Raw genomic sequence first — 144,179 nt, 5'->3', positions numbered from 1 at the left:
ATATGTATAGTATGTAAACATGTCACAAATAGGGTACAGCTGTCAACATTGTGTTATAATCGCAATCACTATGAAGACAAACAAATATGTAACAAAGAAACACAAAAGATAGTGCACATTAGCAAAATTGAAAGACAAGAATACAAAATTGATCATAAAACAATAACACAATGACGGGATATATAAGTACAGAGCCATGTCATATGTATCAAAGAAACACAAAAATCATATAGACAGAGCACATCAGCAAAACTTTCAAGACAAGAAAACAAAAAAAAATATCATAGAACAATAACACAATGACGGGATGCATAAGCACAGAGCCATGTCATATGTATCAAAGAAACACAAAAATCATATAGACAGAGCACATCAGCAAAACTTTCAAGACAAGAAAACAAAAAAAATATCATAGAACAAATAACACAATGACGGGATGTATAAGCACAGCCACGTCAAATGGTATCACCTAAAACAGTTTTAACATAAAAAGTAATATTCATAAACACAAATAAAAGAATACAGAACCCGTTATTAAGATGATAAACAACATCAGTACTCAGAATCTATACTTGTATCGTGTATAATTGTGAAGTTGATACGGAATATTTAATAGGCCACAATCTGCAAAAAGTAAAACCCCAAAAACACTTAACTCCGAGGAAAATTCAAAACGGCAAGTGAACTAATGAATAACTTAAAAACAGTTGAGTCTGCTTCTTATTGACTTGCATTTAGAAATTAAAAATTAGATTCGGTTGAACACTAAACTTAATGACCAAAAATTATTTCAATTTACTCATTGTGATCTTTCAATTTTTGCGTACCATAATCCCAAGAAAGACATAATATAAAAAAAACCCGATACGATATTTATTTACTATCATGTTTCATTGATGGAAGTTACTGCAACAAGGGTTTCAAATGGTAAAGTTGAAGTCGCCCTATCGAAAGTGTTCTGCCCACCATCATAATTTAGTCGACCAGTATGTTAGATATGTGTCGCACATGACACTAATTAATTTTCATTTATCGTTATCACAATCCTGTCTGCCTTTACTGATCTGGAGCTAAATATTTATCACGTGGGTTAACGTACAATTAGTAACACGACGGGTGTAACTAGTGGTCCAGTAACATCTGATAGATTCTTCTAGAGCCTTCAGTTCAACCCCGTGTTTGAATGGATTAGATTTACTTGGTCTTTAGTTTTATGTGAAGTATTATTTAAATGTTTTTGTCGATTCCTTTGTGCAATGGTGTTGTTGGTTGTTTTGTTTTTGACTTTTTAAATTGAATTGTCAAATAGGCATCTCCTCGCCCTTTCAATAGATTTCATATATATTTATACTTGGGTGTCAAAATTATATTCGGACACTTTTAGTGTTTGTGACATCCATTCATTAGTAAATAATTTATAATTTTATAAAATTAATATTATATATGATTATTGTGGTGCATAATTTAATTAATTTGAAAAAAAAAATTACAATACAAGATAGGATTCAGAAATGTTAAAAGTCATGCGGAATGAGAAAAATGTCTTTAAAAGAATTCGAAATTTAGATGTGTGTACAATTATAACATTAATTAATATATCATGGATAAAAATAAGAAGATGAAGTCTTCAACATGAAGCCTTGGCTCATACAGAAAAGCGAGGTATAAAGGACCCAAAAATGACTACACTTTTGCTGAAGATTTAGTAGCGTAGGAAAATACAGAACTTAAATGAAAAATCCACCATTGAAATTTAGTCAAAACATAAAGTATCATTTCTTTTACAAAGGTATTGTGATACTTTCATAGTTTGCAATTACTATTCTAATGTTTATGAAAGGTAGTAAGGGAGATGACTTATTGTCTGTCAAAATCGGAAAAACAAAAGAAAGTGTTGATATCTGTTTTGTTTGTCTATATTTAACCCCAGAATCAGTAACTGTGGCTTTGTCATGTAGGACACTTTATACCGGGAGGAATACGGGATTCACTTACAGAAATAAATGACTTTTGACAGGAAAATGCAAACCTTATTGAGCATGGTCAGAGTCGAACACATTTCTCCACCAACGAATGACATTTGTTTGGGTAATGGCGAACACATGTGAAGGTCAACTATGAATGACCTAATGTTATAATAAAATTGAGAATGGCAATAGGGAATATGTCTTCAAAACACGACTCTTTTATGCATAGATAGATTTAACCTGTATCTGTCTCTACTGAAGTTTTTATATTTATTTCCAAAGACATTTAGTGATACATTATTATTTGCCCTTTTTAGTTGCAGTACGTGTATATAATGTCGTTTTCAAAAACTGCTACATGATGTAAATTTCATATTGACATGTAAAAATATCAGACTTATGAAGACATAAAAACGCAATAATTGAAAAAAAGAAGAAAATAATCACTGTGTTACTTAACACACCCAATTATTCCAAGATAAATAGGCAATTTTGGTTTATATTCAGAAAACCTAATTGGATTTGACAAATGCTTAATTCATCATAGTCTATAACCATCTTGATATTAAATCTGTACACTTCTACCCTAAAATCATAGCTATGATATTACACCTTAAGACATATCATTATATAGGAAACAAGTTTTATTACTTAGCGAACAGTGAACAGTGTATTGTGATATATCTAGATATGAAATTTTTATTTTCCTGAACGATCAAGTATTTTCCCATTTAAATTCCTTTTTGGTCGTTTTCTGTGACACAGTAACTTCAATTCGTTTCGCAGTTTTTCACTCATTATGAAATAGATCATTGAATTTGTCATACATCCTATTAGTGAAAACATCTTAAGGCCTTCATTTACAAAAAGAACGATTTCCCATCTTTTTAGCGTATGTCTTTCCAGTTGTTGAAGAAATTTTAGTTTATTTGATACAATAGTTGTCATTGCAAACTTGTGATTTTCCACATTCCACAAGGAATAGAATTTATCATCTGGTGTTATCTCCGTACAAAATAAAATATAAAGATATATTTCAGGTATTGCAGTGATTAAAAATATAACCATTATCATGATGACCAATACAGCTGACTTCCGTTCTTGAACCCTTCGAGATTTATGTTGGTCGCGCAATTTGTACGTACATATTCTATATACAATATGAATAGTACAGAAGAGCATTGCGAGCGTAAACCCCGATAGTAACATGGTTTTAATGAATATGAAATGAAAAGAAGAGTAGGTCAATAGACGGTCGTTTCTGTATGTTGTAATACAATAATTAGGGTCTGCTCGATATGCTTCCTCAACTATCGTAAAATTTCTTGGAATATGAATAGCGCAAGACACAAACAAACAAACGACACAGCATACAGTTGAATGTCTCTTTGTCAAATATATTCTTGTCCATAGCGGAAACTTTAGAGCAAGACATTTTTGTATCCCTAAAGAAAGTGTAAGCATTGTTGAAACCATGACAAATAGATCCTCACATAACGAAACGTGGACATAAAGAGCACAAGTAGGATACGCCATGGTCAGTTTTGTATTAGACTCGTCGAATGAATTATCCAAATATTTTAGCTGGTATAAAATTTCGAATCCATAAGCACAGAAAGCTGTTGATGCATCGGCTATAGCTAATCCTTGCATAAGCACAGTTGCTGGAGATGCTAGGTTTTTCCTACATAAAACTATGAAGATAGTTATATTGAAGATAACTGCTATATAAGACAAAACACAGCCACTAATCCAAACACGGGAAATCAGACCTTCTCTATCGGTATATACAGTGAATGCAAATTGAGCTGACATGTTATCAAATCCTGTGACTTTTCTTTAGGTCAATACCCCCTTTCCTTCCAAGAACATGAAGAAAAATGTCATTTTCAATCACAAACAAGTAACAGTAGTCTTGCCGTCATGCGTCAATTCATTATAATCTTGCTTTATAAATGGTATTAAAAACTAATTCAATCATTATTTTGAAATAAATACGGTGATATTCAAAATGTCATCACTTCATTTAATATTTGATAATTTTATAATTTGGTTCATTTAACTACAATTACAACTGTTAAGTTCATGCAAAGATAAAAAGATAAGCCAGAGATGATTACCATGCAACAAACATAAAGACAAAAGTACTTTTATATAATATCTAACGTCCAAAGAACTTTTCTTGATGCACATTTCTATATACCATGAAGTTAATTATTCGAATTATTTGAGGAGAAGCATGCACTTAGAAGTTGTTACGAAAGAAGTGTTGAACGGGTCTTTGATGAAGACGTCACATTTGGACCGTTTCAAAAAAAAATCAGAAAAACATTTATATCAATATATTGCACGTGATAATCATCTATAATTGTAATGCCTTGCATCAATACATTTTGTATGCAAATAACACTGAATATATCGTACTATTAATAAATATCACAGCCATGAACACATTCGCAAATCCTAGTATCAGATCATACTGTACAAAAAAAAGTGGTAAAATTTCCAATAAGACAACTCTCCACAAGAGACCAAAATGACACAGAAATTAACAACTATAGGTCACCGTACCGCTTTCAACAATTAGCAAAGCTCATACCACATTGTCAGCTATAAAAGCCCCCAAAATGACAATGTAAAACAATTCAAACGAAAAAACAAACGGCCTTATTTATGTACAAAAAATTAACAAAAAAAAAAAATAAGTAACACATAAACAAACGACAACCACTGAATTACAGGCTCCTGACTTGGGACATGCACATACATACAGAATGTGGCAGGGTTAAAAATGTGAGCGGGATCCCAAACCTCCCTAACCTGGAACAGTGGTGTAAAAGTACAACCTAAGAACGAACTATAGAAATCAGTATAAAAAGGCTTTTTTTTTTAACTGTAAACTGATGAACAAATCGGATTGGAAAAGTTGACACATCCTGGTACTTTAGGAAAAGTCAATTCACATGTTTCAGACAAAGAATTCATATCATATAGTACATATCAACAACGGCGGCATTCAATCTTTTGTCTGTTTATAGCAAGTTAAGCAATTTAATAGGTCTATTTATTTCCCATGTTGCTATTTAATTTCATTGACATTTTGACGAGAATTCAGTAGTAATGAGAGTTATTATAATAATGATAATTGTCGATGACATACCAACAGAAAACCTGTTTGATTTCATATAAATTTATGTCATATGGGAAAAAGTAAGGCAACAACTATTTGCTATCGAAAAAAAACAAGATAATAGAATGAAATTCAAAACAGTGTGGCTGTGTCCATTGATTGACACATTAAATTCATCCATTGACTGGGACAATTTACGTGAACGTTTGTCTGTAACGACCACTGTTCACGACGTACCTACGATAGACATTTAAACTGTGGGGTCACCAAAGGTTTCTTAACGACTTTAATTATAAAACACATGTAATTCGAAAAATTAATCAGGAATAACCTTTATGTTTTGATTTATATAATTGATATAAATCAAAACATCGTGTTATTTCTAATTAATTTTTCGAATTACTTTATTAAGGTGTTGAGAACCTTTGGTGACCCCATAGTTTAAGTGTCTTTAAAAAGTACATAGTGAGCAGTGGTCGTTACATACAAACGTTCACCTAAATTGTCCCAGTCAATGGATGAATTTAATGTGTCAATCAATGGCCACAGCCACACTGTTTTGAATTTCATTCTAGTTGTCGACATAGATCAATGTCAGCCGTTGTCACGGTTATTTGACAATTTAATGCAAATATTGAAATTAAAAACAGCAATTTCTAATATCATGTAAACTTTGCCAAACAAAATAAAGATAATTTGAAAATAATGGCTAGCAAATTATTCCATGTGGATTACAAAAAACAAAAATTGTATATTTTCTCTCCTTTCTTTGTTGTCCTAAAAAAGATAGGGGTTATATCACCATTGTTTTCCCCTATAAGTCACTATTTATTTTTTAAAACATTGTGCAGAACTTATCTTTGTTTTAAATACAGAAATACATGACACGAGTATAGTTGTATCCTATCCAGTTCTATTATATATAGTGAAATTTCAGCTACATTTCATCGCCATCACCGGAAGTATACCAATCAAATTTTAACCCCTTTTCTCCTGTTTACAAGCTTAAGTATCAATGTCAATCCATGTTTCCAAAATATTATATAGAAAGAAGAAAGGCGGGCACGGAAGCGTATTAGCGCCACACATTTTTTTTTATTTTTCTTCCTATGTTTGCTTTACAAAACGCAAAGATAGGAAGTGGCGCCAATACGCTTCCGTAGGAGGGTGCTTTGAAACACACAAGATATATGTTTATGACAATATATTTCAGGATTAAATTCTTTTGTCTAACTGTCAAATTTAATGGAATATTTTTCGACTCTTCATTTTTGGATAAACCCGGATGAGACGTACTTTATTTTTGGTGGTATTACACCTCAGTGCATGTGCATCCAATGTCATTCGTCACAACTCGGCCGATTCCGTACCTCATAAGGAGTGAACGTAAAGCAGCTTTCTGATTCTGACAGAACAACATGTGTCACTATGGCATGTATGGATTCATTTTCGTTTAAATAAAATGTTTTACATTTTTTTTTGCTAAGGAAGTTTGTCAAATAATTATATTACAGTTACGGCTTTTACAAGTGTTTCATATCAGTTAATGCGTACTGAACTTAAATTAAAACAACTTCTATTTCTGATTTTGAGCATGCAAAAACTTAAAAATAGAATATGACATAAAAAATAACACACTCGTGGTCAACCCCTAATCTGTATGACTTAACGTCAAATAAAAAAAAACCCAACAAATTGCAATATATAATAAAGTGCATATGCTATGGCTATTTAATTTCAATATCACAAACCGCATAACCCTCTACCAATACACCTATCGCTATTTGCCCGGAATAACCGAATAACTGGACAACACAAAGGTTTCCCTAAAATTTTGGCGTAAAATAGAAAATATCTGACGCCACAATGGAAACGCGATTGTTGTACGCGTGTTCAAGCGGTGTAGATTATCGGGTCAACCACCGCAGATTATTTGGTCAACCGGCAGCAGATTTTAAAATAGCGATAACGTGTATATAATTACTCGAGCAGAGCTCTTGTGATTATATTGGTGTCTCATGTTGATATGGATGTGATATTGAAAAAAGCCATACATTCAATATTTTTTTTAATGTAAAAACAAAACGGCGATGCGAGTTAAGATACAGTAAATGGCAGTGCCATTTAGCAGGATAAAGATTTAAAGATATCTTTCCGCCATTCTCATTTCAAAGAATTTACCCTCAGGAAATCTACTTAACTGTTCTTATGCATATCTCAAAGTAGTGTCCCGATCTTATCAAAATGACTTCATTCAGCTACAATATAACTAAAGACAACAAATTTTGTGATAAATTGCGGACAAATACAACAACTCTTTTGAGGGGTCCGTAGGTGACCTGTTGCAAGGCAAAATTTCTGTCCCTATCCAATATACCCTCATTTTCCAGTGGCAATCCAAATTTCCCCGACCATTATCCCAGATGGCCTCTATTGTATCAACCTACCTATTGTATTAATTTTGAACTTGTTCTCGTCCTGAATATGCATGAAATATTTGCCACTGGACATTAAGCAACCAACAATCAATCAATCAATGCAATTATCTAAATAACCTATGGGGCGCAATTTCAACTTCGAGGGGACATTTAAGCGCAGACATTAGAGCCCATTCAAGCGCAGAACTAATCCGTTCACCGGTATTTTCGATAGCCCATTTTAGCGAAAACTTACCTGGTTAACTAATACTTACCTTATACATTACCTGGTCAACTAATACTTACCTTATACCTTACCTGGTTAACTAATACTTACCTAATACCTTACCTGGTTAACTAATACTTGCCTTGACTGTCCCTTTGGTATCTTTCGTCCCTCTTTTATATGTTATAGCTGTCACACAGCTATTTACGTTTTACTTTATACTCTCGTTAAATTGCAAGCAACAAACTATATAAAAAAAAACGAAGTATAATAGACGAATATGCACCACAATTAAGACAAGATAAGCCAAGAGCCCATTGTATGTCTGGGATATAAATTACAGACTAGAAAGGACTTTTTATTTCTATCTTTATCAACATATTATTTAACCTTCTATGCTTTTAATAGTGTATGTAGATGGACATTCTATATTCTTATATTGTGTATTATTGATCCTATTTAAAACATATTTATTATTGAATATTTATTATACAAAAGGTGAAAAATATTGCGCTAAAATGGGCATTAATAATAATTTTCGCTAAAATGGATTAAAAATATTGCGCTAAAATGGGTTATATTTTGGTGCTTAAAAGTCCACTTTTCCCCTCTAAAATGTACTGTCAATGCGTTACAATATCCTCCGCCGATGCCCTGAACCTATGGGTAGGTTCAAAGCCAGTTTATCTAAAATAAATATACCTACGATTCTAAATATATGCTGTTAATTAATGAATAATACATGTATAACCGTTAATCATCTGAAAGTCATCTTTAACAGTGCCAACATATCATGTTAACTCTACCAGTGTCTCGTTTCAATGATTTATAACAGAACCCATTACAAAACCTTCTAGTGTATTGACTTAATGTATCTAATTTTACTCTAACTCGGTGATCAGTACTGTACTTAAATAACGACTGACGCAAACAAGGGTGAAGAAGTTCACAATTATTTAGTTTTAAAGAATATTTTTTTCAGAGTTCATTATATCTACATGTATAATTAATGTTCTATTCGTATAAAACATTAGAACATTCCTGAGTTGAACAACCATTTTCTAAATCCATGTCTGAGCAGAAAATCACTGTAGAAGATATGTCTGAATAGTACTGAATTTACCACTCTAGATATGTCTGCATTCGACTCAATGCATCTTCTTTCAACCTCGGAGTGGATTTGTGGCACATTTTTTCCCAACCTTTGCTTTGCTTTTCTTTGACATTTTTTATTTATTGAATGTGTACAATCATCTTCAAATGATAAATCGTGCATTTATGTTTCATTTATTCAACAATTCAATCTTCTCGTTTAAATACACCTTGCTTGTTATTACATAAAATAATTCATGGAAATTATACAGCAGACGTATGTCGTGTTAAATGTCACCCTGTTTTAAGAAAAGAGTCATTACTTTATACCTAGAAATCCGCCTTTCGTCGTACAAATGCTAACATTCGTCTGAAATTTCCCACAATGCAACTCGTTGATATAAGACAATATCGCTCGTCGATATAAGAAACGTTTATATCGATTCGCTTTTTCCATAGACTGAGTATATTATAATGTAAAATGCAGAAAACAGATGATACAATAAATGCATTTTGAAAGTGTTTAGCCTAATTGGGCTGATATTAAACCTCTGGCTGATAATACATCATTTAATCATTTAAAAAAATGCCAACCAGAATATAAGTTTCCGCATCTTACGTTGGACATGGTCTTTATTATCAATTTACCATTTCCAGAAAGATCTATTTAACAATATTTCCGTTTTGTCAGGTAAGTAACACGTATTTTGTGCAAAGATATCAGAATCATGTATCTTGAAATAATGAACTTGGAATAATACTGTAGCATATAATTACATAGCAATATAGGAGACTTCCGAGATAGTTATTGTTTCAACGTGGAGGTTTAAAAAGTCATAGAGTGAGTGACCCATATTCGCCGCATAATTCGTTCATTTCCACTGAAAATCTAGTGAATAAACGAATACTTTCTTTCTCATAAAACTACAATTACATAGTTATAGAGAACATACATAAATATAACTATAAGTTACAATTTTTACAAGCATGTGTGAACAATACAATGAAATTAACTTGGAGGACTGACTTTCACATTTATAACTTTGATAAATTTCCATAGTTTTTCTAATATTACAATATTACATGAATTAAACAGTTGATTGAATCTATAGATATTAGGGTTTGACCAGCAGTATGTAGGTAAAAAAATTTTTCTTTCAAACATAAAATAATGGAATGGTACTCGTCACCAATGTCGTTTGAGTCACAGAGACGGCAGATTCTGTCTTCTCTCGGTAAACCCTGCCACCTTCCAGACTCAATCGGCAAGTGGTGACTACCACATCTATATTTGCATAATGTATAAATGAGTTTGTAAGGTAAAACAGAAAAATACTTTTCCAATTGAAAATTATTTTTAAAAATACGATAGCATAAAGTTTTAGGTGATTCTGCAACAGATGCAATTTCTTTCCCATTAAGAAGTCTACTCCAGAAATTAATCATTCGCAGTTTTACAGACACAGTAATAGGGTATCTGCCAAGTTCTGCATACACTATGAAATTTGAAGTAGACTGTTTTAAATGTAAAATCATTTTACCAAATTGTAAATGTACATGTCCAAGAATATCTATATTGTCAAAACCCCATATTTCTGATCCATATACAATATTGGTAAAACCATTTTGTCAAATAAATCAAGTTGACATTCTATTGACAAATTGTTTTGTCTACCTTTTTTTAAAACACTATTCATAGCTTTTGTGGCTTGTTCTTTTAAATATGTTTTATTTGATAAAAAGGATCCACTTCTAGAAAATAAAATACCTAAATATTTGTGTTCTTTTACAATTTCAATATCGTTACAATTGTCTGTGAACTTGAGATTTGCTGGCATTCTGCCACTCGAAAAGATAAAAACTTTAGTTTTCTTCGTATCTATTTTCATTTTCCATTCTTCACAATATTCGTAAAATGTATTTAACATGTATTGTAGATCAGTGCTATTTTCTGCTAATAAAACAGTATCATCTGCATATAAAAGTAAAAATAATTTCAAGAATACTGTCAGCTCATTTTCAATTTCTTGTGATATAGATTTTAAGCCTGTTATATTTTTCTTTTCAAAAAAAGTTTGAAGATCATTTAAAAATATAGAGGGAAGAAATTAAATTTTTTTACCCTGATGAATAATACGAAATTTGGCATAATCATACATACTCTGAATAACACGAAAAAAAATTCCATTTACTTCATTCTGCAATAATTTGAACAGAAGTAAATTTCGGTGTAGAGAGTCAAACACTTTTTCAAAATCGATAAAAGCACAATGTAACTTTTTCTTTCCCAATTTTAATAATTCAAATAAAATATGTATAGTAAAACTATGTTCAGTCGTAGAATAATCCCTTCTGAAACCTGCTTGGTTTTAATTTAGTATACTTAATTCATCAGATAATTACTTAATCTTGTGTTCAATATTGAGGTGGTGTCTTCCTCGAATGCCAACATTTTATATGTTACCTATTCCTTGAATGCCAACAAAAATATTTCAATGGATGTTTATATAATAACAATAGGTGTTTTTATAAGTATTTACCTGTTAAAAATAATTAGTGAACTTGACAAAATTGCAACATTTTATCACTTTTTGATTAGAAAAAAAAATCGCAATTTAAGGGTTAAAATTATTATGAATTTATAGAAATAAAATGAAAACATTTTATGACTTTTTATTGAAAAAAAAAATCAAAATTTTTAAATGGAAATGTTTATTAACTTAAGAAACATAAGAAATATTAAAGAAATTTAAGTTAAATACAATTATTTCAAACTAAAAAAAGGTATTAGAGATTTATCTAACTTCATATCATTTCGTATAGTTTCATGTACATGTAATGTCTTTTTGTTGTTCGTGTAAAAAGTACACGGCCACGTCCACTCTGTGTAATATTTCTATTTGTATCCATCCGATGAGTTAAAATTGAGAATGGAAATGGGGAATGTGTCAAAGAGACAACAACCCGACCAAAGAGCAAACAACAACTGACATGTATTTTTCGTTCTTTATATGCTGTACTGTTACAACACTGTCCCAGGTTAGGGGGAGTGTTGGGATCCCGCTAACATATTTATCCCCGCCACATTCTGTATGTATGTGCCTGTTCCGAAGTCGGAAGCCTGTAATTTACCCCTTACCAATATCTATTTATGAATCATGATCTACAAAAAAGGGTGAAGTATTATAACAAAGAAAAATATCCTGAACAAACTGAACATACTAAAACATAGTAATCAAACACATCAAACAAAGTTACAAAAACTTCTATCAATATGGGAGGATATTACACAGCACACACAACTATAGAAATATTGAAAAAAACTTCAAAGTCCAAAGAAGCAGTTGTAGAATTTGTGTTAACTGGAATTCCTGACAATATGATGAGTTTGTGATGCAAGACTTTTCAAAGTTTCATTTTAAGAAAATCCATATTTGTTGAAGCATTTACAGCAAAAAATTATTTTCAGCAACTTGTAAAACATAAATAAGATATTACCTATCTGTTTAATTAGTATGATTGTTTTCATAAGCATGCACTTTTGTTGTGATAACTTCTTGCACCTATTCCTCGAACGCCAACATTATTTTACAGGTAAATAGTCGGTATATCAAAGGATGTTGGCATTCAAGGAATAAACCATTGAGGTACAGTTTCCCCAGAGTAGACAATAACGTTATAGTTTTGTGGATCATTTTCCGAGCCTTTGTTTTAAAACAATGGAATTACATTTCCTATTAACCATGCCTCAGGCAACAATCCTGTGTCAAAAATAAGATTAAATAAACACACATAAACATCAATAAAAAATTCAATAGACGAGCATATATACTCATTTACAATAAGATCATCTTATTATTTTACAGGCTTTTTATGGCCTTCAATATTTCATCTTTAGTAATACAAGCATTAAGAAATACATTTAATGAATTTTCGTTAACATCATTTTCTAAAATGTACCGATCTTCTGTTTCGTTATTTTTATTCAGATCATTAAAAAAAGAAAACAAATCTTCAATATTAATATCATTTTTTTTCTTTCGTCTACCTCGATTTATAATTTTCCAAAATTCTTTCGTTTTTTTTTTGATCGCATCTTTTTCATTTTTGAACGTAAATCAACGTTAAATGATCTAATAGTATGAAATTCAAAACAGTGTGGCTGTGGCCATTGATTGACACATTAAATTCACCCATTGACTGGGACAATTTACGTGAACGTTTATCCGTAACGACCACTGTTCACGACGTACCTACGACAGATAATTAAACTGTGGGGTCACCAAAGGTTTCTTAACGCCTTTAATTATAAAGTAATTCGAAAAAATAATCAGGAATAACCTTTATGTTTTGATTTATATAATTGGTATAAATCAAAACATCGTGTTATTTCTAATTAATTTTTCGAATTACTTTATTAAGGTGTTGAGAACCTTTGGTGACCCCATAGTTTAAGTGTCTTTAAAAAGTACATAGTGATCAGTGGTCGTTACATACAAACGTTCACCTAAATTGTCCCAGTCAATGGATGAATTTAATGTGTCAATCAATGGCCACAGCCACACTGTTTTGAATTTCATTCTATTTTTATCCATAGTCTTTTTATATAGTCTCTCTCTACGTCTCAAACGTTCCTTGAATATACGTGAATCATATCGTTTATATACTAACCTTTTTGATTTTCTGGACGCCCTCCTTTCCCGGCGGCATTCTGTGTTAAACCAATCACGAAGATTTTGTTTCCCTCCCGTGTAATCAAATCCATAAGTTTTCTGTACGAACTCCCCAAATGTATTTCTAGCCAAATTGAGTAAAACATCTCTTATTTCATTTACAATTTCATCAATAGCATTGTTATCAACATTTTGAACATTTTCAGTTTTTGTCATAATAAAAGATAACAATTGAAATATACTTTCTTTGTCAAGATTTTCTTTATATTCATTAACTTGATCATGATTCCATTTTCCAATATATGTATTATTTTCACCAGATTCTACATTTATATTTACATTTGATTGCTTACTATTACTACAAATATTGAGTACTAATTCGAGTGGACAATGGATATCAGAATATAAACTGCTAAATGGTAGAACATCAACATTTTCTACTAAATACAATACATCTGCAGTACTTATTGCATAATCTACGACACTGGTATTCTTGCTCGTAGGTTTACCTACTTCATCATTTCATATCTGACCATTCATTATATACATGTTGTTATTCGTACAAAATTGTATAAGTTTTCTGCCATATGTGTTTACATTTAAATCAGTACTGTGTCGTTTTCTTTGAATACCCAATTTATCTAGGATATCAACATTAATTTACTAAATTCATTAATATCAATTAAATTCTGTGCTAAAATCATCTGTGTCTACTAAATCATTAAAGTCTTGTAAACTCGCTGTTCTACTATTTAAATCGGCTAGAAGACAAATATACTTGTTTGTTCTTTGTAACTCAAAGAATTCTAATTCTATATCTGAAAGTGCATTTTCTGATGTATAGATAGAGTTGTCAGGTGGTATGTAAATTACTCCGAAAATAACACTACTTTTTAAGTCATTTTTTCGTCAATACTAAACCATTGTACAAAAGGACAATCAGTTTGAATTGGTGTAATACAATTTTCTAAATATCTCTTGTAGCCAAAGGCAATACCACCAGATTTTCGATTTGAATACTTTTTACGGTTTTTAAAATGAAATATAAAATTATCTAATTCTACTGTATCAAGATCATCAAGTTTAGTTTCATCAAAACATACAACATCATAATTGTTAAGTAAAGTAATAAATTCAGGGTACATTTATTTGGATTTAATACCGCATACATTTAATATTGATATTTTAATAGATTTATTGATTTCTATATCATATGGATTTTCATTGTTGTACGACTTTGCCCCCCGCAGAGCTATAGAAAAACAGTACATTAACGGGTGTTACACGGACTCTTTTAAGATGATACACGGACTCTTTTTAGTTGTTACACGGACACTTTTTATGAATAGAATCACTCGTGCATGATCAGTGAGTTCATGGGCACTTTAACTTTCAATTAGATTTGAATTTTTTGGTTCACCGACTTATTTCCTGTCTTTTTATTGAACAAAATATTTACGTTAGCATCAATATCTTTTTTCAAACATTTCCAGTAAAATACTATTCATATCAGTACACTAAGGGATTTATTAGACATTTAACTTCAAAAAAGGGGGGGGGGGTATGGTTTCTCCTAAAAAAGATATTTTGATCCCAAATTTTACAAGAAAAAAATTATTATGGTCAAGCAGATGACAAATTAATGTTTTGAATGATTCCTGATTTTCCGAAAACCGTAAATAGTGCTAATTTAAACAAAAACATTTGGGTGCTGGAGATGAAAAGTATATTGTTAATATACTCAAAAAAGAACATACCGCCCCCTTTATGAAGCAAAATATTCGGTCAATAACTGTTTTCTTCAATATATGGACATGCATAGTATTTTGGACAACACTGAGAGTAAAGAAATGATGATACTGACGTGTATGTTTCAATAAAAATAAGACAGGAAATAAATAAATAAAAATAAAATCTTATCAAAAGATAAAATCCCTATCAACTCACGAATGCACGATTGATCCTATAAACAAAAGGTGTTCATGTAATACACGTCCAAATAAGCAGCAAATCTAGAAGAAAATCATTCAACTTATGTCATCAATTTTGGGCGGTAAGCTGCGATTGGATCATAATGTAACACGTGTTTAATCCCGATCAAAACTTGCAGATCTAGAGACGAGCATAAATTAAAAAAAAATTAAAGTATATGCCTGAATTTATATAATATTAAGACAAAATCCATTTTTTCATAAACATTTCATTCACTAATGAAGTAGGAAATTCATTCTTTTGATACATTTATATTGTTATCGAATTTATATCAGTTGCGGATCCAACCCCCGGGAACCCCCACCACTGAATGTTAAATTCAAGTATTTGGCAACAAACGCGCGATTTTTACGAATTTTTTTTAAGGGGGGATGGGGGGATGTAATGGCACATTCTGCATTTTTTCATCAAAAATAAAGATCACAGCCTGTTTATTTTAAAATCAATTAGCCCCCCCCTCCCTTTCCCCGCTTTCCGTTTCATCCATAAAAATTAAACGTTATCCTACTTACCACTAAAATATTTCTTTAATATATTACTTTTTTACGAAGTTGCATTCTAAAAAGTCTTAAATGTGTACAACATTCATCTTTTACTTGAAATGGTTCTTTTTTTTTTTATCAAATTATAAAGATTCCTTATTTTTTTTCTTGAAAAAAAATCCTCAGTTGAACGGAAATGAAAAAAAAAGGAGTTTATACTGTAACTTACATTTACTGCTTTATGGCTATCTAAGTTTCTCAAATTTTTAGTCTTGCAAAATATATTATTACTTTCTTGAAACGTCGTACAAGTCAGATAAAAAACAAGAGTAACAAAAGAAACAGGCCGGTAACAACCAGCCGAATAGTTTTCTGCACTTGTAGTCAGTTCAAGGTCCTCGGCTATCGCCTCGGACCTTGACCTGACTACTCGTGCAGAAAAACTATCCGGCAACGGTTGTTACCGGCCTGTTTCTTTGTTACCTTTGTATTTTATCTAATACTTAATTAAGTGAAAGTCCGTTCCGCTGGAGTAGTCAGGCTGAATGAAACTATCTGTTAACCCTCCTTGATCTAGCGTCTTCGCCCTCTGCGGGGTTCAATGTGGGATCGTCGTGTTTGTCGTTGAGGCTCTCTGTGGGGGGTTGTTTTTGGACGCGTACCTTTGGTTTCATAATTCTTCTTGTCGTCATTTGTTTCCATTTCATCGTTATCGGTTAGGATGAATTCATTCCCATCTATAAACAGCTTATCCCTTTTCAAATAAGCTTTCTTTTTATCTTCTCTAGACTGTTTGAAATATGGCCATAACATTTAAGTTTGTCATTTATCTCTTTCGGGAATTGCTCCTGTATACCATAATGAGTCCCTTTTAGCTCCTTTGCCGACGTTCGGACAATATCTCTATCTTTGAAGTTTTTAAAGCGGCATACAATAACAAAACGGCGATTATGTGTCCATGGCGGATATGCGCCACCCACACTATCATGTTAAAATTTCTTCACGTCTGCCTAGTTTCTCACACAGGCGATTTAAAAATATAGATTTTTTTCATTTTAGATTTTGAATTATAATATCCGATCAAACTTGCCTATTTGAACCACCCCACCCTACTTAAAACCTACGACAAGGTTACAGTACCAAAAAGTTGATGATACAGACGACAAATCTGGGTTGATTCCATCACTGCTAAAGACTTTCGACGTTATCAGACACGGAAAAAGCAACAGTGTTTAAGTTAAACAAAACAAAAATTAAAGTAGATTGAATTATATTCATTAAGACACTTCTCGAATAATTGAATAAAACAAGAGGAAATGTTTTTTTTTTTGTCAAGCAATCAGTTTATTGAATCGTTTAAAGACAAAATCATTTATATTTTTTCAAATAGGATTGTCAATTTCCTATCGAAGGTCGATTGTACTCTATTGATACTCCTGGTTCTCCGGCTACCTTATACAATAAAAATAGCAGCCACGAAACACGCATGAAATTCCAAACTAACAAAATTATTATATAAAATGTCTGGTTACAGTGAAGTTTTGGAGGGATCGCCATATTATAATTGCCAATTAGACAACTATCCACTTCACGAATGAAATGGAAAATTAACAATTAAAGTCAACAGAAAAGCCTTCAACAATGAGAAAACAATATCGCTTAGTCGACATATACATCTGCAGACCTGGAACTCTTTTAGTCAGTACTGCTAGTTGATGTCATAAAGGCATTTTTACAGCGGGACGTTTGGCAAACAACAATTTATCATATATATCTGTATGTTTAGAAATCATAAACTACAAAATTAAACTGACTGAATACTGAATAGTATCTTAGTATTAAATGTAAAGTTTTGATAATAATATACATTCATGAAATTTCACCCAAATAAGCAGTAGAGGACGTTATGCAATGCCTTATAGCAAAACACAAATAATACAAATTTTGATAGTACTGATGAAGATGTTAAAGCGTATAAAACATGCATTCATCATCTTGAAATATTTAGCATTGATACAAGCTCATGAAAGAAACTAAGCCTATAATTTTGTACGCAAGACGCGTGTCGTCTACAGTGTACTCAATAGAGACGCTCGAATGAACAGTTTTTAATGAGACTGTCGTAAAAGTGAGAGGTTTAGCGCTATATCCACCATTTTCTACAATTGAAAATGCCTGTACCAAGTCAGGAATATGACAGTTGTTGTCCTTTGAGATGTTGTCATTTGGTTTTTGTCATGTGATTAGGGACTTTCTGATTGAATTTCCCTCAGAGTTGAGTATTTTTGTGATTTTACTTTTTACTATTGTTCATCTTACTGCTAATTCAAACATAAAAGACAGCTACATTTTTGTACATTATATATACTTCTTTTCTCAAAAGTTCGTCCGGTTGCCCGGATGTCATCAATCACAACATACTAGAATTTACGATCTAGTTTGAATCGTGTAGCGTTTCACCATACCAGTTAGGACGATCACATCAAGAAACAATGAACTTAAATCTCGATTGTAATAAACACCAGTAATGAAGTAAGAAAATCAATAAACTAGATCAGATAGAATCTGATTTTCCCATTTGATAGAATAATAACAGATTTCTTGACATCGTGATTGACTTATGTAAGCATTTCTTTTAATATTGGACAATTAAAGCGTAACTGTTAGATTATAGAAAGAATGAATTTCAACACAAGGAAGTAAGTAAACCAAAGACGGACACAAGGTTCATATCATTTCCATAATAAAAATAATGTGTTCAGCTCTTTTGGCGGATTGTTGTCTTTGGGTACTGGATTTTCCCGTAGTGTCGAAGACCTATTGGTGGCCATCGGCTGTTTTCTGTTCCGTTTGGTCGGGTTGTTGTCTCTTGGACACATTAACCATTTTCATTCTCATTTTTATTTGAAACTTGTAAAACTAATTGTATTGGTTTTCCCTTCTTTGTGTTATTTTTTCCAATAATAATCTATTTTTAATTGTAATATAAAGTGTAAAACCCCATAAAATAGAAAAAAATAATATTTTTTTAGAATAACAATTAATTTCCTTGCAAAGAATCTTGTTCAGTAATTTTAAGTAGTGTTATTGCAAATGAAAAAAAGTATTAGTCATTAATTCAAAACTGTGATGCAAAATTTTGCGGGAACTTGTGTGATTCTAAGTTAAACAGACACATTTGCATATAAGTGTTAATGCATCTATCTACTCATTTGTTTTCATTCAAAATGGCTTGTCGACCGTAGTTGATAAACATGATTGTATTATTACAGAATAAGACTGCATAGTATTAGTATATACACTTACATTTATTAATTTGCGGTTAAACAGCAGCTACCTGAAATAAAGGTTTCTGGGTTTGATTACATTTAATCAGACAAATAAATATCAAAACACCAAATGACGTCAACCTTGTTTTTCATTCTAGACACACTTTTCTGAATATTAAACAAAGGTCAACGATTTTTAAAATTTCATGCCAAACAACACGGCTACATTATGAAGTTACAATAATATGTCAAATATTTTAAGACAAGCATAACATAAAAACTAGAATAATCCACAGACTAGACTCAAGCTGGCTGCCACTTTAGCAGCCTACAAATCAAAAATAATGATAGGTCTAAAATTAACAAAAAACGTATAAGACTCAAACGTTCCAGACTCAAACGTTAAAAAGATCTCAAAATCTTTGCTTACTATAAAATGGTTCTTTTGACAGCAAAACAACAAGTACTATATACATGTACCATGCCCAAACGAATTCAAAATTTGATATAAAAAAGAAGATGTGGTGTGATTTCCAATGAGACGATTCTCCATAAGATACCAAATGACACAGACATTAACAACTTAAGGTCACTGTACGGCCTTCAACAATGAGCAAATCCCATACCGCATAGTCAGCTACAAAAGGCCCCGAAATGACAATGTAAAACAATTCAAACGAGAAAACTAATGGCCTAATTCATGTACAAAAAAATAACGAAAAACAAGTATGTAATTGAGCTTGTTTTTAATTATGTAAATGAGTAAACACGTGGTATATCATGATATTTGATATAAATAATGAGTATATGATTGACAGCTTCACTTACTATTTAGACATTGACCACGTTACTGTTTTATCAAATGAGATGGAAGTTAACATACGACAGTTTTGCAATTGACTGGCACACATGCGGATCTGAAGGGATGAAAAAGGATATTTATGAGTAAGTTTAGTTTTATTGTATAATTTACGTACTTTTTCATGTCAATCATACAGTCTTTCGGTATTCTTTGGAAATTCCCTGCGGCAAACTTCTGAACCAGACATAGATAGGTATTGACCGAAACTACTATTGCCCACTTAAATATCGTCATAAAATCCGGTCCGTCTGGACAGCATGAGGGTTCAAATTTCCAACTGAACGCTTTTCTAATCACTTGGCGTCCGTCGTCTGTCGTCCGTCGTCTGTCGTCCGTCGTCGTCATCGTTAACTTTTTACATTTTGAACTTCTTCTAGAGAACCACTGAATGGAATGAAACCAAACATAGTATGACTGTTCCTTATGAGATGTTGACCAAGTGTTGTTACTTTGTAGCCGATCCATCATCCAAGATGGCCGCCAGCGAGGGACTTAGTTTAACATAGGACCCTATGGGAAATGCATACAAACGACTTCTTCTAGAGAACCACTGAATGGAATGAAACCAAACATGGCATGCATGTTCCTTATGAGGTGCTGACCAAGTGTTGTTACTTTGTAGCCGATCCATCATCCAAGATGGCCACCAGCGGGGGACTTAGTTTAACATAGGACCCTATGGGAAATGCATACAAATGACTTCTTCTAGAGAACCACAAAATGGAATGAAACCGAACATGGCATGAATGTTCCTTATAAGGTGCTGACCAAGTGTTGTTACTTTGTAGCCGATCCATCATCCAAGATGGGTGCCAGCGGGGGACTTAGTTTAACATAGCACCCTATGGGAAATGCATACAAATGACTTCTTCTAGAGAAACACTGAATGGAATGAAACCAAACATGGCATGAATGTTCCTTATGAGTTGCTGACCAAGTGTTGTTACTTTGTAGCCGATCCATCATCCAAGATGGCCGCCAGCGGGGGACTTAGTTTAACATAGGACCCTATGGGAAATTCATACAAATGACTTCTTCTAGAGAACCACTGAATGGAATGAAATCAAACATGGCATGAATGTTCCTAATGAGGTGCTGACCAAGTGTTGTTACTTTGTAGCCGATCCATCATCCAAGATGGCCGCCAGCGGGGGACTTAGTTTAACATAGGACCCTATGGGAAATGCATACAAATGACTTCTTCTGGAGAACCACTGAATGGAATGAAATCAAACATGGCATGAATGTTCCTTATGAGGTGCTGACCAAGTGTTGTTACTTTGTAGCCGATCCATCATCCAAGATGGCCGCCAGTGGGGGACTTAGTCTAACATAGGACCCTATGGGAAATGCATACAAATGACTTCTTCTAGAGAACCACTGAATGGAATTAAACCAAACATGGCATGAATGTTCCTTATGGGTTGCTGACCAAGTGTTGTTACTTTGTAGCCGATCCATCATCCAAGATGGCCGCCAGCGGGGGACTTAGTTTAACATAGGACCCTATGGGAAATGCATACAAATGACTTCTTCTAGAGAACCACTGAATGGAATGAAACCAAACATGGCATGAATGTTCCTTGTGAGTTTCTGACCAAGTGTTGTTACTTTGTAGCAGATCCATCATCCAAGATGGCCGCCAGGGGGGGGACTTAGTTTAACATAGGACCCTATGGGAAATGCATACAAATGACTTCTTCTAGAGAACCACTGAATGGAATGAAACCAAACATGGCATGAATGTTCCTTATGAGGTGCTGACCAAGTGTTGTTACTTTGTAGCCGATCCATCATCCAAGATGGCCGCCAGCGGGGGACTTTAAGTTAGTTTAACATAGGACCCTATGGGGATATGCATACAAATGACTTCTTCTAGAGAACCACTGAATGGAATGAAACTAAACATGGCATGCATGTTCCTTATGAGGTGATCACCAAGTGTTGTTACTTTGTAGCCGATCCATCATCCAAGATGGCCGCCAGCGGGGGACTTAGTTTAACATAGGACCCTATGGGAAATTCATACAAATGACTTCTTCTAGAGAACCACTGAATGGAATGAAACCAAACATGGCATGAATGTTCCTTATGAGATGCTGACCAAGTGTTGTTACTTTGTAGCCGATCCATCATCCAAGATGGCCACCAGTGGGGGACTTAGTTTAACATAGGACCCTATGGGAAATTCATACAAAAGTCTTCTTCTAGAGAACCACGGAATTGAATGAAATCAAACATAGCATGAATAGTCCTTTCCTTAAGAGGTGCTGGCCAAGTGTTGTTACTTTATAGCCAAATTTTATCTGTTTTTATATGATTTCAAAAACCAAAGTAGAGTCAGGTGAGCGATACAGGCTCTTAAGAGCCTCTAGTTTTTTATACCAACAATCTTCGATACTCCTTGGAAATGACCTACGGCACAGTTCTCGACCAGACCTAAGAAAATAAGAAGATGAGGTATGATTGCCAATGAGATATGTACTAGTCTACAACAGAAATGATGCACAAGCTTTAAGTCCAATTTATCTTTAAATATAATAAATAGGAAAAATTGCTAAATTATCAAATGAAAACATTCATTTGCATATAGCAAATACATATGTTTAAAAATATCTGACCAAATGGGAAAGTTAAAAAATACAGGGTTATTGAAAACAAGGGCAAAATTGCAGATAATGATGACAAAAGTCATTTGTACCTGTTGAGCTTTTCTGGTACAAAATATCAAAAATAAAGATAGGGTAGGTAGACATTTCATCAAGGAAGGACGAAGGATACCAGAGGGACAGTCGAACTCTTAGACTGAAAATAAACGGACAACGCCATGGCTAAAAATAAAAAGACAAACAGACAAATAATAGTACAGAAGACACAACATAGAAAACTAAAGACTATGCACCACGAACCCCACCTAAACTGGGGGTGATCTCAGGTACTCCGGAAGGGTAAGAAGATCCTGACCCCCCCATGTGGCCATGTGGCACCCTTCGTGTTGCTTATGTTTTTACAAATTCGGTAAGTAGTCACATTCGTAAAAAAGGAAGAGTATTGTAGTTACGACATAAGAAACATAACCGATTTCAACTTCACCCTTTGGAATTCTTGGTTTACTTGCTTCCTCGTGAGCAGCAACCGTATTTTAAGGAAATCATTGTCAATCTGTACAGTTATATTTTCTTAAATAGGAGAAAGTTATGCCATAGATAACTGAATGAGAGCTTGTCTCGAAAATTACTCGAACCAATGTTATTTAAAATGACATCAGAATACATTTTTCCTTGAGGTATGTGCGTCCAGCTCAGTGATTTTTTGACAAATGACAATAAGTTTTTCCATACGTAATGTATATATCAGTATATAAGTGTTCGTCTTTGTTACTATAACATATAATAACAACTATAATTGTAGCTAGAAAAGACCCGCGAAATATACTTTGGTTCATAATTAGAAGATAAAATTATATAAAAATATTCACAATTTTTCCTCCCTCCGATAGGCAAATTATCTCGTTTACATTTTTTATACTGAAATCTGAAATAAATTGCTGCAAATTTAATAATCTTGATCACATGTTTTTTTGTTGATGAAATATCTCGTTTGCACATTCTATCAGAACCTGGTTTAATTTTGTCATTTTACCCTAAGGATTTCGCATCACGCTCCTCTCGGTGTAACAATATGTTTTCCCCCACCCAAATCCATCTTTTATTAATATGAATGGCAGGGTTTGGGGGGGGGGGGGATAACTTTTCAGCCGCACTTCTGTACCCATTTTTAAACGAAAACCGAAGTAATCCCTCCATCTTTTTCATGTTAAATTGATGCGTTCCCCCGGAAGAAGCTCTTGACGAGTAAAAATATGTTGTGAAATTGCTGAGAGCGTCAAAGGAAAGTGTATCATAAAGTGTTTCAGTGTTAGGTCAGTATTTTACCGTATCTGCTACGAAATAAAATTAAATTTTGCGGGCAGACGTGCAATGACGGAAATGATGACGGCACGTAAATTTCAGAGCCGAACGTCGTGAAGGACGGTAGATCCGAACTATTTTTTTTCCTTTCGGAATTTTACCCCCAAATACCCTATTAAAGATCTTGAAATAATTAAAACACATATTTAACTACGTTGGTCATTACCCCTTTTTGGTATAAAACAATATTCATGGATTTAATGTGAAAGAAGAAAACGCGATACCCAATTTTAACTCTATTCATTTAGTAATATAAGATCTGGTATTTATTGCAGTTAAAAGAAAGCCATCTGCCAGTAAGCGTATTGTGTCTGTGCACATTTAGGGAAGCTGATATAAATTTGAGGTAGGATATTTATAAATCGCCTACTGTTTACCATGATATATGTCCCTGCGTTTAGCTATAATATAAAAAAAAAAAAAAAAAACAACAGTGAAAAAATAATGGGGGAGATGAAAGCATCGTATGCAGGTGCTTCAGAAGTGTCATCCATAGTCTTTATAATATAATTGTTAAGACATTATCTGTTTTTGTAGGTTGCATTGCATTTGAAAAAATAGGAGTGGAATGAATATTCATATCACGAAAAATTAAACAACGATATTATATTGATATGATAGGTCTGTTCTTTCTTGTTTCTGGCTAAAGTACAAAATGATAAAAAAAAGAGTAAAAATTGATATGTGACCGACAATTGGAATTGTTTTATCTATACTTTACGTCCGGCATTTGGAATAATTATTGGCAATTATTCGGTTCAATTTGTCAATAATTAAACACAATATTGAAAACTGTCCTCATTAAACGCTTTGATGTTCATTAGATTCTAGTAATCCGTTGCATTCTGATAGATGCGGTTGAATTTTCTATAATCGATTGTCAATCTAGATATTTAGTTACACCACGTAATTCTTGATTGCTTAGGCGACAATTTTTTTTAATACTAAGATAATGCCTTTTATTTACAGTCATATAACCAGGAAAAAGGATTAATGGGAAATAAATGAGATTTTGTAAAACATAGAAAACTGCATTTTCAAGATTCAATTTCAGTTTGTACAACGACTTTTATTTTGCAAGAAAACAGAGCGGAATTCACATTGCACAGAGAAGACATTTACTAAGAGGACTATGCTACCATTTGAACTATATCTGTTTATTACGATTCTATCCATTAAATCCACACTAGTGTCCAGTGTCCAAACATTCAAGTTAGGGGTGCCTCTAATATCGTCTGCTGGAACACCATATGACATGGAGCGTATTGGTCCAGCAATAGACATTGCCATTGAGAGAGTGAATAGAGATATTCTGAATGGAAGTTACCAGTTAGTCACCATTGAGAAGCCATACGGCAAATTCTGTAGTGGATCTACTGCACCAGGTATCAATTATATTTAATTAAATTTTACATACTTATTTATTTATCTTACAGAAAATCAAATTTAAAGATGTAGAAATAATCGTGTAATCTGTTGATATGTTGACAATTCTCGTACACTGATGGGAAATCAAACTCATTTATATAAGTAAATTTAGAAATAATCGTATGATATATAAAATATTTATAAACCCCGTGTACTGGTTGAGATTCTTAGTATATATGTCATTTATGGGAATTTAAGTGCTATTAGAAAATGAGACATCTAAGCTTTTCAGACCAAATGAACATTAACTTCAACACTAACAAAAAAAAAACCGACATACGCGCGGAAGCACTGAATCGGAGTTTCAAAATCGCCACTAGCGAAGACTAGCTTTGAATGAACTCATGAGGATCCATTATTTTCTTGAACATTAACTTAGTGACAATTTTATTTTAAGAGTAATATGACACCTTCTTATTTACTAGTAGAACTAAATTCTGATTTTTCGCGTTTCTTGAAAGAACTGTGATCGTCATTTGATTTCATATTGTATAAATAAATAAACAAAAAACACAGAGCATTCAATATTTACGAATCATGATTTATACAGTGGTATATATATATATATATATATATATATATATATAAAATTACAGTTTTTATCTAACGCAATGATAGGTGTTTGAACGTAGTGTTCAATTTAGACTTGTTTATATTTTTTCGTTTGGGCTTGTATCATATTTTCCCTCCGGTTTATATGATCCGTTCATCCTATATTGACTCTTTAAAATTCAAGAGTCTATCTCAAATTGAGGGTAAATTATATGGCCTTCCAAATACCGTTTCGATCCCTAACAGCACTGAAGAGACATACATTGTCGAAATCTAGATCTGGTGTACAAAAAAAATATTGACACCTTGTGTTTGTGGCATAACATCTTAGCCACAAGTTTATTGTTTTCTGTTTAGTATTAAATTTATATTAAGATCCATTCTGTTACATCTCGAGATCAATTTTATTTGGCAATTGCCAATGGCAGTCAGCAGGGTTTAAGAACATCAGTTGTTCGACCTGTTAGTCAAATGCGTTTTGTTAAAAAATATACTTTTTCACTTTTTTTGGTCTTTGGAAAATGTTGTTTGTGCTATATTTAGATTCTTCTACAACGAAATTTATTTTACATGCACACGTATAAAATTGTGGTTTTTATCCAACGCAATGATAGGTTTGAACGTAGTTTTCAATTTAGACTAAAAACATCTCCATGCCTTATATATCATGTACTGTAGTACGACGCTAGATTAAAACTGACGAGGAAAGGTAACACACGTACACCGAAAGCTTTATTTTTGTGAAGCCAAAGTGGTCGTGTGGTCTAGCGGGACGGCTTTAGTGCAGGCGATTTGGTGTCACGATATCTCAGTAGCATGGGTTCGAATCCCGGTGAGGGAAGAACAAAAAAATTGTGAAAGCAAATTTACAGATCTAACATTGTTGGGTTGATGTTTAGACGAGTTGTATAAATATATTATTCGAAATTTGAATCTGAAAGTAAAACTTAAAGACAAGCTTAAGAATTCGACAGAAAGTGTCTACTGAGACGAAAATAGTATTATTCCACGTTAAATCAATTCATTTGAAATTTGCATCAAGAAGTCGATTTTAAAGTAGAAAATACAAACCTCGTAAAATATTTATCAAATTTTGTTAAATATCATGGAATGATGATTTAATAGTACAGTCATGTTTTTATCAGCTATTGATATTTACAATAAAATTGATATCATAAAAAAAAATTCCGAGTTCAAAATCCAACATAACCGTTCGCAATGAACAATGGGTAAAAACAGTATAGTGATTAGGCGATAGGAACAATCAATTCTATTGTCTTGGGGTTTTCATACATATTGAAAACACCTGAATGAGTCTAATAATTTGTTCTTTAAAATAAGATCAGTATGTGTATGTATTCAACACCTTCTGTTGCTATACAGAAATACTATAATAGTATATGTAACATTATTCATAACAGCGCTGTAATGTCAATAAATGATATATGGAAACGTGAAAGAAAAAATAATCTTGAACAATGAGTTATTAATCCCTCTCCATATTAAAAATTAAATAGATAAATCAAATATAATGTTGATAAAGCGCTAATATCAAAAACAAATTGAGGCGCAACATTGAAATGTCCACACAAAGAAGTGAAAATAGAGAATATGGCAAAATTTTAATATAACAAACATAAAAAAAGATGTGGTGTGATTGCTAATGAGATAACAAAGTGAGTCCATTAATGCAGCATACAGGAAGGATCCTGATGTTCGGCAGTTGTCGTTTGTTGTTCGGCTAGGATGACATTCGAAAAAAAGCAGGACAGAAAGCAGCAACTTGGAAAAAAAGGCAGGATGACAATTTATGTAAAAAAGTCTGGATAAACTAATTAAAAAGGGAGGGCTGAATATAGCGAAAAATATAAAGGCAGGACAGATAAGCACTTTAAAAAATGCAGGACAAAAATTTTCAACCTAGTCCACTATAAAAATCAAATGGTTGCTCACCTATCTTGAAGTCTGTAAAAAGTTCTTATCGTGAAAATTATATTGCATCACAAATTATTTTTTGAAGAAGAAATAACAAATCCTAATAATTTGTTATATAATAAATACGTCTTTTATATCTCCGAGTTTAACCGTTTGGTCCCAAATAAATTAATGAACAACATCCTAAAATAATTAAAAGGTATATATACAGCGAAGTCTGTAACTCTGTTAATGACGCCAATTTACCAGCAGGAATTGATTAAACAATTTCAGGAAAGCACACATTCATATAACCTTTTCTCTAATCATTAAAAAAGGTCAAATAATGGAACCTTAAACTGCAGTTTAAAAAAAAGACAGACAATAGATATAAAAACCTTTTAGTAACGTTTAGAATTAGACCTGTAATTATCCGAACAACAAATCGGAGGACTTAACTTGTTTGTAATTTCTATTTGATACCTAAGCTTCAAAACAATGACAAACACACAACGGTACATTGCCGGCTCATCTGCATGTTCGACTAAATAATTGTCCATTAACTATAGATTGACAAAACTTCTGTCCGCAGTGAAAGAGGGTCTTCAAAAAATATTATGAAATTGTATGTATGGTATTAACCATATGTGGATTCTGAAAAACTCCTAGCTAATTCTAAATTTCGATGTTTTTCTGAGATGAGTTCTATCAAAAGTTTAGATTTTACAACCCTGTATACCACTTTTCTCCATATAAAATTGAAAAATCGTGTAAAAAAAATAATCCACAATGCTATTTAACATAAAAATGGCTGCATACGCTATAAATCTATTACTTCGGCATACCATACGGCATATATTTTGCTGGGGTTTCTTATTGACCACATGTTTGTTGAATTTGGAGGTAGACTTTTAAACAAATTGTTGGCATTCCTATGGGAACCAACTGTGCTACTATCCTGGCCGACCTTTTCTTATTTTCAAATGAATCGGAGTTCCTTCAAACACTTGTCAAAAACAAGAAGTTCAAAGAAGCCAGGTTATTTAAATTTTACATTCAGAACCCATTCAGAAAAGTTTAGATTGTTAATCTGTTAATGGAAAAAACGTCATCAATATAATTAATTAATATAATACATTAATATAAAAATTATCACCCAGAACTAGAAATTAAAGAAACAACAAAAAAAAGGTTGTTTTTCGTCTAATAACGTTAATCCTCGGTCACACCTTACCGGATAGCTCAAACAGACGCCTAAAGCCTCGGTCACACCTTACCGGATAGCCCGAACGGACGCCTAACGGATAACTTTTTTTCAATCCGTTCGTGTCCGTTAGACGTCCGTTCTTATCCGTTAGACGTCCGTCCATATCCGTTGCATGTACATTAAGCGTACGTTTTATCCGTTGGCGTCCGTTCTGTCCGGTGTAAAATTTTGAGCATGTTCAAAACTTTGAACGGACGTCCAACGGATAAAGTGTCCGTTAGGCGTCCGTTTTGTACGGTACTCTTCCGTTTCGTTTCCGTTTTGTATCCGTTACGTGTCCGTTATACATCCGTTGGAGGTCTGGAAGATAAATTCACCAACGGACTTCTACCGGATGTTTAACGGATAAAACGGATGTTGAACGGATGTTGAACGGATGAGAAACGGACTTCTACCGGACGTTTAACGGATAAAACGGATGATGAACGGATCTGAAACGGATAAATGCCAATTGCAAATTTCGCGTCAGAAATGCCAATTATTGGTTTGTCAGATTTCTTAAGGTTCATGAATTCTTATTATTCATAATCGATCTTAGAGTAAAGGCACGTCTTCACAATCAAGCAGTTCTTATTCAGGCCAGTCACTGCCCTTTGCTGGAATTTTGAAGAACAAACCAAAACCAGTTACACAGAAACATATTGAATATTAATGCGATTTACATGTATTATTATTGTCGCCTTTGACTTTTTCGTATATCTTGTTCATCCGTTTTATTCGGTACGCTTCCGTTAGGTGTCCGTTTTATGCGGTACTCGTCCGTTGGATGTACGTTCGGCATCCGTTCTGTCCGGTACGTGTCCGTTTCTCGTACGTTGCATATCCGGTGTGTGTCGTTACACGTCCGTTTTATTCGGTCAGTACATCAACGGACTCCCAACAGAAAACAATTTAGTCAAATCACAACTTTTATTTTCATCCGTTAGGCGTCCGTTCGTGCTATCTGGTAAGGTGTGACCGAGTCTTTATATATTAACCTTTCTTTAATTCTTCGTCAATTTATCATTGTATCAAAAAAAAAAAAAAAAATCTACGTGTTTGGTTCGTTTGATCTCAGTTCTTCATTGGTTAAAATCCGATTATGACGTCGAATTTTCTTGCTTTCCTCTGAATTTTCTATTGTGATGGCATGAAAGAAGGCGACCATGCCTGATGACATCACGTAGAAAGAACACATCTTTTTGCAGATCACTCAAGTAGAAGGGAAAAATTGCCTGCTTATTATTTGCAAATCATTAGAGAAGCAGATTCCACCACCAAATCTTGTGTAATATGATATTTCTCCACTCTCGAAAGTTAAATTTGAAATATTTAAAACGCTCGGTGAGCCTCGCGTTTTAAATTTGAAAATTTAACTGTCTCGAGTGGATAAATATCGTATTATCTCGATGCAGTGGTAGAATCTATATTTCTCTATTTCTTCGTGAATTTACCTCTTTCTGCACCCATTGAATAAAAAAAATTAATCAACGTGTTGTTCGTTTGATCTCGGTTCATCATTATTATGACGTCGATTTTTCTTGTTTTCCTCTGAATTTGCTGTTGTGACGGCATGAAAAAAGACGATCATGCCTGAAGACGTCGCATAGATAGAACACATCTTTTTGCAGATCATTCGTAAAGAAGGGATAAGTTTGCCTGCCTATTGTTTGAAAATCATTAGAGAAACAGATTCCATCGCCAAATCTCGTGTAATACGAAATTTATCCACTCTCGACAGTTAAATTTTAAATATCTAAAACTCTCGGCGAGCCTCGCGTTTTAAATATGAAAATTTAACTGTCTCGAATGGATAAATATCGTATCACACTCGATGCAGTGGTAGAATCTATATTTATTAGTCTATATGAGTATTACTTGTACTGTTTAGTCTGTTTTGTTGATATCCATTAAACGTGACTCTGTACTTATTTATCCCGTCATTGAGTTATTGTTCAATGATAATTTTTGTAGCATTGCCTTTCATTTTTGCTAATGTGCTTTGTCTTTATGCCTTGTTGTGTTTCTTGGATACATATGACGTGTCTCTGTACTTATACATCCAGTCATTGTTCTAATAATGTTGGTATTCTTGTCTTTCATTTATGATAATGTGCTTTGTCTGACATATTTGTTTGTTTTTAAAGTGATTAAGATTATAACAAAATGTTGACTGCTGTTGCCATATTTTTGACATTTTTACCTGTTCTGTCTGTTTGTTTTGTTCACACATTGTTGTCAATATAATGGAATTTGATGGCATACAAGTGAGAGGTTTACCTAGCTATAAATCAAGGTTTAATCCTCCATTTTGTACATTAATAAAATGCCTGTACCAAGTCAGAATTATAACAGTTATTATCCATTCGTTTTATGTGTTTGAACTTTTGATTTTGCCATTTAAATATGGAATTTCCGTTTTGAATTTTCCTCAAAGTTCAGTATTTTTTCTGATTTGAGACTAAAATAACAAGAAACGACGTTTAAAATCCCCTATAACTATACTGGAGAAAAGTTCAATCTAAAGTTCAAATGTATCAATGGAATATCAAGATATATAAGACTTAACTTCAACGATAAAGTATGAAATAAAACAGACTATCTTAAGATTAAGAGAATAATCTAAGCTTGGTTGCATGCAAGTAAAGCCTTACAATTAATGAAATAAATGTTGACAAGACTTAGACAAGCTTTGATATCACGAGTATTTTCTTTCATATAAAAATAATTATTGCATTCAATTTTGGATTGATTTAATTTCTCAGAGATTATCGAACTCTTCAAATTTTGTTTTTCTTTCGAGCAACACAATCAAAAGTATGGCATATCAAAATTAATAGCTTTTGGGTTCATTAAGGACTTTTTCCCATATAGACATATTGATGTGAAATTGAAGTCGTAATTGTTATTAAAGTGAATAATAAATACGTCACTTTAGTAGGAAAGATTTGTGGTCAAATTAACCAAAAGGAAGTTGTGTCTGATAGAAAAAATATATCATACTGGTATATTACATTCCTGTTATATGGAGTGAAATCAGATTCAAAATTTTTAAACGAGTATGAATTTGTTTCATGACTAAGCGAGATATATTTTACAAAGAAACTGTACCATGCTCATCTGTAGAAATTAACATCATCAGCATATAAAAGTTGTGTAATTTATTGAAGAAAACCTATACATTGGTAATTGGAGATTTGATGCTTTTAAGTAACATTGTTGTTGAATAAGACTGCTTTATCACCGATTTTCCATGTTTTAGCGATTTATTGAAATGATGTTCAACAAAAATGTAATCATGAAGTGGTTCCAGTGCTTTAGAAATTTTGTAAATGCAGAAAATTACCGTTGAACTTTTATGCTTTGATCAAAGACAGTTTTTACGTGACGTGAAGCCGACAAATGATGTATTAAGAATAAACCACATTTTATAGATACAAAATAACCAAATATTCGTAAATGTAGAAGATACGAGACTATAGTTTGAAATCGACTAACTTAACGTTCAGTTAAATTTTCAACCGAAATTTATTTTAAAATGTATTAAGAAGGCAAAGTACTTACTATATGTCATTAAGGTAATGTCAGAAGGCTAGTTATTATGAAGACATTATGAACATAACCGTCATTTTGACCAAATAAGCATGAATTATCTTATTAATAAACTCATCATAGATTAATGTTTAACTTAATGTTGTAACTCATTTTTTATGACAAGTTGAACTCTCTTTATTTTGCAGGCATGGTTGCAGATCTTGTAAAAGACCATGCCATCATAGGTTTGATTGGGCCTGCATGTGCTTATGCATTGGACCCTACTGCAAAGTTGGCAAACTACTGGAACATTCCAATTGTAACAGGTAACAAACACAGATAACTACACGTACCCCCCCCCCCCCCTGAATATCGTCTACAGAAAACTCATCCGTGACGCTCGAATAAAAATAGTTAAAATGGCCAAATAAAGTACGAAGTTATAGATCAAAACAGATGTTTTGATGTTTTATTGCGCCATTAGACTGTTGTATGGTCACTAAAAATATGGTCATTATGAAATCACTACGGTCATCAAAACAAGTTATTATTCCACATTTTAGGGGTCTATATGGGGGTCAAAGTAAACAGAAAGGAAAAGGCAAAAGCAGAAGATTAGAGAAAAATGGGGGAAATAAATAAATAAGACTAGTGCATAAAGTACAAAGACAATAATGGGCAAAAATATTTCATTGAAGAATAGTAGCCTTAAATTGAAGAAGACAGAAATAATGACAATTTTGGTCCTCATTTTAAAACTGCTGATACCAAATCATCAATTTGAAATCGATTCAACTGTTATAATTGCTTTTCTTATGACAGTATTTAATTGAAATCTAGATCTATTAAAAAGTTTATCTTTATTGAAGTTATTCTTGAACTGATTTCATTTGCATTACTTGAAAATAAGCTATACTTTAATAGAGTTTATCAGAGGATACAGATTATATATATAAACAATTATCCTTTAATTCCCCTGTCATAAGAAAACAAAAATAACACTATAAAAATGGAATAATCATTTAAATTGAATTTGAAATTATTATATTCAATATTACGGAATGATCAGGATAAACTAAAGAAATCTTTGGAAGTTATTCTGAATTTCGTGTGTTAAACAATATTTAAAGAATTGTCCATTCTGTCGTCGGTCCGTGGATATACTTTATGTATTCCCAGTGGATATGTGAAACAATAAACCACTGACAACCCTGGTTCCTGACGTTGGATACATACATACATCTGTTTCTCGTTTCTCGTTTTTTATATTGATTAGACCGTTGGTTTTCCCGTTTGAATGGTTTTACACTAGCAGTTTTTGGGCCCTTTATAGCTTGCTGTTCGGTGTGAGCCAAGGCTCCGTGTTGAAGACCGTACCTTGACCTATAATGGTTTACTTTTATAAATTGTGACTTGGATGGAGAGTTGTCTCATTGGCACTTATACCACATCTTCCTATATCTAAGCACCTGTGACATATTAAAGCATTATTTTTAATTACGTTCACCCTAGAATTATTGTAATTTTACAATAGTTTTAGTATGTCAATTGATAAAGACAAACCGACTTGTAGTCTTTTCTCCGTACATCAATTTTCATTTACGTGTTCATTATACATAATTTTAATCTGCTAAGTAAAATACGTACGTACGGAATACTAAAAAAAAAAAAAAAAAAAAAAAACAAAACAAAATAAAACATATCTCAACATATTATTCAGAAAGTTTAATTGTCTTGGGACTATTTATTTATAAATTGTCCATATCTATTGATGATAATACTAGTGGTGATTGAAATCTCTGACTCAAATTTATGATTTTTTTCCAATTAAGAACAAACATGCTTTTTGGTAGTCTTTTATACAATGTTATCAACCAGTCAATTTGCTATACATGGTTATTACAGATTTGTTTTTATTAAGGTATACTCTTGACCAGTTTATAAACTTTGAAGATATATTTGAATTTTTGATACTTATTTAGGTTTTGGAGACGGTGGATTATTCAAGAACAAAACAGAATACCCCACACTTACAAGACTAGCCTATTGCCAATGTCGTTTACGAAAGGTATTCGGTAGTATATTTATAGAGTTCAAATGGACAAACGTTGCAATTATATATGACATCAATGACCTTCATTCAAGAGTACTGGGCACAACTTTGCAGACAGGTCTCCAGAAACAGCAGATTTTCCCGAAAATGTTTAGATACTATGGGGATCAAAACACGAGCTACAAAGACATTTTATTACAAGTTAAAAAAGTTTCTAGGGGTAAGTTATTTATTTTTAACAATTCATAAAAAATAGTTATTAAAGTTCGCATTTTTACCTCTAAATAAAGTTTTTGTGTCTGTAATTATAGATTATCGTTGGTCATCTCATCGAGATTGGTTTTCTCAAAAGCAATCGAGTTGAGATGACCAATTATAATCCGTTTATCGCTATTTTACTTATGACGACGTTGCCAATTTGATGTCAATTTCAGTAGCAACGCCACGTGCCTCCTTCGTTTCTAGCGATAATTTACCATCTCAAGCGAGTAGCATGATATGAAAAATTATAACAAAAAAGATTAAAGGAAAAATGCACAAAATAGCGATAATGACATATATCACCGTTTTGCTAGGATTAAAAGTGCTTCCTAAGACTTTGAAGATATTTCATTAAAAATATTTGTGTTTACTACATTTTTATGGAAGAACAAAATTAAAATAAATTATCCCGTTTAATGAAATAAATTACTTTTAGCTGATATTTAAAAAATCTTTTATTCTTTGATGAACCATGTTTTATTTGCATCATAAATTCCTTTCCGCCCCGTTTCATACCACATAACAATACACTGAACATGTACTCGAGGTATCTAATGGAGCGCACGTAAGGCACGGATATAAACTCTCCGACGTAGATAAATATCACTAAGATGACACTAATGTGTAGTATATAATTGCTATAATATGAAACACAATATTCTTAGTTTTTAGAATCGCGCGAAAACTAAGGATCATCTTCAGATATTAACACCAGAACGGGACATTAAAGTAGATATGTCGGAACGCTATTGCATATAACCATTTTGGAATAACTTGAAAGACATGACAGTTCAAGTATTTTCATAAAAAAAACTACGCATTTGAATTGGGATAACTTAAAGGTTTACCGCATACTTCGCTGAAAAAAAAAATGCCATTAAATAGATTTAATAATTTCTGTATATTAAATAGAAGTTTGTTACTATGGCAAACTTGACAAAACATCATCTCGGACTCGGGATGTGAATCGACATTATACGAGATATGAATAAAAATGATTACCAAATATATAAAAAGATATGATATGAGTGCCTATGAGACCACTCTCAATCCAAGTCACAATTTATAAAACTAAACCATTATAGGTCAAATTACTGTCTTTAACACGGAGCCTTGGCTCACACCGAACAGCAAGCTATAAAGGGCCCTGAAACATACTAGTGTAAAACCATTCAAACGGGAAAATCAACGGTCTAATTTATTTAAAAAACAAGAAACGAGAAACACTTATGAACCACACCAACAAACGACAAACATTGAACATCACATTCCTGACTTAGGACAAATGCAAACAATTGCAGCGGGTTTTAACGTTTAAATGGTACAAAAAATATACCCCTATCTGAAACAATTGTCTAACATCACAACATAGACGTAGCGAATAACATGTAAAATAGTGTTTCCAATTAGTTATAAAGTTCGTAAGAAAAGGGTGAATGCAGATGTAAACACATCTAATTATGTTCCCTTGTGAAAGATACACACAATGTTTCTTCACTTGTAATATTTTAGAATTAAAACAAACACTATATCGCGTTAATCATGAAAAAAGTTTCAATTGAATAAGGGTATAATGCGCATTCAAATTCAAAAAAAGCGCTACGAGATTATTATTCTTTAATAAATTAAAATAACATATTTAACATTTACAGTTATCTTACTCATTGTACCTGGTGACTCGCTCCGAGAATTCATGCTGGATGCATTTGATCTTGGTTTTATACAATCTGGTGAATATGTTTTTATGGATGTTTTGCTATTTCCGTTTCCGGGACAATATTGGGGGAATCATGATTGGCTAAGAAACGACTTACGTGATCAAGACGCAAAACTTGCGTATGAATCGTTATTTCGAATAAGCTTACAGGTGCCAACATCAGTAGAATGGACAAACTTTACCAATTATGTTAAATTACTGGCACTGTCAAAATACGGGTTCAACTTTACTAATGAAGAGGTGAGTAGGATAGTTGAAATTAAAATATAAAAAGTTAGAGATATCCTACTCAAATGATTCTGATTCTGTACCCCTGCTGTCCAATGTTAATTAGATGAGTAGATTATGTTAAAGCCTTTACAAATGTTGTTTTTTTTTTTTTTGGAAAACAAGAATTGGGATATTAGCAGTAATATTTACATGTAGTTATATTCAACATCTTTATCTTTATCCAATAAGATGTAAAAGAGTTGTGAGGCATTTACTGAAATCTAATGTTCTCATAAACCAATTGCAAGTCAAATTGGAATGCTTGGACAAAGAACATGTTTATGCCGTTCCATATTTAACCCGAAAGAAGAGACTTTTGATGCGTGCAAATGTCAGGATTTTGATTATAGAACAAAACAACGATTATTTGAACTACAGCTACTGCTTGTTAAATATTATATAAACGTCGCACTGTTTAACCGTTGCACTCCCTTCGAGCTGCTTGAAGGATTTTGATTTGTTGAGTAAACTTTCATCTTGTTCATAAAAGGGGGTTGATAAAGACATTCAGGTTAAATGCAACGAGACATGTATGAACACATTAAAAACCAAACCCTAAGACTAAACGCAATTGCCATCCCAACCGAAAGTTATATCAGGTGCTCCGGGCGGTAAATCATATCCTGTCATGTTTCGTATGCGACACCGCGGTACACATTCAATGCAAACAAAAACCACAGTAGTATACCGCTGTTCAAAAGTCATAAATCATGTAACGAAAGTTTTAACTTAATTGGTCTACACTTTACCCGTTGTTCATTCATATCTAAATGTTTCAGGTTAACTTTTTCATTGGTGCCTTTCACGATGCTGTTATATTATTTGGAATGGCATTGAATGAATCTCTAGAAGCGGGAAGTTTTACAGGAAATATTGACGGCTATAATTTTACACGAAATATGTGGGACAGAATATTCAATGGTAATTTTACATTTTAAAAATCTAAAATCAGCCACAAACATATAGTCAGTAACAATTGCAGGATACTGAAAAAAGTTGTATATAAAGCCAACAGTAGTATACCGCTGTTCGAAATTCATAAATCGATTGAGAAAAAAAATAATCCGGGTTACAAACTAAAACTGAGGGAAACACATCAAATATAAGGGGAGAACTACGACCCAACAGAAACACAACACTAACAGGTAGCAACACAGAAATGAACTAGCTGACTATGCGGTATGGGCTTTGCTCATTGTTGAAGGCCGTACGGTGACCTATAGTTGTTAATGTCTGTGTCATTTTGGTCTCTTGTGAACAGTTGTCTCATTGGCAATTATATTACATCTTTCTTTTTTATATATGATATAACAATAACCATTTACCCGACTAGGTACAGGACATTTTAAGAAAACAATGGTGTGTTGAACCTGGTTTTGTGGCTAGCCAACCTCCAGCTTTGATGACAATGTTTAATATAACATTAAAATGACAACATTACATGACAGGACTGCAATACAAATAAATGGGAGAACATATAGGACAGAGAAACATAAAGTACCATTATGTTTTCCTAAGCAATGGTATGCCACCAAAGTACATATGCGTTTCCATCAGTTTTAGTTTGTAACCCGGATTGGTTTTTTTTCTATCGATTTATGAATTTTGAACAGCGGTATACTACTGTTGCCTTTATTTATATGCCAATATTGGTTGTCAACCAAGTGTTGTGTGTGACGCTGTAGTATAGAGGACACACTTTAAATAGAGTATCATTCTATATTACAATAGTATTCATTACATTTGGCCATATCAATATATGCTTTAATGTATTTATTATGTTCCCCGTGTATTTAAAATGGGATTGCCTTCTCTTTATATTCTTATTGCCCCCTACTTATTTTTGTTTAGCTTTAGCCAATCAGAAAAATTCAAAGTCTTTCAGTAGCCAATCAGAAAATTTCTTTAAATACCTAAAACCAAAAGACAAAAACGGGTTCATAACTTCCCTTTTCAGTTTCGTGATCGATATTTTATTGCAATTTGAAACATTTTAGGCATTACAGGACAAGTTATTATTGATGACAATGGTGATAGAGACACCAGTTACTCCATCCTTGATATGGACCCGGTTACTGGCAAGTTTCAGGTGGGTTTTTACCACATTAATAAATGTCATTAAGTGTATATGATCTGTCAAAATCGTTAAACAACCACACAGTTCTATGATCTGTACAAATGAGCTCTTTCGTTACAGGTAATGATGAACGTAAATTTATATTTTATTTAGGAAATACTGCAATTTGGTTTTTTTTTTTACTCAATTGTGAAATTCCAATATCAATATTTAATGTAATTAAGTCATAACTGCGAGAGACGCAATCACGAGACAAATAATGAGATAGAATAATTTCCCTTCGGAGATAGATTGACAAGGTGTGGAATATTTGATATTCAATATTATAATGGAGCTACCATTGGATTATTAGGGGGAGGGCTAGGTTGAAGTTTTTTGTCCTGCATTGTTTAAGTTGTATTTTCTGTCCTGCTTTTATATTTGTCACTCTATTCGGTCCTGCCTTTTTTATAAGTGTATACTGACTTGTTTTATATAAGTTGTCATCCTGCTTTTTTTTACTCAAAACTTCTGTCTTGCCTATATTTTTAAATTTCATCCCAACCCCTCCCCCTTATAAAAATCAAATTATAGCTCTCTAATTGATAATCTATCTTGTATAAGATGCGGCCATTAACGATTGGACATGTGATGCACAAAGATACACTTTCGAAAGTGTTTAATAATTGTGTAGTTCATTTCAATAATTAACACTTGGATTTTGTGTAAACATCAGCTCTAGATCTGCACGAAAAGTACACAATTTCTTTTTTCTTCACGGTTTTATTTAGGAGGAGGGTATTAGATGTTTTGATAATAAGATATTTCCACAGAAATGCCACTGTACAAATGTCCCATTTCTAAGCCAAGATGGCATAATCATTAAAATTAATTTATCAAACTAAGTGTCTGTTGGCAAGTATTTAACAAACGTTTATGAAAAAGCAACTATAGCAACGAATCAGTTATATAAATACTGCAATTTGGTTCAACATTAGATTAAGGATTCGAAGTTTATACAACTAATAGAAAAAGAGAAGGCATTAGTGAAATTTCATTGATCTTAGGAAAGCTACTAATAGCAAGAGTCTTAGAGCATATAAGAGGGACGAAAGATACCAAAGGGACAGTCAAACTCATAAATCTAAAACAAACTGACAACGACATGGCTAAAAATGAAAAAGACAAACAAACAACAGCACACACGACACAACATAGAAAACTAAAGAATAAACAACACGAACCCCACCAAAAAACTAGGGGTGATCTCAGGTGCTCCGGAAGGGTAAGCAGATCCTGCTCCACATAACGAACACGTATCCTAGGATGTTATGCATGATTCCGACAAGACGTGCTTGCGTATTTATATACACTGCTCAGCCAAACGAACGAAACTGACAAATCACAGATGGGAAAAACAGTAGTTTTCCTATGTTATAAACTAGTAAATTCATTTTGAATATACAAAACAAAGACATATATGAGAGAATTGAAGTAAATCAAAATAGATCATGTCTATAGTATTATTCAATGAAATGTGGTATAATTGTCGGTGAGACAGCTTTCCATCAGATTCGAAACCAATGGAAAAGAATATGACTGAATAACTGATGTCAGGCTCACATAGAATGTAGTGTGTTAATAGATATTTTAAAAGTATTGCATACACACATATTTGGTTTGCAAATGACTACATGTTGTTCACTGTGTTATTGGGTTGATGTTTGACTGCGTTTTGTCCATATTGACTTTTTATTCTTAATTGTTATAGATAATATATTGTTTAACATATTCAAAGGTGGTCGCCAATTTCTTTGGTGATCGGCAATATTACAATCCTGTTCCTGGTAAATCTGTTCATTGGGCTGGAGGAAGAACAGCACCACCCCTTAACGAACCAGTCTGTTGGTATGAAGGGGACAATCCAGAATGTCATATCACCGGTAATACAATTTAGTAATATAAATTATTCTGAATCTTTACTTTGAGACTAGAAGCGACAATAAGATATGCGTGCAATTATTACCAATTTTTATATAAAAATAAGGAGTGTGGTATGAGTTCAAATGAAGTAGGAGTAGTATGTCGTCGTTGTCAACATATTTTTTTTTTGCTCATGAAACCACTGAACCAATTTTAAATCATCAGAAATGTCGAAAGCATGGTAAATGGAACAATAATTAGATCAAACTGGAGAAATGCTAAGACTTGTCAATTTTCTCTCTACTTACACGTAGCTCTTTAAGTCAGATATCATGTATTTCGGTCTCTATTAGAAAACGTTCAAAATGTTGAAATCCAGCTGTTTTGGTTTCTGATATTTATACATATCAAAATTATTTCATTGTTTCAGATAAAATGAATAAAGCAGAAAACAATATTTTAACGGAATTGATAAATTTTATTCCACTTCCAAGTTTATAGCTACATCCAATGACAAGTCGAAACAAAATCGATAGACTACAAAACAATTCAATTATAAATGTAACCCATGGACAAAGGGAAACTTTATAGGAAACATTCCTTATGAGGTCCTCTTTTTAGTAATATGTATCATGTAGCTTACATGTGTAAAGTTGTGACTTGTAAAGATTAATCGATTCAATTCCCAAGAGTTTGAAGTACATAAAATAATACAGAGAAGACATATCTCTTTCAAATTATGTTATTGCCTTGGTATTTGATTGTTCAAGAGAACGTTATTATTTTTCAGAATACCAGTAGGTATTGTTTACGGTAATTTCATTTGAAAATCTGTTTTTATGTTTAAAATCAAACTAGTAAACTGCAAAATAAAGGCAACAGTAGTATACCGCTGTTCGAAACTCATAAATCGATAGAAAAAAAAAAAAAAAAAACAAATCCGGGTTACAAACTATAAATGAGGGAAACGCATTAAAAATAGTAAACCTATCAATTTATCACAGGAACAAGATACGAAATCGTTAACATTTGAGTCGATGTACATGTGCTCCCAATTTAACAGTCCCATTTGTAAACGTATATTAATATGACATTGCAGCATATCCCTACATATGTTCAGGATATGTAATCATCCTTGTATTCAAAAGTTAAGGTATGAGTGTTCCTGACGTAGTGAAATCTAGAAAAAAATCCGCAGACGCACAAAATTTATATAGTTTGATTTTGTTTATGACAAAAATTATCAAACTCAAAATGTGAAATCACAAAAATGCTGAACTGCGAGGAAAATTTAAATCGGAAAGCACAATAACAAAATCAAAAGCTCAAACACATCAAACGAATGGATAACAACTGTCATTTTCCTGAATTTGTACAGGCATTTTCTTTTGTCAAGTCATGATTAAGTTGCTGTAATGCAAATTGTCTTTCATGTAAGATAGTTTTAATTAATTATACATTATAGACATGATAAACAAAAACAAACAATCGTCAATAATTAGTCAGTATATGAACTTCAAAAGACAATTAATGAAGGATCAATAGTTACTTCAACTAAAGTGTAGTTAAAACAACACGATGTTCTTTAATGTATACAATACAAAATTACGTTGAGTTGTTGGTTAAACTTCATAAAGATATCATGTTTAATGTATCTATATTAAACCAAACACGAGATAAATGCGTTAAAATTATATAATGATTCAAGAAAAATCTCGACATTTGTTCCATCAACGCTAACTTTTTCAATTACAGAAGTTCTTGTAAATTGAATGTAAAAACATATAAAACTTTGTATTTAATTTAACTTTAAAAAGATCAAGGTAAATCAAGTGATACAATTAACATTTTTCAGAATGTGTAAGTTAGACCTTTGCCACCAATTCAATTCAATTCAATATTTCATTTACGTTGCATTAAAGATTAAACATAGAGAGACGCAATACTTTTGAAACCAAATATGAATTACCATGCAATTTAAAGACGATATGAATAATATACCGAGTAATATAGCAATGCATTTACTATTTAAAGCGTTAAAATATAATACTGTTTTACAGAGAAGGTTGACATGTATGCCTTAATATTCAGTTCTATGGGTGTTTTGTTGGTTGTGGCTTTTAGTGTGCTGTTCTACAGGTAACATACTGTATTTCTGTACTAATATACTTGAAATGAAAAGAACATGAAAACGCATGCAAAATGTGCATTTTCATGCAATCTTCGTTCAATATCAGAAGATTTATTAGAAAAAAGAGATTTCTATTTCAAAAGATTATGCAATGTTGATTTATGATGATGATAAAAATGAAATTGCATTGCACAAAAAGTAAAATTACAAAAATAGTGAACTCGGAAAAAAAATTCAAAAAGGAAAGTCCCTAATTAAATGGCAAACTCAAAAGCTCAAACACATTAAACGAACGGATAACAACTGTCATAAATCAGACTTGGTACAGGCATTGTTTTTATGTAGAAAATGGTGGATTTAAACTGGTTTTTATAGCCTCTCACTTGAATAACATTCGCATCAAACTCCATTACATTGACAACAGTACGTGACACAATATGTCCAACATGGGTACAGCAGTCATCATTGTTTTATTATCTGAATCACCGTTAGCACACAAATATAACAAAGAAGCTCACAAAGTGATAATCAAATTTGCCATCCTCATTTAGCTTATACGATTAATTAATCCCTTATCGTTTATAAAAAACAATGGCTGGTATACATCTTGTCCTTTCTAGCAGCAACAAAACCTGTAATTAACTGACCACTGCTATTCGAATCCGAACACATGTTAAAAAATTTGATTAGTACAAAACGTGCTTTTCTTTAGTAGCAATCTGTCAGTAATCAACTTTACTTCATAGATGTAAGCCAAAGTTAAGACCAATGAAAGAGTCCACAACATTTTAAACCATTTTAAATAAGACAGAGCAAGTTCAATGAGAATCTCTTGGCTAAGATAAAATAATTTTTATGTTTGACAGTAGCATACTGTTTATGTATAAGCAAAACTATTAATCGTTTCTCTTTGTTATTTTACTACAATCCTGATGATTTCATATTTCCAATTGTTAACCTCCCATTTATCAGCAGACGCATAGCCTATGCCACATATCAATTAATACGTTAAAATCGTTTATTTTCATACTATACTTTATGTAATGAGTTGTGCTCATTGTACAAAGACTGCTGCAATTTTAGTTACCTGGCGACGCGTAGCGGAGACAGGTAAACGGGTATTTGCGACAGTAAAACGATAGACATCCGCAAAGCTTCAAATACAATACAGTTATCTCTATTCTAATGCAAAACAAGTTCATAATTAAATTTCAATCATTATTTCAGTGTAAAATCTTCATTCTAATGCAATTTGTATGTAACATTTTTTTTCATTGGCTAAAATTTGCCGTCAAATCCACAGTTGACCAGGCGTAACTAATATAAGGAGGGACACCCATTTTGAAATGATTGAATCAACAAATGTTCGATTTTTATTATATAATCCAAAATAAAACAACACCTACCTCGAATTCGCCGTTTTAAAGTTATTTTATCCGAATATGAAGGGTATAGGTAACGTAATAACCTCCAGTTTGTAAGTTTTCATTTGTCTGACGTCACGTTTACCCACGTCTTTGCGCCAAAATCATTCGTGAAGTTTCGCGGACTTATTTTTATTTGTCAAATTTAGACATTTGTCCAAGTTTCATCGTATTATTTCTTTTTGAAATGCATTAGAATCGGAATAACAGTACTGTAGTTTAAGAGTTGCCACCGTCAATTTTGATTTGACGGTCGCAAATCTCTGTTCGCTACGCGTCGCCAGTAAAACTGCATTTGCAACTGTCAAAACTACAATTGACGGTGGCAACACTTCAACTACAGTACTGTTATCTTCTTTGGTCCCTACACTAGGTGACGTCATAGGTATGCTTCCGGCGTCAAACATAAACACCGGGCGTTTTCTGGCTTCTGTGCCGCTTCAGAATGTAATGAAATTTGATAAAAAGAAGATTTGTAGGTGCGACATGTTAGTTTTTTGGCTTATTATTGTAGAAATTACATGTCAATATATTTAGCAATTCACAATGTTGTCTACCTTAGTTTTAGACAAGGAGATAGAAAATTTTACGCTAACTGTCATCCAATCAGAACCATTGATACAAAATAATTGCATTAGAATGTAATTTCTTTGTATTAAATCTCGTCTGGCTGGAATTAAGACCTAAATGACATCCATCACTCAATGTAAATATTACTTTTCTAAACACTCATACCTTTCATTAATATGTTAGATCGGTCATGAATGAAATGTGTGTTACATTTTTTATGCTTTGTTGTTATTGTTTTTACATTATAGACATAAGAAACATGAGCAGGATATATTGAACGATTCCTGGCGTGTTAAGTATGATGATCTAGAGTTTAATTACAACAATGTCAAAGCCAGTTGTTATTCAATGGTAAGTTTATATAGGATTACTAGTTTTACTCCAAAGGAGGGTCGAGTCCGAAAAATTGCAATGATCACACAATTAGAGTAAAGAAAAACATATATTCTTGAACCATGTTGCTTCTCCAATACTTCATCTATACACGGTACTGGGCACACCATTGCAGACAGGGCATTTCGGGACATTTTATAGCCGACTATGCGGTATGGGTATTGCTCATTGATGAAGGACGGACAGTGACCTACAGTTGGTAACTTCTATGTCATTTGGTCTCTTGTGGAGAGTTGTTTAATTGGCCATTATAACACATCTCCGATTTTTTTTAATATAAACAACAATAAAACAACAATAAAATCAGTTAAAAAGGTATTCATTCATTAGTATTACATTTTCTCGAAGTGATATGGAATGAAAACTGTTCCCTTAATCTTCACATCCTATCAGTTTATTCCTTTTTTTGCATTTTTGAGTACTTTTCTACAAAAGAAAACATAAGAAGATAGTGGATTTTGCACATGACAACCAACAAGACAACAGACAACAGACAACAAGCTCATTTTATAAAGTGTTGGATACCAATTTGAATTGAAATCTTTCCTATTTTATTTTATAATTAACAGGTTTCTGAAAAGTCGTCAAAACATCACCAAACAGGCACTGCTTCCAAAAATGTTGCTAACTACATGGTAAGAACATGTTTTAATGTTGAAGCACTGCAATGCTCATATTTTATTATTTTATCAGGCGACGTGGTTACCGAATCAATTATAAACGCGTAAATTAACATTACAGAACTGGCTACAATGAAGCCAAGCGAACAAACGCAAATAATTCATGTTCTCGTTTTTGTCTGAACTGGCCCAAAGATGCCATATTATCTATGTTCATCTCTTGTCTTTTTCATTTTTAGCCATGGCGTTGTCAGTTTGTTTTAGATTTATGAGTTTGACTGTCCCTTCGGTATCCTTCGTCCCTCTTTTGCATCTGTCGTCCGCTTACTTTTACATGAAATCTCATCATCTGAATGGAATCCGGGCCCAAACTTACTGTAATCATCCGCAGTTTATCTAGTTATAAAAAAATAGGGGTGTAACGAAGTTTGATCTATTATTTTGAAATTTTATATATAAAACATGTGACTTATATTTTATGATCATGTTTTTTTTTATCCGACTATCAAACTACAATAGACAGAGAAAAACGAAGCAAGCGACAACATCTTCAAATAAGTCAAATGACAAAAATCGTCAGTATACTCCTTATATGAGTTTTTACTCCAAAACGATAATTGTGATAATTTCATTTTACCATTTCTAATACTATAACAAATAGAGACAAAATATAAATGCTAAAATTAACAGGCAGACATGCTCTATATATAGTTCAACATAGCTGAAATTGTGAATCGACTCCTTATGCAGATATATTCCTTTCTGCGAAACTACAAATAAGATCAACAAAAAAGATATTTAATGCTCGAACTATATTCAAGTCTACAATGTTGGAAGGTGAATGGCGATGAAAATGCACAACAGAGCATGTCTCTGCTCCTTATAAATACCAGATTGAAATATCGCTGTCACGGATAAATGAAGGTCAAATGCATAAGAGCAGGTAATGCATTTTGAAAACTTTGTGGCCAGTTAAGCGCGCGATATTAAGTATTTAATGGTTTCCTACTGTCCAGAAGTATCTCGAGCGCTTACGTTTAGGAGTTATTACCTTTTAATGATAAATTTTACATATATTTTATTATTTTTGTGTGTTGTCTTGAAAATTATAAATGAGGGATAGAAACTTTATGGAAAATAAGATCAACACGACAATTATTAATGGTAATGGTTGATAGAACAGATTGGATTATCCCCCGTTGACTTGCACATTTCAATTAAAAAAACATCTCAAAAGTGAAATTTGTTTCATCGCCCATTACAGATGTATATTTGTAATTTGTCGAATATATGCGAGTAGAGAATAACTTTGGTCGATGTACAAACGTCTCTTCTGGAAAACTATAGATACCTATCGTGTCATTACATGTATACATGATCTCAACATTGGAAAACGGATTCCGGATTTTATCAACAATTTCTTTGTAGGAAGAAAGATAACTTATATTATTTTGCGTATACCATATATATCCTATCATTACTTACGTCTACATGATAAGGTATACTATTATGTCACATGTGTTTTATTCACTATTTTGCTTTGAAATTCAAACCATTTACCATAATTGAGAACTACCATGTAAAACTTTGAGTTCCTGAACTACTTTGATTTAGAATCGGGCCCTTTACATTTATTTTTGACTTTGTTCTATTTCAACAATGTTTCGATTGAAAAAATAAAACTTTTTTCATTTTACCTAAAATGTGAAAAATGCATTTACCACTTGTAATTGATTATTTTAAAGAATTTGAAATGGATTCCCTACACAAACAGAGCTACCAAATTTATCAAATATTAAAATTTACTTTGTATCAGGGTAAAGTTTTGTATGTGAGAGAGGTAAAGAAGCAGAAAATTAGTATTACAAGAAAAGTTCTCATTGAAATACAACAGGCAAGTTTTTTTTTAATATACTTTTTATGGTACTTAATATACACAATGCAAGGTGTTTATTTCTATCAAATTTTGTAATTTTTATTTCTATTGATACATAAGAAATGACAATTGAATTCTCCCTATTAGAGAGAACATTTCGATTATAGTATTTTTCTTTCGATCGTTTTCGTTAAAGCTAACTAGAATGATTCAGCGCCCTGTATCGGTCAGTGTCCTCTCTAGCTTTCGATAGGGAGTCGGGCTATAATGATTGGATCGGGTTATGTTGAATCACAAAAAAAAATAGTAGAATTTCTGAATTCTTATCTTGTTAATTAAATGACACGCAATGTCAAATTCACGAAGTCGTGAAAACTGTTTTTCATTTTAAATTACCGGAAATACAAATTTAAAATATTAAAAAGTTACTTACTTTACCTGCAGATTTGAAAGTTCCTTACTTAACCTGCAGATTTGAAAGTTCCTTACTTTACCTGCAGATTTGAATGTATCATTCATTATCAATCAAGTAATGTTAAGTAAATTATATTGTTATTGTTATCTATGTTTCAATCATTTTAGCCTTTATATACTTTATATACTTTGCTGCGCAGGTTAGAAGTTTTCATCATGAAAATCTGTCAAGATTTGTTGGTGCATGTGTTGAGCCGTCTCATATTTTAATCCTGTACGAATATTATCGGAAGGGTACATTAGAGGTAATAGCTCTGTCATATATATCATTGTTATTAATCATCATTAGGATGTATAAAAAAGTATAACGAACTCAAAAAAAAAATCCAAAAAGGAGAAGTTTATAAAATTCGACTAAACGAAACGTTCTCAACCAACGGAAAAAGTGGAAAACAACTGTTATATTCCTGACATTTTTGTAATAATGTTGTCCATTTATTTTATTTTGCGATTTAAGAAACTGAATGTTCCTTTGGTATCGTTCTCCTCTCTTAGGGTGCAGGCATTTTTCGAAAGTTTAGACGGAAATTAAAACTAAATTTAGAAAGGATGTTGTTTTAAACAATAAGCAGGAAGGTGATACAAAAAGGCAACAGTAGTATACCGCTGTTCGAAATTAATAAATCGATTGAGAAAAAAAAACAAATCCCAGTTACAAACTAAAACTGAGGGAAAGACCAATCGGAAAACCAAAAACTATAGGTCACATTAAAATGGACAACATGAGATAAAAAAAAGAAGACAAAACGACTATCAACGGTCCACTTAAGACTACACAGAAAACAAAAATGCCCTAAAAGTATGATATATGATAAACCATTAATGTATATCTAATAAACGGACCACTGGTATTGTAAACTTACAATTTCGAAAATTTGTATTACACGTACTTACAATGCAACAAGTATATTTACATTAATCTTGTTGGGAAAGTTCATAAACATCAGATAAAATGATTTGCTAGTTACACAGAGACAAACAAACAGATAGCAACTGAATTGCATAGAACATATGATAAAATGAACGTTAAAATAAAGACGACTGGACGGAGAACACTATTAGTTTTCTCGTTTCAATTGTTTTACATTGTCTTATCGGGGCCTTTTATAGCTGACTATGCGGTATGGGCTTTGCTCATTGTTGAAGGCCGTACGTTGACCTATAAATAAAGGCAACAGTAGTATACCGCTGTTCAAAACTCGTAAATCTATGGACAAAAAACAAAATCGGGGTAACAAACCAAAACTGAGGGAAACGCATTAAATATAAGAGGAAAACAACGACACAACATAAAAATGTAACACACACAGAAACGGACTAAGCATTAGAAAAATCCGATGAGATTAACAAATATAACATCAAAACCAAATACATGAATTTGGGATAGAAAAGTACGTGACACGTCTTATAGTAACGTGAATTCACACTAAAATATAAGAGAAAACAAACGTCACAACGAAAACACAACGTAAAATTGTTACACATACAGAAACGATTTATGATATAAAAATGGCCATTTTCCTGACTTGGTACAGGACATTTTTAAAGAAAAAAATGGGTGGTTGAACCTGGTTTTGTGGCATGCCAAACCTCGCCAAAAATGTGCCTCGTCCACACAAGACTTACCAGTGACGTCCAGATATAAAAGTTCGAAAGTCAAAAAAAGTACAAAATTGTACAGCACTTAGGATCAAAAGTTGAAAAAGGTTGTGCCAAATACGGCTAGGTTTTTCTGCTTGTGATAAGAACATCCTTATTATTTAGAACAATTTATGCTATTACAAACAGTAAATTTTATCAAATAATAATAATTATAATTGTTTTACATTGTCTTATCGGGGCCTTTTATAGCTGACTATGCGGTATGGGCTTTGCTCATTGTTGAAGGCCGTACGGTGACTTATAAGTGTTAATGTCTGTGTCATTTTGGTCTCTTGTGGACAGTTGTCTCATTGGCAATCATATCACATCTTCTTTTTTATACTATCTGTTTACGCAAATCTCAGCAAAAACAATGGTCCATCCGCTTGATATTTGACAAACAATAAATGTATAAATATAGAAAAGTGACAGGATCGTGAAATTCAAAACCACCCAAAATGTTTGAGCCTATATCTGCTGCAATATATTTTTACTATCGAACTTATAATAGAAAGTTATAGTGTGTCGCTTACGTCAACACGTAAAAACAAACTTTACGCAATAATAAGAATCTTTTGCGTTATTTTTTTTTTAGGATTTACTTTATAACGATACTATTACATTAGATTGGACATTTAGGTTATCGTTGCTGAAAGATATTGCAAAGGTAAGAAATTGTAAAATTATCAGTTTTTAGATTTGAATTATTCCTCTTTTTCCATTTATATAAAAAAAATTATAAAAACAAACTCGCCACAAAAAAATCAATATGAAAAATCAAATGTAAGGATTTTTGTATGGAAACTTTTATTAAAAATATAATGCTATAGATTTTCTAAAGTAAAAAGCATTAAAGAATATAATTTATTATTTCACTTCGATTTTTATAAAAGTATATGAGCAGTTTAGTTTGAGTATATTAAAGGTAACTTTCTTTAAGGGAATGAAGTATTTGCACAGTTCAGCTTTGAAATGTCATGGATCTTTACGCTCTTCCAATTGTGTCGTTGATGGAAGATTTGTAGTAAAGATATCGGACTTTGGACTCCCATCGTTTAGTGATGATATTGTTATGGAAAGCGAAAAGTCTCGAAAGATGTATCACAGTACGTACAGTTCGTTAAAATGGTTCTCAGTTAAGAATATAACGATGATACAATGATAAAAAAGAAGACATAACAATCAAGTTTTTTGTATACATGTATTTTAAAAAAACCTTCACGTTGATTGTAATATGTTTAAGGTGGTACTGGTGTCTTCTTCCAGCTTGGGTTTTCAAAAAGCAGATATCAATGGGTCTAGATCATAAATACTATGTGCAAATTTCGAGAGTAGTATGTAATTCATGTGTAAGACTTCTCATGTTGTTATAGAAAATTATGTGTTTTATCATATATTATGGCTGTATTTTACAACAAAAAAAAAAAAACAGAATATGATTGTTTGATAAACTTTTTTCAACTTTGCCACATAAGGGGGGATAACTTTTGTTATAGCACGTGTTGTTAATTTTTCTATTTTGTTATTTAGCGAGAAAACGATTCCGGTGACACATTTCTTTCTTTATTTTAACTGAAAGCATATTATTACAGTTATTTTTGCATATCTTATCTTACAATTCTACGATGCAGTTTTCTTTTTATAACAGTAAACTGTTTCAGAATGGAAATATATTTAAAGACAATATTTTAAAGGAGGAAATATTAAAATTTCTATTGGCATGGTATTTTTGGTTGGAAGTTTATTTATAGTAGGTTTTATGATTAATTGATATTGATTATCTTATAGTAAGATGAACGAAGTAACGTTTTGAGATACAGTTAAGGCACACTCTGCTTACAGTTACATGACAGGTGGAACATTTTTATTTTAGAACTTTGGATAGCACCAGAACACTTACGAAATCCGTCTTTAATTGGTGGTAGTAGAAAAGGGGATGTTTACAGTTTCGGAATAATAATGCAAGAGGTGATAACACGGTCACCACCGTTCGATTGTTGTACTGAAGTCATAGAGACAGATGGTATGCTTAAATATTACATTTACCTTTCTAAGGATAACACGCATCTATATTTGGACACACAAAGAAATTATGAACATGTTTTAATGGATTGGTTTTAGCTAAAACCACTGAATATTTCTAAAATTCTTCAGAATTGTATAGTTAATAACACTAAATGTATATAGTGAGTCTATTAAGAATCATTCGTTCATAAATATTAGACAAACTTTGCTTAATTCTTATACCGAAAATATTATTGTTTTTAGAGATAATTGCAAGAGTTGCATCAAAAGAGAAACCACCTTATAGGCCTAACTTTGCGGCTGATGATTGTCCTGCCAGTGTACATACACTGACGGCGATGTGTTGGACAGATGATCCTGATGATCGGCCGGAATTTCCTGCTATTTTAAAACTGATACGAAAACAGACGGGGTATGCAAAGTATATTGAAAATATGTTTCTTAAAACACTTGGCATCAATGATGCTCAATGAAAGCTGTATTGAAATCTGACTCAAGACATTCACAAAAGTTCACATTATGGTTTTAACATACTTTTATCGCCCTCAACAATAGGCAATTGTAAACGCTTCTGTCCAAATATTGTTGTCTTCCTTGATGAATTCATTTCAATTTTTCAATAGAGTAATGGGAGGATATGATCCGTATTGATTGAAGGGGAAACGATATGGCACTATGTTGAATTGTTAACTAATTACTTGCAATCTAAAGGAAACAAAAAGGAGATTTTTCACATTATTTTTCCAAAATAATTTTTCACATTGCCTATTGCTGAAGTGGTTGATAAATAGTGAGTCTGTCAGTACTTCCGTCTGTAAGTCCTTACGTCATGTTTGTAATCACTTCTGCTCCTATACTGATGGACAGAATTTTGTGCAACTTTCACCGAATTTGACTCAAATGATGAACACAATCGTATAATGCACATCCTATTTCACATCTTCATCTCAATGATTTGTACTACAGACTTCTGCATGACATGGACTATACGCCTAAGGGAGCATATTAGTATCCACTTTTCATAATTAAATACCTCGCCTGGTTTAATTGGATGCAATCCTAGTTTTTTTTGTTCATTGAAATAATGTTTGTCCTTTCTCTTTGCTCCTTGTTTTGTATATTCTACCTAACATCTTATTTATATTTATTGAAATTTTCTTCAATACTCTATTATAAAAAGCCAATGATGCCAAAATAGCAGCTGTTTGTTCGGTCTGGCTTAAAAGACCTCCCGGAGCATACTTGGGATTAAGATCTTTTGAATTTTCCTTGAACCTTTTTTAGTTACTAATTTGAAAACCATATCATGTTTTACTTCTAACGCCTCATCATTAATTAATCATTGTTGCGTACTGTCATTTGATAGATTATGACAAGACAATCTATATTGCAAACATCAAATCTCAAATTGAACTTGCATCATTCGTAGAGTTGTTTGGAATCATGATCTTGCATGTTTTATGCTTTTTTAGCTGACCTGACCCATAGGGCCAAGTGAGTTTTTCTCATCGCTTGGCGTCCGTCGTCCGTCGTTAACTTTTACAACAATCTTCATCTCTGAAACTACTGGGCGAAAGTTAACAAAACTTAGCCACAACCATCCTTAGGGTATCTAGTTTAAAAATGTGTCCGACCAACCAAGATGACCGCCACGGCTAAAAAAGAACATAGAAGTAAAGTACAGTTTTTGGATTAAATCTCTATACCTAAGCATTTAGAGCAAATCTGTCAAGGTTAAAATGTTAATCAGGTTGAGGTTTATCTGCCCTAAATTCAGATGAATCAGACAACCCGTTGATAGGTTGCTGTCTCGGAATTAGTAATGTTTATGTAATCTTGCCGTTTTTGGCTATTATCTTGAAAATTATTATATATAGAGACAAACTTTAAACATCAATAATGTTTAAAAAAGTAAGATCTACAAATAATCAAAAGACCAAAATTGTCAGTTGATCCTTTCAGGAGTAATTGCCCTTTATAGTCAATTTTTAACAATTTTTCATAAATTTTTGTGATCTTTTACAAAAATCTTCTCCTCTGAAACAAATTGAACCGAACTTGGCCACAATCATCATTAGGGTATCTAGTTAAAAATATGATTCGAACCAAGATGACCGACATGGCTAAAAATAGAACATAAGGGTAAAATTTTGTAAAATACAGTGATGGCTCATATCCCTGAAACCAAAGCCTTTAGAGAGAATCTGACAAAAGTAAAATAGTTCATTAGGTCAAGATCTATCTGCCCTGACATTTCAGACGAATCGGGCAACCCGTTGTTGAGTTACTATCCCTGAATTGGTAATTTTAAGAAAAGTTTGGTTATTATCTTCAATAATATTATAAATAGAGATCAACTGTAAACAACAATAATGTTCAGCAAAGTACGATCTAAAAATAGGTCAACATGACCAAAATGAAGGAGTTATTGCAAATTTTTAACAATTTTGATAAATTTTGTAAAATTCGCATAATATTTTCCTCTGAAACTACTAGGCCAACTTCATTATAGATAGACATAATAGTAAGCAGCAAGAATTTTCAGTAAAGTTAGATCTACAAACACGTCACCACCACCAAAACAAAAATTTGTCATGAATCCATCTGTATCCTTTGTTTGATATGCACATAGACCTAGACGAGCAACACACGCTTTTTAGAGCCTCTTGTTTTATAGCGTATACTTATTTAATATGTGTGGTTAAAATTGTCTTTGTTTTTAAATTTAAAGTTTGCTTCCGTTTGTGATATTCTATATCGATTTTAGTTGAAATATATACTTAAAGTCATAAGAAAGAATTTCTTATAATTTTGATGTTATCGAAATTATTGAACCAATGCATACAATTGAGAATTTAAACATAGAGAGTGTCAAAGAGACAACAACCCAACCAAAGAGCACGTAACAACCCAAGGCCATCAATGGATTGTCAACGTAGCCAGAAAATCCCGCACACAGAGGCGGGCTACAACTGTCCCTTAAACAAAAATGTATACTACTTCTGCTCAAATTAATGAACATCACACTAAACACTGAATTCAAAGGGAAGAGACCGATTTCATTGAGCCACAACATCTCTAAACCATACAAAGTCTGAAATATATGTAGTGTTTTGTACTTCCTAAATTCGTCTTTGAAACAATCTTTTTCTCTACGGAAAACGCCAATTTTTAGAAAAATGTCAAAATTTTAGGCCGTTATCGATCCGTGTCATATACGCTTGAGTTCATGCTCAGTCCAGACGTACTAAATTCAATCATTGTCACATTGTTTTATCTATTATATTTAAGGTAGCACAATACAAAGATTGTTTCACTCCCAATCAGACACGTTTAAACTGATGTGATTCATTTCATCCTTCTTTATATTTTATGTATGAGGTACCAAAAGAAAGAAGAAAGATTAATCTTTCAAATTGTGATAATTTCATCATGACATAATTATTACATAATTAAAAATTATGTAATTAGTTGCTATATTGTGATGTCCACACTTGAATGAATTTAGCATCTTCGTTCTTCATAGCATCCCAAAATATTTTATAGATTCTTGTGCAACATAGTTCGACCTCCAAAACTGTGTCTCAGATTTCCAAAAACATCAATAGAACAAATTTTATACCCAATTGGATTTAGTGGTCTCTTATGAATTGATGTTGCAAACTTCATTGCAGATGTATGAGAGAATGAAATAAAATAGGAAAAATCTGAGACACAGATTTGGAGGTCAAACTGTGTTGTGCAAGAATCTATAAAATCTTTTGGGATGCTATCATATGAATAACAAAGAAGCTAAATTCATTCAAGTATGGACATCACAATATGGCAACTAATTACATATCAATTAATTATGTTATAATTATGTCCTTAAGAAATTATCACAATTTGAAAGATTTATCCTTCTTCTTTCTTTTGGTACCTCATTTATAAAATTTAAAGAAAGATGAGTGGAATTACATGAGTTTAAAGATGTCTGATTGGGAATGAAAAATCTTTGTATTGTGCTACCTTAACTTCCAGTGCACGTTTTTGTACATTCTTTCATCAAGGTTTTCCCCTTGTACCTGCGCTGTGCTGTGACCGAAGTTCTCACAAGAGTTTTGGTAGTTAAGGGCACTGTATACGGGAAAATATCGTCGAACGATCTTAGTATACGGGGATACTGTTATTCAATAGCAGTACCGTTATGAAGATCTTGATGATATAAAGGATTTTCTTTTCAAGAAACTTGTTTTATAGTTAAACTTAGTCATTAAAGTATCTAAAACGTAATTAACTTTTTTTTTTACTTTGAAGTTTCATATGACTGTTATTAACATACAAATTGTTCCTTTTTGTAAAACAATAAACGTAATCGAAATAATATTTTAAAAATTTCAGTGGTAAAGAAGATGATCTGGTCGATTCTTTATTACGGAGAATGGAAAGATATACGTTGAACTTAGAGGAAATAGTAGAGGAAAGAACAGGTCAGCTCGCTGCAGAGAAAAAACGTTCAGATGAGTTATTATACCAAATATTACCACAGTGAGTTCACTCATAAAATATATCTGTGTGCTTGTTTGTTTTCCCTATCCTATGCTAATTGTTCGTTTTTGAACATTGATGTTCCATTAGCACTGTACGCTTCGTACTGACGTTTTTGATTTCAAAGAGCTTAATCTATGTATTTCAAGTAAATTATTTAGTCAGGGATTTCCTTACCGCAAATTACATTAAACCTTTACTTAAGTCTTATATGGATACATATATTTGGTTTGCTAGTTTGAAAGTACCTGTCGAAAACTCATTTAAACGAAATAGCACATAGTATATCTAACGGTTATGTTCTTGTCGGAGCCGTAAAATTAGTATACGATCCAGGTAAACTTATGATTTCGTTAAAACTTATTCTCAAATGTTACCAATTCAACACTGTAATTAAAAATCTTTTAATATTGTTTTTATTGGTATAAATATTGATTTTGTTATTCCTGTCGTTTTTTGCTACATTATTCGAAGACAATTAATTTTCACAGATCTTAGAATACACTTCGACTGAATCTTCATATTTCAGATCGGTTGCTAATGAGCTAAGGCTAGGAAAATTTGTTACACCAGAATGGTTTGACAGTGTAACGATATATTTTAGTGATATAGTGGGTTTTACAGAATTATCAGGCAGTAGTTCGCCGATGGAGGTAATTAACAAATAGATAAACAACGTGTTTGAAAAGTAAAAAGAAGATACGAAAAAAATAAGGTATTAAATAATGGAAAGAAGAAAACAATGGGGCCAACAAAAACCTTTAAGTCGAAGAAAACAGACAGAACCATATGTTTAAAATCCAGTTGACACGAAGAAGACAAATAATGAGCAACATCAAGATGTATTGACAACAATTATCAAAACAAGATGCCCCAATAAGTCAGCTTAGCTTGTTCCACGTCGCGCGTTCAGAAATACTCGTCGTGTTACCCAGAAGTGCAAACATCGCTTGAATTGTCATTGATATGGTTATATTTATAAATTTACTGTTTACAAATTTTTGAATTTTTTGAAATACTAAGGCTTTTCTACCTCAGGCATAGATTACCTTAGCTGTATTTGGCAAAACTTTTAGGAATTTTGGTCCTCAATGCTCTTCAACTTCGTAATTTATTTGGCCTTTTAAACTTTTTTGGATTCGATCGTCAGTGATGAGTCTTTTGTAGACGAAACGCGCGTCTTGCGTACATACTAAATTTAGTCTTGGTATCTATGATAAGTTTATTTATTATAAGTGAAATTCGGGAATTCAACTACATTCAAGGCCGTACGCTCAACCAAGAGTCATATAGTGAATAATCATATCCCACAGCTCAGCTTAAGGCATCCTTGAAATATTTGAAGGTCCTACTATGTATTGGTTAATACCTATACTACACAAAAATTCCATAAAATATCGTTTCGTCTCGGCCTCAAGTAAGTGTTCTGCTACTAATATTTCGGTGCTTTTAACGAGTTCAATAATTACTACAAAGAAACTTATCGTTAATTTTTTGTAATAAAATTTATGAAAACAGTGGAAATAACTATTTTTGTATGTTTTAGATAAATTACGTGCTTTTGATTGTCCTTTTGATCCGTTTCTTCTGAACTTAGGTGCATAGTTGTCGCATTGGCAATCATACCACATATCCTTATTTGTATTATAATATGTAAATTATGTATAACGCGTCATTAGTCTAATCAATGATTATTGGACCGACCTTTTCTTTTGACTTAAAAGAATGTTTTATCAAATAAAACATTAATTATTATAGTAGGTTTACTGTTCCAATCGAACATTCAAACTAATCACAACCTTGGTTCTCAATTTACAGTTTATGTCTAGGATGAAATACGAAAAAATAATACATACATGATTTTGTCTAGGATATTTATCATTTTACAAACAAACAATTAATTTGTTTCCCACTTTTGAAATGAAACACTCCAATAGTTGTTTACGAGAAAATGTACACCTGTATATTTATGAAAGTGAATTATCATAGAAAAACAATTATAAATAGATTTTTTCACATCCAATTGAGCAATATTCCAATTGTCAACAAATCTGTAACGATATGATTTTGATATATAAACGAAACGACAGTGGATGTAACGCAATCAAAATGGAACGACGAATTAAAACTATCTTTAAAATTAAGATTTACGGTTGATTTGAGTTGCATAACAGCTTTAACAACGGATAAGTAGGAATTGTCGTTGCAACATTATTGGTCATTGTTGTATTTCTTTGTTTCATCATTTTTTGAATATTGATTGTCCCTTATAATATTCTGCCTCGTTTTTTATTCTACAACCGATCTTTTTATTTATCTTGCTCGTGATTGACATTAACTGTCGATAAAAATGCTTTCTTTTATTTTTAAAACCATTTAGCGTAGCAATCAAATAAGGGAGTCGAAAAAGAATAAATTTTCATAAGATATAAAAAAAACTAGTTTGATATCCGAAGACCATATGTTGAACATAATCTGTTATTTATATATTTTCAGGTATTATATCATTTAAAACACACAATAACTACTACTATATGCTTCCATATACTTGTTATATGCTATCAAATGTCGTAAGCTCTGAAAGATTGTATATAGCAATTTCTTTCTTGCATTATACTTCTTTAATTCTCTTGTAGGTTATATCTCTACTCAATGACTTATACTCAAATTTTGACAGCATTATAGAAACAATGGACGTATATAAGGTAAGAAACATATACAAAATCAGAATAAACACAAGTGTTTTAAAAGATTTATAAAAAAAGTACTTTGCATTTGTTAAATATCCTATTAACTTTTACATTCGATTGTTGTAAATCCAGTTGACACTTGCAGTAAAATACAAAAAGTGCACTTGTCCAGCAAAAATGGACGCCACACTAGACTCTGAAACATACAAAGAACCGAAATTAAAAAAAAAAAACCTTACAAATCTTACAAAGGTCAAAGGCTCCTGCCTTAGGACAAGGGCAAACATGCGGCGAGTCTAAACATGTTTTGAAGATCTCAACCCTCCGTCTATACCTCGTATATAAACAAACACACATAAATACGCAGATCTCAGAATAGGTAACAGAAGAAACTTAACAAAATGACCATGATGCACAAATTAACAAAATAACTACTAGCATTACTAAAATGCAAGCACCAGACCGCAATTAAACTGATTGAAATATTATGTCTTCATTATAAAAAAAATGCACAATTCCTCCTGTTTAGGGTTTAGTATCATACCGTAATAAAATATATGAGAAGAACATAACCTGTATAATGCCAACTACTGGTTTTTCATACATTCAATAAATCAGAATTTATCACTTGACTCTAACAAAATGATATTCATGCTATTTATATTTAAGGTTGAAACAATAGGGGATGCATATATGGTAGTTTCAGGACTCCCTATAAGAAATGGAAGTGATCATGCAGCGGCAATATGCAGATTGTCCTTAGAATTACGCCAGCAAATCCAAAATTTCGAAATACGACATCGTCCTGGCCAAAAACTCAGGTTGAGAATTGGAATTCACACAGGTAAAATATTATTAAGAGAATTTGAATTCAAACAGTTACAAACTAAATAGGAGAATTGAAATCCACACAGGTAAAATTTGAATAGAATTAGATTTGCACTAATTGATAAAAAAACAACAGTTGTTTACCTATGTTAAAAACTCACAAATCAGTTGAAAAGATACAAATTGATATGGCGAAAACACCAAAAATTAAGGAACTCCAAAAGGAACAGTATGGGACGATGCATCGACAGGGTAAGTGTATTCTTCTCTCCAACAACCGCCAATCAAGTCCCAATAAGTCAAAATAGCACAATCGGTAGCAATCGGTAACAGGGCACACTATGCTAATACCATAGCCTATATATATATATATATATATATATATATATATATATATATATATATATATATATATATATATATATATATATATATATATATATAGAAATTGTTAATTTAATAGCAACAACTTTCTAATTTTTTTAATTCTCATCTCCATCTGTATACGGAAATACCACTGATTTCTTTCCGTATTAAAAATTAAAACTTATGTTATAAAGTATAAAGTTATATACTATAGGTCCATGTGTTGCTGGAGTTGTTGGATTGAAGATGCCTCGATACTGTTTGTTTGGCGACACTGTAAATGTTGCTTCCAGAATGGAATCAAATGGTGAAGGTACGTGTTTTGACTTGTACATCTCGTCAATGTGTTTGTATTGTCTTTCAATTTTTGGTGTCGTGCTTTGTATATGCGACTTTTTATATTTCTTTGGTTCTTATAACGTGACTCTGTACTTTAAAAGATCCCATCAGTATGATATTGTTCTAGTTTATATCATTATAATATATTTCTATTATGAATTACAAAATATGTTGAACCATAAACGTCAAAATCATTCAATCGCGTAGTGGAATTTACTATTTGTGGATTCTTATAAATTCTGTATATAACTTTTGGACTATTTTCAATCTCGGTCTATTTATTCTTACATACTTTTGATTTTTTAACCCTAACATTGCCTATGTAAATTTTAAAATTGATTGTATGCACAATGAAGGACAAATTTATGTGACGTATAAAATTTTCTGACGTCAGACACTCAATTCAATGAATGTGTTTGTAGATAGATGTTTTTGTTTTCTGTTAAATTGTTCCTTTTAAAATTGTTATACGATGATGACTGATAGTGGAATAAATTATTTGTGGATTCTTATAAATTCTATATACAACTTTTGGACTATTTTCAATCTCAGTCTATTTCTGAAATTTATTCTTACATACTTTTGGTTTATTAACCCTACATGCTAACATTGCCTATGTAAAATTTAAAATTGTTTGCATGCACTTTGAACGACAAATTTATGTGACGTATAAAAAAAATTTCTGACGTCAGATACACAAAAAAATGAATGTGTTTGTAGATAGATGTTTATGTGTTCTGTTAAATTGTCCCTTTTAAAATTGTTATACGATGATGACTGATGTACCCATATTTTGACTATTTTATTTATTGTGTCTGTTTAGTTTACGCATCAATGTAAATATAACGGAATTTGACGAGACTGTCATCAAAGTGAGAGGGTTAGCGCTATAAAACCAGGTTTAATCCACCATTTTCTACATTTCAAAATGCCTGTACCAAGTCAGGAATATGACAGTTCTTGTCCATTCGTTTTTGATGCGTTTTGTTATTTGATTTTGCCATGTGATTATGGACTTTCCGAATTGATTTTCCTCTAAGTTCAGTAATTTTGTGATCTTACTTTTGAATACAAAAACCTTTCCGATTTTTGATAAAATATCATATGTCCAGGTATAAATAGTTCCACATGAAGCACACAAATATGGAATCGTTTAAATTCCGAACACAGTGACACCATGTCGGAAATAAGATAACGTTTTTGTGTTGTGCTTATTATTTTTCTTTATTCTAGTACTTATCAAAGCTCAGAAAAGTATAGTTTGAAGCTGTATAAAGAATCACTCTGATTCAAAACAAAAATTCTCTGAAACTTTTATTATCAAGATGCTTGATTTTTTGATTCACAACACATTTGTTACGTTTAGAGGACGTGTTTTTCAACAGACTTTCGGAATTCCAATGGGAACCAATTGTGCCCCTCTTCTTGCCGACTTGTTTCTTTATTATTATGAGATTGACTTCATACAGGAACTTTTTAGGAAGAAAGATAAGAAGTTAGAATATCCTTTAACTTTACGTTCCGCTATAAAGATGATGTTCTCTCGTTAAATAATACAAAATTTGGTGACTTGATTGAACGAATCTATCCCATCGAACTGGAGATAAAGGATACTAGAGATACAGCTAAGTCGGCCTCATATCTTGACTTACATCTAGAAATTGACAATGAGGGTTGGTTGAAAACTAAACTTTACGACAAAAGAGATGATTTCAGCTTCCGAATAGTGAACTTTCCATTTCTTTGTAGCTACATTCCAGTAGCGCCTGCATACGGAGTATACATCACCCAATTGATACGATATTCCCGTGCTTGTAATCATGATTACCTTGCTAGAGGATTGCTACTCACAAGAAAGCTAATAAACCAAGAGTTCCAAATGGTAAATTTTACGGACGCCATGACGAGTTGGTTCGCCATTATGGCATAACCGTTCCACAGATGATATCGGATATGTTCCTTATGTCGTAACTACAATACCCTTTCCCTTTTCACGAATGTGACCTACCAAATTAGACTATTTACCGGGTTTGTTATAGCATAAGCAGGTGCCACATGTGGAACAGAAGCACCTGAGATCACCCCAAGTTTTTGGTGGAGTTCGTGTTGCTTAGTCTTTAGTTTTCTATATGGGATCTCCTGTACTACTATGTGTCTGTTTGTCTTTTTATTTTAGAAATGGTGTTGTCAGTTTATTTTCTATCTATGACTTTGATTCTCCCTCTTTTTGTGCTGACATGAATTATCATTGATATGGTTTTATTGATAAATTAACTGTTTACAAAATTTTGAATTTTTGAAAACTAAGGCTTTTCTACCTCAAACATAGATTACCTTAGCTGTATTTGGCCCAACTTTTATGAATTTTGGTCCTTAATGCTCTTCAACTTTGTACTTTATTTGGCCTTTTTAACTTTTTTGGATTCGAGCGTCACTGATGAGTCTTGTGTAGACGAAACGCGCGTCTGAGGTAAATTTAAAATTTAGTCCTGGTATCTATGATGAGTTTATCTGATATTTTTCGTCCCTTTTTAGCTCACCTGACCCGAAGGGCCAAGTGAGGTTTTCTCATCACTATGCGTCCGGCGTCCGGTGTCCGTCGTCGTTGTCGTCCGTCGTGGTTAACTTTTACAAAAATCTGCTACTCTGAAACTACTGGGTTGAATTAAACCAAACTTTGCCACAATCATTATTTGGATATTAAAAATGTGTCCGGTGACCCGGCCACCCAACCAAGATGGCCGCCATGGCAAAAAATAGAACATAGGGGTAAAATGTAGATTTTGGCTTATATCTCTGAAACCAAAGCATATAGAGCAAATCTGACATGGGGTAAAATTGTTTATCAGGTCAAGATCAATCTGCTCTGAAATTTTCAGATGAATCGGAAAACCGTTGTTGGGTTGCGACCCCAGAATTGGTAATTTTCAGAAAATTTTGCAGCTTTTGGTTATTATCTTGAATATTATTATAGATAGATATAAACTGTAAACAGCAATAATGTACAGCCATGTAGGACCTACAAATAAGTCAGCATGATCAAAATGGTCAATTAAACCCTTAAGGAGTTGTTGTCTTTTATAGTCAATTTTGAACAATTTTCATAAATTTTGTAATTTTTATTCGTTTATGATATGCACATACACCAAGGTGAGCAACACAGGCTTTTTAGAGCCTCTAGTTTATGGTTGATTCCGAATCAAAGCATTAAAGAGTAGTCATAAATTTTTTTGAAACATGTAAGCCCACGCTAAAATGGTTGTCAGATCACAAAATATGTTTCGCTTTGTCGTTATTGTGCCAAGAAAAGGCATGATTTTGTCTTTTAACGAAACTTCTTCATGGACTGTTTTTAATTTTTTTTCAGCATGTAAAATACATATTAGTAGCAACACTAAAGAAATTCTAGACAGTAGCTTTGATGTGGAAGAAAGAGGACAGCTTAACATAAAGGTAACCTTCAATTTATAATTTATAAACTTTTGAAATAAAATAGTTTAAGTAAACACTACAAAATATACCAATAGAATGTTTAGTTAATAACAAATTTGGAAACTAATGGTCTTCTTACAGAATTCACTGTAAACTAGCTAAATTACGTCTTTGAATATAATTAAAATCGGAAAACAAAACTGTTATGAAACAAAAATTACATATGATTATTCAATTTACTTTCTTTTTGTCGTATCATCAATAATTGAATGAAGCAGTCTGTTTTGAAATTTCTCTTTACATCCTATTATCAAAATTAATTGTTGTTATGTGGAGTTGTTTAGATGTACAGGATATATTGTAGGGGAAAGGAGTAATGAGCACTTACTGGTTGCTATCGGAAAAGAATACAACGACAAAGTTATCATCAATTAGTATTACAGACTTAAACGTATGATTAAACCAATGATATCTTGAACATTACTAACTGGAAATATGAAGATATGATTGATGCAATAAATATTCTCCTGGACTACATATGTGTACTTTTTGGCGATAAAGTGTATCGACAGGTAGTAGGTATTCGCATGGGCACTTATTGCGCCCCTTTAATTGAAGATTTTTTCCTATATTGATATGAATCACAGTTGATGGCAAAATAAGTAAATATGCGTCATTGTTACATTAAGATGACACATCAGCAATACCTACCGTTATCTTGATGACATGTTTCTGTTAAATAATCTAGCATTCCCGGAATATAGTACCAACATTTGATGACATGTTTCTGTTAAATAATCTAGCATTCCCAGAATATAGTACTAACATTTGATGACATGTTTCTGTTAAATAATCTAGCATTCCTGGAATATAGTGCCAACATTTGATGACATGTGTCTGTTAAAGAATCTAGCATTTCCGGAATATAGTACCAACATTTGATGACATGTGTCTGTTAAATAATCTAGCATTCCCGTAATATAGTACCAACATTTGATGACATGTTTCTGTTGAATAATCTAGCATTCCCGTAATATAGTACCAACATTTGATGACATGTGTCTGTTAAATAATCTAGCATTCCCGGAATATAGTTATAACATTTGATGACATGTTTCTGTTAAATAATCTAGCATTCCCAGAATATAGTACTAACATTTGATGACATGTTTCTGTTAAATAATCTAGCATTCCTGGAATATAGTGCCAACATTTGATGACATGTGTCTGTTAAAGAATCTAGCATTTCCGGAATATAGTACCAACATTTGATGACATGTGTCTGTTAAATAATCTAGCATTCCCGTAATATAGTACCAACATTTGATGACATGTTTCTGTTGACTAATCTAGCATTCCCGTAATATAGTACCAACATTTGATGATATGTGTCTGTTAAATAATCTAGCATTCCCGGAATATAGTACCAACATTTGATGACATGTGTCTGTTAAATAATCTAGCATTCCCGTAATATAGTACCAACATTTGATGACATGTATCTGTTAAATAATCTAGCATTCCCGTAATATAGTACCAACATTTGATGACATGTGTCTGTTAAATAATCTAGCATTCCCGTAATATAGTACCAACATTTTATGACATGTGTCTGTTAAATAATCTAACATTCCCGTAATAGAGTACCAACATTTGATGACATGTGTCTGTTAAATAATCTAGCATTCCCGTAATATAGTACCAACATTTGATGACATGTGTCTGTTAAATAATCTAACATTCCCGTAATATAGTACCAACATTTGATGACATGTGTCTGTTAAATAATCTAGCATTCCCGTAATATAGTACCAACATTTGATGACATGTGTCTGTTAAATAATCTACCATTCCCGTAATATAGTACCAACATTTGATGACATGTGTCTGTTGAATAATCTAGCATTCCCGTAATATAGTACCAACATTTGATGACATGTGTCTGTTAAATAATCTAGCATTCCCGGAATATAGTACCAACATTTGATGACATGTGTCTGTTAAATAATCTAGCATTCCCGTAATATAGTACCAACATTTGATGACATGTGTCTGTTAAATAATCTAGCATTCCCGTAATATAGTACCAACATTTTACCCAAAGGAATCTAACATAAACATCAGTAGGTTTCCTTTTCTAGATTTACACATTTCAATTTCTAAAGGGATACTCCATACAAAAAGTTACGGCATTCCCTATCGTTAACTATAAGTTTTTAAACGGCCATGTTCCTATGTCTACATCATACGGTGTATAAATATCCAACTCGTTCGTTATGACCGTGTGTGTAGTGTGTTATATATTTTAACGAACGTAATCAATGTATCACTGGTAAATTATCAATTCAAGGATTTCGTTACCATGAATTACGTAGAATATTTAATTCTTTTATAGAAACAAAGATTTGATTAGTAAATTTGGCTGAACCTGTAGAAAACTTATCAAAAACTGTATTTCACATCATAAATTTTACGATAATATTGTACTAAAAGCGTAGAAATCACTTTGTGATCCGTGTAAACTTATCGAATCTTTATACAAACTTATATAAGTAAAGGTTATCTTATTAATGTTGTAATAATGTCTTGGAATCTTGTTTTCATAGGCACTAACATCGCATTTGTCATAAACAAATTTAAACATAACTAAATTTGTATTCTGTTTAAATGTTTGTTTTGGGATGTATATATACACATTAACGTTTACGTTCTATTTAGAAATTGCTTTGTTTTTACATAACCGCATAATATGTATTATTAGGTTTAATCTTAACTATTATACTGCATGTCGTTACTTTTATTTTGGCATTTCACAAGTCATGTCTTCTTTGACTGCCCTGCCTGGGATGTGTTTTAATTTATATTAGTCTTTGCTGAGTGATTCTTTTTTTATCATTCATTGAATTTTGCTTTTAACTAGCTTTCAGTAACCGAGAGTACTATAAAATCGTACTTTCGTGTTAACTTGTCCTGTTGACACAATTTGGAATGTATTTCTGTTATTCCATGATTACTTATTTTGTGTTACATCGTGTTGCTTTTTTTAAAATATACCATCTTTGAAGTATTTAGTATGACGAAAACATTTTAACTTTTGTAAAGCAATTTTGGATGATGGAAGAAATGTAGAAGAAATAACTTATGTATTGAATGTCAAATCGATTTGTTTAAAAAAATAGTAGAACCTGTAATATTATATGGATCAGAAATTTGTGGTTTTGAAAATTTATATGTTCTTTAAAGTATACAGTTGCGATTTTGTAAAATTATATTGCACTTGAATCAATCTACATCCAACTATATTGTATATGGTGAGCTAGGAATATTTCCTATATTGCTACAAATAAAGATACGTATGATAAATTTCTGGTGTAGACTGGTTAGAGGAAATGAAACTAGATTTTCATCCTTATTATATAAATCGTTACATGTTTACTTCACAGATTATGGTTATGAATCTAAGTGGTTAAAGTTTATAAAGAATATTTAAGGTGATTGTGGTATGTCCAATGTTTGGCAAAACCAAACTGTTTTTTTCGTCAATATGGATTTCAAAGTGTGTTGAACAGAAACTTAAGGATCAATTTATACAATTTTGGTATTCAGAAATGTTCAAGTCTCCTAAGGCATTGTGCTATAGATTATTTAAACTAATTTTTGTTTTGAAAAATATATGTCAGAGTTATCACCCTGTTGTATGTACATCCTTTGTAAATTTAGATGTGGAAGTCACCGATTACCAGTCGAGACCGGGAGATGCGCAATTTGCCAAGAAGCGAAAGAGTGTGCTCTCTATGTGAGTCGATGGATATTGGTGATGAACACCACTATATTAGGACATGTAGCTACTTTATCAATGAAAGAAAAAATCCGCTTCCCCCTTTTTGTCACGAAAATGTTAACATCTATAAGTTTGAATAGCTATTTGCTTCCAACAATGTAATTTTATTAGAAAAACTATGTAAATTTATTAAGAACGTCCAAGAGAGGGTCGTTCCTCCAGGTTAGAACTTCTTAGTCTTACTTTATACATATATATGTAATTCACACATGCTATATAAGTTTGTATATTGTTAATATGTATATGTTCTCTGTAACAATTGTTTTAAGCGAATAAAGTATTCATTCATTCATACTATGAACAACGATTTTATTTTGTAAACAAAATTTATTTTATTTAGTTTACCTGTGTACGTTACTTTATTTGACGCCATTTTTCTTAAAAGTTAAGGTTGTCTTTTGACATTGAAACATCTTTTTTATTAATATTGTTTCATAGATCAATTTATTGTTTTTGTGTATTGTCTATTTGATCGAGTTAAGCCATTTCAATTTATATTTTATTGTGTGTTTTTTTATGTTGTTATGTTATACCACTGTTTCTGGTAACGGTGAAGGTTGGTTCGTTTTTTTAAGGTATAAAATTTTGAACGGATTTTATACTAATAGAAATAATATATTGGAATATCAACGCGTTGATTTTTCAGTGATTTTCAAATTGTTATACGCAATCTTTAACACTCTGTCTTGTGCGAATGTTTTTTTTTTAATATTGTTACTTGTTCTTATTTGAATAAAGATCGTTTTGTTTATTACAATATTTTCTTTCATATTTACCTTCCACAGTATTTCACTTGAATTTCGTATGTGGTTTACACTAATTGAAAATAAGACTATAGTAATGTATTAAAAGCAACATACTTGTAAGTTGAAAACAGATATACATCACTTAGACTAAAAGACTTAGGTCAATTTTCAGTGAAATTCTTGGGTACTCCGGCGGGTTATGGACATATCTGATCGACTTTTCACAGTGAAACGTAAATAACTTATATCAATTTGCACGACACGTGTCTTATGAATAAATTTAATTAAGTTCACTCGAGACCAAAAATTAATGAAGGGGATATATATAAAAGCTAATCCATAGAGCTATAGAAAGTATTCAACAGTATAATAGGCATAGGGAGTTGCATCTTTAACTGGATTTCTATGTTTTAGATTCAACTAATTAATTTCATGTGTAATTTAATACTCTACATGACCACTGACTACTAGACAGATTGTATCCAAAGATCCATCAGCAGTGGTACCTAAACTATCCTATTAAAAAAAGTATATAAAGCCGATTTCAAGACACACAAAAATAATTATTGATTGGGTTCGTATTGCTAAGTCTTTAGTTTTCTATGTTGTGTCTTGTGTGCTGTTGTTTGTATTTTTTTTGCCATGGCGTTGCCAGTTTCTTTTCTATCTATGAGTTGACTGTCCCTCTGGTATAATTCGCTCCTATTTTATCAAGTACCAAGACATCATGGTCATAACCGAACATTGTGTTTCAGGCTTTCAGGTGGATGATACTAATTGATATTGCCTTTTCAATTCAAGTAGTAACGACAAAGTTGTAGTAAAAAGCAAGCTACCAACTCCAAGGGAAATGTTAAACGAAAAGTCCTTTTTCAAATCAGAAAATAAAAACCTCAATCACATCAAACGAATGATTACAACTGTCACATTCCTGACTTAGGACAGGCGTTCCCTTCTATAGAAAATGGTAGATTTAACTTGGTTTTAAAGCTAGCTTACCCTCTTACCTGTATGAAATTCCATATATTAACAACAATATATGAACAAAACAAACAGACATAAAAGGTAAAAATGACAAAAATAGGGGTACAGCAGATTGTGTTATAATCTGAATCACTATAAAAACAAATATGTTAACAAAAAAAAAACAAAAAAAAATTGCATAAAGACAAAGCACATAAGCAAAACTGAAAAACAAGAATACAAAAAGTTGAAAGAAAAAGAACACTATAACACGTAATTAAGATGATAAACAACATCATTACCTAACTTTTATACTTTTATCTAAATTATACATTATTTGTGAAGTGGATATGGAATATTTATCAAGAAGGGTTTGGAATCTTCCAATGAACTTTTTTTTTGAAAAAGGACAAAGTGGTAGTAATAGAAAGGACAAGGTATGATAAGAGGCGTTTTTGGTCTTTACAAGCTTTTATACAATTACAGGTTTTCCAAATTTCAAATTAATAAAAATAAAACTTTTATTTTATGGTAGTACCGATGCACTGGTACTGATTTTATGTTGTTATTCTGAGACAAACAACTAACTACCAGCAATGAAAATGTGAATTGTAAGCCCCTTATGCATACTCTTCGTGTAGGCAACATGAAACAAGTTTTCAAAAACCCCACGTATCAATCGACATTGTACATGAGTCGGCAAACGTTTATTTCTCTCAATAATATACCATCAACTATGCCCTTTTCGTCAGACAACTCTTCACGATTTTAGGTACTTATACACACTTAGGGTTTCTAGCTTTGGGAGTTCCGTATGATATTTACCAAAAGAAAGAGTTTCAAATGCATCAAATTTATGAAGTGTTATTTTAGATTATTTGCAAAACTGCGACGAAGAGGTAGATAAATTGTGTTAAAGTTTTACTTAACGTTTACAATCGAAATATATACGTAAATGAAAAGGAAGATGCACGACCATTGTTTACAACCAAAGCATATTTGCAAAACTGCGACGAAGAGGTAGATAAATTGTGTTAAAGTTTTACTTAACGTTTACAATCGAAATATATACGTAAATGAAAAGGAAGATGCACGACCATTGTTTACAACCAAAGCAAAATTAAAAAAAACCCGATACTCCTAAGTAGCCGATTTATCAATAATCTGGGATACAATACACATAAAGGGACCAGATAGTCTCGCACGACGGATTACAAGTACTTAATAAGTGATCAAACAAAACAATCGATAACGAAAAAAAAAATATATAACAAAAGAAACATCGAAAAACTACGAAATACTGTTAACTTTCCAGAATAATTACGAATTTCACCGTCCATTTGAACAAAAATGATTTTTAATTGAAAATTTTCAAAAAAATTCAACCTTACTATTTCATTCCATGTTCTTGTTTACAAAATTGGTGAAAGTTTTTTTCTGAAACCTCATCCTAGAAAATTATGAACCTTGTTTGTAAACGAAACCAAATCAAAGATCACACGGACATATAGTTTCAATCCTAATCAACGTAGGCATCACTGGACCTCGCTTAATCAATATTCTGACCATCTTAAACAAGATTAGAAAATTAATTAATTTTGTAAAGGGAGATCTTCCAGTAAACAGTTTAATTCTTTTGAACAGAATGTTTCAATGAATATTTCTAAAATCCGCTTGATAACGAAGCTGAAATATCAAAGTTTTTTCATTTTTAGCTACGTTTGTGTTCCATCGTATTAACTTTCCAGGTAATGCCAAATGTCCTTTGACGAAAACAGAAATATGTAGACTATGGATTGGTTATATAAATTGTTTAAGCATATCCAATGTTTGAATGTTTAAAAACATACGGTGGTGTGTTTTTACAATTGTCTATGCCATTAAGGGATATTTTACCCTAACAAATTGTCATACCAACATGCTCTCGATATTTATACATAAACACGAATTAAATAATAACTTAATAAACTTTGTGGCTGAATTTGAAGAAATAACTTCATTACGGTTAAATAAAACTGAGATAAATTTGTTTTTGACAAATATACATTCCCTCAATCTATTCAGAAGATAGTGATAATGGAAGTATATGTCTAAGAGTATGATATGAAAAGGGTGTAATGCAACATCAAATTTTCCATCCATTATAATCGGTGTTGATCCGTCTATCTAGCAATGACCAAACTATACACATTATTCTTTGACTGACTAGCTTTGAATACAAAAATGGCGCTCGTTGTCAGAGCTGCAACATATTTTTATATTTTTTTATAAGCTGTTAAGGCCAAGTTTTTTTCCTTTCACTATTTTATTAATTTCTTTTGGCTATTCAAAAAAATATAAATATTTATTATCACTCATTAAATCTAATAAATAACATAAACGATACAATTTTTTCGGCACCGGTGCGCATTTCGACAATCAATATCTTTTCAGTGATATTTGAAAAAAAGCTAATTTTTAATAAATGAAGAGCTATAAACAAAAAAAGTACAAACAAGTATAGCCAAAGCCGGCCAAGGAATCAAAGATTTAAATGAATGAGATACAGTCATTTCATTGTAAGTAATTTACAACTTTTATAAACTTTGATAACAGATTATCCGTATTTTCATGCAAGGACCGAAAGAGGCATCGACTCAGTTGTAGTAATATAATAATAAGGCCACACCAATTTAATTTCTTGTTCTACGGATTTTTGGACTTCAAAATTTGGGGCGAGCGAGCAATTTTAAAATTTTAATAAAAAAAATCGACAATTGCTGAACGAGAGGCCCCTGAATCAAACAGGACAGGTGCATAAACGTGCAGCGGCTATGGATAATTTTGCCAGCATACAATATAATTGCAGTTGAAGGCAAATCCTTCAGAAGTTCTTTGTACTTTATTCTAACAACGAACACTTTTTGATACGGAATATGAGTAAGGGAAAAGCAACCAACGTCTTGTTCTTTACAGGTATTTCCGCTGTTATAAATTTATCTCGGAGCACTCCCACTAGGCCATTTTGGATAAATTGGTTTAATGCTGAAACAAATATTCTAACAGATATTTGTGGTGGGGTGCTTATAGGTTTAAAATCGTTATAAACAGGTTTAGACTGTGACTTAAAAAACAAATGTTGATATCATTTACAAATAACGGTACGGGAAATGGACATGATTACATTTCCGAATGCGGAAAGCGGGAATATAAAAAAGATAAAAAAAAATCTGTTTTGAAAAAAAACATGTGCGGCGGGTCCGTCGAACAAGGAATTAAATTGGTGTGGCCTAAACGGTACTAATTTTTTTCACCAATGCTCATTTTGACGACGATCAATGTCAATTCTCAAGATTTGAAAATAAAAAAAGATGAAGATCTATAAACCAAAAAGGACAAAAAGTATATCCAATGCCGGGCAAGGAACTAGAGCTTTCTAGAGGCAGATACATTTTTTCTTTTTAAATAATTTCCAAAATTTTGAAACTGTTACAGCAAATTTTAGAAACAAAAATCCATATTTTCATGACAAGACCGAAGTACTGGCTACTGGGCCGGTGATATCCTCGGGGAGTATCAGTATACCAGCAGAGACATCGACCCAGTGGTAGAATAACATCAACAAAATTTTTGATGCGCATTTGGACAATCAATGTCTTTTCAGTGATGCTTGATGCCCAAATATTTGAAAATCAAAATCTCATTAAAAGGATGAAAATATATAAACAAAAAAGTACAAAAAGGTATTTCAACGTAGATAAAAAAGTATCTGATAGCTTTTTCCCCTTCTTATACCAGTTTGTGCCATATCTGATGTCAACCTCAATCAAAAGCTTAATTTGAAGACCCAACGAAACGGAACTTGAAAATAATACATTTAGCTATTTAATAGACATTTTCAAACTGAATATGTTCACATTGTCTGACTATAAAGACAATGATTTCCCGACGAACCCACCCAGTAAGGAGTAACCATCGTTCATTTATAGAACTATCTTGTAAAGCTAAAGGCAAACTGTATATTGATATATCATGTAGAAACGAAAAACAAAATCACAATTTTATTTGAATAAAATGTTTCCGAGGCAATCATTCTTTGTGACATTATTTCATCAATGTAGAAGTTAAGAGATTGCACAAAATATAAATTGAATTCTGTTATTTATTTCTGTATCGAATTCTGTACTTTTTGTTGTCATCGCAGTAGGTCGTATGGGATATTCTTACGTACAGTAGAATATATCTTTTTGGATGCGATCAGTCATTCTATGAATGATTTGAATTCGGTATTATGTATTATTAAGATGTGTTTGTGATTTTTATATATTTTTTATACCATTTGAATTGATTTAGTAGAATCAGAAGATAGTTCTGAATAACTGCCATATTGCTTACATACACATTGTTTGCGAAGAAAATAGAGGTGCAAGTCTAGCTTTAGTGCTAGGTAAATCACAAAAAAACATGTATGACTGTTGTTTATATTTCCGTTGCCAAATTTGGAGGACTACCAAAACAGACATATTAGGTTGATGTGACAATATTTGAGATAGAGTAATCTTTAATTTACCTTTTTAATGCGTTTTTTTTTTATGTAAAAAGACAGATAAGAAGTCCTCATCTAGTAATTTAAGAGAAAAAAAAGCTAAATCTGCAAATCGGCTACGTCATACCTACACTAGTACTTAAACTGTGGAATCCAAGATTTTTAACCAAAATAGGTGACTAGTTTAAGAGACCTTTGTCAGGAAAAAAGTGAATTGCTCGTTGTTCATTTACATACAACTATATATAATATGAAGAACGACCAATAACCAGGTTGTTTAGATGCCTGAGATAACATTTAAAAGTTCTAACTAAAATTCGTGCTCCAGTTAAAGGTTGCTTGAACTTGTATTTCAATTTGATATTGAAACGGTCACTTTACTCTGAACAGGTTTAATTGACTGAACACATTTTTGGTTGCTTGCAGTCAATAACGGTCTGTTCAGACTGTTTAGTACATGTAGTGTTTTCCAAAATCATACGTACTGAATTGACTGCAAGTGAATCGTCTCAATAGTACTGCAGTAATTCGATTGTAATCTTTTGAATTCTAATAAGTCACATAACCTCTGTCCCATCGTATAACGTTTACATACATGTATCTCAATTGATATGTAACATTGTGCGTGTGCACATTTAACGAACTTCATTAACCGGAATGTGCCCCTGATGCAAAAAAGAGTGTACAACTGAGCGAAACGGGCATTACATTAGTTTTACGGTCAACATCACAAATTGGAAGACATTTTCAATGTGTTTTTGTTTTAAATAACTTTTGACTTGCTTTCGCGGTCATAGATATTGACTTTTTTATGAAAATATTTTAGGTTTTGACTGAGTACAGATTTAGATTGTGGGTAATGCATGCATGACAGTAGGCGATTATCATATCATCCAAAAAAACGATCACAAAAATTAAATCCACGAATATATACTGTTTTTATATATTTGGTAGGTTCAATCTAGTATTAACCTACATATTTTGAATGGTTAAATACTAAATTTTTCAAACTTGAATAAAACAACCAAAACCGCTTAAAAATGCTAGATTGAATCAATTAAAAGGTGTAGAAACAATACTTAACCAAAACAATAAAAATGTTTAAGTTCAGTTTTAATTTGTCTCTATTCATTTTGTCTGCTTCTGTCTTTTTGTCGGCAATTTTGGCTGCTTATTGTTCCATCATGAGAAGAATATTCTGGTCTGGTTTTTTACTTTAACCTTTTGGTTGTTTATGTCTTGTGTTATCTCCATACGCTTTGATTGTTTCGTTCTAGCATTGTATGTTATACATTTTTTCATGTTTGAAACTAGCATTGTTTCCTTTTATACGTTTTCATTATTTGTTTTGAAGTTTTGGTCTAGTTTTAAATCAGCTCTATTTGAATTTGTTGTTTCGGGATATTTTTTTCATTTGGTTCTTTTTATTTTTGTTATTTGGTTCTAATATTTCATGTTTAGTTTTGGTCTTGTCTTTATTACGCTCTATACGTTTCAGCAGTTTTAGTTTAGTACTGTTTCTATGTTTGTTTGTTTCGGTCTAGGAATGTCTCTCTAGGTTTTGGCGGTTCCGTTTTTATATTGTTCCATAAATAATTTTTCCAGTCTTGTATTATAAAAATAAGGAGATGTGGAAGTAGTCATCAAAGGTACCAGGATTATAATTTAATACGCTAGACGCGCGTTTTGTCTACATAAGACTCATCAGTGACGCTCAGATCAAAATAGTTATAAAGCCAAACAAGTATAAAGTTGAAGAGCATAGGACTGCTAATGGGACAAAGGTACACTCGACTCCAATATTGTTTGACTAGGGTTGTGAGTTTTCCTATCGAAGATCGGTGGTTTTCTACTGGCATTTCGACTTCTTCCTCCCATAAAACTGACCACCACGAAATAACCCAAAAGTGGCGCTTTAAAGTTGCATTTAAAACCCTCCATCAATTAATCAATCAGTTGTCAATAATGAGAACAACCCATAATTTATATAAACGTCTACATAATTTCGGTTGTTTTTGTTTGCTCAAATTTATCTGTGTACGTTTTGGTGGTTTCGGTTCAGTCTTTGCTATTAGTATGTTCATTATGATTTGAATGTGTTGGTATAGTATTGTATTGTGTATAATTAACCTATTTTGTTGTTTACATTAAGTGTTGTCTCTAGTTTAGTTGTCCGGGTCCTGTCAAACGTTGTTTCTTTTCACTGCATTCGATAAACCTTTCTGCTTTAACCAGAAATGACCAAAACATAATTAAGGTAATATATCACCAGTCTAGTACCCAACATTCCATGGATAATCATGGATATGGTTATATTCATAAATTAACTGTTTACAAAAAAACTTTGATTGTTCTAAAAACTAAGGGAAAAAAATTAAGTTCATCCATGACATCCTGAAAATGCATTTTTTTCAACAAAAGAAAAAAAAGAGAATATAATTTTAAAGATTTATTTCAGATTCGTGCAATAAATACTGTACATAGAATAAATGGTATGGCAAAGAGATTCTAATCCATTGTATCATAACAAAACGAAGATGACAAAAAGGACGCATGTATCTACTCTTCGTATTGACCTTATCCATGAATAACTGAACTAAGGAAATACAGAAATACATTGATGTATGTAACATAGAAACTTTTCACGATATTGTTTTTTAAAAGTCGCGATATTCTAAAAACACTTAAAGCCTTTCGAATCAAAAGTATGTTTTTCTACCGTTAACTTATCTGTTAATATAATTATTATTTTGCAAAAACAATTAAATCAAATAGAGAGGATTTCATAATGAATTAATAAAACAGAAATATGCATATCTTGTTAATGCAATGTTAATTAAAACACATTACAACAATGAATGCTGTTGTATTCTCTTAGGTCGGGTTGCTGTCGCTTTGACACATTCTCCATTTCCTTTCTCAATTTTATTGTTGTTACTCAACGTTTCTAAATAGAAACAATTAAACGATATTTTTATAAATGTGTCTAGGTTTTATCATATAATCAAATTTTGCGGGACGGGATTCATAAATATTCCATAATTATAAAATTCTGTCAGATGGAAGATACCTGGCAACTTGATAAACATGTTTCAATTTGGGAATATATCCAAGAATAGTCCAATCATTAGCAATAACAAAGTTCAAGGTACTTGTTAGCTTCCTGGAGTTTGTCATCTTAATAGGTGAGTATAAAAATAAGGTGTTTTCATGAAGAAAAAAAAAAACAATTTTGCATACATTCCTCTCAAAATAAAACTATATTTATGAGATTACCATTCCTAAATCTGATCCGTTCTACACAGTTTGTCTATCATATTATAATTTTGGAAGTTATTCAAAAGCAAATGTTGGTTTTGGACAATCAAGTACGAAAATAATATTCATAAAATAGTTTGTATGATAGTTTAAAGAGTAGGTGGAAATTTGTGACGAAATTACGACAAAAATCACTTCAAAACTTCAAAAACAATACAATAAAAATAAAGGAAAATCATTAAGATCCATAGACGCTTATTAGAAATCGACACAAGTATTTATTATGTTATCACATCATCTAAGAAGGATAAACACAATATAGTGTACTAGTATCTCTTTTCGAAATATTTTCATTTCTGAAGAGTTTGAAAAGTTTAATTCCCGAAGCACATAATTCTTATTCATAAGCTTTTGAATTGAAGAAGTGCTTTAAGAAACTATTTGGTGTCCTTGTTATTCGAAATCAAATCCACCATACTCTTCATCACGTCATATAGATAGTGTAAGGCAAGAGATAGACACATACAAAGCCAGGTAATCTTCTTTCATCCTGAAAAATTAATAATAAAAAGTAAAATCACAAAAAAACGGAACTCCGTAGAAAATTCAAAGCAGAAAATCCCTAATCAAATGGAATAATCAAAAGCTCAAACACAAAACTCGATCAAAGACATCATAATTGTTTTAAAGAAAAAAGCTAACATGAAGTACCTTAACTTAATATGTTCACGAGCATATTGTGTCAATATAACTTCTAAATAATCCGATTCCTCACTTTTATATCGGTGGGTTATTGGAACATAATCCTACGTTTCAATTTTTACAAGAACGTTGAAACGCATTGCTCACTACAGTGAAAAAGGTATGTATATAACACACATAAACCAATGTATGTATATAATACACATAAACCAATGTATGTATATAATACACATAAACCAATGTATGTATATAACACACATAAACCAATGTTTTAATAAAATAGTCTTTACTCAAAACATGTTAACTTTGCATGCATACAATGAACAGGTTCCATGTCTAAATCATGTTAATGATATATCATAAACCTCTAAGTATGCTTTTGTGGTTGTGGTAATGTAAATCGAAATCAATATGCCATAGTTCTGTTCGAACCACTTCAACATATCAGCATAAACATTGACAACCAACAATTCTTACCAATTCGCCATTTCTGAATTTAAAGTATTAGGGGTAATTGCATTGTTTGTACTATAAAATGAAAATAACGTCACATCATTTGATGGATTTCCATTGTATAAGACATTTTGTTATAAAACACGTTTCGGTGATCGAATTTTAAAATGTTAACCCTGATGTAATAGATTCCGAAACGAGGAATTCTAAGGGCACTTCCTATTATCAGGAAAATTCACAAGATTAATGACATTCCACCAGGAACATTGCTATTGTAATTTTTTGGTATTGGTATGAGGTAGAATTTTGTTTCTATTTGTATGATTCTTATGTCTAATTAACTTTGGATTTATGATTGCTACATTTCATTCAGTATTAATTTTATCTTTGTATGAATAAAGTGAGATGAAGGTAGAAGATCAAAGACAACTTCCTAAGACAAATTACTAAATAACATCTACATCTTACCTACAGTTTCAGTAATTTACAAGTGTCTATATAATATGAAAAATTGTTAATCACCCTGATTCGCAAGTAAATCTTTTCGACATTTTTTGACATTTTTATATATTAGGTCTGTTTGTTTTGTTCACACTTTGTTTTCAATATAATAAAATTTGATGCGCCTGTCATACAAGTGAATTGTTTAACTAGCTATAAAACAAAGTTTTGTCCACAATTTTCTGCATAAGAAAATGCCTGTAACAAGTCGTCAGGAATATGACAGTTGTTATCTATTTGTCTGCTGTGTTTGAGATTTTGGATTTTGTCATTTGATAACGGCCTTTCCATTTTGAATTTTCGTTGGAGCTCTGTTTTTTTTTGTAATTTGACTTTTTTTCAAATATAATCAATACAGTTGAAGTACTGTCAACGAGACTTACCATCATAATAGAAAAAAATGCGATCAATTATTTGAATGTCTCTTCTTTATTTGCTGAAGTCTTTTGTGAAACAGCCGCAAGGGTGACATTCTCTTTCGAAATGATCGTCGTTTTCTACCTGGACTATGCGGAGACATCAAGTAATAATATTGGTCTGCAATGGATGATGCCCATTCAGTTCGGCAAGCACCTCCTAACTCAACTGTACATGTGCGTTTACTAGAAATATAAGAATACATTATCAGCTAGGAACGCTTCATATGTTTTAAATAAAAAAAAAACCGTATATGCTCCCATAGAAAAAGACAGTTGAACAAGATCCCTAGATATCATACACATGCAAATATTTATTTAAAATTAAAAGATCTTTGAATTCTGTTTTATATTTATACAACGTATTAATTTGTTTTATGTACACCAAGTAAATACACTTTAGCTGAATGTTTAAAAACAGCTGAAGTCAATTCTTCTTTAAAGTTAAAAACTGTAGAACTGTAGTTTTATAATGTTATTTCATGAGTCCGGATGGTTATATAAAAAATATAATCAGTGGACATCGCCATTCTTTATTTCGAATCTAATAAATATAATGTTGATTTTATTTTATAGTAGAAATTATTAATAAATTGGCCTGAATGACATTCAAATAATCGTGTTTTATGAACGTGATCCTTCAGTTTTCTTTTGCTGTTTGTTATAGAATTAATAATGGGTGGAAAGACCATATGCCAGGTAGATGTTTACCAGTATTAAACTAAAATTAGACATTGGTTATTGTGGTATAAGAAACGATTTATGTAGAATTGGAAATATGACAATGCACGAAATGTTTCTATTTACCTGAGAAATTGTATATATTTACCTATTTTCTATGATGCTACCATTTGCATCTTCTAACAATGTGCGAATGTTCTTTAGGTCAAGGCGCTTTCTCACTATATCTTCTATTAACCTGAAGAAGAAAATCGTATGATATTTAGATTGACCAGACTACTTAACTTGTTTTAATACGATAAATATGGTCAACATGTAATGTATTTTACCTTGATAGATTGTCGGTTATTGATAGCTTCGATAAAACGTTAAAGGTGATGATATCTCAGTTCAGACTTCACAATAGTCTGACTGAGGAGCTGATTCGGCAGTATTTAGTACTCTCAAATTCGTCAACGAAACCGAAAAAAAAAATTTGAGAAACGAACCATCGGTCGGATCTTTGTTTTAAGCAGTCTTCGATTCTTATAGTCGATTTATAAAGTCATATTAAATGAAACTATATGTCAGAAAAATACAAATCAAAGGTAGAAACGTCTTAAGTGCTAATATTTTCATGAATTGTTGATGAAATTTAAATGAATATCTAATTATAAGATGCAGATAAATTATGCATACTCTTTTCAGACGTTTAATGCGTACAGGAAATTATAAGTAAAACCAAAAATATTTTCTTACGATGCCAATATCGGTCAATTGAATAATAGCAAAATGTGTAACCATTTCACTGTCAGTATGTGTGACAACATAAATTGTATTGTAAATAATTTATTTTAAGACTATAATACAGAGCAGTTATATTATTAACCACGTTAACTATTAAATAAGGTACTGAAACTTTTTAAATATCGACTGTTTGTGTCAGTAAATTACCAACTTAAAAGATTTATGAAAATATAACAAACAATTCAATCAAAATGCTTTTAATAATGATTTAATACTATGTTCACTTTCCAAAAGTGTTCATTCATAAGATATATAGCGCTGTCATTACCACAGAAATAATTTCCCTTCATTATTACCCAAATACATATTACTAATTATCTGCAAATTATTTTTTTCGCGAAAAACAGTTTAGTTTATTTGATTTGACATAAGGATTTATTTGATTAAGCATCATTGTCTTTGTACGAGAGATGATATAAGGGGCCCATTTGTCATGTTCTGTGTAACGAGGAAATTACTTGTTTGCATTCAGTGATCGAGAGTTATCGACTTATCACAAGTAAATATTTGGGAACTCATAAAACAATTTACACAAATTAAATCAACATAAATGGCAATGGATCTTGTTCATTAGATGTCTATCTTACTGTAAATGCTACTAATTAGTCTCAAGAGACTCTTTATTGGATCATAATGAACATTGAGGAGAAGCTATTATAGGAAAATAGTTGCAGATCAGTAGGTTACTCTTTTCAACCGCAAAATATAAACGGTACAAATAAAGTTATCAGAGGGGATATCAAATTGCTTAGGTTGAAGTTCGTTTAGACAGTTTGGGTTGGGGTGGAGTGCTTTAAAATAGTTGCAAAAGACAGGATATGAGCTTTTATTGGATTAATCTCTTCTTATGCATGTATCAGTCGGTTTGGGATTTCAGAGCGTGTGTTTAATACATAAAAATCCGATAATAAACTCAGACAATCTATAAAAACATATTGCCTCAACGGCGGAGTAAATATAAGTCTGGAAAATTGACTTCCGTTCGCAAACGTAATGATCCACAATGTTATGTTAGGAAATGGGAAAGACTAATTGGTTATTTTAAGGGAATGTTTAACAAAACTTCAATTAATATTTTATTCATATTTCTATGTTCAAGTTTGTACATTAAAAAAAGATGTCCATGATTTTTTTTTATTGCAATATAAACTACATTGATACAATTTGTCATCTTTGACATGGGAGTATCGTAAATCAAGATACAAGACTCAACTTTTTATATACGTGTTATCTTTCATAGATTTTCTGTATATTTTCGTCGATCTGTTATAATAACCCCTTTTTTGTATGTATTCCTGGAGAAGACCTATGTACATGACTTTAATTTTAATATTCAGACAAAGTCTGTATGCAGTGAAGGGACTTCTTAATACCATTATTTCATTTCTTAGTCATGAGATTCCTTCTTTGTTGACTTCCTTATTTTCTGTTTTAATCTTCACTGTTAATATTTCAACAGTGCAATCTTCTATATTGAACTTTACAGAAGTTACAGATCAAAATTGTGTACCGATAAGGATAATCTTCTTTCCTATAATAATGACAATATAAGCGAAAGTACTCAATCGTTTAGAAACATATGGTTTAAATATGACTATATTAGTGCTTCCAGACAATTTACTATAAAATTTTCTGACGTCAGACACACAAATCAATAAATGTGTTTGTAGATAGATGTTTTTGTGTTTTGTTTAATTGTTCCTTTTAAAATTGTTATACAATGATGGCTGATGTTCCAATATTTTGACTATTTTATTTATTGTGTCTGTTTAGTAATCGCATCAATGTTAATATAACGGAATTTGATGAGACTGTCATCAAAGTGAGAGGGTTAGCGCTATAAAACCAGGTTTAATCCACCATTTTCTACATTTGAATGCCTGTACCAAGTCAGGAATATGACAGTTCTTGACCATTCGTTTTTTATGCGTTTTGTTATTTGATTTTGCCATGTGACTATGGACTTTCCGAATTGATTTTCCTTTAAGTTCAGTATTTTTGTGATTTTACTTTTTTTTTAAAAAGGTAGACTAATATCGTCTTCATTACTTAATATGAACTGATTTTAAAAGCAATCATCTTTTGTAATTCAATAAGAGTCATCCAAATTGCGATGGTACTTGAAAATTTTGAATAATTAAAATTAATCAAATATTGATTTCTTGAAGACCCCTCGAACCTGCAAATTTTATAGTCAAATTCAAGTATTCTATAAAAAAAGTACACAAAATAGATTAAAATAGTTTAACCAAAACATTATCAGAAGCAAAGTTGTATGTTTTGACATTTAAGAAACAATTTATTTCATCGTTGTAAATAAAAAGTCTTCGATTAAAAAATTCAAAAAAAGGTAAATAAAGGCCACAACAGAATACAGCTATACAAAAGTCATAAATCATTTGAGAGAAAACAAGTCCAAGTTACAAACTGAAACTGAGGAAATCACATCAGCTGTAAGAAGAAAACAACGAACCAATGAACTCCAACAAAATATAAACAGCAATGCAACATACATAGAAACGAAAAATTAAGTAACAACTGCCATATTACTGACTTGGTACAGGACATTAAACAAAAAATGTGTTAAAATTTGAATCAAAATTTGCATCCCACTTCAGTTCATAGTGATTAAAGTTATATCTCTATTAGGACATATATCAAAACGAGTTAAAAATCTCAGTGGTTACCTTTTTATTTCAACCTCCGATAGTTTTTCTTTGTGTTCCTCTTTTAACGTGGTCCGTTTACCAGGGCTATGTCCGTTTGATAACCATTCACGTGACTGGAGTTGATTGTCCAGGTCTGCCAAGGCACAATGGTGACTATTTAATCCAAGATTGCACGCCCGTTTTCTGAAGAAGAAAAACATATCTAAATTTGAACATCAACTTTATTATTTTTATTTAAGAGTTAGTGCATAAATTCATATGGGTGTTTTTCTTTATTTCATGCAGCCCTTGTTGCATTATTTGTATAGTTTGACATTAATACTTCAAGTTAGAAGAAGATAGGATAAATAATTCCAAGATATAGTTACATTAGCCATAAATGATAAATGATGAAAATAGGTTTAGAGAAAATTACAATAAAAAATCCAAAATTAGTGAAAGATAAAATCATTACTATCAAATTAATGCTGATTTTATTGCATTACAATATTGAGTAAGGCCATAGGGAGGTGTTTTAGAAGTGTAAAAATAATTGCATCGGACAGTGTGTAGATTTACACAATGTTGATCGGTCATTCGAACAGATTTCAATATATCTAAGTGCATTTCAATCATTTATAGCTGAAAAATCTATTATTAATTGAAAACCTGTGATTTCAGTTTTGCAGTTTTATGTCAATGTCAAAATAATTGTTGCGAAGGACAAAGAATTCTATCTTTACTGCAATTTAATAATAAGGATATCAGTAGCTATAATAATTTAATTTATCTGAAAATATTAGCATTCACATAAGAACTAATAAAATAATTACAAATGTCTTCCACAACATCAAACTTATCAATATCATTTGAGACTAAGTTTGAGTTTTATAGCTTTAGTCTCTAACAGCATTGGACATCAATGCTATGTTCTTACAAGTCAGTCGAAGTATTATCTGATTTTATCATTACTTAATATGCAATAAAATATATGAATAGAAAAATTATCTATTTTAGATTAATTACCGATTTTTGACGTTAGATATAGCAATTGTCGTGGGAATCGTTTGAAGGCTGTCGGTCCTATTTATGTTCTGTTAATTCCAAGGATAACAAAAGAAAGATGGGAAAAAATAAAATATTCTTTAATGAAAAAAATGAAGATTCTTTTGTTATTATAGATGTTAGAGGATTTTATTTAAAAAGTCAGGAACTAATGCATTTACTACACATTTTTCTAACCTACATCTTTTAAAATAAAGGAATATTGCAGTTTAAAAGTTTATTAAATCGCTGTGTCACTGACTATATATAGTGTTCGATATAGAGAAGATGTGAAGTGATTCCATATGAAATTGAACAAATACTAAAAATAATGAGATTTCTATAAAATCATCTGCAATAAATAATCTAATGCGTTAATTTCTAACAACCTTCACATAAACAAATGTATGAATTTCAATGTAACCATTGTTGCAAAATCATAAAAAATCAGATCTAAGATAAAGAATATCAACTTCCAAACCCTATTAAGTATGAAATAATTTAAATTTCGGATGCATGTTAAAAAGAACATTAGATTCCCCAACAAACTAGATTCACCGTTGCCATTGAAACCATTTTTTTGGAATAAAAATTCAATATTGAAGTTTTATGAAACGTGTTTTACTTTTCAAATACTAAAAAACAAGAATTACGAACAAGTTCTGAGATCAACAAAACTGTATAAAAAATGTGAATTGCTACCTGACAGCGTCAAGTTGCAAATTGTGAATGCATCTCCAGGAAGAAACCAAATAAAACAATACATTGAATCCTCTTTAAGGACCGATAATTGGTTTAAAGAAGTAGGTACAGTTGCAAAAGGGGGAGATAATAATTGTCTCTGAGAAAAGAGAGAACGTGAGTTAGAGCAGATTATCAACGGAACTTCATAGTGGTGCTAAAAAACAAACAGGAATTTTTATACATAATGCAAAATTCTAAATATTCTTACTTTTGTGTGGTCAAATAATTATCTAGACCGTCCACTGTTGACATCATAGAAGAAATATCGTTTTGTGCTTGGTTTAGTGACTCCATCAACCTGAATAAAAGACAAGGATTTCAATTACTTTAGCAAATTATGTTCACGAAAGAAGCTAAAAATGGAAGTATATAAATCAAAATTATGAAGAAAGACTTCATTATAGTTTGGCACATCATGTGTTCGGCCGACACGACCTTAAACAAAAACTTTCAAAACGTGTAACGACGGAACACGTGTGTGACCATTTTTTTGTATTTACAGAGGCATCAGTGTTAAATGTGTTCTGATTGAAATAGATACCAGTAAATTTTCACACAAGTCTTAATTGTGCTGCAAACTATTCACTTTACTGATGTTAATAAATATACAGATGAAATACGATATTTGTTTTAAGAATGCTGCAAGTAAAATTGTCAAATATTTAGATCCCAACATGAACATACAAATTATGTTGTTGTCTTTTTTTAACATCAGCACTTAGACAGTTTTTTAAGTGAGTATTCAAAAGAATAACAGTATTTCCCATGAAGACCAAAAGTACATGTAATCCCTTTCTTAGATTAAAATGTACTGATGTATCTGCGTTAGAGGATATATTTTATAAACGTTTTACAGTATTTTGTCTTTGATCCTGTGTAAGAGCCAATGATATACCTTAAATTATATTAGTTAAGTGTTAATTTAAGAGAACAAAGTCAGTAAAATTTTAAAATCACGTTATATAAAGGTGGTAGTTACGTAAATATATGTAGCTCATCTCAATTGTCTAGATTTTTAATTTACTTATGTGAACTTATTTTTATCAATGACTTATCACACATCCGACTTCATCCATTTTAATATGTGATGCATTATAGAAAGAACACGAAACAGCAATAGCCATTAAAACATGTACGAAATGAAATCTTTTCCGGCCACAAAGATACGTAGGAGCTTTGTAATCGTGAGCATGCAATTTCGGTTTTACCCAAACACACTACACAGAAAAAAAATGGGACAACCTTCCGACGAATTTAATGATAACTAAAGTTTTCTGCATTTTATCATTACAAGTTACAACTTTATTTTTTCATATTCAAGCAAAACTGTTTCATGGTCAGGTGTCTCAGTTGAAAAAGTGTCGATGGTGTGCTTAGACGAAAAAAAATCATTCTTAAATTTTCCTGTTTGACATATCTATGTTTCTTTAAAAGGACGTTTTACAATTTATCATTTATTATTTTCCGGCATGTAAAATCTATCTTCACAATGTCGGTAATATTTGATGCTAAGATAAGTATATCAATTCCAAAACCAGCATTTGACATGTTTGATGCGAGATTGCAGTCGAAATTTGTTAAGGAAGTTTAGAATCCTTGACATTAATTATCGTTATGGTAATTATAATCAATCTTATATATTTGACGGCGGTGGATCTTATAGCATAACTTTGAAGAGGACACTCATAGTGGTTGTCTCCCCTCATTAATGTGATATGGATAGTAATCAAAGGTACCAGGCTTATAGTTTGATACGCCAAACACGCGTTTCTACATTAAACTCATCAGTGGCATTCACATCAAAATAGTTTGAATGCCAAAACAAGTACAAATTGAAGAGTACTGAGGACCCAAATTTCCCCAAAAGTGTTGCCAAATACAGCTTAGCTAATCTATGACCATAATAAGAACATCCTTAATATTTCGAATAATTCATACTTTTCGAATAATTCATACTTCAAGTCAGCCTGTGGTCTTTATATGTCTTGTATATTTTTTTGTATTTTAGTCTCTTTCATATATTTCGGAGTTAGTAACTACTGTAGTATACATTTTTGAACCATGCTTCTGGGTGCGGCATTTTATCGCTGCATTGAAGAAGACCCATTGGTGGCCTTCGACTGTTGTTTGTACTTTGATCGGGTAGTTGTCTCTTTGACGCATTCCCCATTTCCATTCTCAATTTTACGACTTCAACTTATGATTGATTGAGTTATGTTTGCTTTACGCCACATAAGCGTAAAAGGCAATATCGCAAGGAGTCTTCAACCCATGTCAACAGTTGACAAATATTTCAATTCAGCCTGTCAATTTGTTGCGTAAACTTGTTTCACCAATTAAGTTTTGCGCATTATCTCAGACATGTATATGTTATTGAAATGCATAAAAATCATATTTAATATAATTTAATGTGTATCTGTACTTTAAATGAATATCTTACTTTTTTATTTAATGTTTTCGTCATAATTTATCTGATTTTCAAAATACAATACTAAATATTTAACATAGAGCGATAATTATATTGAGGGATGATTATTCCTATTGGGAAAATAGGAAATTCTTGTTTTCACGCTGTTTAATTAAACTTGGAATACTTAAAAGGATATAGTGCTACACATACAATTACCTTTATATGTTCAATATAACGTGTAATCAAATAATTTGTAAGAAGAGTATGCTCAATTGAAAAAGGTTGTTAATTGATTTAGCTCCCATTTACTTACTGTGTTCATTACACTTAATCTGTTTTAAAGAGGTTTTCTGGATTTACTTTCTGGAAATGCAAACCTTAACATTTGAAATCCAGATGGTATAAAAACGTAGCAATGTTAGGACCTATATGATCAAAATGGACATCAATAGAATAGGAAAGTTCGTCTAACTTAAAGGTTAATTTTCTTTAATTATTTTTTATTTTTCAACGTCAAATTTTAGAAATGTATTGTGAACAGAAAGATAACAAATATACCGAACTATAAGGGTAATGCAAAACGGAGAGTACTTTAATAACTGACAAAACCAAAAGCTCAAATAAATCTAAAGAAAAGAAAACAAATGCCATATTTCGGTCATGAAACTTTACTAATAACTCAGAGTTCATATTTTCTCATAACCAAAATCAAGATTTGATTTGTTGATTTATTTGTCTTGATAATTGTACTCAAAATTTGTATGAGCGGATGTAATTGACAACTGAGTTGATGATACCAACAAGAAATAACAAACGTATTGGTCCAGTAGTATAGTAAATAGGAATAAAACATAACACTTATTAAATTGCGTTCGACAAAAGTTTAAAACTTCAAGCTGTGAAAAGCATCATCTTTATGAATACCAAATACAATTAAAAGCAAGTATATGTGAATAAAGATAAAACAAAATTTTCAAATAAAGTATATGAAGATGATAAAACACTTTAAAAAGACAATGGCAAACTAAGGTCACCGTATGCGCTTTTTTTTTTGTTTGTTATTGTTGCTATTAACGATTTCAAGAAAAGTAAAGTTTATTTTTTTGTAAATGCCATACAATTTAAAAGAACAGCACAATGTGACAAATGAATTGCATTCAATGAATAATTTTTTCCAGATAATTTCCGTGTAAATCTGTATCGATAATTTGCAACCCAAGATGGCGTAATACAGATATTTTATCTCTATCAAATTAAAATTTTGTCAACGATCCTTTGTTATTAAACTGTTTTAATATTATTAATAACGTTAATTGCTGATCATTTGTTGTTAATAGATTTATTATTAATCCATCACATTTGCATGTTCATTTGTCAAATAGAAATTTAAAAACAGGATTGTGCAAACACATTTTATTACAAAAAGGAGATAAAAACTTCTTTCATCAACACAGTGCGGTTGAAAGCCAAATATCCGCTTGCACGAAAACCATTAAAGCATTTTATTTCATACTACCTGGTAAACACTAGTTTTCAAAGAGAATGCATGTCAACAGACAAGAAAAAATGATTTTTACTGTAAAAAATCAACATTACTGAAATTGTTATTTTGTTTTATTTTCACATGTCACAATTGTTTTTCCTGATATGAAGTACATAGTAAACATTCGTTTTTGGGCCCTTTTTAACTTGCTGTTCGGTATGAGCCAAAGATCCGTGTTGAAAACCGTACTTAGACCTATAATATTTTACTTTTATAAATTGTGACTTGGATGGATAGTTGTTTTATTGGCACTCATACCAAATTTTCTTAGATCTATATAATCATTTAATATTCGAAATAGTTTGATGAGATGTTTGATTAATGCCTAAATAAGCTAGATATAACATCAGGATTATGACCGAATTCTAGAACTTATATTTGCCATGGTCACCGTCTTCTATATTCGTGCAATAGCTGCTATCCTAAATGTGTTATTGAACAATTGTCACGGTCAATTTGAGTATTTGAGAGTCAAAATAGTTTTCTTTTGGAGTAGTCCGGATTTTCGTTACATTGGCAACCCTTTAAATACAGTTTCAATGCAGCAGATGTATTAGGTCTAAGACAGAAGTAATGGGAACGTAATTAAGGGTAGACAATATTGTTGCCTTCAACTGGGGTATTGACGACAAACAGCACTTACTTTAAGGTTTTCCTACAGATTGTAAGGAATTATAATAAGCTATTGTTTGTCACTGTATTGTCATTTGTTCAATTAATTGGGCTATATAGATTTAGAAAAACGGTATTTGCTTTAACAACCACCTGTGAGTCTTTATTGGGATCTTGGTGTCCATTCTTCAATTTGAATTTATACACTGATTATCTATAATAATTACCCCGACGTAAAAAAAAAAGGATGGATATATAAACCTATAGTCTATGAGCAACAAACATATACAAAATAACAAAATATACGCAGAGAGAAAGAGAAGCAATACTCATTATAATAACGTCAGATATAAAAGAAGTTCTAAAATATCTTTAAGATACGGTACAATAAATGGCAATTTCCGAAATTGTAATTACCCAATAAAAAAATATAGGCCGGTTAATTCTCATCAAAAAGAAATTTGAATAATGTAATAACCTCAAGATCCTAAGATATCTGTATTTTTTTCTATTCAGTTGGTCAAGTTCATAAAAAAAATGATGAAGGCAAGAAATAATATCAACTATCAAACAAGTGAGAGGTTTATATAGCTATACAGCAAGGGTTAATAAACATTTTCTACATAAAAAAGAGCATTTACCAATTCAAGAATATGACAGTTGTTTTCCATTAATGATTGGAGCTTTTGATGTTGCCAGTTGACCAAGGACTTTCCGTTTTGAATTTTCCATGGAGTTCGGTATGTTTGCTTGTCTTTAATATTAACACATATATATCCTACCCGCTTGACAATTTTTTTTTTGTCCAAACAAGTAAATCCTAAAACAATGTCGTCTTTTGTTTGTTTGTTACTTACATTAATCATAAAAAGGTGCTTGATAAAGGTATTAGATATTCACAATTCACTTGGAAACCCAAAATACGCTCAGACGACACTTAAAAATGAGAAAATCAGGAAATAATGTTCTACGTCCCTTAGGGATTTCTACCGAAGATGAAAACTGAATCTTTTGGGATGGATACATAAACGTCCTTCCTAACAACACCTTATTTCTGAGCCTGTGAATGCTTAAAATAAAACTCTTTCCAAATTAACTATTTTATTGTCAAGCACAACCGGGATTCAAAAGAGTTGTGAAATTAAAATATCGTTCATTAACAACATCTTTTCTCGTCAGAGGACGAGTTTTTCAGTAGACAATCGAAACACCCATATGAAGCAGCTGTGCTTCTCTCCTTGTCGACTTGTTTCTCTATTCATTTCAATTAGACTCCGCACAGGAGCTTTTGAAGATCAAAGAAAAGTTCTAACTATGTCCTTTAGCTTTTGGTTTTTCTAAACAACTGCTATCCTATTGATAGCATTTTGGTTACTTTATGTTGAACGCATTTATAACATCGAACTTGAAATAAGGGATGCGTCTGATGCAATATTTAATATTTGAGTCCACACTGATTGTCCGAGTGTAATCAAAAGCAAATATTCCTGTCTATAATTGAATTTAGAAACTTCAATCCGTTATAGATACATAAAAAATTAATTTGAAAAAATGTTTGGAATCTTAATGTGGTTTCTTTCCATAAAAGTTTTGACCAAACATTTATTCAACTTTCAACAATGAAACATAGCTATGCAGCATGAATATACATTATTTAGTTAAGTCATGGTGTGAATTCAAAAAGATTAAGTCAAAAATATTTGAGATTGTCACAAACATGATGAATGATTCTGACCATTAACCTATGTGCTACACGTTTACATTTCCATTGACGTTAGACTCGTAGTCCTGAATAGAATCCCCATGGTTAATATTTAAGAAGGTTCACGAAGGGTTAAAATTGACCTTAAATTTTTGACGTTTTTAAAATCGGGCAAATAAATTACAAATTTTGCATAGAAATACTTGTTACAATACTATCAATATAAAAATATATTTTATTGGCACCTTCCTTTTAAATTTATGAAGCTATGGCCCCTGAAATATACATTATTTGTATTTTTGGTCAATTTTGGTCAAATTTTTCCACAATTTTAATTGTTTTTGGAATAATTAACATTGGCCTCCATCCACGATCCAAAAAGTCTTTATATTGATGAATTTTATATCAAAATTTGAATCTTTTGGCTTCAAAACATTTTGGATCGTAGGTGGCGGCCAATGTTTTTCTTAAGCTTTTAGGTGTAAAAATTGAACAAATTTACCACATTTTGACAAAATGTCCAAAAATGGGCCTACTTTGGAGAATATTATGTACTTTTATGAAAAAAACTGATTTAATTAGCATTAGGTCTTTTGAAATAGACCCATTTACGAATCAAATTGTGACCTTTTTGGGGTTTTATGATAAAGTTGATATTTTAGGCCATATTGTGCCATAAGTGAATCTTGTCCTTTGACATTTTAAATAGTTTCAAAACAATTTGAAAATTGTTTACATGATACAACTGAACATTATAAAGTTCAGACTGAATTTGAATTCATTTCTTAATACGAAAGCGAAGTAAGATAAAGATAAAGCTACGTACCGACGAACTGACGGACGAATATACATACAAACAAATCGAAATGGATATTGGAATTGGGCTGTGAATAAAATTTCGTGAACAGCAGAGTCTTATATTAGCGTCTTTCGTGCTGCATCTATTCTATTGCTGTTTATTACCCCTTGTTTCGGTTACAGTATAAATGTACCGAATTTACAGAAACCTTTTAATAATTTCAGGAATTGGTAATAAAAAATGCAGCGTTTTACATGTTGTCGCAGAAAAATTTAATCGCTTTTTGAAATACCTTAATTACATAATGTTCGACAAAAAAAAAAAAACATAAGGGAATATTTGTCTACATTCATATAAGTATAAAGACACGCCTTTTCAAATAAATATACAATTTTAGTCAAGACATATCAGAAACACGCGTTCTTAAATAAGCATGCAATTCCAGTTAAGTACTATAAACTCTTCCTGGAATTTTCGCCCTTTCCTTGAATCCTGATGGGTTTGTGAGAATTTGTCATGAAACAATGAAATTATTCGTTACAGATTAGATCGATCATCACGTTCAAAATGTGTGAATAATTGGAATTAAATATTATCCGTTTTGATGTCGATTAAGATGTCTGTATCTGCTGATTAGCACCGGAAGTTGGGAATAAAGTGTAAAATTCCATTCAATGCGGAAAGAGTTTTCGTCCTGGAATTGGACTTTTTATATGAAATATTATCGACACTAATTTAATTGTGATAGCATGAAGACAATAATATCTCCATGCAATAAATGCTGAATAAAGTTAGCAGTCGTATGCCGACAATGCAAGGATGTATATGCAAAATCCCTAAATATTAAGTTAAAAACAGTTTACATTTTCATCATTTAAACCCCATTTGAATAAATGATGTAAATCAAATATTTGATGTTACAATTTCATCAGATTATTAAAAATGCTGAATTTGAATGAGTAATTATAAGATTTGTTTGATTTGATTGCAAAGGAACCATTAACTCTACGCATATCAAATATTGAAATATACGTAAAAGAAACGACTAGACTAGAATGATATATGTTTAATGTAAGAAATGTGCATTCCTTTATGTTGAACTTAATCTGATTGAGCAACAGGACATATAACTATGCGCATCATGTTCTAATTGAAACTAACAGTTATTGTAAATCGATTTTTAGTTGTTAGAAAATTGTGAAAAAAAAAATTACAAAAATATCGAACTCAAAGGAAAATTCTAAACGGAAAATCCCTAAGCAAAAGGCAAAATAAAAAGCTCAAACACATCAAACGAATAGATGAAGGACATATGGACATACAAGTTTACCAACTTTTACATCACCATGGGGAAAATCAAAAATAAATGTTTCAAAAAGACAAATTAAGTTTACCAAAATAAAGTAAATATATTTTAATCTAACATGAGGTGACATCGTTTTTGAGTAATTTTGCAGAGAATATGTGTCAAGAATTTAGTATAGTATAACAATGTTTGATTGCATTTCGATTTTTATAAATATAAGAAGATGTTGTATGAGTACCAATGAGACAACTCTTCATCTAAGTCACAATTTGTACGGTCTTCAACACGAAGCCTTGGCTCACACAGAACAACAAGCTTTAAGGGGCCACAAAAATGACTAGTGTAAAACCATTCAAACCCTAAAAACCAGCATCGTAATCTTAAAAAATAACGATAACGAGAAAAATTTATCACCAAACGACAATAGCTTAACATCACATTCCTGACTTAGGACAGTTGCAAACAAATGCAACAGGTTTAAACGTTTTAATATGTACCAACTTTCGCTCTTATCTGAAATACGAGTGTAAGATCACAACATATATATCTATATCTATAAGTCACGACTAAGTTATTATGATTATAGTACCGTTTAGTTTTAGTTCAGTTAGTGTTTATAATATTTTTGAACGTTATTATTTTACATTTTCTAAGGCATTTCATTTACGTAAAACTCTATAGGTTTAAAAAGCTATTGGTTTTTAGTTGTAATAGATACAAAAGTATCTGATATCATTATCAGTAAATCGTATCGATGTATATTTGATGTGTTTCCTTCAGTTTTAGTTTGTAACCCAGATTTTTTTTTCACAATCGATTGATGAATTTCGAACAGCGGTATACTACTGTTAGTCTTTATTTATGCCAATAGATGGTGGGGACTGATTGCCAGTGAGACGAATATTAGAACTACGTGTGAATTTAAGCCATTTTAGGCCATCGTATGGATTCAACTATGAGAGTAAAAAAACTGATCATAAAGCATCTAACGGAATTAACATCACAAAACGTGAATCAATTCAAATGAGAAAAAATGCAATGGTTTAATTTTTGACAAAACAAAAAACAAGCATAAACAAATAAACAGGCAGAACTGAATGACAGACTTGATTTGGGACATGCAAATATTGAATGGGGTTGGGGTTGAACATGTCAAGAAAAAAAAATCAAAAAAAGTGCTATCAAACATATAAATTAAATAAGATTTAAACGGATTCATAATCCCTGATTAATAACCATATTTATAGGGCCAAATTGTATTTTATAAAAGGGTGCAATTGGTGCTCATAGGGATTCCTACAACCTGTCAATAAACTGTATTGCCAAAACTTACACGAATGTTATTAGGGAGACATATTAAACTAGACTGAATTCAACATTTTCTACATATTAAAAAAGATTAATGCCTGTACCAAGTTAGGAATATGACAGTTGTAATCCATTCGTTTTATAAGTTTGAGCTTTTAATTTTGTCATTTTAATACGGACTTACCGCGTTTAATTTTCCTCGGAATCCGGTATTATGGTAATTTCACTTTTCCCAATCACAGATGTTGAAGGTTTTAATGCATTGCAGGAAATATATTAGTTTATCTTCTTTTAGTTATGTGTGTTTCATTCAAACAACCAGAACTCAAATGCAAGAATGCTATTTGGTAAGCTTTTGAATTGTCAAAATTATAACTTAAGAGTCTGTGTTAGAAACCAAAATAAAAAATGTAAAAATTGCCCTGCAATTATTTTTATAAAAGAGGGGCAAAAGATGTGTTTCAGCTTTAATATATGTTAAATCTAATGACCTAATTTGACAATGCACTTAAATATTAATAGCACATTAGAAGAGTAACTTTTTGTGTACGTGTAATTGCGTGTAATTTTATAACTTGTACAATTAAGTGTTACTTGTTACATCAGTCTATGTTTTGAAACAGTAATCGATGTAATTGCGCACTTTTAAAATAATTGACAGACTCATTGTATTATAATAATCCAACATGTGCATACCTTCTAGCATCCTCTTCTCTTTGGTCGGCACGTAAATGTTCAATTAATTGTAGAACTATAATTAAATATATACACCTCCATAAACATTGATGCATTTCCTGAAAATGAAAAAAAAAAAATTAATTAATACGAAATATTCGAAATATTTCAAGACTGGGAATATTGAAAAGACCCGGTACATATGTACTTGACTAATTGGTGGTCAACTGAATCGCATGACAAATTTAATCTTTCCAAAAAGATACTGTCTGGATTAGAACACGGAGCCGTACTGCATGGCTGGTCAACTATCATTGAAGCTCAAAAGTCAAAAGTCAAAAAAAAAAAAAAAAATAGCTGTCTTTATACCTAAAACTTCAATCGCCAGTGAAAGATTATACATACTTGTATATTAAATAACGGCTTAAACATATTGAAACTTTCATAACAACTTCTTTGTTTTATGGTATACTGTCGATTCATTTATATCCGTTGGATACCAATTTTCGTTGATTACGTGGATACAGGAGAACCACGAATATAAATGTTCCAAGAATTACAATTTGTCTAAAGGAATGTATGCAGTCTTTGCGCCAAAACCACGAAATCAAATATCCACAAATATGCAAGTTTTCCTCAAACCACGAAAATTGGTACCCACGAAAATAAATGAATCCTCAGTAAATTATACTTGAGGAAAGCTGAGCTAGATGACTTATGTCCTAGAGATATAAGGTGCTACATAATTTTGACTTATGTCCTATAGATATAAGGTGCTACATATTCTTCTTTCTCTGGCTTTCATATGCTTATGTTTTAGCATTGGAATTAAAACTACTAGCAGAAATCGTCTAACTTTACTTTGAACGAGGACACTGCAACATCAGTGTTACGTTAAGGGCATACGATACAGTTTTGATCCTGTATTTACAAGTTCGTGAAAATTTGCCTATAGGCTATTTTTTACCTGATTAATTCAAATACATATGTATGTAATAAAAAATATACCTTCATGTGCTACTTTTTGAGTAAAATGAGGTCGAAATTTTGTATATTTGCTCAAAATTCAGATTTGTGGTCGTAATTTCTTTTTCGAAAGAAAGACATAACTTTTTTGATATAAAAGATAAACACAAATTGTTTTTTGTTAAATAATCGGTAATTTCTGTATTTTATAACTATCCTTAAAAATTATGCATTTTAAATTCAGAAATAACTCATATTTATCAAATGTTCATGAATTGAGGAAAATACATCATTTTTTGCTGCATGTTTATCAAAATTAAAAAAAACCTCTATCTACAGTTTTATAAAATTTGGGTCACATAATCTCCCTGCAAAAAGAAACAAATTGCTGTTTTGAAAAATAGGGATCCATGAACTCGTTTTCAAATTAAATCAGTTTAAATGATAAAAAATCAGTCGAAAAATGCATCTTTTCCCGATATGTCACAGTTTGACATCGCGAAAATAACATTTTACGTTAGCAACGTCATTACCTCCCCTGTAACTGTATCGTATGCCCTTAAATCTAATGACCTAATGTGACAATGCATTTAAATATTAATAGCACATTAGAAAAGTAACTTTTTATGTACATGTAATTGCATGTAATTTTATAACTTGTACACAGAAGTGTTTCTTGTAACATCGGTCTATGTTTTGAAACAGTAAGCGATGTAATTTGCGCACTTTCAAACGCGAAATAAATGAGTATTAGCTTCTACATAGTAAGATTTACACGAGGATATTTTAGTCTGATGTGTGAAAACAAATTCTAATTTTATTAAAACTTGTAAATCAAGACGTTGCTGAAGACGTATTTTCTTAATCAATATAAGTTGCATTGTTAATGTTGTTATCATTTTACAAATTACTTAGCTGTTTGTATTTTGATAGTTGTCATGATGTTAGAGCCATTAAGAAATATTTTGTAAAACAGTTATAGTTATTTGTTATGTTTGATCAGACATCGAATTCTAATCCAACTAATGGAAGGAATTTAGGATTTCCCAGAAACTGTTTATATTCATAGAAATTCGAAAACAGATTAACATGTACAGTTCTTTGTTGATATAGACAACAATTCAGTTCCCTGAGATTATTTTTTCTTTGATTAAAAAAAAAATTGAGAAAAAATGTTTTGTATTTTCTTGAACTTTCAGGTTTTGAAACAACATCAGTAGGGGTTTTGTCTGTAAAATCATGTTGATTTATTTGTTTTCCTGAAGATAAGGCTCTGTTTTTGGCTCTATGAAAAGAAATATATGTATCCAAATATGTTTCTTCTGAATTATAGGTCATAATTGGTTTTACTAAAGAATCAAATAGATTATGATAGAAAATTAAGTGTGAAAGCAGTGAGTGTGTCAAGAAGGGAGAGTTAGTCGAACGTAATTGAAATAAAGCATAACTGATGCAACAAACATGTTTACAAAGACCAACATAAAAAAATAAATAAAGACACATAAACTTTAATAAACAGACCCCCCCCCAAAAAAAAACAAAACTCAATTGATTCATAAATGATTTCGGAATATCAGGTGTCTTGGAAGGATTAATTTATCCTGTACGACTTCGAACTGTTATACTATACATATTATTCATTTATTCCTAATACTATACTGCTGACTACAAGAAGCGAAATTAGAAAAACTACTGCGATTTCATCAGCTTAAAAAATCTAATCGAGCTTCGTAATTCCGGATTTGGTGTCAGTTTATTAAAATGCATGCAATGATAATGGAAAAAAGAAAGTGAGGAATGAAAAAAACTAATAAAGAATCATAAAGAAAGCTATTGGTGTTCATTTTTGTGTCCCTCTTCTTAGTTGTTGTCTGTGAACTATGAACCGATTGTTCTTACATATAAAATATAACGCTGTTGCACTTCTGGATATCAAAATAAATCTTTCAGCTTGTTGATTGGTTATCAGGCTAGATACCTTGAGTACATTGTATACCTTTTTCATAAATGGGGTTACGTCATAACTATTTCAAGGAAACAATCGATAGTGTCTTGACGTTCATGCACAAACGCATGTTTTTTATGTTCTTGCTTGTAGCTCTATGTAATTTGACTAGAGTGTGTATTTGACTTTGTAAACGATATCAATACAAATTATAAACAAACAAAAACTAAACCTGAATTGAGATTGCTCAAGGGACTGGGGTGGTAACCGCTTCCGGTGCTCGAGATAGCAATCGACGCAATTTCCTCAAACCAAGACATTATCGAAATTAATATCAAATTTTCCGAGATATTTAATTGTAATATCGGTAATAGCGCGAACAAACCAACACAAGAGATTCGTAAAGTAATATTCATTTAATTAGACAATTTCTTATTCCTGTTTGCTATAATAAGACTCTTTACGGTTCTCGGGAAAAAAATGATACCAATTTGATGGATTGAAAATTATGCTTTTTCCTTTTTTTATCATTCATTGAATATGATTGACATGATAAAAATAGAACTAGATGACATGTGCTTGCGTACAAACTAGTTTAACGATGCTAGTATTAACTTTATTTTGCACTTTTCAAAATGATTGTTGATGATATGCTAAATTTGACATTATTCCTGGAACGATTTCAGTTGTTAAATATTTTCTAAATTAGTTACAGACAGCTTAGGCTATGGTCTGAAATGATTCTCCTCGAAATATCTTGATACGAAAATCACATTGCATTCATCAAACTAATTTAAACACCCGAAACTCATTAAACTAATGTAAACACCCGAAACTCATTAAACTAATGTAAACACCCGAAACTTATGTCTCGTAAGAATATATACCAGTTCGATTTTTTTAAACGTGACATAGCAAAATTAAAAACTGATAGTGTTGCGTATAGATAATACACGCAAGAATTGGTCTCTTGCAAACTCAATATTATCGCTTACAATGAGGATACTATTTTGTTATATTTGCATTTTAAGTAAAAACCAATCGATTTTTATATTTTGTCATATGATTTTTAAAATATTCAGTAGTTTGTACCCAACAGATTTTCTTTTGTTCATATTGATGTGCCCTGTTTCCTTGTGGAAAACATCGGCTGCACTTACTGACCAATTGTCTTTGAAAGCTGTTAAAATTTAATGCATATTTTGCTTTTAAGTTTTTTGAGTATTTAACATCGGTAAACAAGTATTGTCTATAATATCTTTCCAATTTCTGTTAACTCTTATATTCTTAGAAAATGCAATTTCGTATGGAAAATTAAGCCATTGTCTTTTTAAGACTTTTGTCGCTAAAGGAATCTATATATGTTTACTCTTCTTGTTACATTAACTTTTCAAATTATTCATTTTTGCACTTTATTAATTCGATTACTACTTGAAGATTTGAAGCATATATGGAAAAAAATCCCATAAATATGTACCTCTAAATATAGCATGATAAAAAACTAAGACTTTTTCAAAATGTGTACAGCGAATAGCACGCGTGAATTTTTACTATACTAGAACTTCCTTTAAAATAGATATAACGTACACTTTAACCCCGTCGCATGTTTGCGCCTGTCCCAAGTCAGGAGCCTCTGGTCTTTGTTATTCGTGTACGATTTTTAATTTTAGTTAAAACAAAACACCAATAAGACATGTGGAAGTCGTTTGAAGGTTAGTATATAGTTATCATTTTAGAATTTAAAATGTTTTCTTACCATAGTAGCTGTTAATGTAAGTTTGATCTCAGTTCGACCATTGAGAAATATGTAACAAAAATGTCTACACAAATAAATGTCAAGTTATGAAATTTATGAAGGATACAATAAACAATCAAGTCAGATTAATCATTGAAAGTAAATAATTTTGTTTATTTCTAAAGTTTTATTGGAAACACAATTTGATTAAGTTTTGGCCATTATAACTTATTAGTCTTGTTATCTTCCGAAATTATCGTGTGAGTGGTCATTTTACTTTACAACTTTCACAAGAAACTATAGCGACCAATAAATAACGTACAAGATGACCAACGAAATGGTGGTACACATATACTTAGAGATTTATAGACTAGAAAGTACTTGCAGAATGATAAGGGACTTCCCACATTTTGTTCCGTTTATGACAAATTAAATAATCACCCTACACGTATAAATGTTGCATTCGTATATTTTTACCACTTATTATTTACCATTCATAACGATATAAGATTACGATCTCTTCCGAGTCCCATATAATTTACGACGCTTGTTCTAATCGTTATTTTCAGGTCAAAATATTTTGTTTTATACGACGCTAATTCTTTCGCGTCACGCGTGGTTTTCTTGGTCACATAATCTTTATCAGTGTGTTAAGCAGAGGATGGGCATTTCTTGTGACAATTTCTGTGTCGCGTTTATAACGGACACAATGACCTTATCAGTTCAACAGATACACACACCAAGGGTGCCAATAAAAAGTTTAATCAATGCATACATCATATTAAAGAGGATAGGAATGTGGTACCCCATATAACGAATGACGGCAAAACATTTTTGAAAAAAAACTTTAACGATAAACATTTTACTCTATTTGACGCTAACCGAAGCGATAAACGGACGCTTGATGCTTGGATATGTTCCGGACCATATGAGTATTTGGACCATACGCGTATGCTCATGACCATATGCGTATACTCGTTTAGTTATTAACGGGCCATATGAGTATTTGAACCATATAAGTATTTTTTCAATAATATGCATTAGAAAACTTTATAAATTAAGCAATGATGTCTACATGAAAATGTATTATTAACAGAACATGCTTACCCTTCCGGAGCACCTGAGATCACCCCTAGTCTTTGGTGGGGTTCGTGCTGCTTATTCTTTAATTTTATATGTTGTGTCATGTGTACTATTGTTTGTTTGTCTTTTTCATTTTTAGCCATGGAGTTGTCAGTTTATTTTCGATTTATCAGTTTGACTGTCCCTCTGGTTTCTGTCGTCCCTTTTTTATAATTCAAAGGCTACATAATCATTGAATATCATTGCCAAAGTTAGTTTTCATCGCTAATTGTATTCTTGCATGATTTACTTCCACACGGTACCATAGCTTTTCTTGGGTAATGGGTCGTTCCGATGTGTCTATGGTGTTTTAAGAAGCTCTAGATCTTCAATATCATAAAATGTAAAAACAAAATTATGTATAAGTAACAAGATTCTGAACTGCTAACGATAATTACATAAAGTTTCAAAAGTAAGCAAATTATTAAGATAAAGGAAGATGTGGTGTGAGTGCCAATGAGACAACATTCCATCCATATAACAATTTATAAAAGTAAACCATTACAGGCCAATGTACGGCCTTCAACACGGAGCCTTGGCTCACACCAACAACAAGCTACATGTATATATTAGACTCTTTATCTTCCATGTCGACTTTGACGTCAGTTTATAGTAAAACAGTTCACTTTTTTTGTAACAGATATTTTTGGAAGTTATCTTCCCAAGTCGATATTTTGCCATTCGATCACTCGTAATAACTTATCGGTAATGACTATAGGTATAAAATGTTATTCCTGACCTTTGTTAGTGTCTTTTTTTTAAATGAAGTGACAACTAGAAGGGTTATGTGAAAAGTTTTAAGTATCAAAAGTAAACCTGTTACTTACCCCAACCATACGCGTATGATCCAAATACTCATATGGTCCGGAACAGATATTAAAAGAGTGTCATTTCTTCATTAAAAAGAGTATTTACATGTAATAAACCGTGTTTCGTAGCCGACTATACGGACTGGGTTTTTCTCATTGTTGAAGGTCTTACACTTACCTACAATTGCTAACAAAAATTATTTGAACTCTGCTGGACAGTTGTGTCAATGGCATTCCCACATCGTGATCTCATTATATTTTAATGATATAAATCAAGCGTTGCACGTTGCATATAAATCTTTTGGTAACAGGGAAAGGTTCATAATTTTATAAACAGAATTGAGAGGAATCGCATATAAAATAATGCACTTTGCGACCATTTTTACGTACCATATATAATTTTACAGATCTATTTCATCGAACAAACTTTTACTGTTTCTCTGAAGGAAATAAAGCTGTATGCATATAATATGTATGATATTCATATGCAGCTTTTGAGTTTTAATTCCATGCTAAATTTATCTAAAACCCAGTGTATTGCCAAATTGTGTATATATTTCGCTCTTGGTGCATTCGTTTTTACCCGTGTATTGATACTCTAGCAGAAAGAATATACCTCAAACTATGCATCTTAGTAAAAAACAAACAAACAATGGAAAGCTTAGATTTTTAAAAATAATGAGGTAAATCGGGTTATGAAGTTTACCGAGAGAGAAACAGTCATGAAATTTTAATACACTTCTCCTTACAAAGTAATCAATTGAAGAATAATGAAATTAAACTGACGTTTTTGTTTATTTAGGCCATGAACAGGGGGAATTTGGTTCACTATTTGGGGAATCACTGAGGCATGACTGGAGTGGGTACCCTTTTAGGAAGTCAGTGGGCACCCCTTGTGGATCCGCCACTGGTAAATGATTGTTTGAGCGTAAAGCAACAATTAAAAATGTTGAAACATGGTATATAGTGAAGCATTTTAATACACGTTAGTCTGAGTACGAAACCGTGTGATTTTTCACACAATTGATAAAGATCAACTGAAAATTGTGTTGATCATGAACAAAACATATAAACATTTCTAACGGCTGTTGATGGTATCGTAAAGGCACCAAAATTGATGTTTTTAATTTGTAGTGTTATCGGAATTGTTTCAAAGTAAATCTTAATTAGTCAAAGGTAATACATGTCACAAACTTCCATTAGCTACAGAAGATTTTCTGTACTAATAGCATGATCTATTATTTTTTTTAAGCCATGCGCATTTAGGTTAATAGCTGAGTTAATAGTTGACCAAGTTAAATACACAACAAAACAGTAATCCAAAAATGGCGTCTTTCAATTTAAAATATAAAGTGAATGATACATTGTAGATTGTATTAGTATACTATATAGTTATTGATCTGTTGAATACAAAATGCACCGTAAACATTTTACATTTGCTTTTCTATCTGAAAATAGAAAATGTTTAAAGTAATAAAGAGACTGATGTTGTCTTTTAAAGTGTTCCTTTTTCGTTGATATAACTTGCATGCAATATGGATAACGATCTAACCTTTCTTGTTCGCTCAGGACACGAAAATGATCCTTTTAAATTAATACCTTTACGGCACGATGTTTTCATTATATATTTCAATTCGAACTTATATACCTTTTTAGGTTTAAGTGTCGCTTTCCGTTTGTTTCAAATTTGATCGGGAAATAAGTTTCTGATTGCGTAACATCTTTCATGGACACAAATTATGTCATGCAATGTCTGATCAAAATTCGGGTTCTTTTTGTTTTCAGGAAAAACTTGTTTTTAAGTTATTTCTGCACAGGAAGTTTCACTTTTGTTAGAATGTCTTAACGTTCCAATTGTTAAAATAACGATCGAGTCCAATTTACAGAAAATAAGAGTCGTGCTTAGAGTTTTGCGTATTCTCGTTTTCATAGACGTCCCAACAAAGTGCAAAGGAAAGGGTTGCAAAACTATCGATGCGACCATATTTTTAAGTCCAAAAATAAGAGTAAGCTGAAAATGGATTATTAGGTTTAAAAATACCCATGGAAGATATCAATCACTCAAACAAATTGAAAAGAAGAACACTCACACAAAATGTTTCTATTTTTACACTTCCTTCGACTGTTATCTGATCTTTGATTGGGTTGTTGTCTCTTTGACATATTCCCCATTTCCATTCTCAATTTTATTTAAGTTTATAGTTTTTATTCGAAGGTCAGTTATATTAAACGGTTCTGCTTTAGCATTTACATATATTTATTTCAACCCATCTTATGCCTTTCTAATGTGTATATGTATGTTTCTGTGTATATACAAAGTAGATATGTTTTTAATATCATATTGAATTCTTATCTAATTTCATGAGGATAATTATATTTCTATGTCTGAATTAATAATTGATTGATGGTTTTAGATGATATGCAAAATACAGATGTTATAAAGCTGAAGGTCGGAATTGAATCGACATTAATAGATCTGTAAATTTGAACAAAACACATCACATAGAATTTATTCATTTCTATGTAGAATGCAGTTTTACGTGCTTTGAAAATATAAAAAAAAATCAAGGAAGCTTGATGAATCGGTCATATAACGCAAGTCAAATAATACAATTTCGAATAATATTTTTTTTTACAAATTATGTTTTTGAATGACTTTTACAACCGAGTTTTACACAATCGAGCTTTAATTGACATATCATCCAATTTAATATATATTAACCAATACATTTTCAGTTATGTGCTTGTTCAACATACAACTAATTATATCTGTTACGTGCTACAAATTACATAGAAAAACGTAACAGGAAGAAAACCATTTTCTATTTGTTATTTTCTTTAATTATTTCTCTCAATAAATGAGAACTTTTCTATTTCACTAGATTTGAATGGGTTTAGAATTCAAATAGAACATTTTACATCTGATTATATTCGCAAATTTATGGTCATGAATCTTAATTGTTCCAAAAACCAGTTACAATATTTAGTTTTATACCGTTTATTTGAATGCATTACGTAAACGTGTACCTTATGTGCAAGTAATGACATAGTTTAGCAAGAGCATTTCTATCGTAATAAAATTCAATAATATCGGTCATAGTTTTTTCAATAGAGAGCATCACATTAATGGTAAACAAGAATGGTAAAAATACCGGACTACAAGGAACATTAATAAAGGGGGAGGTCCATTGTGCTGTTAAAGCATCGCTAACGGATAATCTTCATGAGTTTCGTATCATACTTTAATTTTGTTTTGAAAACAAGATAAGTAGAACGAACTTTTGTCTATAAAGAAATTCTGCCAAAAGATTAGTATATATAATTATTTGAAAAAGATGGGTACACATATTAAACTTAATTATCTGAAAAAGATGGACATATCAAACTTAATTTCCAAGCGTAAAATAAATCTGCTGTTGCGAAATATGCGTACATCTAGAATGAAAGTCTGTATAACTACAAATGACAGGTAAGAGTGAATTAGAAGGATAGAGAATGAAACCATGTCCATGCGATAACATGCAGAAACACAGGACATTACCAATCAAAGTTAAAGTGCTGTTTGAATTCGGTCGACGAATTTTTGCTTTAGCATTCTTTATAATCCATTCCCAATTCTAATGACTCTCAAACGTGCAATATTGTCATCATTTATTAAAAAAAAGACTGTTAATTATGTTATTATACTTAATTATAAAAATATTAATATCTGGTATGATTGCCATTGAGACAACTCTTCACCACACACCAACTCAACTGACATAGAAGTTTGATAGGAGTAAATTTCAAGGTACAATGTACATGTATATGCATTCAATGTTTAAATGGAAGATATGAAAACTGGATGTCAAAGACAATCAGACAACATGTACAAATGTACATGACCAAAAAGACAAAAAGCGAACGAAAGGACAAAATACGTTCACTTAACACCACAAGATAAACTACAGATCAAGCAATACGAAACCCACCAAAAACAGAAGTCAAGCCAGGTTTCCCGGAAGGGTCAGCAGTTCATACCCTACTAGTCACAACCATCGTTGTCAGTCATATATCTTTGATGAGACACGATTCAATTTTCAAGATGTAATGTATCATGTCTATCAACTTTGTCATCAACTTATTCATAAACCATCGGTAAATGTAAGTTCTCTAACCTTAAAATTTGACCGAATGTGAAATCAGATTATACGAAGAGAGTGCGTTATTTAATTACCAGATACTATAAGTTTGCTTAAAGGTTTAGTTGTGTTTTACTATAAAAAATTAGAATATTACCATAATGTTCCGAGTTGGTCCGTTTTTTTCGTGTCTGATTTCATTTACGTACAACAGACGCATAATTACGTTAAAACTTATGTTTTTGGATCAAAACAACCTCGTTTGCATGATAAAATTATGTCATGGGGAAATCAATTTTAAACGGTTTTTTTTTTTGCTGAATTATCTCTCAGACTGTACAAAACCAGGCTGGTGCATAGAAAAATGGTACGTGCTACAACTTGTGTAACCTCCACATTTAAAACTGTTCCGGAAATCATTTGTTAGTATTGCTCGCGTGTTTTCAGTATAGTTACCATATAATGAGTGAGACTTCCTTGTTTGATTGTTATTTTTTAATATTATTTTATGAATGGGGAATAGCACCGTAAGACCCGATGAAATAACATTTTTGTTACGTGACGCAAAGACGTTAACGGCAGTACAAAAGTCCTACAGAAAGATGACAACACTATGCTTAATTTCTTGCGAATTATTATAGTTTAAAATCAACATTAAGATAAGTATTAAAAAAAGAAGATATTTTTTTGAATGCAAATGAGACAACTACGACAACATTTTTTATTTATTTATAAAAAAAAATGATTGCATTAAAAACCTGTTGAACGAAGCTGGACAAAGCTGACTATGCAGTATGTGCTTTGCTCATTGTTGTGGGCCGTACAGTGACCTATAGCTGTTTATTTCGGTAGTCATTAGATCTCTTGTACAAATTCAGTAGATGGCATGACCTTGTGCAATACTAAGAGATAAGAATAAGGATAAAGGCTCTCATAAATGTATGAAACTGTATATAGCAATACATATTAAGTTAAGTTTGAATTGTAACGTGTTCATTCATACGATGGTAACCAGGTCGTAGTAAATAAAAATTTTGACCGAGATATTTTTCAACGAGAACTTACTAAATTGCATTCAATTTGTTTAAAAGCCTCACTAATGCAGCTTACGTAATTACAACCAGTGCAAACAATACATCATAAAACTAAAGTAATAAAGAAGAAATTAGTTTTTATCGTGATCTTACATTCTTTATTTCAATTGTTTGTCTAGTTAGATCTTGTATAAAAGTGTATACAGATGTATTTGCAACTTTTCAGTAAACTTGAATTTGTTTTTTTTTGTCATTTATATAATATTTCTAAATAGCATTATTTTTGTCTATAATAATGATTATATGTTTTATGCTGTATTGGCAAAAATAGAAGTAGCTGCTAACGTTTTGAGCACTTTCTGTATATTGTGTAACTTATGTGTAGCAATGCCGTAAAGGACAAGATACGACAAGGTCTTTTTTCAAATTCTTTTTTGGAAAGTCACTTATTATGTTAAAATATCCCCTGAAAATATCCCCTGAGGTTTGAAGTGTTTTGGATGAACTTCAAAACCACTAATTTTAGCATCTGGGTGAGGTGAGGGGGTTGAAACCTTTTTCTTTTCTTTTCTTATTTTTTGTTGCTGAAAAAAATGCATCTTATTAACACTTCTGAGAAAATATTTAAAATTATTGAAATCTCTGCTACATTTGGACCATCATGATTTTTAAAATTTAATCGAAAAATAAAACCAGCCCTTAAGATTTCCACATTTCCCCGATATTTTCATCCTCGAAAACAAGCGCCTTCTTCAATAAAGTTCAAGCATTAAATATATCGGTGATATTTAGAATTCGAGCTTATCTAATGAAGGTTAGTTCTAAGACACATTTGTACAGTTAGGTCGTTATCATAAGTAAATATGAATACAACATGATTTCAAATTGATTGATGCAAACGCATAAATTTTAAAACATTAATCCGACTACAAATAAAATCGATGATAGATTATTGCATGTTTACCCTGTTAACTTTGCTTATTGTTCTAATCATGGAATCTAAGTTCCCCAGAGGTTGGGGTTCATGAAATTTCAAAAGAGCCGGTTAGTCCAGTGTAAAGAAAATCTCACAATTATGTACTAACAAGTGATAAAGAAAGAAAGTCAAAATGAGAATGCTTTCACTATAATAAGTGTATCAATAATTGAGTTGATCCTAGCTGTTGACAATTTTAAATATTATGAATTTATTAGCAAGGCATATACAATTGCTATTTTCGCTGTAATGTAATTTTCAAAACACGATTAAATGTGCGGTCATATGGCTCAATAAAGGCAACAGTAGTATACCGCTGTTCAAAACTCATAAATCCATGGACAAAAAACAAAATCGGGGTAACAAACTAAAACCGAGGGAAACGCATTAAATATAAGAGAACAACGACATAACATCGAAACGTAACACACACAGAAACGGACCAAGCATCAGACAAAACACCACGAGAATAACAAATATAACATGAAAACCAAATACATAAATTTGGGATAGACAAGTACCGTGCCACGTCTTATCTCAATTTCTCAAAAATAAGAGAAAACACAAACGACTCAACGTTAAAATGCACCACACACAGAAACGAACAATAATATAACAATGGCCATCTTCCTGACTTGGTACAGGACACTTTTAAAGGGGAATAAAAGTGGTGGGTTGAACCTGGTTTTGTGGCATGCCAAACCTCGCACTTTAATGGCAAAGTTAAATATAACATTGGAATGACAACATAATATTACAGGACTACAATACAAATTAATAGAACACATTAGACAAAGAAAAACATGATTAATAGATAACAAAAAGAATCAGGTTTAAAATTCAATACGCCAAAAACGCGCCTTGCAATTACATTGATTTTGGCGAGTTCAAAGTATCTATCTAATACTAAGAAGTAAATGATATACCAAAACATTATTTTAGAAGTAAAGATATTCTTTATAAGTTACACTAACAAATCGATATACTATCCTTCGATGCAATTTTTTAATACATATTGTCAACTTTACACCAAATATGCCACATTTGATACCACTAATCAGACAAGTAAGGCTCTTAAAACTCATGCTCATCGATTGCTAGAAACTATATACTAGAACATTTTATGTTTGCTAACATGTGAAATGATTGAAAGAATAAAACTGTGGCATGTCCACATGATATAGATGAAGATCTACACCTATTTTATCTGACAGCATTTTTAGAACACCGGAAACACCTTCATTTACCATGTTGCTACCAAGTCTCTTAAGTCATCCCAAAGGTAACAATAAATGAAATTTATCCCATAAAAAGGATAAAACCATTCATTTGGCTAATCAGATCTTGAACATAAAACATTCAAGTACCTTTAAGAATAAGACAGTGCACAACAATTAATTATACCTTTAAAAAATAGCAGAATGAGTTTGATTTGTGACTGTTCGATGTTGAAAATTAAGAGATTGAAGTGATTTTTATCTCTCTGTTAGTCACATAATCGTTGGTTTGTTGTGTTCAGGGCCTTACTTAAATAGGATTTAAGAATTTCTTAATGGCAAAGTGTATTTTGTTTAGCACGTACATGTATGTAAAATAAGGAGACGTGGTACGATTGCCAATACGACAACCGTCAACCAGAGTTCCAATGAAGTAGTGAACACAATGGTCAATTCTGTATATAGTAAATTCTTTAGAAAGAACGGTGTGTACATTGTATATACAGTTTATTATTAAATTTAGTGTTTAGTCTTAGCAAGTCTTAGCACCTCTCTCTCTCGCATATGCCCATTAGTGTATATTCTCCAATGTGGCATCAATTTTCGAATTGAATGTAATCATATTCTCTCTTCCCCTCCCCAACCTTCGAAAGAAATTAGGTTTATGATTGTTGCTAGGGCTGTTTCTAATAACTTTTTGATTTTGAAACTGTTACTTAAAAAAGAACACAGGGATATTGGCTAAACTTCTTAAATCAATACAATTTTGCATATTTCCTATTTAAGTCTGGAATGAACATTTATTAGAGTCTTCACTTGGTTGGAGGTTTAGGCTTATGTAACTAAATAGTGAATTTCGAACCAGGAATTTTATCAAACCTTTAAGACATTTATGATAACAAGTGACACTATTACAGTCTTCATTCATGTAACATCAACACGTTTAAAGTTTCTGTAGACATTTGTGAATCATTCAAAGTTTCTGTAGACATTTGTGAATCATTCAAAGTTTCTGTAGACATTTGTGAATTTTGATATTGTTGTCTGTCTTTTAGCGATTGTCCTTTCTGTAATTTCTGTCTCTCTTTAAAGTATTGAAGATGCATTTTAATTTTGTTCACTTCTTTGAATTGTTAACGCTGTGTCATTGATGTTAATCCACATCTACTTTTATTCATGTGTATACGTAATTATTTGATTTTCTGGGGGGGGTTTCTGTACAAACTTTTTTTTCCGCCTCCGTCGAAAAACAATCTATTTTTTTCGCGACAAGTCGAAAACAATTTTTTTCTTTCAATTTTAGCATTACATATAGTGGCAGCTGAGGGTGTAACAAACAATTTTTTTTTTTCAGAATTCAAAACAAATTATTTTTTTCTCCAAAAACTGGAAACAAACTTTTTTTTTCCAAAAAAAAACATAGCCCCCCCCCCCAGAAAATCAAATGGTTGCTGCCTAAGTGATGTGGTTATAATTATATATATATTTATATTATAAATACATACTTGACGCGTTTAAAGATTTTTCAATGAGGCATAAATTGACAACTGGGTTTTTTCTATGACTTACAACTGAACATTCTGTGAAAGAATTGTAAGTCGTATTCAAATATGTTCTCGTAAAGTATTAAAGTATTTTTACATTGTCCCCGAATTTTTCACTAACTAACCTGTATTTCATCAGAAAAAATAAAATGTTTGAACTCACAGACATCTAGTTCAAAAACACTCGAATTAAGGCACACAAAAGAAAATGAAACAAGAGAAGGAGGATATACCTGAAGCACAGCGGAAAGAAAATCAAACAAAAGAGAAGTGTGGAGGAAACTTGTGCTTGTCCTGTCAAAACGATCACCAAGAAGAAGAAGGAGCCATCTAGTTCACATGAACTTGTTCTTTTAAATGCAAATTAAAAATCTAATACTAGTAACTGAATTGTATTCCTGCATAGAAAAACGCTAACTTTCTGGAGCTTCTAGACCTGTTCGGCTATTTTACTATCCATGATTGCGAAAGACTTTATTACTGTGATTGTACTAATCGAAACATAGTACGTACATTGGTACATGGTGAACTCTTTAACCCCGCCACATTATTAAAGTGTGTGTCTGGCCCAAGTCAGGAGCCTGTAATTCAGTGGTTGTCGTTTGCTAATGTGTTACATATTTGTTTTTCGTTCAATTTTTTTTTATGAATAAGGCCGTTAGTTTTCTCTTTTGAATTGTTTTACATTGTCGTTTCGGGGTATTTTATAGCTGACTATGCAGTATAGGCTTTGCTCATTGTTGAAGGCCGTACGGTGACCTATTGTTGTTAATTTCTGTGTCATTTTGGTCTCTTGTGGAGATTCGTCTCATTGGCAATCATACCATATCTTCTTTTTTATATCTTATTGCTCAATCTAATATCTGGAGATCATTTGTCAAAAAACGTAACGTGTTTAACTGTGTTAGTCTTATAATTTGAATCCGTTTATTTTGCAGTCTAGCACCACTTAAGATCAGTGCTAATTGCGTTGTATGATATTACAATCACCTTGACACCATGTAAAAACCATTTGTATTATCATTACATAGAAATAAGTTAACTTGCTCTATCTGAATCTAACAACAAGGAAGTTTTTTGTTGTTTCAACTTATTTTCACAAACAAATGAACACTTTAACCTTGCGTTACATGCTTTATAGTATGAATTATCAACATTTTGTATTTACTTCAATAAAACATTACAGAACTCAATAATAGCACAAATTTAATTTTCATGCTTTTATAAATATTATCCTACTTGCTCTTCATGAATCTAACAAGTGTGTTAAGCTATCTAGGAAGGCTTTGCTTCCGCGTTCAACTTTTCAGGAACACACTTAATGTTTTAACCTTGCGTAACATACTTTGTATTATTATGAATAAACAAAATATAGTGTTTACGTCAATGAGACAACATAACAGAAACTCAATATAAGACAAATGTATTTGTCATGCTTTCATTTATATATTTTGTGTAAAAATGTAAATACCAAGATTAAAAGTTAAACACATGGATTACATACGTACATGATGAATTAACTGACAATTACCAGTTAACCAACACTGGATATCAAAACCATCTGATGACCACTGAAAAAAGCCTGAAAACTTCTAAATTTAGAAAAATTGCAAAAATATGATGTTCTAATCATGTCACATGTTGTGTGAAAACCTTGATCTAGTGAGCTTTCTGATACTTCTGTAAATTTAATACAAGACAGTTGTTTAACCTTCCAATATAAAGATATTAAAACGATTGTCATCTGCAGAAAAACGATATCCTAAAGTCATTTAAAACAATAACTACCTCACCTACAGTTAAAATCGTTTTCACAAATTGATCACGACATGGATGTGTTTCCTTCTCATTCAGACATTGGCTCGAGCAAGATTTCAAAAGAGGCCTTTGTCTTGACTGAATTTTGCCATTTGTATCGTTATTGACACAACGTGTGTAGGAAATTCTGGAAAGCTTTATTGATACTTTCTGTTAACTACTAGACAAATAACTTATTTATTTACATGTACAAATTGTATTGAACTTTTTCCATACGGAAGACACACGAAAGGTATATCCGGGTTTAAACACTCAAACGTTTTTAGTATACTATAAGCATTTTTTATCCAGGAAGAGAAAGGGTGGAGTAATTGCATTATTTGCAGGTTCTATAGATCTTTGAAGAGGTTTTACACAATCGAAGGATCTGTGATGAAAACATCAATGAGAAATCAGCACAACAAGCGAAGGATGTAAGGAGGCAACGTCCGTTATGTTGATACGAGATCGAATATTGCTATTGAGCGTTGTTAACAATTTGAAAGATATACCCAAGTCTAATCAATGCGTAAAAGAATTTCAAACGAGACAACCAAATGATTGACTTGTACATGGAATTCTTTAAATGAATAATTATAAAACATTAAGGATAGTGACAACCGTTATTGTGAACAATATGATTGCAAAACATTTATAACAATCAGCAGTCATAATATAAATATAAATTTATAGTAATCATTACGTTAAACATTCTATGTTTTAATTGGTTAAATTCTTTTTTTATTAATTGTATCTGTATATTAGTATTTACCCATAGATAATTCTCTTTTTCCATGCATACGAATGTATATACAAAAGACGTTACGCACGGTATTCGGTCTCTGTTTCATATATGAGGCTCCCATAGGGTACCCCCCTCAGGTCGCAAGGTCGCTTTTAAATTCGTCGAGAGGTCGTTTTTAAGGGAAATGTACAGGTAGCAGGTCGTTTTTTTTCCCCAACACAGAGGACGGAAGTTGGTCGGAGGTCATTTTTTCCAAATTTTACAGGTCGTAAGTCGTTTATAGAAGGCACTCAGGTCGGAAGTCGCCTCTAAAAAGCCCAGAGGTCGCAGGTCGTTTTTGACCCTGCGGGAGCCTCATATATTATGAAGTGCAAATGACTTAAAACACGAGACTTTATAAATTCTTAAATACAGAGAGGCCGAGGGATTGGCCTTTCGGACATATTTAAATAAACCTTTAAGTTTAATGATATGTTTCTATCTAATTTGATAGTACAACAAGAAGTACTATTCGTCTCGCTAATAATAGACCAAAGTACTATCGTACTACCGACAAATATTTGAATCAAGTGGAAGTCTCTTGAAAACACTAGAATCCAAGGTTTGTTATCTAAATATATTATTGTGTGTTTTCCCATGTATAAATAAACAGAGATGTTGATGATCTTAACGAGAAAGGGATACTTTAACACAATAAAGACAACAAAAATGATAAACATGATATATATCTTAGACTAAGCTTGAATAATTTTGTATCCAACTGAACGAGTTCATATATTAGTGAGAGTCAAGATACTTAAGTTGACCATGACGAAATATTTGTGCTCCGATGATCACAGATGTGTTTTTGTTGTCTTCTTCACAATCCCACGATCTTTTTTTGTTAATGTTTTAAACGCGAATCACCGGATGGTATCTGTTACCTTTTTATTATTATAAATAAGGCTCGCGAGATATCAGTGCGTATGTCCTTAGCAAGGACCGTAGAATTTTTCACTCGTAGTTTTTAACGAATTTGAATGTTTTTTCTTAATGTACGAACCCCTATTCTAATCTATTGAATAAATTCAAAACTATAGAATTGGAGTAAAGTAAGGTTATCAGTACAATATGAACGATTGTTCATAATTTAAGGCTGGACATTTCAGTGTTCTTTACATTGGCTGGGATGCTGTCTCATTATTTTTTGCTGTGTCATTAAACGTCTTTTATCTTAGATTAACACGATATTTTAAAAAGCGTCTAAATTATAGCGGCAGATTAAAACTATTTACAAGAACCACACGTGCGAAATATAAGAAAAGTGTGCTTCATCATTAAAGAAGGAAGTCAATCATTTAATCACCGGGACATATACCATTCTAGGCAGAATCTGTGGGATGTACTTATATCTGATGATATTAGATAGTTATAAGCACAAATCATAAACAACATAATGATTAATTGCACAAATCTAACATCTTTTTCTATTTGTAAAAAGAAAGAAATATACTTCTTTTAAAAGATTTTGGATCATTTTTATCACTCTAGCAGACTTGCTACTTATTGAGAAATTCATTGCTCGTATTTGCTCTTTCAATTATGACATGTAGAAAGAAAAAGTACACTTAAACATGAAAACTAAAGACTCGAGATATAAAGTCATGATAAACAACTCTAACAGTGTTTTTAATGTTAAATTAGCAAAACAAAGATTTGAATCTGAACACGACTAAAGTGTTTCTGATTTTTAATAAAAGAACATACAAAGGATTGAAATCAATGTACAAATAAATAAAAAAAAAAAAAAAAAAAAAAATAATAGAAAGACGATGTTATGAATTTTGTTATTCCGTTTCCTGAAAATTACTGAAATAACAAAATAGATATATAGCTACACATTAAAGAAACTTGTAGAAAATGTTTTATTTATTAATTGTTTTTAATTCCATAATTTAAATATTTCAAATATTTTTCATTCAAATTTAAATAAAAAAGAATATTGAAAACTATTGGTAGAAGTTTGAAGAGAAAATAATAGTGACTTACCTGTGAGGTTGGTCTATCAGCCTTTAGAGATCAATCGCTAATAACAGGAAAATAAAACGTGTCACACAGAAAATTATTTTATGTCGGCTTACTTTATATCACAGCAAAAGTACGGAGACAATATAATTAAGTAGTCGGTAAACATACACCTCTGTTCTACGCATGTGTGCAGAGCGACACATTAGAAGATAGGAAAGTTGTTAAGTATACTTGTACATTCATGTTCAAATAACGTAATTAGAAATAATTGTTTTACGTCCTATACAGTGATTCTACAATCAGATAAGGCGTTACTGATCCTTAATTTACGTGATAAAAATTCAAATCCATATTTTATTAAGGTGCGCGTTTTGGTAATATGACGCATTTAGGCTGTTGAGTAAATTGTTTCATTGTTGACTTAACATTACTGTTACCTCCATTAGGGTGGGAGGATAATATAGACTCTTAATAAAATGAATGGAATTATATGTTCATATAAATGTAGGCTTAAAAAAGCAAGGAAAAAAAGCACAGAGGCAATTATCTGACACCATATTGACACTGAGGGCCAAAATAATTATTTTCCAAATTTCATTGTAAATTAAGACTCCAGCAGACCAAAAGTGAAAAGACAATTGACTGCTTCTTTACTTTATATGTAATTGAGACATCTTTATAGATTTCATTGTACACACATATACAGATTTAATGTCTTCCCGTCTGTTTTAATTTGAATTAACTCGGAAATGTAATATATAAGAATCAAATTCTCAGGATCAAATTGAGAATAGAAATAAGGAATGTGTCAAAGAGACATAAACACGACCAAAGAGCAGAAAACAACCCAAGGCTACCAATGCGTCCCCAACACAGGTGAGAGAATCCCGCACCCGGAGGCGTGTTCAGCTGTCCCATAAACAAAATGTGTACTAGTTCGATGAAAATTAACGTCACACTGAACTCCGAAGCATATAAATGAACTAAGATTGTATTTCAGGGATTATTTTTATAATAATAATAATGATGACTAAATTCAAAGAGGGTGACTAAATAAGTTTTAACTTCTCTACCTTGAGGCACTCATAAAAATCATACAAAATTGTATTGGAGTATTGTGATAGATAAACAAAAAAGCCGTAACCCAATGTGTAAGATCGACAGACCAATCATAAACACATGTGTTAGATCGACAGACCAATCATATACACATGTGTTAGATCGACAGACCAATCATATACACATGTGTTAGATCGACAGACCAATCATAAACACATGTGTTAGATCGACAGACCAATCATATACACATGTGTTAGATCGACAGACCAATCATAAACACATGTGTTAGATCGACAGACCAATCATAAACACATGTGTTAGATCGACAGACCAATCATATACACATGTGTTAGATCGACAGACCAATCATTAACACATGTGTTAGATCGACAAAACAGTCATAAATACATGTATTAGATAAGCAATTCAGTCTTAAACACAAGTGTTTGATGAGAAAACCAAACATAAACACGTGTATTAGATCAGCAATCCAGTCAAAAACACATGTGTTAGCTAAGTAAGCCAGTCATATTCGCATGTTTTAGATCACCAAACCAATCATTAACACATATCAAACCCGTCATAAACACATTTGTTTGATGACAAAACCAGTCATGAACACGTGTGTTAGTTCAGCAAACCAGTCATGAACACAGGTGTTAGGTGAGTAAACGAGTTATATCAGCAAACCAGTCATAACAACATGTGTTAAAAAAGAAAAACAGTCATAAAACATGTGTTAGATCAGAAAACTAGTTATAAATACATGTGTAATATCAGCAAACTAATCATAAAAACAAATACCAGATCAACAAACCAGTCCTAAACATATGTGTTAGGTCAGCAAACCGTTATTAAACAAACATGTTAGATCAGCAAACCAGTTACAAATACATGTATAAGATCAGCAAACCAGTTATATACACATGTGTTAGATCAGCAAACCAATCATTAACACATAACATATGATATACATTTTATCAGCAAAGCAGCCATTTGTTGATGTGGTTTGGTCCTCAATGCTCATCAACTTCGTACTTTTTTTTGGCCTTTTTAACTCGTCACTGATGATTCTTTTGTAGACGAAACGCACGTCTGGCGTAAATACAAAATTTATTCCTGGTATCTATGACGAGTTTATTTATACGTGTTTCTCGTTTCTGTTTTATATATAGATTAAACCGTTGGTTTTCCCGATTAAATGGTTTTACACTAGTAATTTTTGGAGCCCTTTATAGCTTGTTATTCGGTGTGAGCCAAGGCTCCGTGTTGAAGACCGTACGCGTACTTTGACCTATAATGGTTTACTTTTGTAAATTGTGACTTGGATGGAAAGTTTTCTCATTGGCACTCATACCACATCTTCTTATATCTATAAACACATATGTTAGATTAGCAAAACAGCCATAAAACATGTGTTAGATCAGCAAACCAGTCATAAAATAATGTACATGTATTAGATCAACAAATCAGTCATGTACACATGTGTTAGGTCAGCAAACCAATATTAACACATATCATATGTTATATTAGCAAACCAGTCATAAACACATGTGTTAAATTAGTAAAAGAGCCATACAAAACATATGTAAGATCAGAAAATCATTTATAAATACATGTATAATATCAGCAAACCAGTCATAAAAACATATATTATATCAACAAATCAGTCATAAACACATGTATTATATCAACAAATCAGTCATAAACACATATATTATATCAACAAACCAGTCATAAACACATGTGTTAGGTCAGCAAACCATTCATGATAAACACCTATGTTAGATTAGCAAACTAGTGATAAAAACATATGTTAGATCAGTAAACCAGTCATATATATGTATGCGTAAGATAAACGGATTTGTTTGTTCAACTAACAGGTCACTAACAAATGTGTTAGATCATCATACCGGTCATTAACACATGTATGAGGACTATTTGACCTGAAATAAATTCTGTTTTCGAAATTATTTCTTTAATTAAAAATTGTTTGCATTGACTGACATTATTACCTTCAGAAAATTTCATTTGTCAACAAAAGATACAGAAGCTTCCAAGGGGACATATACAGTAGATATATAGTTAATGAATAGCGGCAAGTCCTTTACATTGGGGTGCAGAGAAGTTAAAATTAATTAAAAAAAATGTTAAAAAAACATTAGCATACATAATGTGCAATGATAATTAACCATTTAAACTTCACAATGATAGACTTATTAATAATTCATTTTAAAGCAGAAAGATCATTAGGTCTATTTGACTTGGAGGTTTCACAATTGTATGACATTATTTTTGATCTTTCAATTTAAATATGACAGACGGACATACATTGTATATACAAAACTTAATGAATAATTGAAATCAAGATATTTGCGTTGTAACGCAAATGTTTGCGTTAAACGCAAAGGTTTGCGTTATTTCGCAGAGGTTTGCGTTTGCGTTATATCGCAAAGGTTTGCGTTACAACGCAAACATAGGAAGAAAAATAAAAAAAAAAAAAAAAAATGTTTGGCGCTTATACGCTTCCGTACAGTATAAAATTGCATATCATTATTATTAAACATAAATATAAGTTTTTCATCATCAAACATACTAATAAAACTATTATTAAAGTGACAAGCACGATTAAAAAAGCTATCATGTAAATCTGCATATATTGGACATAGCAATAAAACATGTTTTTATTTCAATATCATTACAATTAAAACACAACCTTTTTTCTAAACATTAATTCTCGTATCTTCCTGTTTTTGTTCTAATAGGTGCAACACCACAACGAAATTTAAACATAGCACTCCTGTATTTACCAGGCATATTTTTAAGCAAATAATTCTCAACACCATATACACATTTGAATTCTCTGTAAGTTCGTAATTTACTTGTATCATTAGACATCAATTTTATTAACCACTCCCGCTTAAAATGTTCAAATAATACATTTTCGATACCTTTTATGTCATTCTTACTTAGAATATAATGAGTATTTACATAAATTGTTCATACCAAGACTAATAAATTTGGTATTTACTCTAAATTGCCAGTTTTTTATTCTACCCTTTCGGTTAGAATTACTCCATAAAAAAAACATTTTTATTCAACCTGTCATCACACATTTTTGCTAATCGTGACCAGTTTCTAAATACACAAAGACCATTGCTTAATACTTCAAGGTATCCAGCCCATATCACCATATAATGACAGATTTGGTGTGTAACTATGCCTACTTAGATACGGATAGTTACAATATATAATGTACAATACTTTATAGTTTATTATTTTGAATTTGAAATTTAATAGACGCATTTGACAGAATATTTAGTATAATAGATTAAATAACACATAGTGTCGACGCGGTTGACAATGTTTTCTCGTGGTAACAATCTGCTGTACTCCACTCTCAGCTAAGTGTTATTGTGTAATGAAGGATCTAAATGAAGCAATCTGGGGTCGTGTCAATGACAGTATCCTAAGATATAAGATATGTCCAGAGATATGTCGTAGGATTATATTTAGGATGGTATTAGGACGTGTCTGAGACATGTCTACGGACCATATTTAGGATGGTCTTAGGACGTGTCTGAGACATGTCTACGGACCATATTTAGGATGGTATTAGGACGTGTCTGAGACATGTCTACGGACCATATTTAGGATGGTCTTAGGACGTGTTTGAGACATGTCTTATGGTGTACAACAAAGCTATCTTAAGATGTAGTTCTGACTACCGGTGTCCTAGAACCATACTAACACATTTATTTTAATGATAAAATGTGTAGAGAATTAATTGACATAATATTTTATAGTATTTCAGTTAATTTATAAAGGGAAGGAGGTTGCATTTTTTATGAGAGAAAAAAACCAACGCAAATTGACTTTGTTTTACATAATACTAATAGATACATGTACGTTATTGTAAATTTTATGTTTCGACTTACGACATCATAACTTTTAGGACTATCATAAGAGCATCCTAAGACACTTTTTTAATATATATCCTTACTGTAGGACCAAATTTAGGAAATATCTTATTTTAGGAGACTTCCGTTAACCTGACTTAGGAACTGATTTCAAAATTTATGGCAACTCTAGCAACATTTGAATGTGATTGGATTGAAGCGTTAATGATGAAATCAACTTTCGAAGAAAAAAAAAAAAAAACAAGCACAAGATTTATATTTCGTGAATTATATGTACATGTACATATAGAAATGAGTCGATACCGACTGCAGGATATGAGTCCTCGAGGGTGATCATTTATTTAGTCCAGAAATCAGTAGTGCGCAACTGAAACGATTTAATACACAGTCACGGATTTTCTAAAATTCCCTTTAATAAGTTTTTTTTAAAATATTAAAGAAAAAAAAAAATAAAGCTCCCTTGGGCAAACTTGAGCTTCGATGATTTTGACTGTTCCTTTTAATCCCGTTTGGTCATAAAGCTGCAAAAGTACATAATACATAATTGACTTTCTGCACGTTCTAGAATGAAGGCTAATCCTCGTACTTTTGTTATAATTAGAACTATTCCACACATAAATTATTTAAATTTCCTTTTTTTCATACCATTAGTAGGTATATCAGCCGTCAATAATAAATTTCTAATGATTGCGGAGATCTCTTCGGGATAGTTAAATAAAATCAAGTGTAATGCTATGGCTATCTGCCATCTAAAAAAAAACCCGTTAAGAATTTATTATTGGGACAATATGATCGATTGATTAATTGTGTTTGCCTTACTTCCATAGCAAATGTTTAACTCGTATCAAGTACAACAAAAAGTCAGTAAAAATTAAACAAAGCAATAAAACAAACAAATCCCGTTATAAGGGTAGAACGGTTTCAAGGACGGATAAATTAGATTACTACTTGAAAAAGAGGTTACGTTTGATGGAGAGAGACATTTCTCTAGACAGAGGTCGCCTACGGTTCAATGAAAGAATTGTTTCAAGGTTTATTTGATATGCAGAGAACTTTGAACATCTCCTTAAGCCCCATTCACACTGTCACGTTTCAAGAGCTACGTTTTACTACGTGTTGAAAGCGTAGCGAAATGGGGATATACTTAACGAAGCGTTTCGAAACGTAATGATCCTTTGTTTAAAACGGGACCTGTTTTGAAAATTCAACAACAAAAGTAGCGAAAATTGAAACAAAGTAGAAACCTAGTAAATGCGTATCAAAGCCTAGCGGAACGTAACAAAACGTGCTTACTACGTATCGAAACGTATCAATGCGTGGTGGAAACATGGGTCTACACGTACTAATACGTAGCAAAATGTGATAAGAACGTAGCACAAACCTAGTAAACCCGAGCTTTCAAAATATCGGGACATTATTTATTCAAAACGTAGTTGAAACGTAGCATTTCAAAATGGATTAAAACGTGACAGTGTGACTGGGGCTTAAACGTGCCTTCGGAATTAAAATCATTCCATCCGGACATTTCTGTGTATTTATACATCCTTATCATCCATACTACAATGTAACAGCCTTTTAAAACATGGGTTACATTGTAATAGATATTTTAAAACATAATTATTTAATAAAAGAGAAGATACAAAGGGAGTATTCAAAAATCATAAGTCCAATAAAAGAGACAAGATAAACAAGATCAATTTTAAAATTTACAAACGCCGAAAAAACAAACATCTAAAAGAATGAATAACATGAACCCAACTACAATGCCAGGTGAACTCAGTTGCTCCGGAAGGGTTTGCAGTTCTTGCTCCATTTTTTTGCTCCCATGGTATTACTAACGCAGATGCAAGTCCGATGATAAATCGCATTCATTAGTATCACAATCGGCCGAAATATAACAGGTACAAAATGAACTAGATTACCAGTGAGACATTCGTTATCATGTGTGATAGTCCATAGTCAAGTTCATAGATGTAGTGAACATAAGCTCCCAACTTAAAAGAATTATTCAGCCGAAAACATCCTTTATTTATAAAATATAGTTAAAAGTTGAATTGAGGGTTAATTCTTGATTCCTTTCTATGAGTAATAAAGGATCTAGATCCAGTCGACAGACAGAAAGCATGCACATTTGTATAAAAAAGGTTTAAAAATATTCAAGTTCTTTCTTTTGTTTTGATAAATTGTATACTTGCGTTACAACCATTGATATCATTGAGCCTCTGTATAGAATACGGAGAAATTTGCAGAAAATCTTCATAGCATTTTATAATGATAAACAATTATATATTTGTTAGACATTCTAAAGAAAGTTTTTTCCTAAGAATTTTTTTTTATTATTCTAGTCAGATTAAAATACGAGACTTTTCTATGCCATTCCAAGAGCTTTGTTATGGAGGCACACCACCTATTGACATACTATTTTGTTTCTACCGTCTATTATCCTTTTAACAAATACAGTCATGCTTTATCCTCTATTTTTGGAGGTTTTATTAAATATGTTTAAATACTATATACGTTTAAAAAAATTCGATGATTTATTATTAAAAGAGGCTTTCAACCTCTCAAAATCTCTACATGTACATGATGAGCAGAAAAAGAGCTGGTATACAAGTATTCAATTTTATTTATAACAAATACTTTAGCATCAATGAAAATTATGCACTTAATTTAAAGACGAAGTTAAAAAAATATTTATGCAAAAGATGCAATCAAAATATGATTTAATATGGCAAACTGAGCTTAATAATGATTTCAGAGGCAATAAACTATATGGTAACAAGCTAAGAACTTATAGACTTTTTAAAAGCAGATTTTGCTTAGAAAGTTACATTTTGCAGGAAAATTTTAGATACAGACATTGCTTAACGAAATTCCGTATCAGTGCTCACGATTTAGAGGTTGAGAGGGGAAGGTACAAAAATCTGACAGTGTCAGAACGTATCTGTAAATTGTGTGGTACTGAGGTTGAGGATGAAATTCATTTTCTTCTTCAGTGCCAGAAACTTTCAAATATTCGTTTCAAATTTTTAAATGAAATAAAACAACGGTTTAAAAATTTTAGTGGTTTAGATATTAAATCACAATTTATTTGGCTAATGTCCTCTGAAGATATTTTCATACTCCAGAAACTCGGAGAATTATTGGAAAATTTATCCTCATATAGGAAAGTTTCCTTAAATGATATATAGATATAGTTATGCCCAGTGACCCACATTTTTCAAACTAGTTATATTATTAAACACTGTGCTTGTTGTATTCTTCTACTTGTCTTAATAAATATTATTATTTTTTTTATAACATTGTGTCTTAATCATATTGAATTACTTGTAATCATTTGTATGTAATTAATGTTGATTGTTCTGCTCCTTGTGGGCGCTTTGATTAGCAATAAAATATATTTGAATTTGAATTTGAATTTGTATTTTGCATATTTTTACCATGTGTCGTTAATGTTAAGCACACATTAAAATGCATGCATAGTAGAGCTACCAACAAGTCACCAAGTAACATGAACATAAAAAAAGAACGACACGTTGTGGCATTTTTTGACGTCATTTTCGTAGACGCCTGAATTACGGGGCGCCGAATGGGACTCTTGTGGTTTTGTACTCAAAATTCAATTTTGTACGGACAAAAGTGACTTTTGTTCAACAAAAATAAGTTCAGTTTAACAAAATTTGTATCATACTACAAATTTAAAATTTTGTCATACAAAATTATCTATCAGCGGACAAAAGTCACTTTTGTCATGACAAATTTCATTTTTGTTACACAGACTTGAATTTTGTTACCTAATTTGAAAATTGGGCGACAAAAGTCAATTTTGTATTCAAATTAGTTTAGTTTGGTTTCTGTGAACTAATTTGCATACAAAATCGACTTTTGTTACACAAAATTGACAAAAATGAATTTTGTCTCAACAAAATTGACAAAATTGAATTTTGTCTCAACAAAATTGACAAAATTGACTTTTGTCTCAACAAAATTGACAAAATTGACTTTTGTCTCAACAAAATTGACAAAATTAAATTTTGTCTCAACAAAATTGATTTTTGTCTCACAAAAGTCAATTTTGTCTCACAAAAGTCAATTTTGTCTCACAAAATTGAATCTTACCTCACACAATTGACTTTTGTGATTTAATTTCCATATCAGGTAACAAAAGTCAATTTTGTATGCAAATATGTTTATATTTGCATACCTTTTAGACAAAATTGACTTTTGTCATGACAAATATGAATTTTGTCTACAAAAATGAATTTTGTCATTACAAAAATTAATTTTGTCTACACAAATGAATTTTGTCATCACAAAATTGAGGTTCTCACAAAACAAGTCTGTAGCACATAGTTTTGTAAGACAAAAATGATTTTGTTATGACAGAATTGAATTTTGTACAAAACTACAAGAGTCCCATTCGGCGCCCCGTATGAATTGTGCAACATGATTTACAAGCGAATTTCAAAGATAAATTTCCACGGTATATGTACGTCTGGCACAGACTTCTTATAAAATACGATTAGATTGTTATTCTTTATCATGATTTCATTGAATGTGACATTTCTCTTTCAATAGTTTGCCTAAGCGCACTATGGTGCACGTAATAAAAAAAATCATAAATATACAAAGTTATAAGTTCTAAGAAACTGTTTCTCACAACTACTGAAAAAATGTTTATCAAATAAATGTCTTGAACCAAACCATCGTTTTTGTCAGTATCATCCCAATAAGTTATGGACCAATTAAGAGTATTATCATGCATGAGTGCACAGATAATGATTTCCGTATAATAAGCTGCACATCTTCCTTTAAAATTTAATATACTCATTTACATTCCATTTTCTTCATCAAGGCTTATCATTTTAAATCTCTTTAATGTTATTAGAGAGCTGTTATTTTCACTTCAGTGAATTACTTAATTGAATTTGATGTTTTGCTGCTATATTTCTTGTAAAAATAATTTGAACGTATATAATCAGGCAAATTGTTAAAATATATCATGGGTTCTATATTATTATTCAGCCTTACACAAGTCAGGGCCGCTAGCTATATTTTGCACGTCAGAATACATTTACACAAAGCTATTTTCCAAATCTAAGATGTAAAGATGGACCTAAGAAATTGGTCAATCGACCCAAATGAACCACGATGTGCACAGTGTGTGATATTACGAGTTTACTATATTTGGTCGATGTGCACAGTGTGTGATATTACGAGTTTACTATATTTGATACGTGGAATTGGTTAAAGCGTCATTTTGTAATGTTTCTCGGAAACTCACATTTTAATTTATATTTTTCTTCATCTATTGTAAGACATGTAAAGTATGTAACACATTCATCAATTTGCATACTCAGATCTTAAAAGTATTCAGTAATCAACTTTTTATTTCTAATTGTCAAAGAAAGAAAGCATGTCTATTTTTATGCACTGTACCTCTGCATTTATATTCTACGTGGAATTGTTAACGAAGTGCCCATTGAACAGTAAATTCTATTTATCTCTCTTAAACTAATTACAGAATTAATGGTTTACATGATAATGTTTTCTTAAGGAATTTTTGTATCCTGTATTACTTACAGCGTTTGTCTTCCCTGAACAATGCTCTTTCTTATTGTCCAGATAATTTTAAATATATAAAGCTTAATACATGTATCAAGCAATACTGGCAACAAAGCAACGCGAGGTTAAAAACAAACACAGACTTTATCTTCATTGGTCTCGTTCGTTATAGAATAAGTCGAATACACTGTCAGTATTTTCAATACTAGTTATTTGTTTTACAAAAATAAGAATGGAAATAAACTCATCATAGATACCCGGATTGAAATCTTATATTTACGCCAGACGCGCATTTTGTCTATAAAAGACTCATCAGTGAAGCTCGAACAAAAAAAAAAAGCCAAAAAGGCCAAATAAAGTACGAAGTTGAAGAACAGTGAGTACCAAAATTTTCTAAAAGTTTTGCCAGTTTACGGCTAAGGTAATCTATTCCTGAGGTTGAAAAAATTTAAAGTTTTGTTAACAATTAATTTATAATTAGGAACATATCAATCATACATTGTAGCACAAGTCAACACAGAAGTGCTGACTACTGGACTGGTGATACCCCGGGGAATTTAAACTCCACCAGCAGTGGCATCGACCCAGTGGTTGTAAATAAACTCATCATAGATACCAGGGTTAAAAAATTTAAGATTCGATATATCATTAAAGTATCAACACTTTTACATTTGTAATACCAAGGGGTAATATGACACAAAAATACAAATGCCATTCTATAAAGAATTACGAGAGACTATTGAAATTCCAATACATTATAACTATATATTTACCATGTCTATAAAACATTTGTGTTCTGTAAGAACTTAATTATCTATCTAGCGTATAAACAAGTATTTCCTCCACATTTAAAAATATTAAAGCAGGTCTTGGAAAACGCATCATAACACTCAGTATTTTTAAAACGATAGATAAACTTCACCATCAGATGAAATATTAAAATCAACAATCATTAAACTGATACACATATATATTGCTAAAGGCTACACTTAAGTTGTCCTTTGGTTGTATTTGTTGTTTAGTTGCTGTCCCATCGACTTATATTCCGCTTTCATTCAATAACAAGTTAAAACATTTAACTTTACATTACACATGTATATATAGCAGTTGCTAGTGAAAATCATTAGAAAAAAATAATAAAAAAAAAAATGCGTTTTCATTGTTTTTTTTTTTTTTTTATATCATTATCAAAGATGAACTTTGTAAATATGTTGTGACCGCAACAGTAGAAACATCAATATTTAAGGACAAAGGAGTGGAATTATATTCTCGCTAAGTTGAAGACCCATTGGTGGCCTTCGGCTGTTTTCAGCTCTTAGGTCGTGTTGTTGTCTTTTTGACACATTCCACATTTTCTTTCTCAATTATTAGTACTGCAACTGACCTCGAAAAAGACACTTTGTTAACGAGTTTAATGTTCCGGAATTACGCACGGCTGCAAATTGATTTAAATGATAGAATAATATCTATATTTTAATTTCGCTCTGGGCGTAAACAGTTTCTTTGGTTACATTTGTGTATTATAGCCCTTTAATGGGGTACCCCTTAATTTACGGTTATGGGTAGTTACCTTAAAATCAAAAAACAAAATTATTTTGTTTAATTTCCGGCTCTTTTCGTATTTATTTCGATGCACATATCATCAAGGATCATCGGAATGATGAAAACACAACTTTAATACCATCCCCGAGTAAAATTCTCAAAATTAAAGTTGACAGTTTTTTTAAAAGACGGAAATTTAACGCATTTTTCTCTGAAAACGAGTAAACTTATCATTCAAAACAGTATTTGACTTGACATTTGAGAGGCGAAAGTGCATTATTGCGATACTGCATGCAAATTTCATTGGGCAAATTCCTAACAATTTTGTCAAAAACTCGAAATTAGTAACATCATTTATACCCTTTTTTAATTACGGAAATTTCATATCCGTCAATCAGCTCCATTATTTACTTTTTCCTTCACAATGAAATGCAATGTGGTAGTTTCGATGTGATTATGTTCATTTTCTTGGACAATTTTATTAATTATGAGTTTTTTTTAAGAGTGATTTGATGAAATGTAGAGGTTCTTTCGTGTTTTTTTCTGTAAATAAGTCATATTTTTGTTGATAACAGTTTGACTTTTTATAAAAGTTATCCAAATCCTTCGGATAAGAGGTTTTAAGTTATCAAAGGTACCAGGATTATAATTTGTTACCCCAGATACGTCAAATTAGAAACAACAGACAGCCAAATATGTGATAAATCTGATCCACATGTATCCTCACAACCTGACACTTTTATACGATCTTGCGCTCAGTTTCGAACATTCCCCTCTGTAGTTTGGATATGAAAACATGTTTTTTTGTATAAAAGAAAAACCTTTGACAATGATAGAAAATTTCACAAAAATGAGTCGCCTGAACGTGTTGACAGTCTTTTGAGGTGTGCTTTATGTGAATAATCATTTGTCCATGGTTAAGAATGGGAGTACAGATCTATTTTCAAAAACATTTTACCTGTCAGCATGCATTACCAAGTACTTATTGAAGTCAACATCTGTGCAATCTGGTAAAACAGTAACCGAAGAATTAGAATAGGAATTTGCTTTCAACGATTTTTTATGATGATATTTTCTTCCATAAAGATGCCTTTCTCATGTAGCAACTCCTCGGCATATACCGATCACTTTTACCCAAGAATGTCTCTGATGATTACCCAACTGCCAAACCCCAGACATAACTAACTAGTAGTTACGACACCTTACAATTCAGACACAGCAGGGACAAGGAATGTCAAATATAGAGTTTAACTTTGAGCTCACTATAGGGGAAACCATATCTGCTGCAAGAAAATTGAAGTCTATGTTAAGTCTTTCAGAATTACACCCAGGTGTGCCTGAAGATATCAAGGATACATTAAAAGAAGAATAATTACTTCACGCTGCCGCAAATGGTCTTAGAAGCCCTGTCCTCGCCGGGTGCTTCCATTGAAAAGATGCCCGCATCGCTTTTTTTTTTGAAAAATCACACAAAGGCGCTTCTGCACCGTGTGTTGTCCCTAAAGATAAAAAAGAATCGTAAATGTACTGATATTACAAAATCAATAGTTTTTGTAGCAAATTAAACATTCGCCCATTGCCTTTGGGATTGGCCGTGCAATTACATCATGACTATGGGAATATGGGTCATGAACATTGATAGACACGTTGTATTCACATGGCTTTTGTGTTTCCTATACAGCGGCAAAACTATACCTGACAAACATTGCCATGCACGAGTTTGACCGAATCAAGACGATATTTACGCTCCAGATGGAATTGTTTCAAAACATCAAGGGTCATTAACACGGAGATAATTGAAAGTAAGGAACATTTCATTCCTTGGCACTAGCAGACTTTAAGGTTTGTCAATATACTATTGATTCCAGTTTGCGTCAGATAAAATTAAAAAAGGTCAATATAACACTTTTCGATTTACTGACAGTGCATCATCGTTGGCAGCTGTTTTATTATACTAAAGGTAAGAAAGGTTTTGTTCGCCTTCCGAGTGCATGTTTTCAAATACATTTCATTGTGCTGAAAAAATGAAAACACATCAGATATAATTCCTTGGGTAATTTTGCGCTCCATGTAAAGATATATAAAATTTTCAATCAGAAACGTTTGAACATTAAGTTATTTCATTTTAGACCGGATATAACAACTCTTTCTGATTTCAGGCTTGAATTTTCGACCGGGAAGACAAAAATGGATAAACCCCAACATTTTTCAAGGGACAAATGCCATTAGATTACTTACAAGATTGTATTGGTACCTGCAAAGGTAAAGTTCAAAATCGGAGTTTGCTTTAAACAAACTCTGTCCTGCACCGAACTTATTTGTGTCATGAAAATGAAGTATGTTGTTATGCAATTACGCATACCATGACGAAGAAATTGATCCGTATTCCTCTTTAAAGAAGACTAGAGCTATTGAATGTAGCTTTTAAAAGACAAGTTATATAAGGGTCTTGAACGATTTTAGATTACAACACTAGCAAATTGGCATTACATTGTATTTTTCATTACTTCCCTAAAAATGATGAGTCCACACTTTTTTACCAGAACAATCCAACTAAGACAATGTTCATGCACCAAATTGAGTTTGTTTTACACTCAACCAACCGCTAAATCATGCAAGTCACACTTGATTTTTTTAACTCACACTCGCCTCGGTTTACTATGATATTTTTTTTGGGTCATTACTGATCTGTCCGGACTTTGCAAATACATAATATTTATGTATCTATAACTATATACCAATTTTCCCAAAATACACAACATTTTAGATGCAAAATTCAAACCACTGTTTCAGCGCTTGAATTTTGTTTTTTGGATATGGAAATGGATATAAAAAGGTCAAGGCCACTTCTACTTTTGCTATGTCATAAATGGAAAAAATCCGGAGGTTCTAGATAAGCGCCATTTTGTAATGACAGCTCTTCATATAAATAGTCAATTTTTTGTTTTAGCATCCTTTGCAGCATTTTTGTAACATTCTAGTTAATGGATATCAGAAAAATTTCCTTTTTGTCCTTGGGGTTGAAACATTGATAATTTTAGGCCTGACCTTTGACCCAAATTTCACAAAAACATGACCACTCTAGAATTGTATGACCAAACTTTTCTTATTGTACACGTTTTCCCCTTTCTATCGATATGTTATTTAGGTGTGTGTTCTTCCGGAACATTAAAGTTTGAAAAAATGAACTCTGCATACAGTTCTATATATCATACACTAATTAAACGATATTTTAGACAAAAATTATTTACAAACGTAGTACAATGTTCATTGCATATTGTAACACCAGAAAACAGTTTCTGATAATCTTTGTTGTATAGTTTACCTTTTACAAACATAGGCCTAATATAATAATATAATACAATATATTCTGTGTCAAAGAAAAAGATTATGGAATGCATTTCAAGGATATAGCTACTCGATTCCCCTATTTTTCCATTTTGGAAATCAGAATGCAAGTACAACTTATTATTTTTCTAGTTTTTCAAGTTTTTTGGTAGTTGTCTTATTGTAACAACTCTTTGAGAGGTTCGTATATGGCGAGTTGTAAGGTAGCATATTTGTACCAGTACTACACAGCATATTATCTTTTTTTCCAGTGGCATCTAAAGTTGTGATTAGAATTTCATTTTAATACCAGTGTTATCTATCAAATCTTGTCAATAACACTAATAATGTTTTCTTTGAATTTCTAAATTGAACATACACAACTTTTATATCGTTATATATATATATACGGCATAACATCGTGGCCACAAGTTATTTTTTTTTTCTGTTTAGTATTAAATTTATATTAAGATCCATTTTGTTACATCTTGTGATCAATTTTCTTTGGCAATCGCCAATGGCAGTCAGCAGCGTTAAAAAAAACATCAGTTGTTCGACCTGTCAGTCAAATGCGTTTTGTTTAAATATACTTTTTCACTTTTTTGGTCTTTTGGAAAATGTTGTTTGTGCTGCTTTTAGAACCTTCTACAACGAAATTTGTTTTACATGCACACGTATAAAAATTGCGGTTTTTATCCAACGCAATTATAGGTTTGAACGTAGTTTTCAATTTAGACTCGTGTATATATACGAAGATTCTATTTCTATTCTGACAGTCTGGCGTTCTAGGTAACTAGTCGTGGAGAAAAAAATGATGTCTGGGAATTATTCCATTCCATTGACTTCGTATTTTTATATTGTATTCCTGTATTCTTATACTCTGACAGCTTTACCAACCCAAACTATATTTTGTGTACTGTTATTTATTTGTTTGTCTTTTTCTTTTCTTTTCTAAGCTGTAGCGTTGTCAGTTCATTCTCGACTTTAAATGCCTCTTTGATATCTTTCACCTCTTTTCTTTTGTGATATGGCAAACTGTAATTAACAAATGGGGAAACAAATGCAGAAAATTTTATAAATAATCTGTTTAAAAATCAACGATATGTACAACAAAAAGTTGCCTGTAAATAAACTTTACTTATCCGCCAATAAATAAAAATAAAATATTCAAAAATTATACGGTCATGCAAGTGAGAGGTTTAGCTAGATATTAAAGACATTCGATTACTATCACTGTCAATATGTATAAATTAGGAATAGATCCACAATCGGTAAATGTACAATTTAGTAACACCATTATGGCATTTAAAGATTTTTAGATTGCCAAAACTTGTCGTTAGTGTGTTGAGATCCAGGCATATGCCGTATTTGTCTGAGTATATTAACACTGAATTATTTTCAGGTTATGTCACCTCTATTTTTTATTAAGGTACATCTAGTAAAAATTTCCAGAACAATTGTAAACAATGCGTATGTATACTGTGTCATGAAATGTTTTTGATTTATTTGATTTATTTCATCTTCTTCTTTCAGTTTATTGCTTAAAAGTGTAACACTGGTATAAGAACTACAACTCTATTGTTTAAATAAAATCTACGATTGATATCTTACTAGTGCTAAATTCTCTATTTTTTTTTCATTTGGCAATAACAAATAATACTAGTAAAAGAAATATTAAATTCGCAATGATAAAACTGTGCGTATTGCTTTGTGTTTATTTATTTTGTATTGGCAAGAAATATACATGTAGGTGGATGGTTGAGATCTCACAAAACATGTTTCAACCTCCGCATTTTTGCGCCTTTCCCATGTCAGGAGTCTTTGGCCTTTGGTAGTCTTGTATATTGTTTTTCTTTATCTTGTTCATATGTTTTGGAGTTTAGTGTGACGTCTATTTTCAGTGAACTAGTCCACAATTGTATTTAGGAGTCAGCTGATGACCAACTCCGAGTGCGGGATTTAATCGCTGCGTTGAAGACCCATTGGTGGACTTCGGCTGTTGTCTACTCTTTGGTTGAGTTGTTGCCTCTTTGAAATATTCCCAATTTTCATTCTCAATTTTATAAATACTATTATTCCGTTTAGAGATTTGCATGAATATGCCCAAAAGAAGCAGCCTTTAATAAACTTTAAGACCGAACAGAGATCTATAGCTGTGAACTTCTCTGTCATTTGGTTACTGGTGGCGAGTTTTAATAAATGCGTCATCCCAATTTTCTTCATCCCAGTTTAAGAAATGTTTATATGCTGCAGTGAAATTGTTAGTCTTATTATATCATAAATATTTTGATCAGACTGATAATGTTTGTTAGTTCGCATCATCGAAACATATGCCACAGTAATAGTAATTTTCTCATCGCAACACCCATACGTAGAAAAGGAAGACTACTGGATTGAGGAACTTGAAACTGCTACATTTCATATTTATTAATTATAGTTTTAATGAGAACACTGATGCAGGTATTCATATTGTCCCTCATTAGCTAGGTTAATGATCTTGATATATATAACTATTATCTTCGGCATAGATACAGCTATGAGCATCGTCATTACACAAATTCTTTACTTCGGGACGTTTCCCTAAATTAACTGCTTTCAAAAGTAGTTATGTATGCATCACATTCACAGGAAACTAAATCCACCATCACTTTCAAAACTTTTGTTTTGTACAATAATGTTTTGAAATCTCTATCACAAATGCTCATAACAATTAAAACAAATTTAAGGATAAAGGTTAATCCTGCAAACAAAAACACATCGGACTCATCAAATTGATAAAGAGTGTCTTTTTTGATTTCCGAGCTATTATTATAAATATTATTCATTCATAACCGCTTGCATATTCGTTGCAAACAAAAATGTGAATGGCATCAAATGAGAAAATGTCCTTCATCATAAATGAATTAAATTCGAAATATTGCCCTCCTTCAAAGATAAGTCTGTGTCAATCATCTGTTTGCCTGTCTTCGGGTTTTTGTTATTTTGAAGTGTTAGATAGACGTGTTTGTCTGTTCGTCTTTTAAAGTTGTTTTTTGGCAATTGTGAAGTCGCCTTTCCTGCGACGTATGACGTTTATTGTCAAATACTCAAATGTGATGCAACATCTCATATGAACGACTAAGTTTAAACTACCTGATTGCACATCTGTATAATCACAATTCTTAAGCTTTAAACCTTATTCGATATTTAAACATTTCTTATTGAAGAGTCACTAATGGGTCTTTTGTACACGAAACGTGTTGTTGACGTACAAAATTATATGCTTTGTATTTTTATGTGTGTTTTCCATATTTTATCCAAAAGAGGGACGAAAGATACCAAAGGGACAGTCAAACTCATAAATCTAAAACAAACTGACAACGCCATGGCTAAAAATGAAAAAGACAAACAAACAACAGCACACATGACACAACATAGAAACTAAAGAATAAACAACACGAACCCCACCAAAAAACTAGGGGTGATCTCAGGTGCTCCGGAAGAGTAAACAGATCCTGCTCTACATGTGGCACTCGTCGTGTTGCTTATGCGATAACAAATCCGGTAAATAGTCTAATTCGGTAGGTCACATAAGTCACGTTATAAAAATGTTGATCTTAAAATTGTCAAGGAAATGTGTTAGCAAAACTGAATGAATCTATTAACATTTTAGCTACATCTTTATAGACCGATATGTTGCTAAACACTTATTCTACCTCTAATTAAAAAAATATCTTTGCAAACAAGTCCGTACGCAATACCGTGATTATTTGTAACGGATAATATGTACATTGCAAGAACTGGTAATTAAAATATCAGACATTGACATCTCACAAGGAAACGGATATATATATTTTCCACAATTTTGCCTAGAGAGGAAACTCTGAACAATCATAGTTCGGTTTTATATTTACTTGGAATTCAAACTCTACTGGATATCAATTGCTAACACTAATACAAACATATTGCTTTTTTAAGAACTGAAAAATCAAACTTTGTTACAAAAAATAATTATTAATACAAAAGTTCACTTAATATGACATAATTAAGTTAACACAAGTTTACAGGACCAGTATTTCATCAGACAATCGACATAACCATAGAAACAAAAACTTTGCCAGGGCCTGTGATCAATCTTTTGAACGTTTAACGGTCGCCATTATAATTATAATATTGTTGACTAGTACTCAATTTCCGTGTCTCTAGACCATGCACATAATATTAATCCAAATCAAATTTGTTTTCCTCGATTGCCATTATCAAACTTATTATCTTCTATTTTACCCGCAATTGATTACTGTTACGGAGAACCTGAGTTAAATATTTTGTTGTTTTGATTAGTTTTCGTGTAATATTGCGTGCTTTTTTATATGACCGATTAATAGTCTTGTCTATCCTTCGTCTCATCCGAGCAAGACTTAGTGTATAGTAGAAGTATTTAAGTAATCGATGTTTAGAAAAATACTTATATCTTAAGGTTAGATCAGTTTAAAATCCGAGTATGTTTCAACAAAGTATTTAACCAAGAGTAAAACAGCAACTATCACTAGTTGAATATTGAACAACAGTTAACATCACAGTAAAAAGAAATAAAAACATTTTTTTTGTCACATTATTAGATGTAAAAATGTGAAATAACAAATAACAAAAATACTGAAATCCTAGGAAAATTTAAAACAGAAAGTTTCGTAATCAAATGGCAAAATAAATCTCAAACCATTAAACGAATGGATACCAACTGTCATATTTCGGACATGGTGCAGACATCTCCTAATGTAGAAAATGGTTAAACCCCTCATGACAGTCGTATAAAATTTCATTATATTTACAAACGAAGTGTGAACAAAACAAACAGACATAATAGGTAAAAAGGTAAAACATATGGAAAGATCAGTCAACATTGAGTTCTAATATAAATCAATATAAAACAAATAAATTATCATATAGATAAAACACATTAGCAAAAATGGAAGACAAGAATACAAATTTTATTATAACACATTATATAACGTCTGCTCTATATCCATTGTCATAGATAAAGCCTTTATTGTAGCTGCATACTTAATATATTTCTAAGGGGTAGTTTGTACGATTCCAGTACTCACATTTAGTAAATGATTTACATAGATCAATTTTACCGAACAAACACTTATTTTTCGATATGAAAAAATTGACTGATAATTTAAACAGTTACAAAAAAAAATAGTAGTGGGAGCGATGGTATGGAGTCAGAAGGACGGGATTATGTTGTATATTACACAATAAAGCTGTGTCGTGCATAATGAATACATATATGGCATATTAAATTTTAGTGATCTTTCTTTCCTTATTATGTTTAGTGAAATTAGTCTTATTTTGAAGCGTTAAATATCAATCTGCTATTGCATACTGCAATATCACTTGAACATGCTTTATATTGGTAAATTCAGTAAATAAATAAACGTCATCAGGGTTCATTTTGATTAGAGCTTTCTGTTTAACAATGCAGTTCTGTGCTCTCCTAATTAGTAGATAATGATTGTAATAAATATTTTTTGATAGTTCGGTTAAAAAGTAAAATAACAAAAATTCCAAACTCTGAGGAAAATACAAAACGAAAAGTCCGTAATCAAAATGAACCTAAATGGCAAAATCAAAAGCTTAAGCACATCATACGGATGGATAACAACTGTCATATTCCTGACTTGGTACAGGCATTGTCTTATGTAGAAAATGGTTGATTAAAAAGAATCTGACATATGACTTAAAGATTGAAAGTGAATTATGATATATTGTTCAAATTTTTAAGAGTTGTTCAGAATAATATGACTGTTTCGAATCCAAATTGGGTTATTTGTGTTACCGAACGCGCGACTGATGTGCACAGATATAAGCCTGGTATATTTATAGTATTGTGTAAAGGCACAGATAGAAGGCAACAGTAGTATACCGCTGTTCAAAACTCATAAATCCATGGACAAAAAACAAAATCGGAGTAACAAAGTAAAACGGAGGGGAACACACACACACACACACACACACACCCACCCACCCACCCACCCACACCCACACACCCACACACACACACACACACACACACACACAGCCCCAGCTACATGCACCAACATGATTACAACTTTTTTTTATAAAACATCTTCCAGAGAATATTCGTTCAAGTAATGAAATGTGAACTCTAAACAGTAGGTAAATTGGACCATCCTCACATGTAGAAGAAGAGATTTATGTTCAAAATGATTGCCCACACTGAAAAAGATGATATAAACAAAATTGAATAATAATATATATTATCTTATTTTATATTATAAAATTATACGAAAACCATCATGAATACCATTTTGAGGTAAATATAAAAATACCCCAATAAACCTTAAAAAAATCAATTAAGTATATCGTACCAACTATGCATGAAATGCTTGCCCCTGCACACAAATACACTTTCAGTCAAGAAAATAATATTCTTTTTTTTTCTGCATTTTACTAAACATTTCAGTTTTGAATATAGATTTTTTCAAAAATTCGTTTTGTAAGTTTTCTTCTATTGGAAAAATAATTTGTCCTTCTGTCAACATGACAAGAATTAGATCATGAACTTACTATCTAAATGCAGAGTGAGAACATTCTAAGAATTTTACTTTTTTGAAAAAAATGTTTTCTTAGACACAGAAACTTTTCCAGTCATATTTGAAAAAAAAAAAAATTATCTGAATCATTGGCTATTTCTTGGACGATATTCTTTCATATGTATTTCAATGAAATTCTTTTTCTAGAAATGTAAAAATATTAACCGAATAAAAACTCTAAAAACTGAAATAAAAGGAAAACTAATTAACTATTAAGAAAATTATATGAACAGGAATTTGACAAAACAGGACAACAGTATCAAACTGCTTTTATATAAAACTTTAAAATAAAATGATAAAATAGAACCATATCTAAATTGTAATGTATTTGTAAAATAGACGTAATATCACCATGTTAAGATTAAGTGATCATAATTTAATGATTGAAAAGGGGAGAAACATACAAAATTCCCATATAAAACGGGCTATATCAGTCCTATATAATTGAGGATGAGAAACATTTTCTTTGGTATTACAAGGAAAACACCACCATGAGTCCAGCTTTATTAAAAAAAAAGATTGAGGTGAATTGTATTGACAATTTTCATAACCCCAAAATTTATTCTCAAAAATGAAACTTACACATACAGTGGAGATTACTTCTAACCTCTCATTAGAACTGTCAGAATAATCTGTCATAGAACTGTTCTTACCTGTCCTAGAATAGTTCTACCTAGAAATATTCTAAGTAGAACTGTCAGAATCAGTTCTAGGTAGAACTGTCCAAATTAGTTCTAACCGTAGAACTGTCAGCAGAACTGACTAAATCAGTCAGGACTGTAGAATAGTTCTAAACGAGGTCACTGCAGTAAGGGCACTTTAGAATTAAGAAGAAAATCAGTACCAATTACTTTACTGTATAATAGCAGATTTTCTATATTTTTTACTGATTAAACGTTACATGTACAAATATCGAAGTGGATAGAAAGGTTATCCAACTCATCGGAGAAATATTTTTACAAGATTGCCGCTATAAACATCGTGGTTTAAGTTGCTTTGTTCCCCGTTTTTAACAGTCTCTTCCTAAAAATAACTCTGCATTTAATTCATGGAATTTTAATCGTAATTTATCTTGTTTGCCTTGGATTTACATCCATGATTTAAGAATCTGTTTTGACAAATGTTCAAACGAAAATTGTACAGTGGATGAATTATGGAATATTAATGAAAAAAAGTGTTGTATAACGTAAAACACTACGTATGTACATTTGCACCATCTAATAAAGTACTAACACCTTACATAACTGTTTTATCCAGATTTTTATTATATAAACTGGTAAATTTAGAAAATGTTAGTATTGTCGCCGATGGCAGAATAAATAGTACCGTTTTCCCTATACTGAAGATAGCGAGGGAAATAAAATCAATCACACTTCAGTCATATTATACTATTTTGAAGCATTTGATAAGAACATTGGATTTTTATCACAAAGAATAGAAATGTTTATCTGAGAACAATACTGTGTTGAGAAAAGTGCTGAGTCATCATTATAAGTTTAAATTGATGGGCACTGATATAAAACTTTATTCTAGGGTTTCAATATTAACTATATTGTATAAACTGCACCAAACTATTGTTCTTTTATATTTGTTTTCACCTTTCGCAATGATTATTTCAATTGGAAAACTCAGAATTCAAGTTGCGACAAATATTTTAAACTGAAATATTTGCCTTTTTTGCTGTGTAATTCGTTAAATGTATCAATTGGGTATTTCCCTTGACACAATCTATTAAAATTGGATATTGTCTCGTTAAGTTTGTACTGTTTATATAGTAAGGCAGTATTTGTTCATACTAGAAGCATTTTCACTGTTAAAATTGTTCATCTTAGAAAAAAAGAGGCCCACTTGAGGCTAAATTTAGATAGAATTATACTCTCCTGTGTAAAGAATTGCTCACATTGTTAGCAATTCATGCAGCAAATATTTCAATAGTGCTTCATTTTGTAGTTTTTATCTTTTATTATATCAGGCATATATAATTTGTCATTTTGTACTGTTTGAAAGGACTTTTGTTGGAAATTAATACTCCCAAGGGACATAATTCAGCTTTTTCATAGATTAATACAGGCAACAAATGCAACGTTAAAGCTGAATATTTTGCAGATTTAATGTTTGAAGTGTCTAATATCCTTGTTTTTATCATCTCAAGACAGAGAAATGGATTTTATAAGCAGCTCTGAAATTTTGAATCTCAATATGGCATATACTAAAGCATGGAATTGTAGATTAGTATGACAAATCTTGAATTTGTGTTTCTGTTGTAAATTTTGGATAAAATGAACAAAAATTGAATGGAACTGCCATTTTTATCTGTTTAAATGGAATCGTTTATTATTCTTTTCAAATAAGATAAGATATAGTTGGATACAGGTTGTTTATTAAGCCTTATCTGAAAGAAGTAGAGAAAGAGGTACATTGTAAATCAGCATGTAGGGATGGAGACATAAAATGTTCCATGTGTCTTTAAGTAATGGGGACGTACAAGTATTTATTATAGTCAAGGTTTCCACAATAACCCAGTATTGCATTGATGGTGTTATAATAATTCTTTATAGCTTTGTGTCACAGTATAGGGAAAACGGTACTATTACATTTTCCCAGCATTAGGTTGGCCTTTTGTGTACCCAAGACAGAAGAAGGAAGTCAACTTAGGAGGGCTGTGATTTGATGTAAGGGTACAATTAAAAAAAATATTTTCTATGAATAACTGCAGTGTGTAAATTTACAATATAAATTTTAAAACCTATTGAAATATTTTCTAGAGAATTATTCGAAAAGGCTTCCAAAATTTCATAAATTTGGTGTAAAATGACGGTGGGCATGGATAACACAAACAAGCTTCGTTGGAAATTGGTCATGATACTATTTGGCTTCAATTTTTAAAATAGAGTAAATTTATCCAGGGTTTTATTATATAAACTGGTAAATTTAGAAAATGTTAGTATTGTCGCCTATGGCAGAATAAATAGTACCGTTTTCCCTGTATATTACAGTCCCACTTGATCTGAAATTATAACTGAATTACTATGCAGTTATATAGATTTGCAGAAAAAAGAGCAAATAATGTCTGTTTAGATTGCTGCGGTCAAACAAATTTTGTTAAACAGGTCTATCCGCAGTATGTTTACATTTGTTTACAATTCAATATTTTGAATGACAAGAGGACAAGCTAGTACTAAAATTGAGTGCAAACAAAATTTTGAAGTCATTGTTTTCCATTATAATTGCTGTCATTTGTACATTACGTCCTTGCCTAAAAATATAACTGGATTACTGCAGTGTGCGGCTAAATGTATATAGATTTGCATGATGAAGAGCAAAAATGGTTAGTTGAAGTTTAATTAATAAACATATTTATTTATATTAAAAATATAATAGTGGATTGTGAAACAAGTTCATGAAGTTATTACATATGTTTAATGAGGTCAGATAATTTTGTTATACGAGCAATTCCTGACTACTCCCGAAATGACAAATGTAAAACAATTCAAATAATAATCCCCCCCCCCAATACTATAAACGGCATAATTTATGTACAAAAAATGAACGAAAAAACAAATAAATTATGTAACACATCAACAAAAGACAATCACTGAATTACAGGCTCCTGACTTGGAACAGGCACATACATGCAGAATATGGCGGGGTTAAACATGTCGGGAGCGGATCTAGCCATTTTGAAAAAGGGGGTTTCTAACCCAGGACAAAAAGGGGGGGGGGGTGGGGTTCCAACTACATGTCCCCATTCAAATGCATTGATCGTCCAAAAAAAAAAAAGGATCCGCCACTGCATGTTATCTTGATTAAAAATCTGAAATAAAACCGGCAAAATAGCAAAACTCTATATAATATTAATCGCTATTTTGCCGAAGCCTTATTATAGGACAAAGAGTTTTTAAAACTTATAAATCAATTCTAGTCGTAGAATTTATAAATCAATTCTAGCCGTAGAATTTATAAATCAATTCTAGCCGTAGAATTTATAAATAAATTCTAGCCGTATAATTTGTAATAATTTTTTTTATCGTAGAACTGTCTAAAACTGTTCTAGAGTAGAACTGTCAGGATCAGTTCTAGGTAGAACTGTCTAAATCGGTTCTAGGTAGAACTGACCAAATCAGTTCTAGGTTAGAACTGTTCTAGCTAGAACTGACTTAAAGGTGTCAGGCTGACAGTTCTACGTACTGTCCTAGAACAGTTCTCCTGACAGATTCTGACAGATTTAATGAGAGGTTAGAAGTGATCTCCACTGTACAGCTGTGGTGATTATAACAGTGATTTGAAAAAAACAAACACATTTCAATGAACCCATTTGGTGCCAATGATTTTTTTAAATATCCAATTTCCCGAATGATTTGATCCTCTATATATTGTTGAGTCAATTATGCCTATACTAGTAGTCAGTTGAATGAGATCTAACTTAGTGGTACCAGGTTATCTAAAATGTCGGCTGAGAGGAAGGTATCGCTTAAATTCTCTATTGAGTTCCATTTTTATAATATATCAAACTGAAAATAAAAGAAATAATAGAGTCGGCGGCCTCTGCCTCATTTTGAAACTAATACCTCGAACTTTATATTAGTGTTTACCAAGATTATATATAATTTAATACGCCAATTGCGCGTTTCGTCTACATAAGACTCAGCAGTGATTCTCAGATCAAATTAGTTATATAGCCAAAGAAGTACAAATTGAAGAGCATTGAGGACTCGAAATTCCAAACAATTGTGCCAAATAAGTCTAAGGTAATTTATTTCTGGGATAAAAAAAATCCTTGGTTTTTCGAAAAAATCAAAGTTTTGTCACAGGAAATGTAACAAATGCGACGATATTATCAATTTTCCTAACCTTAGTAATAATATATCAACTTCATGGATATGTCAAAGAACGTCTCAACCTTTTTCGTAACAAGTTCATTGTAAGATACCAAGACCTATTATGTGTCAACTTCACAAATAATACATACCGGTCTTGACTGGTCTTAATTACGTGTGCTAGTATTATGTTATTTGTCTTAAAAAAATGTTAACCTTTACTGTTTAGTAAATGTTTTGATCATATCCGTTTGCTAATGCATACCGCCATGTTGTTTTGTGGTCATTTGCTATATTCCTGTCTTTCGTTTTGTCGTATGTGCTTTGTTGTTTGTTATTTTGTTTTTCTTTGCTGATATATTTGTTGTTTTTATAGTTATTAGGATGTTGATTGCTGTACCCTTATTTTTCACATTTTTACCTATATGAATGTTTGGTTTGTTCACACATTGTTGTCAATTTAATGGATTTTTATGCGACTGTCATACAAGTGATAGATACCAATTTTCGTTGATTTCGTGGGTACTTTATTTCGTAGTCACCACTTCAGTTTAATCATGTAGATCTATTATATAGTCATTTTATACAATTTACTGTTCACAAAAGTATGAATTATTCTAAATTCTAAATAATAATGATGTTGTTGTCCCAGGCATATTGGTTCCCTTTTACAAATTCAAATGTGACGTCATTTTGAGCGTTACACTGAGTTTCAGCTAACACGGCTGTGGATTTTTGTAATGTGTCGGTTTTTATTCTATAGCTAGTCACCACTTCAGTTTGATCATGTAGATCTATTATATAGTAATTTTATAAAATTTACTGTTCACAAAAGTATGAATTATTCTAAATTCTAAATAATAATAATGATCTTGTACCAGGCCTATTGGTTAAATTCATTTGTTTCTCTGTCCTATATTTTCTACAATTTATTTATATTTTAGTCCTGTCATGTAATATTGTCATTTTAATGTTATAATCAACATTGCCATTAAAGCGGAAGATTTGGCATGTCACAAAACAGGTTCAACCCACCATTTTTATTTTAAAATGCCCTGTTCCAAGTCAAGGAAATAGCTATTGTTATATTAGAGTTCGTTTCTGTGTGTGTTACATTTTAATATTGTGTTTCTGTTGTGTCGTATTTCTCTTAAATTTGATGCGTTTCCCTCAGTTTTAGTTTGTAACCCAGATTTGTTTTTTCTCTATCGATTTATGAATTTCGAACAGCAGTATATACTACTGTTGCTTTTATTTGTCATAAATTTGTATAAATAGTTTTTTGTGTGACACTGAAA

General features: G+C 31.6%; 3 protein-coding genes across 4 annotated transcripts; 2 read left to right on the top strand and 1 right to left on the bottom strand.

Annotated features, from left to right (window-relative positions):
* Positions 1-25,054: 25,054 nt before the first annotated feature.
* On the top strand, positions 25,055-48,145 carry LOC143084176 (atrial natriuretic peptide receptor 1-like). Its single transcript, XM_076260586.1, has 11 exons — positions 25,055-25,466; positions 32,962-33,081; positions 34,738-35,028; positions 36,722-37,026; positions 37,836-37,977; positions 39,054-39,145; positions 40,911-41,055; positions 43,096-43,174; positions 45,409-45,511; positions 46,123-46,188; positions 47,990-48,145. Exons 1-11 carry the CDS (start codon positions 25,214-25,216, stop codon positions 48,143-48,145), a joined length of 1,752 nt encoding a protein of 583 aa, XP_076116701.1. The 5' UTR covers positions 25,055-25,213.
* A 503-nt stretch (positions 48,146-48,648) lies between these two features.
* LOC143081625 (atrial natriuretic peptide receptor 1-like) lies at positions 48,649-65,430 on the top strand. The gene is made up of 12 exons (XM_076257400.1): positions 48,649-48,768; positions 50,760-50,831; positions 51,105-51,270; positions 52,038-52,187; positions 52,433-52,601; positions 56,570-56,716; positions 57,246-57,369; positions 59,353-59,421; positions 60,076-60,250; positions 60,815-60,913; positions 64,307-64,392; positions 64,736-65,430. The coding sequence occupies exons 3-12, from the start codon at positions 51,108-51,110 to the stop codon at positions 64,826-64,828; spliced, it is 1,275 nt and encodes a 424-aa protein (XP_076113515.1). The 5' UTR covers positions 48,649-48,768; positions 50,760-50,831; positions 51,105-51,107; the 3' UTR covers positions 64,829-65,430.
* Positions 65,431-76,882: 11,452 nt separating this feature from the next.
* LOC143082739 (uncharacterized) lies at positions 76,883-116,240 on the bottom strand. 2 transcript variants are annotated; one of them, XM_076258574.1, is made up of 7 exons: positions 116,074-116,240; positions 96,056-96,153; positions 85,888-85,977; positions 83,931-84,095; positions 80,606-80,695; positions 79,744-79,962; positions 76,883-78,254 (listed from the first exon to the last, which is right to left on the bottom strand). In XM_076258574.1, the coding sequence occupies exons 2-6, from the start codon at positions 96,148-96,150 to the stop codon at positions 79,767-79,769; spliced, it is 636 nt and encodes a 211-aa protein (XP_076114689.1). In that variant the 5' UTR covers positions 96,151-96,153; positions 116,074-116,240; the 3' UTR covers positions 76,883-78,254; positions 79,744-79,766. The 2 variants fall into 2 exon arrangements, with proteins under 2 accessions (XP_076114689.1, XP_076114688.1); XM_076258573.1 differs by lacking the exon at positions 116,074-116,240 and adding an exon at positions 100,702-100,804.
* Between the last annotated feature and the right edge of the window lie 27,939 nt (positions 116,241-144,179).

The sequence above is a fragment of the Mytilus galloprovincialis genome, chromosome 7 (assembly GCF_965363235.1).
Source record: "Mytilus galloprovincialis chromosome 7, xbMytGall1.hap1.1, whole genome shotgun sequence".
In the NCBI taxonomy this organism is placed as follows: domain Eukaryota; kingdom Metazoa; phylum Mollusca; class Bivalvia; order Mytilida; family Mytilidae; genus Mytilus; species Mytilus galloprovincialis.
This window is presented reverse-complemented; position numbering and strand designations above follow the sequence as displayed.

Bases quoted from the DNA above. Each gene is read 5' to 3' on its own strand.
- LOC143082739 (XM_076258573.1), bottom strand. The intron at 85,978-96,055 runs GTATGCACATGT...TCTTTTATTCAG, and splicing joins AGAGAAGAGGATGCTAGAAG to GTTGATGGAGTCACTAAACC. The intron at 79,963-80,605 runs GTAAATATATAC...TTATATTTCTAG, and splicing joins GGTAGCATCATAGAAAATAG to TAAACGCACATGTACAGTTG.
- LOC143084176 (XM_076260586.1), top strand. From the start codon at position 25,214: ATGCTACCATTTGAACTATATCTGTTTATTACGATTCTATCCATTAAA. The intron at 37,978-39,053 runs GTAATTTTACAT...GAAACATTTTAG, and splicing joins GTGGGACAGAATATTCAATG to GCATTACAGGACAAGTTATT. The intron at 41,056-43,095 runs GTAATACAATTT...ACTGTTTTACAG, and splicing joins TCCAGAATGTCATATCACCG to AGAAGGTTGACATGTATGCC.
- LOC143081625 (XM_076257400.1), top strand. From the start codon at position 51,108: ATGAAGTATTTGCACAGTTCAGCTTTGAAATGTCATGGATCTTTACGC. The intron at 56,717-57,245 runs GTGAGTTCACTC...TTCATATTTCAG, and splicing joins TTATACCAAATATTACCACA to ATCGGTTGCTAATGAGCTAA. The intron at 60,914-64,306 runs GTACGTGTTTTG...ATTTTTTTTCAG, and splicing joins AATGGAATCAAATGGTGAAG to CATGTAAAATACATATTAGT.